Here is a 115,547-nt window from a genome sequence, read left to right as displayed (position 1 = left end):
TTTTATGGAGGTACAAAAAGATGACTGACACGTGCATAGTAAAGATTCATAGGAGGATGTGGGTTTATTCTTTTCAAAAGTTATAAGCTGAATTGCACAAGTCTATTTTATAATATTCAATTAAAAGGTTTTGGAAAAAGCCCTTACATACACAAGTCCATAGAATCTCTCTCATCAAATAAGTGATCAAAAATGGACAGAAGAGATGGATTTATACACAGTGACGTAAAGTAACAAATTACAAATACTCAAATTACTGTAATTGTGTAGTTTTTCTCTGAAATGTACAATTTATTAGTTTTAAATATGTCTTCTCTTACTTTCCCGTGAGTACATTTTTAGTGCTATATCAATACTTTTACTCCACAAATTTCCTTCAACCTGGAGACACTATTTTCTTCTGTCAATGAGGGTTAGAGAAGTCAGTCCTGTGATTCCTGTCCAACTAAGTCCAACTAAAGATTTAGATGCATGTCACTGATGAGAAGATGACAGATGTTTATGATGAGCGAAATGGCCTTGAACACCCAGCAGGCACAAGACGTCGACAAGATGTCAGATTGACATTGTATACTAACGTCATGGGGATGTTGCATTTTGTTTGGAAATTAAAATCGGGTTGACATCAGAATCCAATGTCAGGTCGATGTCAATGTCCAACAGCCAACCTAAAATCAACCAAATATTAACGTCTAATGATGTTCCAGCGTGATGTTGTGTTGTCATTACCACTATGATCCCTATCAGACATTGGATTTTGGTTGCCATACCTGATGAATAAATGTCAGTATTTGACGTCAGTATGACGTTGGTTTAAGATGTTGGCTGCACGTACGATTTTGGTCAAATTCTAACCTAAAATCAACCAATTATCAACCTTATTTGACATTGTTATTGGATATCAAAATAACATTGTCTTTAGACACTGGCTAGACATTGAATTTTGGTCACCCGACAACACAACCTAACTCTAACCCAAACGTCTTATGAGATTGTGTGCCTGCTGGGCAATATCTAAATGCAGTACAAAATGTAACCTTTACACACATCCACAAATGACATGTAAATGCATCAGCATACTCTTAAGTACTTTCGAAAGGTCTTTTTTCTCATACATTGAGTAATATTCACAACAGATACTTTTACTCTACTTGCGTTACATTTTTAGGCAAGTAGTGGTACTTTTACTTTAGTATGATTTTTCAGTACTCTTTCCACCACTGTTTATACACTTAGTGTAAATATAAATATGTGTCCCTCATCTACTTGCGATACAATTAGTCAACAAATATCTTTAAAGCCAGGCTTTGAGAAATGCTGAGAAAATCATATTTAAACTTGAGTTTTGATATATTTACAGTAGGAAATTTACAGAATATTGTTATAAAAACATGCAACTTAATATTTTTATGAGTTTGACATGAAAGACAAAGTGAACATTTTTACCCATAAAATGCATATTTGGCACACAAAAAAATAATAGTTGTACATTTTTGTTTCAGGGTTACATATTGATCATGTTTTAAAAATATATATATACTGTACCGTGTGTGCACGAGTCCAGTGAAATTTGCATTATACACACTGAATATGGGAAAAAGCCTTTAAAGAAACCAACATAAAGATTGAGCATGTCAATGTGTCAGATATCACCAACAGCCAATGAAATCTCTGTTATTGAGACTATATTTGCATATGTGATGCAATTGTACACTGGTATTGATAAACAAACATGAGACAACATGATTTTTGCTGCTTGTTCAAACTACTGATTTATAATAAGCTGAATCAACACAAAACTTGTTTTTTTGGGGACAATTTAATCGTTTTATGTTCAATCCACTTAAATTTGTAAAAACAATTGTGTTGGGACAACATGAAGGAATTGTGTGAAAGTCAGCATTTTTACAGTGTAATTACTCATTAAGAATATTTGTTATTTTGGCATGTGAGTAATCAAAATTTGCATTATGATTAACTTTTTTAATCAATCATGTATTTTAAGACTATTGGCCATACTATTTTACCCTTAAAAGTAAAAATCGAAATATTACAGAAATTATATATTGAGCCTTTACCTGTTTGTTTAGCAAACGCCATTCATCTTATTTCTGAGATAAAGAAAACTGGGTGAGCGTGCGCTGGAACATCCTGTTTACCAAAAGATTTCAGCGACACATGATCACTAATCACAAACTGATGAAGGGTGTGAGTGGTGGAGGAGGAGAGTAAGAATTTATTACAGAAATTGTAAACTGTGTTTGTTAATTAAAAACAAATAGTGTTACAGTGAATATTCTGAGCAGAGAGCTTATCCTTTTGAAAATGAAGCATGCTTTATTTGATCATATCTTATCTATTTCAGGGTATTTGGACAAGAAAACTCACCACATGCATTGCAGCCAGGTTAAGGATGTGGGTGAGGAATGATGCAGTCAGAAAAATAAATAATGTTGATCAAGACTAGAAGCAATAAAGAAGGAATTAGTGAGTAGAAATGAACAATAAATGCACCCAATAAACTGGCATCATAAGATTAGCACAAATCTATAAATCTTTAAAAATTAGTTATCGTTATGCAAGGGTCAGAAATAAAAACAGATCATTAAAAGCATCAAAACTACAGTTTAATTCATTTCCCCCATACATTAGTGTGTCCTGTTTAATTGTATATATAAAATGTAATGAATTAACCTTAGTTTACAAAACAAAAACAAACAAAGGTTTCAGACATGCTTAGATTAATTTGTTTGATGACATAATAAATAATTCAAATTACTTTACTGCAGCCCAAAAATACTAATTAAATCATTTAAAATGTGTATGCTATCCGTCAGTCCACTTAAAGTAGATTTTACTCATTTCTCAGCAAGAAGCTTTATAATAACAGTGACAATTAATAATGTCAATCAAATTTGTCACAAAATAAACCGTTAAAAATAAAAAAAAATGCATTTATATTAAGAATACGCTGAGGATCATGTGACACCTTTTAAATTGCTGCTTTGGTGAATGTCTTGACTTGTGCGCATCGAACTGTCAATGCTAGTTGAGGTGCACGCGCCCCGGTCTCCAGAACGCATGCTCAGATCACCACCGCACGTTCTGGTTCCAGCTGTTGCGCATTCCACAGCACAGCGGAGCCGCCGCTGGCCAAGAGCGACAGCAGTCAGGACAGCGCCTTTAAAGTCACCAAAGAGCCACTGCTGGACTTGTTTAATCACTCTGCGAACTCATTTTTTGGATCATATTGTTTCGCTAGTTTTATTTTTAAAACTTTCGGCGAAGAGGTGGAGTTTATATCTGAGGTATTTTCTCTCAGTGATTTGGAAGCGCAGAGTATATTTGGAGAAGAGCGCAACGCATCTTCAATAAGTGTGTTTGTTTGGAACAGCCATAGGATATGACAGACATCGTTTCAGCAATGGTAAGTTTACTTTTTTCCTTTTATTAGTCATTTGATTAATCTGCAAATATAAACCCCGAAGTAAACATTTAATTAATCAAATTCAGTAACTCAAATTAAGCATGGAGTCCCCGGAAATAAATTTCTTGAAAAATTGGTTGTTATTTTTTAAGTATATATCCTGTATATATGTTACTAACTTTATTGTATATGTGTAATGGTATATTATCACGATAATGATGGTGGTAATGAATTCTTCTGTCTGGTGCGGATCGGTAATGACACCTAAAATAAATAGGCTATATTTCTATAAAGTGAATGTTAAAAAAATAAAAAATAAAAAAGACGTCTTTCTGCTGTCCCAGCTGTGGATTTTTTTTATCTAAGTTTTATTTCCATCACAGCAAATATGAACTCTCATAAAACTTAACCAAGTGCTTGCTGTAATTATACAGCTGTATTGAATTTGAATTGCAGTCAATAACTGTAAATATAAATACTGAATAAATTTAAAATATGATCTTTTTTGAGTGTCCCTCACTGAACAACCACTCAATACCGGTTTCCTTTTATAGTGGGTAAATAAACGGATAAATTGGACTGCTAGTGTTTATTTATTTATTTTGGCTGCAGTCACCTTAACTGACCCAAAATGAAAATTTACTGTTAATTCACTCATTCTCAGGCTATCCTGGATGTAAGAGATCATTTTTCCCCAATAGAACAACATTTAGAAGATTTTTAACAGAAACTGTGGTCTTTGGTGATTCATAAAATGCAAGCCAATGGCTACCAGCAATTTGTGGTGCCAAAAAGACATGACACAGTGGCGCAGTGAGTAGCACTGTCACCTCACAGCAAGAGGGCTGGTTCAAGTCTTGGCTAACCCAGTTGGCATTTCTGTGTGGAGTTTGAACGTACTCCCCGTGCTCACGTGGGTTTCCTCCAGGTGCTCCAGTTTCCCCCACAGTTCAAACTCATTCGCTATAAATTGAATAAACTAAATTGGCCGTTGTGTTATAAGTCTGAATGAGGTTGGGTTGGAGCTGGAAGGTCATCTGCTGTGTAAAACAAATGCTGGATAAGTTGGTGGTTCATTCTGCTGTGGCAAACCCTGATGAATTGCTCTTCAGTGTTTGGACTCTCAGTAATGACTTCAAACCACACTGAACTGAGCTAAACTGAACTGAACTTAAACACTAAAAAACTGAACTACCCTGATCCAGTTACTATGACCATTTATGTGAAGCTGCTTTGACACAATCTACATTGTAAAAGCGCTATACAAATAAAGCTGAATTGAATTGAATTGAATTAATGGACTGAGCTGAAGGAAAATGAATAAACTTTAATAAAAATCACCTGAACACATAATGTAATGATATACTGCATTATTGAATCTGATTTGCAGTCTTACATAAAATAACTAAATATAATATAATAAATATAAATAGCAAAAAATAGAAAATATGATCTTTTTTGAATGTCTCTACAACCCCTCAATACCTGTTTGCTTATATAGCGGATAAATAAACTGATAATTTGGACTGCTATAGTGTTTTTTCATTTACTGACCCGAAATGAAAATTTGCTGTTAATTTACTCATTTTCAGGCCATCCTGGCAGTAGGAGACAGTTTTTCTCCACATCTAGAAGATTTTTAACAGAAACTGTGGTCTTTGGTGATTCATAAAATGCAAGCCCATGGCTACCAGAAATTTGTGGTGCCAAAAAGACGTGTATTGGCAAAACAAAAGTAATACCTATGACTCAATACATTGAGATTTTATGAAGAAAAACTTTTTTTATGTTTGAGCGAACTCTGACTTTAATCTGTGACCGACTTTTGGGTCTGGATGTGTTTTGTCTACTGAATTCATCACTGGCACTGAATCATGACTCGTGACTGAGAGATAGGCATCATACAGTAAACATCCAACATCATAGACAATGAAATAACCCACATTAGAAATAACCTGCAGGTTATGAACTTGTGACATGACTGCAGATTTCATTGTCTCTGAAAAAGACTCATCAATCAAACTGAACAAAAAAAAGATCCATCTACTATGCAAAAACAACATTTTGAACCCTCAAACCAGATGTTATGGTTGTAAAACACCGTCTTTTACGCTCAGTACACAATTGCCATGAGTAACATGCATAAGAGCAGCAATTATTTCATGAGTCAGTGCGAGAGGAAGAAAAGAAATAAACACAGACAGAGAGAGATGCTACAAGTGATCCAGACACTGTAGTTGTGAAAACATTGAACTTTGCACAATTTGGCTCAGGTGTGTTAATCTGCGATCCAGCTGACTCAAAGAGCTTTCTGTGATAAACAGGTGTGAAATCATTGTTGATTACTGTGCAGATGCCACAGAGACAGTAATCACATGTGCTGAGTGATGATTCTTTTAATAAATATACCCCCTGTGGCTCTGGCTAGCTAAAGCCTGGCTGAATTTAACAAACATCTGCCTGAAGTCATACTCTTGGTTTCAACAGAGAGCTTTCAAAGCCACAAAACTTTTAAAGATCATTCCAGTGAACAGCTCTTTTAATGATCATGAACAGCATTTTATTAACATAAAGAACATTTTACCACTTAATTTGCTTTGGAAATTATTTATGGAAGTTAAAGGATCTTCTTAAAACCATTGATGCAAAAGATTACAATTTATGTTCACCCTTTGGTGGTCTTCTCACACTTCTCAAAAAGTGATATTTTAAACGTTTTACTTCATCAAAATTGCACTGCATGAAATGATGTGACTTTTCTGGCAATTGTTAGTTTGCATATGATTTAAAATGACTCATAATCACATAATCTCTAAATAAATAAATAGATAAATAATTATATCTCCAATGCAAATTTATATGCTTATCCTCAATCTGCTTTAACTGCCAATGATCACAAGTGTGATTTCTGAATGATACATAATTATAATTATACACTCGCCGGCCACTTTAATAGGTACACCTCACTGTTGATTACATGGCGCATTATCCTGCTGTAAGTAGCCAACAATACTCAGGTAGGCTGTGGCAATGACCAGATGCTTAATTGGTACTAATGGGCCCAAGTGTGCCAAGAAAATATCTCCCACACCATTACACCACCAGCCTGAACAGTTGATCCAAGGCAGGATGGATCCATGCTTTCATGTTATTGATAACAAATTCTGACCCTACCATCCGAATGTCGCAGCAAAAATCAAGACTCATCAGACCAGGCAACGTTTTTCCAATTTTCTATTGTCCAATTTTGGTGAGCCTGTGCGAATTATAGCTTCAGTTTCCTGTTCTTTGTTGACATGAGTAGCACCCGGAGTGGTCTTCTGCTACTGTAGCCCATCTGCCTCAAAGTTGGACATGTTGTGCGTTCAGAGATGCTCTTCTGTATACCTCGGTTGTAACGAGTGGTTATTTGAGTTACTGTCTGGCCATTCTCCTCTGACCTCTGGCATCAACAAGGCATTTGCGCCCACAGAACTGGATATTTTCTCTTTTTTGGACCATTCTTTGTAAACCCAAGAGATGGTTGTGCGTGAATATCTCAGAAGATCAGCAGTTTCTGAAATACTCAGATCAACCCGTTTGGCACCAACAAACATGTCACGTTCAAAATTACTTAAATCACCTTTCCTCCCCATTCTGATGCTCGGTTTAAACTGCAGGAGATCGTCTTGACCACGTCTGCGTGCACATGTCTAACATTTCTAAATACACTAGGCTGCTGCCATGTGATTGGCTGATTAGAAATTTGCATTATCGAGCAGTTAGACAGGTGTACAACTCTGCAGCCGGTGAGTGTATATACTGTTATTTTAATTATCAATCAAGAAAAATATTTTAATAAATGAATAAAAATATTAATAAATAGCCTAATGAATTATGGTCAGAATGCAGATGAACGTAGCGAGTGTTAAAATAATGTCAACATTTTAGAACATTAACAAAAACCTGACAATCATACAGTGTTGAAAGTCAGAGAACAGCTTCGATTTGTACTTCAGCAGGGTATACTTCATATTTTAAAGTGGCTTGACGTTTAAAAAGACAATCTCAAAAGAAATCTTAGGTTTAGGTGAATACTGTTAAAATAATATTACGTAAGGTTTTGCAGCCTAACGTGGATTTCCTTTCGGTTCTTATTCCTGCAGCTGTAACAACATTCCACTTTTTCATTTGTTCACTTTGGAATTTGGAGCTAATCGTTTGAGCGGTCTTAATATGTTTTTTCAGATCATTTAAAAAAGCATGCATTTTAATGGTGCAGGCAAATTATGTATTCAATCCCTCAAGTCGTTAATTGAAAAAGAAAATAACTGCGAGTCATGTTCGCCATCCTGCCACAAACAGTTCCAAACTGCTATCGTAATTACGGTCTTTATAGCTAACGATTGTTATTTTTAAACATAACGCCACTAACATCCCCCTCCTCATGCAACATAATGATTTTCAATGGCCTCATATAAGTCAAAGACTGGAAGCAGAGGAAACCCAGAACAGAGAGTGGTTTGTCTACCTAAAAGATCTCGCATCATTGAGTGTCCAAGCCTTCGTAAATGAGTTGCATGCCATGAAGGGGATCCCGTATTAAGCTGAGGTCCAGGCACAATGAGATCATTGTCACATGTGACAGACTGGACTAAATAAGCAACGCTGCTTCGCCACCTTTGAGAGATCTGATGAGCTTTCTATGCTGACATTGTTTACGAGGCAAGTGTGCGGCCTTTAATAAAACGATGCTGAACCCTAATAAAGCGTAAGCTTGACATGACATCTGTTTAATATATGAAACTATATATTCAGAGGAGAAACAAAGCCTGCATTCATGTCATTTCATGGATATAAGACTTTGTTCAAAATGCACCAAAAAATCTCTTAATTTATTCCCTCTGTAAATTTGGATACTCATTACGGCAAATAATCATATTTGGCAGTTCAGTGAGTCAGATGTTGATCCAGCCAATGCTCTAATCACTTCAGTTCAGTGAAGGATCATCAGGAGGAATCTAAAAATGCTTTTTGAACTGTTCATTAAGAGAACCGGCTCATAAGTCTTGTTTTTCAAGAATGACTACACTGAATATATGACTGTTATGAATTATTTTTTCAGGTGGAACAAATAATTTTTTGATTTACTAAAAATAACAGGATCTCAAGAGTGATGCATTCAGGAATTCGACTACACGTTTAAATTGGTTGCACCTGAAATAATTTATAACAGTCATATATTCACAAATTAGACTGAATGATTCACTCTGGCTCCGGTTTCCCCCACAGTCCAAACACATGCGCTATAGGTGAATTGGGTAACCAAAATTGCCCGTAATATGCGAGTGTGTATGTGTGAATGTGAGAGTATATGTTTCCCAGTAATGAGTTGCAACTAGAAGGACATCCGCTGGGTAAAGCATATGCAGGAATAGCACCCACTTTGAATGTTATCAGTCGACTCAATGAGTGTTATCAGCTGATAGATATGGATCAGTATGGGCCTTTCAGTAGGCTCAGAAGGCTGTTATCATCCATCTACATGGTTAACCAGCTATACTAATAGAGAAGACTCCAGATCTGTTTTAACATTACTGTGACAGTTGGGTTTAGGTTTGGGGTAGGTGTTAATAAAATATAATTAATGGAAAATTTAATAAATAATATAAATAATTCTTGTTAACTTCCAGCCACAGCCGTATGTGATCTATAGCTGATGAACCATGAGGGTGGATGACAACAGCCTTCTGAGTAATGTAATATAATGTGTGTATTTATATAGCACATTTATTGTGTATGGCCATACACCCAAAGCGCTTCACAATCATGAGGAGGGGGGGGGGTCTCTCCACACCACAATCAGTGTGCAGCATCCACTTGGATGATGCGATGGCAGCCACAAGACAACGGCACCAGTGCGCTCACCACACACCAGCTATAAGTGGAGTGAAGAAACGGTGATACAGCTAATTTAGTGGATGAGGATGATTGGGAGGCTATGATGGTTAAGGGCTAAGAGGGAATTTGGCCAGGACACCAGGGTTACACCCCTACTCTTTAAAAGAAGTGCCATGGGATTTTTAATGACCACAGAGAGTCAGCACCTCGGTTTATCGCCTTATCCGAAAGACAGTGCCCAATGACAGTATAGTGTCCCCTTCATTAGGACTCACCCAGACTACAGGTTGAGCACCTCCTGCTGGCCTCACTAAGACCACTTCCAACAGGAACCTAGTTTTCCCATGTGGTCTCCCATCCAGGTACTGACCAGGCTCAGCCCTCCTTAGCTTCAGTGAGTAACCGGTCTTGGGCTGGTAGGCACTAGTAGGCACAGAATGCCCCTACTGGCCCATATCTATCCACTGATAACCACTGATACCGCCCATTCAATCGAGTGATAACATTCAAAATGGCTGGGAATAATTGGTGGTTCATTGCACTGTGGCGACCCCTGATAAATAAAGTACTAAGCCGAAGGAAAATGAATGATTCACTCTAAAAGACCTACATCAGACTACACTGGTCACACTATCCATTTTTAACTGCCATTGATGCTTTCATGAAGAGCCTTCAACACCTGTAGAAACTTCTACTCCAGTAAATGAACGGGAAATGTCCTTTTAGATAATTCAAAAGTTTTTCACACTAGGAAAGAAATTTAAAAGAGAAAATATATGTCTTAAATGGCATAACTGTGAATTTATATTAAAGGAACAGATGTTAACAATAAATATTAGGTTTTAATACTTGTATAGCGGATAACAATAAATAGTAAGCTAGAATGCCATTCTGGTCACAGCTCGTATATGGAAGGCAGAAAGATTAACCCAGCCATCACAACCAAGATCAGCCCACGCCAAACGCATTTGGAAATGACCTGGAAAGCGAGCGCGTTTCTGCCAGTGATCTGGTTATATCTGATGGAGGAAAGGAATGAAAACAGGGAAAGGCTGACAGACCGTTTCCCTTTTTAAATCTCCCACCCGTCTGCCGAAACGCTAACCTTGTATGTGGCCGTCACCACCCGTCCTGCAGCTCTGGGTGAGACTTTGAAATGTGCAATGCCTCTTTGATCGTCCCATGTGTGCTACAGCTGAGTTTTCAGGAATGTCCTCCCACATCGTGTCTTGCGCAAAAGCACAAAGTCTCAAAAAGCGTTTTGTGTCAAATTCTGGCCTTGCTCACTCCATCATTGATCTGATGTCTCATTATTCTTCTGTGTGTGTGTCTTATCTCTCATCCTGTCTCGGTGGCTCATAAAATTAATGTTGTTTTCAAATTAACACTCACCCCCCTCTTCCTTCCCCTGTTTGATTTCTTTCCTGTGTGTAAAAAACCCACAGTCTTTATGAACAATCTGGCTTGTTTGTTAGCTGTCTAAACATGCCTGAACATTACCTGGATCAAGAGGTCTTGATGATTAAAGCCATAGTCAGGGTCAGCGAACAAAGATCATCCAGCGTGTAAATAGCAAACCTGCCCTTATCGCCCCACAGTCGCCCACATCTGTAATCCTACGAGCTGATTGGACGGAGAGGTGCTAGAGAGGAATGTAGCTGGTATTTTGATCCTGGGGTGACATACCTAAGCCATTCTCCAAAGCAAAATACTGGGACATTCCTGCAGGAACACGCCTGTCTACCTGTCAGGAAAAGAGGGCAAAGAGAGTTGAGGAGGGGGTTTATAGTTCATGTGCAGTTGTTGTTGAACTATAAAGTAGGTCATGTAATAGTCAAGTGCCCTCTTGGGAACGTCAAGGGTGTTAAAAGTCTCACAGAACTTCAATTTGACCATGCAGTTAAAAAAAAGAGAGGAAATTAACCTCAGTGAATAGAGATTATTTCATGTTTACTTTAAATCAGGTGAGTTTATGGTATAAATAAGCTTATCTAAGCGTATCTACTTATATAACATGTAATATAACAGAATGTAATATAACAACAGCAGCTCATTACTAGTTTTTTTTTTTTTGTACCAGTAATTGATATGAAAAACCAAGAAAATATATTGTTTCAAACTATTAAAATGTCAATAAAAGTCAATCACTCTGTTAGACTATAGTTAATTTTTCAGAGGAGACATCAAGATCAATATAATTCATATCAAAAAGGTATAAATTTCTGAAAATACCTATAAATGAAGAGCTATGGACAAGTTCTGCACCGTAAAACCCAATAAGTTACTCAAACCATTTGAGGAAACCAATTGCAACAAACCATTTAGGTTCAAATCTAATCCTAATAAGTACTGTGAACTTAATCCATTTGAGTACATGAAGCTATTTGAGCACAGAAAAACCCAATAAAAGAAGAGAACTCAAACCAACTGAGTACTGTAAAACCTTATTAGTTAAGGCAACTCAAACTGTTTGGGGAAACTGATTGCTACAAACCATTTGAGTTATAAAACTAATCTATAGAAGTACTGTGAACTTACTTCATTTAAGTTAGTTAGTTAGTTAGTTAGTTGCATGTGTACATTATTAATGTTTAATCAACACTTAATCACTTTATTTACTCATTAACTTCAACAAAGGGTTCAAAACTCTTTTTAAATTAGTAGAATTAGCTTACAGTAAATTTTGTGTAAACTACACTCATTTCATTTGATACATTTGACTGTTGGGTTTTACAGCGTGTTAAAAATTCACAGTTATACAAAAGTTAATGAACGTATTTTTTACAGAGTATGCTGCCGTTCAAAGGTTTGGGGTCAAACACATAATTGCGTAAAATGTTACAAATTAGTCTCAAAAGTGACTAAGATTGCTATTTTAAATAAATGCTGTTGATTTGAAGTTTTAACTGGCAGTATATGTACAATATAAAATGACTGCATGTTTGTTGAAAAAAGGAGCCTTTCAAAAATATTTGTAAATCTTACAGACTCTTTCAACAGTAGTGCACTTAAGCCTGCCTAAAAAATGTTTGACATTTTTCCCATTCCTTCAGTGTTTGGTTATTCGATATTTGCTTTTATTTTATTATTGCAAAAGTAAATGTTTGTTTTACCACATGCCTTTATTAGGCAATGCTAAATGTGGAATAAAAAAACATTTTTGTTACACTTTATTTTATAGCTGCCTTTTAAACATTTTGTTAACTAAAGTATGCAAACTATCAACTAACTCTCATTGCAGTATTAGTAGATAGTTAAGGGTTGGGAATAAGCTTAATGGAATAAGCTAACAAGCAAAAATCATTATAGTCACTATAATGTCTCTTGTGAGACCATCAATAAAATAACTCCAAGTTGGAATGTAGGATGTAGTATTGTCGCCGATCCCAGTTGTAAGAGCAACAAATAATAACTTGGCTGCTAGTTGATCATTAGAAAAAGTGGAAGAAGGTAGATTTTTCCAATGAATCATCTGTTGAACTGCATCTGCAATATTTGTGATGATTGGGAAGACCTATTGGAACCCGCATGGGCACAAGATTCTCACAGAAATCAGTCAAGGAAAAATCATGGTTTGGGGTTACATTCAGTATGAGGGTGTGCAAGAGATCTGCAGAGAGGATGTCAACATTGACAGCCTGAGATCTTTCATATAAGCCACTTCTGATACCGAATGATCAACTAGAAGTCAAGTTATTATTTGTTGTTCCTAAAATTTTGAAAGGCAACAATACTTTTGTCAAGTAGTGTATGAAGTCAACATGATGTCTAAAGGGGGCCATCAAAATAACTTATACTTGCATTTTTAGTCTTTTTTTTTTTAAGTATCTGTGGTCAAACTTACAAACAGAACGTTAATGTAAACATGTTACCAGTATGGCGAACAGTAGTATAGAAGTGTGGCTGTGGGTGCTCTTATTGGACCCTGACGTGTGGATTGGAAATGAGGGTGTTTAAACAGCAGTGACCTCATTCAGGAAATCAGTTTTGTATCTGAGGAAACGGGAACAGCGTGAGGCAGTAATGGTTAGAAGTTCCTCTTAGGCATATCAGGAATGACACACAGAGAATGGCGAGAATAAGTTAAAAACTGTTAAATGTATAATTGCCATTGCAAAATATAAAAATATATATTTTTTTATCATTTTAAAGATAGCGGAAATTGACTCACATTGTGACTTCATATAGTAACTTGCAACAGAAATGGTTCAGAAAAGTACTGTGTATTAATGTGTAAAAACTATACTATAACTTAAACTACCCCTGAAACTAACCTTGACCTTAACTCCCTATATATGTACATTATATACTTTTTAAAATAAGTACGCATGTGCTGTACTATAAAATGTGATCGAAAACCCTTCGTTTTAATCTCAGGGTTTCTGCAAGTCTCACAGAGTTAAATTTAAGACTTTTTTAGACCATTTTAAGACCATTATGAATAAAATTTTAGACTCATTATGCGCTTAAGGCAAAATAACTTTTCAAATGACCCAGATGAAAAAGATTTTTACTTGACCTATCAAAACAAATTATTATAATTTAATACTCATAATACATTAATAATAAACAATTACAATATTTTAGATTTTATTTCTAAGCTAAATATTTTAAATATTGTGTAAAAACAAGCAAGCTCTACTTGTATACATACACTTTTTCCCAACATAAACTTCTTAAAAATAATAATAAAACATGAACAAAAGTTTTAAAAGGTTTAAAAACTACAATAAACTAAATCTATGGACAACAATCTGTCCAGGTCAGTGTCGTCAGCAGTAAATATATGGAGAACTAGTATTTACTGTATAAAATTTACATTGTATAAATATAATTTACATTGTATTAACAAATGTTATTGTAAAGAAGATAATTCAACCATTATGATAAATAAAGTTTAAAATTACCTTTTTAAATAAAATTGTTAAAGTTTTATTAAGATGTTTTGTTGATGATTGTATGGGTTTTGGACAGATTGGGCAGGAATACATGAACACAGGAAAAATAAGACCTGTTTTTTTTTTTTTTTTTTTTAAATAAGACCTAAAACACAGTATTGCAGTAAATGAAGACTTTTTAAGGCCTAAAATTTGGATTTTGAGTTTTAAGAAATTTTAAAACTTTTTAAGACCCTGCAGAAACCCTGTAAGCTGGCATTCATCCATTTAGTTTGATGTTTAGCCTAACTGGTTGAAATGAATACATTAATTGTGTCTAAATGTATTAAGTTATTTGTTGAAGGGGGTGGGGGGGGGCAGGACATGCAATGGGAAAATAACTAAAATTACACATTGTTTTGATGCCTAAAACCCTCTTTTGGTGTTCGGAGTCTGCATGTGCATGTGTTTGTGGGTAAGTGAGGTTAGCTTAAACGTCTGGGCCTCTTTGTATGCTAACTCTAGGGTGGCAAGAGCCATTTCTCACTACATCTCCACTGGCATGGTATGCCAAACACTCCCAATGACTCGTGGGAAATAGTAGGCATGGAACATTCCTGCCTTTTCCTCCCACTCTCTGTTGTTTTTTTGTCCCCCGTGGACTGGTTTTCACACACATTGTGACCTGTGTAACATGTAAAGCTGGATTAGAGACTGCAAGTGTGTTCACTCTGATGTTTATGGCCCTCAGGGGCTGTTTGTGAGGGTCTCTGAACTACTATCTTGTTACTGGTGTGCCATTAAACATAATAGCTTTTGCCTTATCTGGATTCAGTCAGTGGTGTTCAAACTAGAACTGACAGATAGCTAGCAAGTGTTTGCTGATGTGGGCTGAAGTGTGTTTTTGTAAACATCATACTGGAGAGGACAATGCAGATGATTAGGGACATTTTAAGGGGTTAGTCAATTACTTACTTACCTTTATACCTCTCCAACTCATATTCTATGGGGGAAAATGAATAGTGAAGAATGTTCATGCTGCTTTTCTCCATGAAACAGAAGTCTAAGGCTGCCAAGCATTGCTGCAATGGTTGCTACATGAAATTCAGAAAACATTTGGCATTAGTTAATAGAAAAATATGCAGTCAAAAATGAAAGCAAGATATGCCTTACTTTCTTTCCTTCTTTCTTTCTTCCTTTCTTTCTTTCTTTCTTTCTTTCTTTCTTTCTTTCTTTCTTTCTTTCTTTCTCTTTCTTTCTTTCCCCTTTCTCTTTCTTTCTTTCTTTCTTTCTTTTTCCCTTTCTCTTTCTTTCTTTCTTTCTTTCTCTTTCTTTCTTTCTCTTTCTTTCTTTTTCCTTTCCACCATGCCAATTTATGCAAATATTTGAGGTGCAAATCAGATTTAGCTACTCCAAAAGTAAAATTAGATGTTTAATCCTTCTCTGAAAGCTTCAGAACAAAATTTGCATAGAATACTTTTATTTTAAATTGTATTATGATCAAATAAATGCCCCCATGATAAGCATATAAATAAAAATTAATTGTCTCCCTTTTTTGGATGGTATACTTATTACAGTTTTTCTTGATTAAAAAAAAAAAACTACTAAAACAACTAATTAACTAAAACACATTTTCTGAACCCTTGCTCCATTTTCTTATACCATTAAAGACCAAACCTTATCTTCAAACAAGCACGATTACAGTTTTTTTCAGTTGTTTACACACAATTACTTGTACTTCAGACACAATGACTACAACATGTAACTGATGCAACCCTCTGAACCAATTCCTGCTTTACACTCAAATTGCAGGTTTAAAACAGTTTTTTAAAAACACTACACACAATTCTCAGCATTTGGCACACTTTTCATGCAGAAAATCTCTTGTTTTTACAGGGAACACAATGTCATTCAAAATTGTAAAGTCAGTTGCCCTCTGAATGAATCACATGGGTAAACACCTGTCACACATAAGTGCGATTTAGAAATCAGAGCTCATCTGATTCATAACTTGTTCACGTCTTTTAGTTGTTTATCTCCTCCATATTCTCCATTCCTCAAACCTATTAAGAATTTTTTTTTCTGCCTGGGGATGGAAAGTGTATAACCAGAATCCACCCCTTCTCAAGCTATTGAAGATGCATAAAGGAGATATAGCAGTTGATGCTTTTCATGGCTGGATTCGTCACACCATTGGTTGGGATGAACACCTTAACAAACAGTCAAAACACCCTAGCAACCATTCATAACACCCTAGCAACCCATTAGCAACTACTCAGAACCCTCTATTAACAGCCTTGCAAAAAACATGCCAATCCATGCTAGAAACATGCTAACATATATGTATTTTTTTAACTATGCTTGTTTCAAATTTCTTAAAACTTTAAGACAAAGCCACCATATATATATATATATATATATATATATATATATATATATATATATATATATATATATATATATATATATATATATATATATATATATATATATATATAGATAGATAGTAGTTTGACAATGTCTGCACTCACTTTTTTGTATGACAAAAGAGAATCATGAACATATTGCTACTCCACCTAAAACAAAAACAATTTTAAGTGAGGAAAAAGTCTGTAAATCTCTTGACAATTATATTCAAAGTTATACAACAAGCATGTGTACATTTAAACATATCAGCCCTTTGTTCTCCTTGTGTGGTACAGGACACAGAGGCAAACTGTCCTGCAAGTATCCTCGAACCCGAGTCAGACCAGAGCTTCAATTCTCCTAAAGTAAGCAGACCATATTTAAGCACTTTATTTTGACTCGGGAACTTTTAATGAACTTGAATACTTTTTTTCAGAGTCCACCGTTGGATTTGATTGATACAGGAAAAGGACTGAAGGTACAAACTGCAACCCCTCATCTGGTCAGTCTGGGCAGTGGAAGACTCAGTGTGGCCATTACTCTTCTACCGCTGAAAGAGGGTATGAGCTTTTGTCTCTCTGTTTGACTTGTCTTATCACATGATCATCCCTCCTTCACACAAACCCAAATATCCATGAACAATAGCCTGCAAAGAATAGATGTGACCCTCCATCTATGTGTGCCTTCATAAAATAGTGGATCCATGTGGCTTTTTTTTGTTGCTGGCGAGCTTAGGTTATCGTAAAAGGAAGGAGGAGGAAGGATGGGGTTTTTCTAATGTAATATTCCCCATGCCGGAAGCAGGTGTGTTTTATTTAGTCTTTGCCCTAAAGAGGGTCCACCTGTCTCTGATTACACTAGAGATGTAATGGGGTGAAAAGTACATATCAGTTATCAGTATTAGCTCTGTTATATTAAAATGAGATGAAAATATTTATTCAGAACTGATACACAAACAAAGCATTTCTGTATTATATCTGAAAATTAATAATCAACATATAATATTTGTAGCTCTGTGCTGTTTTATGATCATAAAGAACATTAATGTGTATTTCTGTGAGTTAAATTTTTCTGAATGTAGGTTTTAATTAACAGTAGAGGGCTCGCAAAATTGCTAGCCTGATGTTCCAGGGCTGTTATGCTTTCCAGCCATGCTATCAAATGTTGATTCACACTGCACTTATCATTTATTTACCATCTTAATGAGAAATAAAACAGCCTATTTCAGTGGTTTTGCATTCTCTCAAATATTGAGTATTTATATTATCTGTAATTTTGATGCATCAAGGAACCACTTGGGTCATTCAATAGGTATTTGAATTTACACATTAGCATAAGAACCAGTACTTTGGTAGCAATTAGATATAAAAATAAAAAAAATAAAAGGTAAGCCTACCAGGTTTTCACATGACTTTTACCATAACATTAAATAAAATGTGTTAATTTTCAAAAAATATATACAGTATAAAGCCAATAATGAACCTAATGATATATTTTCAACTATATTATATATTATCAATTATATATTTGCTTCAACAGCAATGATTTAGAAAACTTTACAGCACTCTTGCATCACCATGAACACTGTGCTCTTGCTTTATTTAAATGCAACTTTGTGATGCGTCTCTTGTATTGAATGCATTTGAAATGGAATTGGAGGAAATTAGTATCAAGATAATTGACATGAGATTTTAAAACAGAAATACATGCTTTATGTCCATCTAATTGTTTACAGTTTAATTGTGAAATTCTGCATGTGATAAAGGTACAATAAATGTAGATTTTCTTTTTATGGGGAAGATTCACATTAGTTACAAGTGGTATATATAAATATATCCACCCATATAGACGGCATGCTGCATCTGCAATAAAAAACTGATTCTGGCTGTGCAGGATTTTCCAAAACGTGGTTTTAAAAGGATATTTCTACCGAAAATGAAAATGTACTTACAATTTACTCACACTGAAGTGGTAGGTCTTTCTTCTGTTGAACACAACAAAACATTATGAAGAATGTTGGAAAAGCAGCCATTAACATCCATAGAAATTAAAAAATAAAATAAAATTTCCCCAACATTCTTTGACATATCTTCTATATATATCAATATATCTACAATCTTGAGCAAGTAGTGGATGAGTAAATGATGACAATTTTCATTTTTAAGTGAACTTTATTCCTTTAATGATAATTAAAATTTGGAACAGTATCACTATTAATGGTTTTACACCAAAAAACCTTCAGAAATTTTGACTAAGGTTAATTGTGAAACCTGTAATTGTTCCATCCCTGGCTTCCATGCGATCAAGATTGTTCACTTCTGCACACATAAAGCTCATACTTCGCTCATCTTATCACGGTCACTATAGTAAACAGGGGAATGCAATCTGAGAATGGCGCAGGAAATGAAGTATGCAACCTATCAGAATAGAGACAGGACAAGAAGTCAAGCTGACTTCCTCCCAGCGGGAATGAGCAATAAAGTCACAGTTATTATTACAGAACCAAACACACACAAAGACAGGTTTAGACCTGCTATTTCAAGAGAGGTTAATTATGTTTTGATATAAAAAGAGCAAATATTTGACCATTTCCGCTAGCCATAGACTGTGAGGTGTTGAAGTCAATCTGTAACTGGGCGACTTGCGTCACTGGTTGAGTGTGTGTGCCAGCAGAGGTCAGAGGAGAGTGGAGATTTAGAACACACACACACACCTCATTCTTTACAGCAGTGTGTCTCCATGCCAGAAACATTTATCTAGACTGTGAATAAAATTGACACAAATGCGAAAAAAAAAAGTGCTATGAATATTTTTATCTAGCATTGGTGATGGCGTAGAATTATGTGAAACAGCTAAATATTGGCAATTGTATACTAAAGCATTGAAAAATTCAGATTTCAAACCCATTTAAAAAAATGTATCACTTTAATTTTATGTAATTTAGATCTTCAACCTATTTACTGACAGATGACATTCATTCATTTATTTTACTTCGGTTTAGTTCTTTTATTCATCAGGGGTCGCCACAGGGGAATGAACCGCCAACTTATCCAGCATAAGTTTTAATAATAATAATAATTCCTTACATATATAGCGCTTTTCTAAACACTCAAAGCACTTTACACATTAGGGGGAATCTCCTCAACGACCACCATTGTGTAGTATCCACCTGGATGTTGAGACGACAGACATATTGCGCCAGACTGAATGGTGGAGAGAAGAGAGAGTGATGAAGCCAATTATGATATGGGGATGATTAGGAGGCTATGATAGACAGAGGCCAGTGGGCAAATTTGGCCAGGATACCGAGGTTAAACTCTACTCGTTTTCGAAGGACATCCTGGGATTTTCCCCGACCCCAGATAGTCGGTACCTCAGTTTAACACCTATAACGCCTGTCTTTGGACTGTGGGAGAAACCAGAGCACCCAGAAAAAAGCCACACCAACACGGAGAGAACATGCAAACTCCACACAGAAATGCCAACTGATCCAGCTGGGACTCGAACTAGCGACCTTCTTGCTGTGAGGCGACAGAGCTAGCTACTAAGCCACCGTGCCGCCTGAGAGATGACAAAATGTGAATAAAACAAAGAGGGCTCTCATTAAAAACAATTAGAATGGATGATTTCTGATGGAAATTTTAGGTGATGATAGTAAATGTATAGTAAATGGCAAAAAAAACTCCTTTTCCTAAAATCCTTCATAAATTGTAATCTGCATGCATCTGAAGTAGACCAATGGACATTAACAATACATGACGTGTCACAGATAATTATATACATACAGTTGAAGTGAAAATTATTAGCCCTCCTGAATTATTAGCCCCCTGTATATTTTGTTTCCCACAATTTCTGTTTCAAAAGTTCACACTTAGCTGATGATTTACAATAAGCTTGTTTGGCATGCTGTCCCGGGAGAGAGCTCTAAGCTCAAGGGATCCTCGAACCCAGGACGTTTGCACAGCGAGAGGTGAGATTGAGCTCAGGGATCTCGAAAACTCCCCTGCTGAAGTGGCTGAGGTGAACTACTTTGAGAAAGAAAAAAATACTGATGCTGGGAGCTAGAGTATGGTGCCCATTTGGCTTAGTCCGTTTATATATGACGCATATCTTTGGACGATGGAAAGAAACTGGGGAACCCGGGGGAAACCCATATGGACACAGGGAGAACTCTGTAGCGAAGGTTTTTTCTCCTCCCTTTTACCTACTGTATCTGATTTCCTCTTTCTAAAGCTACCTCTTGTCTGACCTGTCTTCCCCCTGAAATGTGGGATGTTTGTGTATGGTCAGAGGGGTCCAATTTCGCTACATGTAAAAGTGCATGTGACAAATAAAGGCTTTGTTCATCATCATCATCATCATCATCATTATACTAGAATTCAGCTTAAAGTGACATTTAAAGGCTTAATTAGGTTAACATGTTAGGGTGATTAGGCAAATCATTGTATAACAGTGGTTTGTTCTGTAGACAAAAAAATATATCTATTACTTTAGGTGGCTAATAATTTTGACCTTAAAATGTTTTTTTTATTTAAATTGCTTTTATTCTAATCAAAATAAAACAAATAAAAATTTCTCCAAAAATAACAAATATTATTGAAAATACTGTGAAAAAAATATATATTTTAAATATTTATAGAAATTGGGAAATACTTGAAAAAGAAACAATTAACAGGACGGCTAATCATTTTGTCTTCAAATACACAGTATTTGACTACTTAGAACATACAGTATAATGTGTCATACCCCTTAGTACAAGCACACATTTTCTTCATTGTGAATACACACACACACATATAACTATACTTGTACTAATTTTAATCTAGATCCTTGATCAGGATTTAACTTAACCTGAAAATCCCCCAGTACTCTAAAATGAGCATTTTCATCAAAATTCAATTTCAAAAGTCCCCAGGAGGTAAAGACGTAAAAGCCTCACAGTTGGTGAGATTTATTTCAGCACTCAATAAAGCTGTCGGCTGAACGAACACCAGAACAACATGCAAGATTTACAGATGAACTAATCAAACGCAGACTCGTGTAGCCTTGCATTTTTTACCACCAATATTAATACAAATTAAACTCACAAATCTCATACTTACAAAACGAGTGTCTTTATTTTCTAGGAGTGACACGCATAGGTCGCGATGACGCCCCTGTACCTCAGGACATCACTATTGAGGGTCCGGGCATTGAAGCGGAACATTGCAGGATTGAAAACAGCGGAGGGGTCGTCACCCTTGACCCCTGCGGACACCTGTGTTCACTCGATGGAGTCCCTGTAAGCAGACCAACACAACTCACACAAGGTAACCAGGAACTTCAAATGCATTTGAGTTGTTGATGTGTAATTGCATTTTTATTGTCACACATGACTAAAATAATTGTAAATACTGTCATCATTTAAAATGCTTTAAATAGTTTTCTTTTTTCAAACATTTATTTTTCTTCCATGGATCTCTTTTTATTAAAAAAAACACTTTAAAAAAACACTCAAAGTTTTTCACATTTTAAAAAACATTCCCCTAACCTATCCCATCCCAGAAAATCATAATAACAGTAAAAAAATATTTAAAAATAAATAAACAAGTAAATAATAATAACATTGTTTTTTTTACATTTTTGAGTAAAATCTTAAAAATGTCCAATGGTGTGACTCTCAAACATAGTTTGAAAAGAAAATCATTAAACCATTATGGTTATAAAGTGGCTATTTAAGTAATTTTTTATCTATACATTAAAAAAAAAACATAGGAACTTACATTTACATTTGTCACTGAAACCATGTCCTCTGGTGTGACACTATAATAACTGTTAAATTTGGAAATTTTACGTAAAACTTCAACTTTAAGATCATGTGACTGAAGCCCCCTTGTGAAGTTCATCATGTGCCCCTGTTAAGTTTTTGTCTCAGAATTTATCACATATTTAACTTTTTTAACCAGTGCCACTATAAAATTGTTACGTTTTGTTGTACTTTGGTGTGACACCCCTGTTTATTGAAAATGTGCAAAAAGTCCAACATGTCATGGAGAAAAAAATGTATTTATTATTCATAATTTCATATAAAATAAATAGCACTATATGAAGATGAGTGTCCAACAGTGAAGATAAATCACTCTCACCCTATTGTAAAATATTAAGTGTTGTTTCCTTCAACTTTGCTATGTCATACCATAGAATATTTTATGGTACTTTTCAGTAAAAAAAAATAAAAGTAAAACTTTTAAACAAAAAAATCTGTGAAAGAATTGATAAAGTAAATAATTTCAGTGCCACTGGTGCTGCGACATGGACGTAAGCATGAAGGGGTACATCAAAGGTATACAAAGGTACCCGTTGGGTCACACTATCTCTAAACAATTCATTCTAAACAACTTTGAGGGTTACGGACACGGTTGTCAATGTTATGCGTTTGTTCTTGTTGCTTAGATATAGTAGGCAAAGCGCACAGTAATAATCACATCCAACAAACAAAGGATCAAAAGAAATAAAGTAATGTAATTCAATATATAAAATAGGAATTGATGTATACTTTAAACATTAATTATAATGTTCAATTTAAATTATATATATATAAATATATATATATATATATATATATATATATATATATATATATATATATATATATATATATATATATATATATATATATTTATTTATTTATTTTATTTTTATTTTTTTATTATAATTTTTTGGCTCAAAAGTTTTGGAACCGGAAACATTTTTAAAGTATTGAATTAGCACCAGTGTCGAAATAACCCAATATTGTTTTGTTTTTTTTCCATTATTGTTTTGACCTGTATTATTTGGTTACTGAGCAGCAATAAATAACTTTTTAAAGTATAAAGAGTTTTCATGTGATTTTCTAAACTAGTAGTGTTCTGAAATTAACAAATTAATTCTTTTTCCATATCCAATAAATGTACAACCAAAACCTATAATCGTTGCATCGCTGGTTAGCGACCCCTTATATTATACTCAAACATCAAACTACATAAATATAGCAGTTTTATTTCCCTAAAATAGTGTTTTACAACAAAAGCATTTTTACTGCCTATTTGTCAGTACTACCCATTTTTCACACACTATTACACATGCATGTTTGTGTTTGTTTACTTTGGAAAACACAGAGTGAATCTGAGTAAATGAAAAAGGGAAGAGGTTTATGACCTGGGAATGAAGTGTGTTATGTATTGGAAAGACATAATGTGTGTTTCCAGCAGGGTTTCTGGGTTTTGGACGTGACGCAAAGTTTAATTGGTGTGGCTTGGGATCTTGTATTAATGCAGTGCTGTGACTCAGAGCTTCCAGAAGCGTTAGAGCTACCAAGCTCAGATTTTTTTCTTCCCCAAGGTTGTATTTTCTCTGCAATTCCTGCATTCTTCAGCCTCTCCAAGCTCCTCAACAAATGATCCATCATTCTCTATGCGTATTTTCTTTCACATCTCAGTGAGAGCGAGTCAGATAAACATTTACCAGACTTATTCTCACACTTTACAGTGGTGGAGTGCAAGTATTGACGGGATTGTGAAATGTGTCTTTGTTTCTGTGGGAGGAATTGTCAATAGACACGACTGTGATGCAAATTAAGACAAATTTATTTTTGTTTTATGTAAAACTGCAGTTGTAAGGAAACTCATACATCTGTATCACAACAAGGACCTGCATGCGAGTTATTTGACCTGGCTTAACTCTCAACACTTTAAAGCACAAGAGCTGCAGAGCGTGAAATAATAAATCAGTGGAGCTCACATGAAGACGGTTCAAACTCCAGCAGTCACTGTGATGAAAGAAGTGACGTCACCTTCCCCCGGGCAATTGCAAAACTTCATTTGATTGGCAAATTCTATGTTCAGAGTCAGACTTAACCTATTATTAGGCTGTTTCAGACTAGATGTGTCTGTTGGGTAGTTATCTAATTCTGACTAATGTGTCTGGTATGTAAGAATCAGAAAACCCCTTTTATCAAAAACACCACTCATATACTATATATATATATATATATATATATATATATATATATATATATATATATATATATATATATATATATATATATCCCTAACATTTAACCGTAATAATATTTTACTGGCATTTTAAAGGCTTAACTAGGTTAACTAGGCAGTTTAGGGTAATTAGGCAAGTTATTGTATAACGATGGTTTGTTCTGTAGACTATCCAAAAAAATTAAGCTTAAAGGGGCTTATAATTTTGACCCTAAAATGGTTTTAAATTTTTTTAAACTGCTTTAATTCTAGCCAAAATAAAACAAATAAGACTTTCTTCAGAAGAAAAAAAAATAACATTATCAGACATACCTTAAAAATTCATGGGTTTTAATAAAGAAAATTTGTTGTATCTTTTTGCAATAAAAAAATGTTGAATAAATACACCAAATAGGCCTGTATTTATAAAGTATATTGAACTATAAAAATGCTGTTTGGAACAAGGACCTGCAAAATATGAGGGACCAGCCTTCAGCAATATATACATATATTTTTTTATTTTTTTTTTATTTCAAAGCTTCAACAATATGAAAGCACTCAAATGTAAAAATTATTTCATATTGGTTAAGGCTGGTCATTTCACATTTTTCAGGTCCTTACTAAAAAGTTTGCAATCCCCTAAAGTTACTTGATTTTATACAAACATCTATTTATACCATTGACTTTTGAGCCTGCCTGAAATCAGATTTCTTGTCGTCTGCATCATGATTGGTGAAGGTTGGTGGTAGAGCTGTGCTGGCATTCACATGATGATGCAGAAAGGTCAAAAACTTGAACAAGATGATATGCTTAGTCTTGTGCAAGTGGAACAATTGATTTCAGTTACAGAGTTGCACAAAATATCACTCATCAGGCACATCATTCAGAGTTCAGCACTATATCTTGAAAGCAGTGTCTGACCTCAACTTATTTCATTAATGTTTCTCTCAGGTAACTTTATCTCTGAGTAGGCAGACAAAGAAAGTAGAGGGGGAGGGGTTAAATCACCTTTCACTCACGAGTTTGCTTCACCAAGCAGTGTACGTATCAAGATTGTGTTCACAGTTGAATGCATCACTGAGGCAGATAATTAAAAGTCTTGACTTACGTTTAAAAGCGTCAACAGCTTCAGTGAATTAGCAAGACTTCCCTCCCAAGTTGTACTTGAGTGTGTACAGAGCACCACCCCTTTAGGACGGGTTTTCAGCGTTTGTGCTGTTCTCACTGACCTCAGGACAGTAGTGGAGGAAAGAGAAGCGGTCGCGTGAGACGCACGAGCGGACGGAGAAACGCACGCGAGTTTACATGATGCCTTTGCTTTTCGGCGTGAAACACTAATTGGCTACAGACCTCCGCTAATGTTTTGAGGTACTCGCTTAATGGGACTTCCTGAAAGGTTTGTTTTGCTTTCTTTTATCATTCATCATTTTCTTTCCAGATAATTGTGTGGATTAGACTATAACACACGCTGCAAGAACTGTGAAGTAAAGTTACATCTGTTACGATAAACGACGTGCTCGTTCACATTGGTGTGTCACGTCATTTGTGTCAATTGATAATTAATTCGTGAAACTGTGTTTTTGTGATTGTATGTTAAAAACTTTACATTTATTTATTACATTTTTACATTTACAATGTATTAAATATTACAATATTTTACTGGCGTACGTGACGTATATTTGACAACTGAGAAATATTGTTTTTTTCCGGATCTTTAGTAATAATCCCACATTTTCACGTTACGAGTTCAAGTTCAAACATCTGGATCTTACTGTAAATAATTAAGTACTGCCTGTTTGATGGACGTAATATTCATAAATGGTAGTAGTACTGGTAGGTGATGATATACTATTCAAAAGAATGTTATTGGAATTATTTCATTAATGTGGTAAACATTTAGGAGGCATAATTATTGTACATTAAGTCTGTTATGATGCTAGTCAGCTTTATTTAATGGATGCAGGCAGACAAAATATGCTGGGTTAATTATTGCAAATTAAGTCTTGAGGTTATGATGCCAGTCAGCTTTATTTAATATTTGCAGGCAAACAAAATATGTTGGGTTGTTTCAATCCAAGCAGGGGTAAAATCCAGACATTAGACAAACAGCACCACTGGGTTAAAATTTTACATTACATTTTTATCCTAAGAGTTGGGATTGTCCATATTTTACCCATATTTAGGCTTAAATTTCTTATTGTTTTTAGAGTGTAGTAAACTATTAATGAGAGACTGGCCATTCGAATCATAAGATTCTATTTTATAACATGTAATAATAATATGTCTGTTATAAAGACCATTTTAATGCAGGGATGTCATTGGCCCATAAACATTTCCTGCTTGTTATCAAACTATTTCATAGCTATAACAAGAGGCAATTTAATCATACCTTCACAATAAAACAGCTATCATAGCATTATTTATCAATTTGTGGACGGTTTTGTATTCTTGGAAGCTATATGGAAATAAAAAATGTAAAACAGAAAATACGTAAGGACCATTGTTATTGTTTATATCCATCAAAATGGTCTATAGGGTAGTTACACTTAAACTTTGACAGTAAGCAAAATGGCAAAACTTTATTTTTTTCTTTATTAATAAGCAGTTACTGCTAATATCCTTGCTACGACTGTAACTTTTTCTCCCTTCTAATTTAAACGTATCATAAATGTTTCATTGTACCCAAAGATTGTTTCCTTGTGGTGCCGATTTAATCCAATAATTTGAGCAAGGAGCTGTTCATAAAGTAACATGCACATTTGATTATGTGATCAAAGGGTTCTTATTTTGAATTCAAGACTGACTTTAGAAGAGAGAGTTTATAAGATGAAGCAGCTGTGTTTGTGGATTCATTTGTGGGACAGAAGGGCAGGAAAAGACTTGCAATAAACTACAACTGTAAACTCCTTTTATGAAAGTCTTGGAAACGCTTTTATGAACCTACACAAATGTATTCTGCATGGATGTAGATGAAACAGAATTGTAAGTCAGTCACCTTGGGTGCCAAGCTTAGATGCGTACATCTTTATTCTTTTGAAAGTGTATTTATTTAGCCCTAGGAGAACAGCTGTGTAGACTAAACACTTACGAGTGTGTGTGCGCACACACACGTGTGTCTGTTTATATTTCTGTTTCATGACTGCTGAGTGTTTCTCTGGACGTGTTATGCCTATGGAAGAGTGTTGACTGACTCAAGGTTTTATTTTCCTGCACATTGTGTCCATCTGTTGTTATGAAATCAGTGCATCCCGCTGCTCAAGCTGTATTTGTCCATTTTGTGACACATTAAAGGGAAGTCCAGAGAAGACAATTTCTGTCAGTGCACCAAACCCTGTAATGTGTGGGACAGATTTAGGAGACTAAATGTCAAAGGTTTGGCATGTTAATAACAGAAGACGTTCAGAGAACTCTTCACCTTTGCAGCTTGGGGTTTCATCTGTGAGAAAATTCCAGGGCAAACAAACAAAATGTAACCTACTACTGAACCATTGCAGGGTTCAATGGAACATCACCGTTAGTCAAGGCTGTGGATTAAAGGCAATAATGTTGTAAATAATGTTCAGATTCTTGCCCAGACTGATTGTTTTGCTTCCTAAGACCTTTATTTATCCCTAGGAGTCAAGGATATTAATATTATTGCATATATATGCATGGGTTTGTTTTTAACGCTCAAAGTTAGTCAGTGGTAGTAGACATTGACTTGCATTTTATGGATCACAAAGGACCACAGTTTCTGCTAAAAATCTTTAAGTAAAAATCTTAAAATGTAGTTGGATGAACTGTTTTGATAAGTAAAAGTATTGGAAAAACATGTAGGTTTCTGCTTTGAAATCTGAAGTAAATGTATTTATTTATTTAGTTCACACATTCATTCATTTATTCATTTTCTTTTCGGCTTATTCCTTTTATTAATCTGGGGTCGCCACAACGGAATGAACCGCCAACATATCCAGCATATGTTTTACGCAGCAGATGCCCTTCCAGCTGCAACTCATCTCTGGGAAACATCCATACACACTCATACACGGACAATTTAGCCTACCCAGTTCACCTGAACTGCATGTCTTTGGACTGTGGTGGACCCCGGAGCACCCAGAGGAAACCAGCGCGAACGCGGGGAGAAAAGCAACCTTCTTGCTGTAAGGCGACAGCACTACCTACTGCGCCACTGCGTTGCTTTTATTTATTTATTTATTTATTTCTCATTCAAAATGTTTTGATGAAACTGTTTTCTCTTAAGCTCTCACACAAGTTTCGTCTCCATCTATATCCTTGCTTCCAGCAAACAGAGCATTGAAGCAAATATTTTGGGGTTTCAGTGTGGAGGAAAAAGGTCCTACATATTTTCCATGAGCTGTTATTCCGCTTTCTATGACTTTTTTCCGGGCTTGCATCCATCTGCCGTTCTGTGGTCTCTGATTTCAGATTAGTGGAGAGAGCAGACCCAGACCCTCTGGACATAGTAATCTACGTAGAAACAATAAGAGAATGATGTCTAAGACAGTTTTTTATAGCGAAACATGCCTTTCTTATCCTGTTGCTGAGTGACAATTAGCATAATTGAATTGTATGACTGAAAGATTCATTAAAGGGTATAATGTTTTGAAGATTTCACATTTTAGCTTCATCTCTGTCTTCTAGCTTTCCCTCAAAATGTTATTTATACCACATTGCCATGATGGAATCACACAGTTGCTGCAGATTTGTTGGCTCCACATCCTTTCCTCCACATCCCAAAGATGCTCTTTTGCATTGAGATCTGGTGACCGTGGAGGTCATTTGAGTTTAGTGAATGCACTGTAATGTTGAAGAAACCATTTTGAGATTATTTGAGCTTTGTGTCATGGTGCATCATAGTGTATGAACTTATCTTCTGTTATCTTCTTGTTTTTTGGGTTTCAATGGACTGTGGACTTGAGTGACATGAATACTAATCTAACCTTTCTTCAATTGATTTGTGTGTTTATTTCTCTTTCTATCTCTCTTCAGGTTACACACTCTGTCTAGGTAAATCTTATATCTTTCGCTTTAACCATCCCGAGGAAGCCAACCGTATGAAAAGCATGCTGCCTCAGAAGAGTCCTGTCTCTCCGCTGGTGTACAGCACAGGTAAACTCTCTCTCCCCCTTTCTCTTTCTACTGACATATTGTTCTATCATTAGTAACCTCTCTATATTTTGCACCCAAACTTCACCAGGAACTGAAACTAACCACTGATTAATATTAATAGTTTATGAGCACTGCATAGGAATAATAATTTTATACACTAAAAAAACGCCTATTATATGGCACTAACCCACCCCATCACTAAACCCAACCCTCACAGCAAAGCTGTGGCAAATTTCGAATGTCAAAAGGACTTAAGTATGTTTTAAAGCATTTTAAATTATGAGGACACAAGACATGTCCTCATAAACCACCTTCGATGTTGTAAAACTTATGTCATACCTATGTCATCATAAAATTTCTGTTTTTGTAAACCACCAAAACCAGTACAAACACACACACACAGCGCCAGATCCCATATCACAACATACCAGAACATCATTTAAGGGGAATCTTTTCTCTCTCCTTCTGTCTTTGCCTCTCTCTCTGTATGTGTGTGTGATACAAGGTTTCAGTTACCTCTTCTTTAACTGTGTGCAATTTGATCTAAACCTCTGATGTAGCAAAATTCGTTAACACTTTAAAATAATGGTTCATCAGTTAATGTATTTACTTACATGAACAAAGAATGAGTAATACATTTACTATGGAATGTTTTAATCTCTTTTACAATAGTTAACATTAAGTTAAATAACATTGATTAATTGTTTGTTTATATTAACACACAGTGGATAAACTAATGTTAACAAGCACCAGATTGGATTGGAACTATGATTAATAAATGCTACACAAGATTATTCATAATTAGTAAATGTTAGTAAATACATTAACTAATGCACCATTATTCTAAAATGTTTCCCAGAATTATTTTAAGAGTGCTAAACATTTATTTTACAGACAATGCAATCTAACACAGCTGAATTAATACTCTGAGCAATCTCTGCTTCATTTTCTGTACATGAAGATGCAGATAAATTACCTCAAGCCTCAAGATAAGTTACAGCCTTATTCCAAAATGAATTAAATTAATTTATTTCCTCAAAATTCTACACACAATACCCCATAATGACAATGAACTTTTTTAATTTTTGCAAATTTATTAATAAAAAAAACAGAAAAATCACATGTACAGTAGTATTCACAGCCTTTGCAGTAAAGCTCTAAATTGAGCTCAGGTACACTCTGTTTCCACTGAACATTCTTGAGATGTTTCAGAAGCATAATTCAGCTGTGGTAAATTCAGTTGATTGGACATGATTTGAAAAGGCATACACCTGTCTATATAAGGTCCCAGGGTTGACAGTGCATTTCAAAGCACAAACCAAGCATGAAGACAAAGGGATTGTCTGTACACATCCAAGACAGGATTGCCTCACGGTTTGGGAAGGTTAAAGAAAAATTTCTGCTCCTCTTATAGTTCCAGTGAGCAACAGTGGCCTCCATCATCCTTAAGTGGAAGATGGTTGGAACCACAAGGACTCTTCCTTGAGCTGGCCGGCCATCTAAGCTGAGTGATCGGGGGAGAAGGGCCTTAGTCAGGGATTTGTTTAATCTTTGAAACTCTGAACTTCAGAGTTCTTCTGTGGAGAGAGGAGAATCTTACAGAAGGACAACCATCTGTACAGCAATCAACCAATCAGACCTTTATGCTAGAGTGGCCAGACAGCCACTCCTCGCCTGGAATTTGCCAAAAGGCATTTGAAGGACTCTCAGACCATAAGAAACAAAATTCTCTGGTCTGATGAGACTAAAAATGAACTCTATGGAGTGAATGCCAGGCGTTATGTTTGGAGAAAACCAGGCCCCACTCATCACCAGGCTAATACCTTCCCTACATTGAAGGATGGTGGTAGCAGCATCATGCTGTGGGGATGTTTTCAGCAGCAGGAACTGGAAAACTAGTCAGGATAGAGGGAAAGATGAATGCAGCAATGTACAGAGACATTCTGAATGAAAACCTGCTTCAGAGTGCTCTTGAACTCAGACTGGGGCGACGGTTCATCCTCTAGCAGGACAATGACCCAAAGCACACTGCCAAAATAGCTATGGAGTGGCTTCACAACAACTCTGTAAATGTCCTTAAATGGCCCAGCCAGAGCCCAGACCTAAATCCTATTGAACATCACTGGAGAGATCTAAAAATGGCTGTACAGAGCTTGAGTGGTACTGCAAAGAGGAATGGGCAAAATTCCCAAAGACAGGTGTGCCAGGCTGTAAATACTTATGTGATTTTTCAGGTTTTTTATTTTTAATAAATTTGCAAAAATTAAATAAAATAAAAACTTTTTTTACATTGTCATTATGGGGTATTGTGTGTAGAATTAAGGAAATAAATTAATTTAATCCATTTTGGAAAAAGGCTGTAACATAGAAAATGTGGAAAAATACTTTCCGGATGCACTGTAGTTAAAATTGTATTTTTATCCTTTTTTTATTTTAATAAATGAAAAAGAGAAATATAAAAAGTTCTAACATAAATTTTATAATGAATGAAGTTTGGTATTTAAACACTTTTTAATTATTATTTATTTATTTATTTACCATAAAAATGATTTCTGATTATATATATACATACATTCACACACGCACACACACACACACACACACACACACACACACACACACACACACACACACACACACTTTTTTTTAGTTCTCTATAGTAGCCCTGACCCTAGCATATCTAAGCAAACCTACACAGAGACACAGGGAGCCAGTCTGTCTGGTGGAATGTGTAATCTGTACACAGATGTGGTTTGGATTCTCCCTGTTGATTCTGTTGATTGATTGAACATTTTGAGGTGTAGAAAGTGACATGAATTATTACCCTTTCCTCTCAGTCATTCTTTCACTCTCACACTGTTGCTAGACAGCAGGAATGAATCTGCACATAAACAAACATGCACCCACTCACTCAAAGTGCATCAACCTGGGAAAAGCACACACTATGGACTTCACTATAGGTACACTTTAACCCCTGTGTTGCTGTCTGTTTGGTTTATGGGGTGATGGCCTCATCAGGGTGGTATAAACACCATGCATCAGTTTCTACCTGTTTCCATAAAAAGTGAAGCTTGCTGCTAAATGATTTGCCAGAACCTCTCCATGTATGGTAAAAGTTTGTGTGATCTTGCATGCCTTTCCTCCAACTGTGTCATTGTTATGATATATCTTTTATTTTTTCTGCTCTATTTCCTTCGTTAACTTCACATGAGAGATTCCTCCATGATTTAAGTTCAATCTAATGTACGCACACATGCACCTTAAAGAGATAAAGGGATTTTTCTTGGCATCTGCAGGTTTGTGTGTTTTATGAGCATTCATGTCAGTCATCTGAAGGGGGATTTCTTTGATCTTTACTGTCTTGGCACGTGGCGGAGTAAAGCTCACCTCTCGTCCAGAAAGCAGATGAGAAAAGTGTGTCTGTGAAGGAGGGAGACAGAATTAGGAAACTTATAGGCCAACATTGTCATTTTTTGTTCAAACCTTTCCTAACCTGTGCTGGATCATCTATAGTTATTTTAAAAGTACAATATTTAACAATTGAAGTGTTTTTTTGTGTGTGTGAGTTTTGCATTTCTGGCTCATCTCATTTATGTTGAGTAGACTTTGGATAATTTCAGTTTCTGTTAACAGAAAACTTTGGACTTTGTTCAGACGCTGTTTTTATAAAATGTCTTAACTGTCTAACTTTAGGTTAGTTTAAACTGTGGAGCAACGTGGAATAGGACTGCAGTACAGACCAGCTTAATTTATTGATCCCTGAGGAAAAACCAAAGATCTTTTTGTTCCAGGTGGTTGCAGGCCAAATAAGCCTCAGGTACAGCAGCTCCTCGTACTCCTGCAAACAATTAAAGCAATTCCAGGAGTTAACGAGGGCCAAGCAGACAGTTATATAACTTCTCGTAACCACTTTCTCATGCTAGCAATAGTATGACCTTTTGAAAATCAAAGCTGGTGGTAATAATCTCCTCTAAAGACCCTTTCTTGTTTTTATTTTTAGATTACCTGAAGTTCAGCAGCGACTTCAGCCACTGCCTGGGTGGCTCTGGATCCAGAGGGATGCGCTCGGTCTCTGAGCTGCGGGATTTGATGGACACTTTACAAAAAAAGAAGCAGGCTTTGGAAAACAGTTTGCGAGCCAATGGAGACTCAAGCCCCTCCTACTTCAGTATGACACAGTCTCCGCCTACCACGCCCAATTTGCTGTCACCCATGACATCTTCTTCCCCAAACTCCTATCAGGAACAAGCTCGCCGACTGTACAGTTCAGAACGTCCACCGTTTTCCACTAAAGTGCTGCCTTCAACCACCAGCATGCCTTCATCTCCACGCCGTTCTGACCCTCGAGAGCGGGACACATCACTTCCTTATTCTCGACCCATGACCCGGAATCAATCTCAGGATAGTCTGCTCCTCAATTCGTCAGATAGTCGACGTACTGCTACTTCAGGCTCAGCACTCTCAATGTGGAATGGCTCGTCCACCGGTGCGACTGATCCCCTTCCTCCAGCACCAGGGGGTGGCAGTGGAGCAGCCAGCATGCCTTCCAGTCCCCGTCTGGCCCGTCGATTCCACACTCCAGAGTCTGGGCGTAACGGAGGACTCGAGCCGGTTCCACGTCAGCGAAAGTACTCCGCTGGGTCACTAACAGGCATGAGCTCACATAGTCGCTCCCTTCCACGTCTCTATCGACCTGCAGACTCCCAACTCACCCTCCTGCCAATCTATCGCTCTCCCGATGGACATATATCTCACATAAGTGGTATTTCTGATCCCAACCACCAGAATGGTCATTCTGAAGTCATCTCCATCTCGCTGTCCAATACACCTGGTACCAAACAACCCGTAGCCCCACCGGATGTCACCATGACCTCTGGAGAAGCCACCAGCCCCCGCCAGGCCAAGAAGGTGAGCTTGACATCCACCAGTTCTTACTCAGAAGTGGACAGACAAGCTATGTGTGGTCCCTCGCCAGCTCTAGAGATTGGTCTCGGGGAGAGGAGACAGTCATTTGGAAAGGCTGGACTTGGTCCGCCAACTGGATTCAGGGAGCGAAAAGGCAGCATCAGCTCTCTCAGTGGAAAAGAAGAGCTTCAGGACTACCATCAGAGACAAAGGGATGAAAGACTGAGAGAACAAGAGGTGGAGAGACTGGTAAGAGGCTTTTCTTTGTATGTACGGTATTACTTTAAAGACTCAAAGTCTGAAATGGTCATTCTCAAAATGCATGCCGTTCTTACTGTTACCAATTCATCCATGCATTTGCTTCATTTTTAAACTTCTTTTTGGTGTCGTATGCAGTGCAGTCAATTTATTATAAGATGGTCAATAGTTTTTGTTTCTATAACTATTAATTCAGCTTTCCCCCCTTTTGTGTCTGTGTACTATAGGGAAAGAGAACAATTTTAGGCCCCGTTTACACTAATATGTTTTAGCTATGGTTACGCGTTCGTCCACACTACCCGCTGGAGTTTTCCAGCCCTGAAACTTTTTGAAAGTTTTTTTTTCTTCACATTTTTTTGAAAATGCTGAAAAGGCCGTTTTGGATTTAAAATACTTCTGCTCCATGTTAGTGTGGATGGCTTAAAAACAAAGACGTCTGAAAACAGAGACATGGCTGCAGACCACCGGTGATCTGCTGGGGCTTTTCCTCAATATTAAGTGCACAAAGTTCAGCCTTACACCCTTTCCTTGTAAGTTCAGACTTCCCAAGTTTGATATGGAAAAAAAACTACCGTGAACATGTCAGGTTAAAACAGTGTAATTTATAACATCATTCGCATCATACATTGTTCCACTATCTTAACAATAAAATGAAAACATGATATAAGGAACTGCATATTTTCATTCTGATATTAACTTAAAAGACAATAAAAATGTTGAGGCGTTGTGTAGCTACATATTTAAATGACCGTCATCTTCACTGTTTGCATATTTAAAACAAAACAACCTATAAAATAACTGCCTCCTTTAATTTTCGTAAGGAGCATACCTTCTCTTTTGCTGAATATTAGTTTTAATAATCAATAATGGCCATTATAAAAGTATAACGTACAATAGTTTTATACAATATAAGAAATAAAGGCAAGCAAATTAGTATAATGAGCAGAATCTGTGTACGTAGTTACATAAATGAATATATTAACTTATCTTTGTGCTTAGCCAAAACACGTTACCTGAGAACAAGTAATAGTAATTAGAGTAATTAGATAGAAACTAGATGAATTAAATATTACTGTAATAAAGTTCACGGCTCTTTGGCCGCCGGGAAGAAGGAGGCGGAGAACCGACGCAGTTTTTAAATAATTTATTAATAACAGTGAAGGCAGCTCCTCACGGAGGCTGCCGTCTAAACCAAAACAAACGGACGGCAGCTCCTCACGGAGACTGCCGTCAAACTGAAAGCAAAAGTAAAATGCCCAGGCCCGGTCCTCCCTCGGCTTCCTCTGCCATCGTTCCTCCCTTTATAGTCCAGAGCTCCTTCCGTGGGATTCGAGGCAGGTGCGCACCGCAGGTGTATCCACTTACGCGGCGGCCTCACTCCGTTCCCACGGCTCTCAGCCACGCCCCCTCGCCACAATTACGTTTAACAACTATAGTGTGATGAAATCCAGCGGAAGATCCTTGAACTGTCCGATCTGTGCTGCTCTTACAGTATCTGAGGAGGTACTCGCAGAGCACCCGCTGACTGCCTAGATCTCAGACATGCGGATACTCTGTAGCGCATGCCAGAGTGTGTGTGTGGTCACGTGATGTGCGTTTTCAGCAGTATAGTGTGGACGGAGAGCTGTTCAGAAAAGCTAGGTGAAACACCAGTTGGCTAAGAATACCTTTTTTAGGTGGTATTAATCCCCATTTCAAAGAAGGGTCTAACCCAGCACAGAAGGAAGTACTAGTGACTATATGAAACTACTGACTATATGAAACACCACCACAGTGATTTAAACATCTGTGATATGTAACATTGAAAGTTGTCTTCAAACGATTAATCTCTTGTGATTCCATAACATTTCATCTCTGTTATCGTGAATCTCAGGAACAAATACATAGCTTCAGTTATTATGTCCTCATTCATTCATTTTCTTGTCGGCTTAGTCCCTTTATTAATCCGGGTTCGCCACGGCAGAATGAACCGCCAACCTATCCAGCAAGTTTTTATGCAGAGGATGCCCTTCCAACCGCAACCCATCTCTGGGAAACATCCACACACACTCATTCACAGACACACACTCATACACTACAGACAATTTAGCCTACCCAATTCACCTGTACCGCATGTCTTTGGACTGTGGGGAAACTGGGGCACCCGGAGGAAACCCCAAGCGAATGCAGGGAGAACATGCAAACTCCACACAGAAACGCCAACTGAGCCAAGGCTCGAACCAGTGACCTTCTTGCTGTGAGGTGAACTTGCTACCCACTGCACCACTGCGTCGGGACGTTATTATGTCTTTCATCATCTAATTGTTAATGAATACATGCACTCAAATGATGTTGCTGTCAGTCAGATTAAGTCACTTTAGAGTTCATACTCTATTACCGCTGTGATTGCAATCAGGAAAAGGGCCAAGAGGAAAATTTTATGTTCTAGAATCTTTCCTAGTGGCTAGGTCCTACAACATGTGTACAACTTTAAAGCCTTTTTTTTTTGCCTCCAAAAGTCTTCTTTTTTTGAAAATGTCACCAAGGCATATTTCATAAACATTAACAAGTAGCCAAAAACACAGTGGAATGAACCACCAACTTATCCAGCATATGTTTTACACAGTGGATGCTCTTCCAGCTGCTACCAACCACTGGGAAACATCCATACATACGCATTCACACACATACACAACGGACAATTTAGCTTACCCAATTCACTTAAACCACATGTTTTTGGACTTGTGGACTTGCGCAAACACTGGGAGAACATTCAAACTTCACAAGAAATGCCAACTGACCCAACCGAGGCTCGACCAGCGACCTTCTTGCTGAGAAGCGATTGTGCTATGGTAGCTAACTATCAGTTTGCAGTAGGTATAATCAATTGTCATTTTGCACTATAAGTTCTGTCCCCATTGTTATAAAACAACCATCTTTCAAAATCGAATCAATTCCTGATGACCCAAATACCATTTTTAAAATCACAAATGTTAACATAAAATATGTATGTCATTTATAAAACAATTCAAACATCTACCGGCACAGTCATCTGCTTCCTTTTTATTTATATTCTTTATAACCATATCGTTCTGATTAGACCCAAAATATAGAACCAATGACTTTGATGATTGATCTCATCTAGAATATTTAACATTCCTCCTCCATGGCCATGTTTTCTTTTCTCATTGTGAAGGGGTATCGAGCTTAAAGCTGCTGATATTTCATCTCTTCTTGCAATATGTGGGAGCTCAGATATGAGGAAACCCCACCTGCAGCCTAATTAATCTTGCCGCCAAACTTGCACTCTCACATTCCACTTGGCTATAACAAACAGACCACGTGCATGAAGGCCCCTATGGTGCTCTGTAGTGGATGCGGTGGAAGTCCCAAGCAGAGGTGTGGCTGCATAAACCTCCTATTAATAGACAGCTCGACAGCCCAGAACCACATCCACTTTCACTGAACCCGGCCTCCCGAACACTCTCTCTGGGAGGCCGCCCACAGCTGCAGATGATCCTGGCAAATTGCCCACACTAGCATGCTCCGCTCTTGCTTCTCAGCTGCTCTCAGTGGGGTTCAAATGAAAGGCAACAGAGTATTTGTATGCTGTGGTTAAGGGAGGCCACCTGTGGCGCCGCCCTGCTGGGCAGAGGCCAAACCATCAGCCTAGGCCGCCCACTCATTAGCTATCACCACAACTACAGGCTGGTGATCTTTACAAGGCCAGCGTTGAGTGAAAACAAGGCCTCTGCAGGTGGAGATGTATATCCACACATGGGTTTCTTCGAAAAACAAACTCTCTCATAGGAATGTCATATTATAGACTTCATCTCTGGTCATATGTCTAAAAACACACACTCATTCATGATGGCATGCACTTGCATAGCATGTGCTGTTGTGTTTTTTTATTTTTTTGAAAGACCACACATTTTATTCATGATACCCAATGCTTTCACCCTTGAATGTGAAAGTTCTGGCTTAACATGGCCAGATTTGGACATTATGGCCTAACTTTTCAACCGTGATACAAAGTGGAGATGTGTTGCTCATATTTCTTACAGTCCATGGGTCTTATACACCTGGGTCAATAAGTCAATAAGGTGTTTGGTGCAAATTTCAGACCAGCACAACCCTAATTTTCACGTTTTCTGCCACGTTGTTTTAATAGCAATTCTATTTGCACTGCTTTGTGGACTCATGTGAATTCCGCTCTATTGACCTTATTCTAAAATGCGGAAGTGCGCCTGTTTTCGCGATTGTCTTAGAACTTCTGATTCAGTCGCCAATGGGAGAAATTACTAGGAATAATAAACGGCAGAAAACGGTCAAACTACTTGCTCTACAAACAAATGTTTGCATGACTATACAGACCACGTTGAATAATATAATAAGAAAATATCAAATTGCAACATCAAGCAGCGTAATGAGCAGTTTTTAACGTCAAAAAATGAATGGAAGTGAATGAGACCGGAAATCTCAAGCCAAAAAGATTCAAATGGCAGCGCCCGCTCGTCGGTGGAGAATAAGGTGAATAAAGGAGGTGTGTTAAGGCGCATTGTTGCCACGTTGCTATTTTAAGGAACTAAAATAAACTGCGCCACTGACCACCTGAAAGCTGGTCTAAAGTCTAGAGCAGAGCGTGTTATTTATGCACCTATGCAGGTCCAAAATGCTTACACATTGCTTAATAAACACAGGATGTATAGCAATACACAAATATCTTTAAAAAAAGTTAAAATGTTACAAAATTATTATTTTCTACATGAATATAAAAACAACTACCTCCATGCTTGAGACTTTTTCAGTTTATTCATGACAGTTTGCATTTGTATAATGTTATTACTATTAGCAGTATTTTTTATTATAATCATATTTATATTTTATTTAATAAAACAAGTTTAGATTTGGCCATCTGTTGGGTTTTGGAGATGTATGCATCACCATATGGGGCATGAGAATAGGACGTGTGTTTGACCACACTTTGTTATTTTTGTTCATTTATTTGTTTGCTGAAAATTAGAACTGAATTTAGAAATAGTTTGGAAAAAATCTTTGAGCTTAACAAACAAAATTAAATATGTAGGCTAATGATTGTCTAAAGTGTAGAGTGCATACAACACCGTTTCCTTATCCACTGAAGTAAAGGAGTAAAGCAAAGAGTAAACGTAAAGAGAAAGTAAAGAGGCCGAATGGAGGAGGCTCATTCTTTATCCTCACATCGTAGATGGTTTGTTTAACTGTTTTCTCGCGGACTCTGGGACTCTGATTGGTTTAATGCACGTTATGCTGATAACACACCCATAACTCTATAAGAAAATAAGCACAACCCTATTAGACTACGAGCTGGGGCGCAAAGCGTATTTTTCCAATCTTAAAATAGCAAAAGTGAATTCAGACACACCATTAATGATTTTGCGCCATTCGCTTTAGACTTTGTGCCTAGATTGTTTAAGTAGAGCCCAATGATCGAACTGAAAAAAAAAGTTGTTTGAACCCAGCATGACAACAGCAAGGCAGGGCCTAAAACTGGATCAGTCCACATTCTGGATACGTTTGCTCTATGCTTGAATTAAAATCCATTTTAGGTCCAAGCTTTTTAAAGCATGCCAACAGACCTTGAATTGATACAGTGTTTATGTAAATTGTTTAGGGTTATTAGCATTGCCCTTTATATCCATGGGGGATTCATTAAGGTTTCACCCTGCACTCATGCACATGGACTGATAGCGTGTCATTAATATAAGCGAAAGGATTGAATCACGCTTCTCCTATTTGCATATCCTTTCCCGTCCAGTGCCAGCAGTGTTTTGATTGGGTCCGGTTTACTCTCTCCAAAGCTCTTTCTCTCTCTCTCTCTTTCCCATTCGCTCTCCCATCCTACCGACTCATCAGAGGGTTTGTGTTTCTAACACCAGCTTGGAGTGGAGCAGAAGTTGTTGAGCTCATGTCTCTTATAATTTGTACTTGTGGAATGTAACTGAACTTGGCATCTTTTTAATGAGGGCATGAACTCCTCTTCTGAGGTGGAGGTCACTATGTGCCCTCTGACCCCTGACATGGTGAGTAGGGCTCTTTGATTGGGAGAGCCATGCAAATGTGTTTCATTTTACAAGGAAATATCTTCTATATGGATTTATTGGCTGTTAATATGCCTGTGATGCAGGTTGGGTTGTTGATTCATGGCTATGTGAATCTGTGAGATCATTTTTCTTGGCTCTGGAAATGGGTGGCTTTGCATATCAGTCGATTAAATACAGGTTGGGTTTTTTTTCAAGCCAAGTGCACTCCTTCATGAACCACGGTTGTTTTTGGATGTATATGCTTGGTCGTATCCATCTGGTCTCTCTCTGATCGCAGTTTGTGGCTGTAAAAATAGCTTTTTCAGATGTTTGAAATTTGGATTTTCCTGAATATATTGCAGTAATATTCTTCTATATGCTGCCCATGGGCTATTAGTATGAACTGTTTGTTATTGAGACAAAATCTCATGCAGACATGTTCAGAACTGCTGAAGGTAAATGTGTCTGCATCTCGAAGGTGAGAAATGTTTCCAAATGCATCATCCCCTCCAGTTGCATGTTTTAATGTAGAGTTTATCCATATGCATTTTATCAAACTGTTTATTTCTCTTCATGTGATCCAAAGGAACGTCAGCGTTTGGAGACTATCCTGAATCTGTGTTCCGGTTTGGGACGTGCAGAGCAGGACAATACTGGTTTGGCCGTCGCAGACTTGCAGAAAATTAACAAGGAGCTGGAGAAATTGCAGGTGTCAGATGATGACTCCACATTCTCAGACTCTGCTAGTCTCTCTGCCAGCATTTCTGCCGAAAATGACTATGGGATTAAATTCCGGGAGCCCCAGGCCAGAGAGGAGAGACAGGTACGACAGCGCAAGAACAGTGGACACAGGGACGCCAGGTCGGAGACAACAGCAGTCCGTGGATCTGCTCCCACCCCTTCTCCTCGGCTGACACGGATAAACAAGGTAATTGGTAAAGTCTTAAACCTATCAAGCTTCTTTTAAAAACACATGAATGAGAGGAATGGACTATACACATTTACTGAAAACTACATATGGCTCACAGTCATTGTGTTTGCATCAAAGCATTTAAACAGCAGAAATAAAAATTATATTCTTTTTAAATGATTTATTTAATAATAAGATTAAAGAAGTACATTGCATTAGTGCATTAAAGTAAAAACTGCTGCTGTTTTTTATTAAAACCACATTTTCTGTATTTGGAATTTGTATACACTACCTGACAAAAGACTTGCTGTGGATCCCAGTTGTAAGAGCAACAACTAATAACAAGACTTCTAGTTGATCATTTGGAAAAGTGGCAGAAGGTGGATTTTTACAATGAATCATCTGTTGAACTGCATCTCAATCATCACAAATATAGCAGAAGACCTAATGGAATCTGCATGGACCCAAGATTCTCAGAGAAATCAGTCAAGTTTGGTGAAGGAAAAATCATTATTTAGGGTTACATTCAGTATGGGGGCATGTGAAAGATCTGCAGAGTGGATGGCAACATCAACACCCTGAGGTATCAAGACATTTGTGCTGCCCATTTATTACAAACCACAGGAGAGGGCAAATTCTTCAGCAGGATAGAGCTCCTACTTCAACCTCCACATCAAAGTTCCCGAAAGCAACGAAGGGCAATGTGCTCCGAAATTGGCCAGCCCAGTCACCAAATATGAACATTTTTGAGCATGACTGGGGTAAGATGAAGGAGAAGGCATTGAAGATGAATCCAAAGAATCTTAATAAATCTTAAAGAGTCTTGCAAGAACACTTTCTTTGCCATTCCAGATGACTTTATTAGTAAGTTATTTGAGTCATTGCAGAGATGTATGGATGCAGTCCTCCAAGCTCATGGGAGTCATATACAATATTCATTCTTTTTCCACTGCACCATGACTTTATATTATACCGTACATTATTTCTGTTAGGTGACAAGACAATTTGTCCAAGCAAAATCAGACCTTATCGTCCTAATTAAATAATTAAAAATTAAGCATGATCATGTTTTATTTTGATCAAATAAGCGTAATCTAGAGGCCTTTGCCTTTCATTTAAGCCACCTATGATACCAAATGATCAATTAGAAGTCATGTTATTATTTGTGGTTCCTAAAACTGGGATAGGTGACAAGAATTTGTCAGGTAGTGTATTTGTGACCCTGAACCATGTTGTATTAGTATATTTGTGGAAATTTGAAAGTTATTATTACACAAAATTATTCTTTTATGCCAAAAATCACTAGGATATTAACTAAAGACCATGTTCCACAATGATGTTTTCTACCAAAAACTCCTGCCAAAAATATATTAAAATGTAATTATTGATCAGTAATATGCATTGCTAAGAACTTAATTTGGACAACTATAAATAAGATTTTCTCAGTATGTTGATTTTTTGCATATACTGTGCCAAAAATATTATCCTATCCTTACAAATCATGCATCAGTGGAAAGCTTATTTATTCTTTCGCGCTCATTCATTCATTTTTGTTTAGGCTTAGTCCATTTATTAATCAGGGGTCGCAACATCGGAATGAACCGCCAACTTATCCAGAACGTTTTTACGCAGCAGATGCCCTTCCAGCCGCAACCCATCACTGGGAAACATCCATTCACATTAATTCACACACATACACTACGGAAAATTTAGCCTACCCAATTCACCTGTACCACATATCTTTGGACTTGTGGGGGAAACCGGAGCACCCGGAGGAAACCCACACGAACGCGGGGAGAACATGCAAACTCCACAACAGAAAAGCTAACTGACCCAGCTGAGGCTTGAACCAACAACCTTCTTGCTGTGAGGTGACAGCACTACCTACTGCGCCACCGTGTCGCCTTATTTAGCATTTATACTTTCTAAAAATTACCCTTTATGACTGGTTTTGTGATTTATATTTCATTTAATTTTATTATTTTATATTATATTAGCATCATATTAGATGTCTGCACTGATATAATCTGAGAGGGCCTGAAGTCACATGTTTACTAGATTTGACCTTCAGCTTTACTTTCCACTACAGCTTCATGCATGAACTCCTTTCGTCATGCAGCTTGTGTGTGTTTTAATCTGGTTAAGTAATTGAATCGTTTGTAAAGCCAGGTCGTTTCCTTGCTGCTAATTCCTGTGACCTTTCAGAGACGTTATAAGAGTTTCCCACCCTTCCCTGGCATTCGCACAACCTTGCACGCTCTTTAATCCACAAAGGAATGTGCCGGTGTCTTTCCTCAAACTCCTAATCTAATTACTGTTTTATGCAGGAGTTGCAGTCATGTGCAGGTTCTGTTTTATATCCATCTACTGATACATGCTGTATAACACACTATGGCTTTGAAAACCAAATGTGTATATGAACCCACACAGAAACAGCTGAAGGAGTTCAGAGATGTGCCATCCATAGTATAAACTGTGATGAGCTGATATAAACATCACTGTCCAAATATAGCAAGGTCATGAGCATTGTGTTTGTTTGATTTTTACCCCACACAATGAAGGACTCTATTTAGCCGTATATATGCACATTAAAACCTGTCAATTTTAAGCTTTTTTTTTTGGCTCACTTTTGCAGTTTGTGTCTATATATTTCGATTACAATAGATATTTTTATACAAGGCTGCTTTCTCAATAGTTTTTTTTCTTTTGCACTGAGCTATAAACCTCCACCATAACAGTACAAGTATTTGGGTACTGTTTTAGATAATAAATTGTCCTTTTCTGTTAAATAATAAAATTATGTGTAAGAAGGGGCTGCAAAAATTGTACTGCTTACAGAAATAAGATCATTAAATATAGATAAATCACTCATGTGCATGTTTTACAGTTCATACATTCACTCACTGTTACAAGGTTCATACACATTTTTACTACTAAAGTTCAATGACTTTTCCTGGACTTTCAAGTAAATTTTCATGACCTTATGTTTCATGTAATGTCTATGTATACATGTTAAATAATAAGAAAAATAATGCATGTTCGAAATTATTACAGCATATCATAAAATATGCAACATTTAGTTTAAATGAATCTTTATATCTATGTAAATTTTATTTAGATAATGCTAATAACACAACACTAATAACGTAAGAGGATGCGTTTGACCATGGAAAAAAAGAAGTAAAGACAACTAACTTATAACTATAATAAGGTTAAATTTTTATATATTTTATAAATATAAATATTTTATTATTATATTTTAATCATACTAATTTCCATGACTTTTCCAAAACTTTTGGGGTTGAAAATTTCCATGACTTTTCCAGGTTTTTCATGACCGTATGAACCCTGCTGTTATCTTTTCCTTGCTTTGTTGGTTTAATTGTTTAAGTGTGGAAAATAAGAGTTATTTGGAGACATTTGACTATGGCTCAGGTGTACCATAGACAAGTTTTGAGTAAAGCTCAGAGTATTTTGTCAGATGATTCTCATCCCACAAGTTTTTTCTTCTCCCTTTTGGTATTCGATACTGAACTTCTATTAGTAAAGCAAATCTGTTCAAACATTCCTTTGTCCCCACAGCTGTAAAGTTTTGAAATTTAGGGTAGATTTTTATTGTAAAATGTGTTTTTGTGTATTATGTGTGGCATGCTTATTCTGCAACCAAATTGCCTTTGGGAAATGAATAAAGACTGACTGACCGACCGACTGACTGACTGACTGACTGACTGACTGACTGACTGACTGACTGACTGATTGACTGACTGACTGACTTCGGCAGCACTTGCATTCATATTTATATTCTGAAGGTTTTGCAAAAGGATTTGTCCGTGTGTAATTTGCCTGAATATACTAATTTACAATTATTTATTTAGCAGTTGCCTTTTATCAAAAGTAGCTTACGAATGTGGGTAATAGAAGCAAGTGAAATCAGCAGAGGAGCATTTGATAAATGATTTTATATTTCTAAAAATTTAGTTTTTTATTATTTATTGATTAAGCGATTCCCTTTGTGAAAACTTTTTATATTATAAATGTATGCAAATTAGCACATATTTCATTACTTAATGCCTTATTTGTATAGTTAAAAATACTTGTAAGTACTGTATGATGATTAATAATTTGTTTTTTTAATGTAATAATAAGCAAAAATAGGCAGATTGCCTTACATGGATATTGAAATCTTATATAAATAATTGGTATAGGAAATCAAGAATGCATCTCCACCCCACTATCCCTCGAGGTTTCCATTGTAGCCATTGATGGTAGCTGGCGTTCATTGAAAATTCAGTGAAAGCTGTTTGTCAGAACTCCAGATCAGTGCAGCTGCCAGAAGGGGGCAGGTCTATGCTATACATGGCTTGCATCAAAGGGCTTTACACTTGGTGCATTGACATCTAGCCCAGAATGCAGTTCTAAATGCAGCTTTAGAGGTCAAATTTTTAACCAGGACTGATAATAAGTTAAGTTTGGAAGGTTAAACTTTCACAAATATCAAGTGGAACTGTATTCAGGCCTGAATGAAGAAGAAATGCATAGAATAACCGTAACTACCTTTTAAAAAACAGCATCCAAACAAAAGTGTTGTGACTACTTTGAAATAGTCTAGTGATTTTTTTTCTTCATGCAAAACAAAGGTTTGTGTATCAGTTAGCCACACAACTGATTAAATTAGTTTTATTTACATACATGCTAATTTAATTATTATTATAAGCATGTATTTATATAGATTTTATTTTCTTCATATTTTTTATTTGGTCATTTTTGTACTCTGACTTAAATTTGAATAATTATTTATTAAGTTTTCATACAAGGTTTACATTTTATTTCAGCTTTATTGTGGTCACTGAAGCATATTCTAATATATATAGTATTATTCTTTCTTTTTGGTTTAAAAATTACACCACCATTTGGGATTGAGCATAGTACTGCAGTGCTGAGCATAGCTGCATATTTGCTTACATTATCATGTGTTCAACAGACGACCGAAGATGACACGCAGCTAAAGAACGACGTGAGACGTATAGAAGAGGAGAGGATCCAGGTCCTCAACAATATGGAAGAACTGGAGCTGAAGATCAAAGACCTGGACAACCAGATGGAGGAGTCCATCAGAGAGGTATACAGTAGAACAGTAGTGGGAGTAAAACAAAAAGAGTGTCTTTGTGGAGGAGTTGAGCATGTGCTAAAGTAATCAGGAGTCCTGATGAGGACCACAGTTAGACAAGGAAAACTGACCTGCCAAGACTTAATCCGTTTTACTTCAAGCCCCACTTTCTGTTTTTCCCTTTTAAATGACATGCCTCATTCCTCATTAGATTTCAGTATTTGCTCCTCCATCTATTTCTCCTCCATTGTAATTCACTTTCCAATTGTTCTTTTCTTTCCATCATGTTGTGGTGATGTTTGAACGCACGCTAGAATCAGTGTTTAAAGAAATAGTAAACTGTTTGAGTTGGTACTGAATTAGTGAACTATGACTATTAATAAAACAAAAAGTTCCATATAGTATGGGAATATGGGTAGTGTGAAAGTGGTCATACAGTGACCCCCTTTGAATTATCTTTCTTTTTTAAATATTTCACAAATGATGTTTTACAGAGCAAAGAAATTTTCACAGTATGTCTGATAATATTTTTGCTCTTGGAAAAAGTCTTATTTGTTTTATTTTGGCTAGAATAAAATCCGCTTTTTATTTTTATAAAAACTATTTTAAGATCAATATTATTAGCCCCTTTAAGCTATATGGTTTTTTGATAGTCTACAGAACAAACCATTGTTATATAATAACTTGCCTAATTACCCAAACCTGCCTAGTTAACCTATTTAACCTAGTTAAACCTTTAAATGTTGTAAAGAAGTATCTTGATAAATATCTAGTCAAATATTATTTACTGTCATCATGGCAAAGATAATATAAATCAGTGATTAGAAATTAATTATTGAAACTATTATGATGATAAATGTGTTGAAAAAAAATCTTCACTCTGTTTAACACAAATTGTCAAAAAAATAAACATGGGGGCTAATAATTCTGACTTCAACTGTATGTGTGATATGCGGTTACTGTCATGCAAGTTGCACTGCTTTTACTGGCACTTACCAGTCCTCGCATATGGCCTCAAAATATAACAGTCTGTCTATAAAATGTGTGATACAGAATCTTAATGAAGTAGTCAGTCTTTCTGAAACTTTTCATGTATTTATTTAAATACTAAATATTCACACATGCTGCTGTTTTGATTCCTGTTTTTTAACCATATTATCAGGAAGTATGCAGCAAATGTACTCTTGTATTCTTGTAAGTTAGCGGTGCAGAATTGTAGAATTTATTATTATAAATGAAAGTCATATGTAAGCCAAGACTGCAAAAGATCTGATAAAGTATCTTTAGGAAAGAAAGTCATCAAAGAACGTGTATTTGGTGACCTCTTTTGGCAAACAGGCCCTAAATTAATTAGTTTAATAATTAAAAGCTTAAGTTCTGTACAAAAAATTGAATGGTGTCTTGAGACTCCCGCACTTCTTTTTTATAGTTTTTCCTGCTTACAGTAGGCTTGTCACAATAAACAGTATTTTAATGCGCAATACATGGACATGTAGAGTCAAGTCATCTTTATATCTATAGCACTTATAGACAATGTGAAGTACCAAAGCACTGAAGAGCAAACAACTGGCTTGCTTAGTTGAGGTCGGTGGAGTTGCTCTTCAGAGGTAACAATGGCAAGGAACCATAACTCCACATGGAAATCAAAACTTCACATGGCCTTAATAATGTTTGGTGTTGCAATATATATATCACACATCTTGTTTATATGTCAGCAAAATATTAGCTGGTTGCATCGCCTCTGTCACCGCATCTAATCTCTATTGCAGGTGTCAGCAAGATCTGGTTTAGCTGCAGTCCACTTCCATAAAATCGCAAATAATGTTAATGCCATTTCCTTTTTTATGATATTACAGGACAGAAAAAGATTGTGTCCCTTGAAAGTGTTTGTGCCTATAATGTCATTATTATTCTGCTGTCATAATTATATATATATATAGTATAGAGCAGGGATGGGCAAACTTGATCCTCAAGGACCGGTGTCCCTGCAGAGTTCTGTTCCAACACTAGTCAAACACACCTGAACAAGCTAATCAATGTCTTCAAGATCACTAGAATCTATAAGCAGGAGTGTTTGATTAGAGTAGGAGCTAAACTGTGCAGGACACCGGCCCTCCAGGACCGAGTTTGCCCACCCCTGGTATAGCGTGTCAGAAAATGGTCAAAAAATGATCTCGCTATATCTCTGACAATATAATGCATGACTAAAATTATTTATTGTTGCAGGAATATTCTAGCTTTCAATCTGTTTTTGAATATAACACAAAGTCCTGAACGTGTTCTTTGCAGTTAGAAATAGTTAAGATGACCCAAAGCTCAAGTGAAAGCTATAGCTAAAGTGGGCCTCAAAGTAGAAACTCCCGTCTCTTGATTAATGATTCGCAGGTAAGTTAGTCTTTAGCCAGTAGTTCCTGCGAGGTCAGTTGTTCCATTACTAGAACATTCAACAAACCCGCACTGTCAGTGATGAGTTCAAGTTTTATAAGGTTGAGATTTTATGGGCTCAGAATGTGGGCCTCCTTTTTATATGTGTGAAATGAGGCTCCATCTTGGTGGTCCAGAATGTAGTGGTATTACATCACTGTTTGCTGTGAAATCATTGACGTTGTTGCAGCATTAAAAATCAGTGACTTCAATGACTGATTTTTTTAAGGATAATTGATGTTTTTTATATGTTTGAAATGTTTGAAATGTTGAAATGTTTGAAATGTTGAAATGTTTGAAATGTTGAAATGTTTGAAATGTTTGAAATGTTAAAATTAAATATATATTTGTGTGTGTTTAGTTGGAAGTGGAGCGGGCTCTGCTGGAAGGCGAGCAGGATTCGGAGATGGCTCAGCTGCAGCAGGAAAAAGACACTCTGGAGCAGCTTAAAGAAAAGATGGCCGAAATCGAAAACAAAGCACAGACAGACAAATCTCAGGTATGTAGCCATGTATTTTCAGGGTTAGTTAGCAGTTATCTAAATGAAGCAATGCTACACTGTAAAAATATATGTGATATGATGAAAGATGATAAGTTAATCAAGTGTCAACTATGTTATGCAAAGCTTAACTTAATATGTTTAGTCAGTTTGATTGATATAAGTTGAGAGGACTTGAAATGTTAATTTAATTCAACTGAAAAAATAAAGCTGCAAGAATATCCTGAACTCAAATGCACTCTGCTAAACATTTGGTGGTGATTAGGTACATTAGGTAGATTATTCAAACAAATAAATCGCTTTGTTGGTTTGTGGTCTGTAAGATTTATTTTGAAAGGTATTAATAATTTATTCAGAAAGGATGCTTTCAATTGATTGAAGTCAACGCAAGGATGGTTGCAAAACATTCATTACTCCAAATGAATGCTTTAAGCAAACTTTCTGTTCATCAATAAATGTGTCCGCAGAAATGTTAGTCATTTAATAATGTTTTAATATTTAGAAATGGTTCCTGAGCACCAGATCACCATATTCAAATTTGTTTCAGAAGGGTCATTCATTCATTTTCTTTTCGGCTTAATCCCTTAACCAATCCGGGGTCACCACAGCGGAATGAACCTTCAACTCATCCAGCACGTTTTGGTTTTTTTTATGCAGCGGATGCCCTTCAGCTGCAACCCATCACTAGGAAACATCCATTCACACTCATTCACACACATACACTATGGACAATTTAGCTTACATGCAAACTCCACACAGAAATGCCAACTGAGCCAGCCGAGGCTCGAACCAGCGACATTCTTGCTTGGAGGTGACAGCACATCTACTGCGCCACCTCGTCGCCCTCTGAAGGGTCATGTGACAGTAATATTGCTGAAATGTCACCTTTTAATCACAGGAAAAAATATCATTTTAAAATAATAACGCGGAAAACAGTTATTTTACATTTTAATAATATTTTATCATTTTTACATCAAAGAAGTGCAACATTAATGTGCATAAGAAAATTTTAATATCTTGCTGATCCCAGACTTTTAAAAATGTGTGTACATTAGCAAATTAAATCTACAATTTATAGGAACAAGTCTCTGATTCTATTGGAGCCTTTGCAAAGCGTTTTGCAGTCATTATTGACTCTATTATAGACTTAACATGTTTTAATGTGCATCCGGAAAATATTTGTATCGCTTTACTTTTTCGACATTTTATATATATATATATATATATATATATATATATAGTTGAAGTCAGAATTATTAGCCCCCCTGAATTATTAGTTTATTTTTTTCCTCAATTTCTGTTTAATGGAGAAAAGATTTATTTAACAGGTTTATAATCATAATAGTTTTAATAACTCATTTCTAATAACTGATTTATTTTATCTTTGCCATGATGACAATAAATATTATTTTACTAGATATTTTTCAAGACACTTCTTTACAGCTTAAAGTCACATTTAAAGACTTAACTAGGTTAATTAGGTGAACTAGGCAGGTTAGGGTAATTAGGCAAGTTATTGTATAATAAAGGTTTGTTCTGTGGACTATCAAAAAAAAATTGGCTTAAAGGGGCTAATAATTTTGTTCTCAAAATGGTGTTTAAACATTTTTCAACTGCTTTAATTCTAGCCAAATAAAACAAATAAGAATTTCTCCAGAAGGAAAAATAATCAGACATACTGTGAAAATTTCCTTGCTCTATTAAACATCATTTGGGAAATATTTAAAAAAGAAAAAAAAATCAAAGGGGGGCTAATAATTCTCACTTCAACTGTGTGTGTGTATATATATATATATATATATATATATATATATATATATATATATATATATATATATATATATATATATATATATATATATATGTATATGTATATGTTTGTGAATGCTAGTTTAAGTTTTTTTTTTTTTTGGAGCTATGGTTTAAAAGTACCACTGTTTACAAATTTTGACATAATATTTCCTTAATTTCACCACACACACACCAACATTTGTACTTTCTGGCAGCCTCTCAATCTGTGTCATGGCTGGTAATCCTGGTCCTGCTCTAAATACACCTCTGCTAAAGCGAGTGACACCACACACTGTGTTGATGCAAGGCATTTGTAAGCTACAGTAGGAGGTGGTGGAAACCCTGGCACCTGCATATCAAGTTTAGACTAATTTCCGGATCATTCCATTTAGCCTGGCAGCTGTAGAGACACTGGAGATAGCAAGCTTCTAGCAGAGAGTCCAACAGTTGTGGTCCTTGTGGAGGATGCATTTGTTCACTTATGAAGTATTTAGATAATGAAACAATGCAAAAGTCAGATTGTGGAAGTTAAAACCCCATTCATAAGAAACTAGATTTCTAAGACAAGATGTACTGTGAACTACAAAATTGCTGATCCTCTGATTATGATACACAGCAGCATCATGGGTAATGTAGTTTTGCACCATGAATGCTGCTGTATATCATTATGAGAAAGTCAAAGAACATCATTTATTTAGTCTCGCTGGGTTTTTTTGATTCTTTGATATTGTATATAGATGCATGTCATGATTAACTTGTTAGTATAGACAAGATTAAGAGTTTTGAAAGAGCAGTTTTGCATGTCTCCTTCTATTTCATATGCCATCTTAATGGGATCGTAATTGTTTTCCTTATGGTTAAATACACAATTCATGACGTTATTAAATACCTTTTTTTTATTGATATGGGAAAAATTTATGGAAATATTACCACTGAAATAACACCACTGAAAAAGTGTGTGTGCATTAATAAATTTTACACTTATACCATAACCTTACCATGAACCATCTACAGTTGGACAATATTACTTGATGCAATTACTAGTACTTGTAATAATTTAATAATTGAACAATGATGTCCGATAACAGATTTAATGCATTTTTAAATGCAAGTTTTGGGCTATTTTCATAGATGTGTTAAGTTCACTTTGAATTGATTACTAAGGTATTTTCTGCTCGTCTGTATATTAAAGTCTGCATCAACCGGAAGCTGCAACCATTTTTTTTTTCTTATTGTGATGCATTCCCTAGAGAAATGGAATATTAAATAAGAAAATATTTTCTACTGCAAGCTTATTGGATGTAGTAAAGGGTTTCAGGAAAGTTATTACAACCTAACAGACACCTTCTCCTCACCGGGCGAGGAGGGTAAATCTTGGATCTTATTCTTGAAACAAAAACTGAACAATAAAAAGGTGTGAAGCACCAAAAGTGGCCCATTGGAATTGTTATTATTATTATTATTATTTTGGCCAAATTCTGACGAGGGAAAATTAAATGTGCTGGCCAGTTTGTTATTTGCCTAATAAATGACAATAGGCTACTGTTTTTAATTTAAAACTATTCCTATTCTTTTCTAATGTTATACGATGTCAGAAATGTGTTTTTTTTTAAATAAGTTTTATTTTTCACATTTCTTTATACTAACTCTTTTGGAAATATATTTGCTACATCAAAAAGTGTGGTTATGATGACCACCCGACAAGCTAATTCAGCTAAAAATAGTGCTTAAAATGTCACTAAAATGCAGTATTTAAATCTCATAATTAAATAGAAAATGAGGGGTATAACTGCAAAAAGGTCCACTTTTAAGAATAAAGAATCACCTCTTTTACCAGACCACGGGCCTGGGTTATAATCTGGGAATTTAACTGAAACAACAGAAAGTACATTTTCAGATTTTTAAATTTAAAATACAAGGGCAAACTATTATTTTTCTTAATGATATGCACCGATTGTTCACCACAAAACTAGCAATGTGAGCTAACCAAATGATATGGTTAGTTTCGATTTCATTTGTACTTTAACATCATCAAGTTACCCTAAACAATAATTTTCCTGCATTTTCCATATCCTCCACTTAATTGAGCACCTCCACACATCCATCATTCCCCTGTTGTGTTGTTTCTGACTGTGTGCAGTAACTAATCCACCCCACCCCACCCGCCCTGGCACTAACCCATCTCTCCTCTCCTCTCTCCCTGCATCCACTGCGCGTGCGTGCAGGACAAAGCCAAGCTAGATGCGGAGCGCGTAAAGTTAGAGCGACTGGCCAATTTGCTTGCAGAGCTGAAGACTCAGTTGGACACCTGCCCTGAAGCCTTGAAAGAGCAACTTCAGCTGCAGCTCTGCAGGGTCAGTACTCACCCACAGCCTTCATCCTCCTCTTCCTCATAACCGGCTCCTTCTCCTTTTCATCACTGCTGCTTGCTTGACTTGCAGGACAGACGTTTAGGCTGTTTTTCCCCTTTCGCACATGGCATGTGCTTCCTGTATGTGAAGGAATGCATTGCATGAGATTTTTATGATATTAAAATATTGTTTCTGGCACTAATTGGTAATGAATGGGTCATATTTCACTCCAAAAATCATAAGAGAAAACTGATTATATTTTTAAATCAAATTGAAACGTCTAGTTTAGAATACAGTAACAAACCAAATGTACAATTTATTATACATAAATCACTGATCAAATACTATTATTGATTCTGTCATAGAATCTAGCATTGTATACAGTTTCTATTGTACATTTATATGTTCACGTTTTTGCTCTCACTCTAATTAAAATCCTCAGTTTTTTTTTTTTTTTTTTTTTTTTTGCAAAATAAAAGACAAGTTATAGAGAGGTTTTAAAAAAGACACTTTAAAACAGTGGTGCCCAAACTTTTTCCTTTTTCCAAAAAGCAAACCTGATAAAGGCCTGTGTGCCCTAAATATATAGCAAACCATATATATTAAATTTGTCATGGTAATTTTGCAATTAATTCGGTAATATTTTAAAATATCTGGAAAACGTTGCTTTAAATCAAATTAACTAATGTAGTATCATATTTACCATTTTATGTTAACGTTTTATTACAGTAAAAACATAAACCATTTATAACACAATAGAGTTCAATGCTGAATACACTCTTCCAGCTGCTCCTGCCTTTACCTTAATTTGATCGCAGATGTCTTGTGCATTGTCCTCTTTGTCAAGTGAGAGTATTTCCATTTTAAAGTTTCCATTTTAAAATGGTCTGATTCATTTACAACATTTATTTGGTTCATTTAATTTTAGTTGCCTTATTCGTAGCTCAGCAATGAAACAAAGACAAAACAGGTTGTTAAATTTGGAATGATGATCTTTGTCAAATTCTCTCCAACCACCTCCACATCATTCTCCCTCTCTTTTCAGAAGGGATAACAGGCCAAATCAAAGGTTACCATAGGCCAACTTTGGCCCGCGGACCCTACTTTGGGCATCTCTGCTTTAAAATATCTATTAAGTTTACAGTACAAATAAAATTGACAAAGAAATCCAGTTATAACAATAAAACAAGAAAATAGAAATTTTGCATTCACATTAGTGAATTTAATTATTGTTTTCAACTTAAAGAAACTAAATTATAGTATATACAGTTGAAGTCAGAATTATTAGCCCCCCTGAATTATTAGCCACCCAGTTTATTTTTTAGAGAAGATTTTTTCAACACATTTCTAAATATAATAGTTTTAATAACTCATCTCTAGTAACTGATTTATTTTATCTTTGCCATGATGACAGTAAATAATATTTGACTAGATATTTGTCAAGACACTTCTATACAGCTTAAAGTGACATTTAAAGGCTTAACTAGGTTAATTAGGTTAACTATGCAGGTAAGGGTCATTAGGCAAGTTGTTTTATTTAAAAAATCTCTCCCTTAAACAGAAATTAGGGAAAAAATAAACAGGTGTTCTAATAATTCTATATATTCAAATTATTTTATATTTCAAAATAAAAGTTTTCTGCATTACAATAGTGACAGACTGTGTAAGGTTGAATTCTACAAAAATATAACTAAATAAATAATTATTCACATTTTATTTTTTTGCGATTCACCCTGATAGGCTGGTGAACAATCCCTGGTGGTGGTCACACGAGCTGTAAATTAAGTTTGGGAAGTTATTTAAAGCTGGCAGGCATTGAATGAATGTATGGAGTGTAGTGGCCGTCTCAACAACATGTAATGGCTGCAGAGGTTCTTCATGTAGGTCTAGAAGGTCGTGTTATGCGAGTGTTGACTTGATTGATCTCTAAAGGTCAATGGTGACAGGTGAAAGTTGTGGCATGTGGTGGCTGAAGGCATGTTTATAGCAGTGACTGTGGTTGGCCTGTTTCCGGTGGGGTGAAACTTTAACCCTGGTGTCTCCATCCCTCGGGAGGCCAGTGGAACAGGGGGGATTTGTTTTGAGCTCTTGCTGGTTTTTTTTTGAAGCTGCTTGAACTGTAGGAGTATGACGACTTAATTTCCTCTCCACTTTGAAGATACAGATCTTGCACTCATTAAGACCATCATGTTTCTCGTGTATCAGGATGCAGAGACGCTGGAGGTGGAGACCAAGCGTTTTGAAGACCTCGAGTTTCAGCAGTTGGAGCGCGAGAGTCGTCAGGACGAGGAGAAAGAGTCTCAAACTCAACACATTCTTAGGGAGATCGCAGAATACCAGCGCAGCACTGTCACACGCAAGGTGAGTTTCTTCAATGTTTGTTCACGATTCTTTTGGTACGCAAGTCATCCTGGAAAATTTAACTTAGTGATGCACAAAATATCCGAGACTATATCAGTATTATGTTTAACCGGTAAATGTTATTTTTAATGTTAACGGTGTTAACCTTTTAGGAAAATATAGCATTGGCAAATAATTGATGAATTATTTGCACTGGCTGATCAGATTCAGATGCATGCTAACAGCCATAAATGAGATGGACAATTTAAAAGAGTTTATGCTAGACAAAATGTGAGCAATGTGCTTGTGACAATCTGCTTGTTTGTGTTTTATTTTTGCAATCAGGCTGAGAAAGATTTGTATTTATCAGATAATAAATTAGTTATTATCTTCCAAATAAAAGATGTATCAGTACCGAGCAAAATTTCTAGTATTTTTCCATATGTGATCCAGATTTTTTTTTTTCCTGATAGTGTGACTAGCAAAAAAAACACATGGATTTTTTTATCTTATTTTGGGGATTTAGATAAAAAGGTGTAACCTCTTAACTATCACCAAACTTTTAAGTTCAAACAAATATATGATTCTGATATATGGATTTAATATATCGTTGTCTAGATAAGTTCAGGTTTAGAAAAAAAAGGGTCAGACTTTTTGCCTTTTGACACAGGTTAGAAAACTGGTTCACATTTTTTTAAATGTGGCAAATATCAGATTCCAGTGTGATCTGATCATGGTCCTCAACTGATCCATATGTAGGGCTGTGTGATTAATTGAAATTGAATCACAATCGTGATTGAAAACGTTGAAAATAGCTAATCGCAAGAGGCTGCAATATGAAATATAAATGTATTTTTTAATTGGGAGTTGCCCAGAGCAAATGCGTGACTGCTGTCTGTGTGTGATAGTTTTACTAGCCAATTGAGTGAGCACACGTTCGTTCTGCTCAATCAGAAATGCTCAACCAAACTATGCAGAAAGCCCACAATAAAACAAACAAACAGGAAAAACACAGACAAGTGGTCTGCCGCTTCAAAAGCATTAATAGATGAATTCATATCAAAGAAAAACAGCATGTCGGTAATATGGGAATATTTTGGTTTCAAAGGAACAGACAACGAACAAAAACAGGTCATTTGTAAGAATTGTTGCCACAGCATGAGAAAATACAACAACCATTCTTAAAAAAGCACCACCGGTGACTATATGAGGAGCATCTTGCTAAAAACTCAACTGAAAGTATTGCTAGTGACACTCAATCTAGTGGCAAACAACAGCAAAGTACAATTTCAGAGTTGTTTAGCCATGTTAGTTTGCTGAATGTTCTGTATTTTTATATATATGTATATATATATTTTTTTTTATTCAATATTATTTTGGTTTGTATAATAAGCTACACACTCTCCCTAATTGGAGTACAACTTGTTTACAGAAAGTTTACAGAAAGGTAAGGTTTTATTTCTAAATATTTAAAAACAAATTTGAATATATGTTTGAGTAAGTTAATATCTTTTCAGTTCCTTTTTTTAACTAACACTTGCTGCATTTTAGCAGTAATAAGCTACGATACAGATTATTGAGCTAAAGCTAGACTATAAAATCAAATCGCAAATTAAATTGAAATTGCAATATCTGTCAAAAAAATTGCAAATGGAAATTCTCCCCAAATCGCACAGCCCTATACCCACATGCCAAAAAAAAACATTAAAATGTGTTGTAACATTTGTCAACGAGTAAAATTGTCACATTGTCATACTAAAGTAAATTCAGAGGCCACTGATGTCAGTGTTTATACTTGTATGTATTTAAGGTAATGATGTGCCACAGAAGCCAGCTAATTTTTGAGCAGGCAGTAAGGTGGACAACGATGCAACATTTTCAAATATTTCGAGTACAACTCCTTAAGTGTAGTTTAGAAAAAGCCATAATACTTATACCACCTCCCTTTCCCTCAACTGACTTCACACAGTATGCAACATGTCATATTCACTAAGTATTAAAAATCTGTAGATACGCAGGACATTATGGTACGAATTGTGTAAAAACAATCAAAATATATACTGAATTTAATCCCTATTGTTCTGCAGTCTGCAAGCAGCCTCAGACACCATTAGTTCTTTGGTCATTAAAGAAGACCTGTTATGCCCCTTTTTACAAAATGTAAAATAAGTCTCTGATGTCCTTAGAGTGTGTGTGTGTGTGTGTGTGTGTGTGTGTGTGTGTGTGTGTGTGTGTGTGTGTGTGTGTGTGTGTGTGTGTGTGTGTGTGTGTGTGTGTTCAGCTCAAAATACCACACAAATAACGATTAATAACTCTGCTTGAATGCAAATTGTGCTGTTTTGGTGACTGTCGCTTTAAAATGAAATGAGATTGTGCAGAGCTACAAATGCCTATGTGTCAGCATAGTGGCAGATTCAGAAACAAGACTAACATCCTATGCAAATGAGGGAAAGTTCGTCAATAATGCACAGAAATTTTACTCTGTGATGACATGTATAAAGGGAGAATGCCCATCAAAGTGATTCTGCAGACTGAAAAATGAGAAGGAAGATGAATTCAAAAGAAAATGAATAAATATTCACCATTAGGAGCTGTGTATATTCATACTCTGTTGCCCCACAAATGTGTTAAACCACTTATAAAATATATTTTTGCATAATAGATCCCCTTTAAGTGAATGACAATATCACTCTCTTTCTGCCTGTCCTCATCCTCTTTAATGCCAGAACACAAATCATCTTTAAATAAATGTACAAGTGCACTCCACTTCAGCAGCCTTCCTGTTTACTTCTGTTCGACAGTGTGCTGTGTGCAGTTTAGGATTAAAAGAAGTTCAATCTAGAATCAATTGAATGCATACTTTCTGAATAAAGTCAGTTTCAAGCTTTTTAAGTGTCTTTTATCATTCTAGTGAATGATGGTGAAGTTGTTTATTGCACTAAAAAGTAGCAAATGAGCAATATTTTCTGTCAAAAAATTAGTTTTAACATTCACAATATAAATTAAGCAAACTATATAAGCTTCTGTCATGAGTCTTTATATGACCCTTCTCAAAATTTATATTGTAAACACAATCATTCAAACACATCCATATGTTTGTCACCCTTAGGAGAAGCTCCTGGCTCTGAAGAAACAGTGCACCCAGATTTCCCAGCAAGCTCAGAGAGACAAGGACAGCTTTGTGAAGGAAAAGAACAATCTTCAGATGATGCTACAGCGAGTGAGTTCATACTAGTGGGCTTTTTTTTTGCAAACTTCATTGATGAAAGTATGTTCGGTGCTTCTGAACCATGACATTCCTTGTTTTCTTCCAGGAAAAGGAGAATCTTGTCAGTTTGGAGAAGAAATACTCCGAGCTCACTGGGTCATTGGGTTTCCCTGTCAATCCTATCAGTATGAAGGAGGTAAGCCTTAAAGGATTGGGTTTTCTCATTTTATTTAAAGCAAATCTGTCCTCTCTTGGACTACACATGCATTTTTGAGCACTTCAGTCATGTGTGGCAGCCCCAGAAGGTTACTGTAACACCACAAAGGGAACTACAGTAAATAAGGAAGTCTTCACTTTGATTGCTTTTTCCCCCCGTGTCCTCATCACGACCCTTGCAACCTGCTTGCAGAGGGTTGTTTGTATTTTCTCACTGTGGAAACGGGGTCTTTTCCCCTGTATTCCAGGACTGCTTCCAGTTGGCTGACGTGTGTCCACCTCATAGTGAATTTAGCCATGCCCACAAAACCCTTTCTCCACTTCCTGCTGATCTCCTGATGTTTTCTTCTCTTCTTTCCTCTCTGACTACCAAAAACGCTGAGGTAATGCATTAGTTGTGTGCATCCGGAATGCTGATTGTTGCTTTTTGCCTGCTTTTCAAGAACAACTACTAACATGTTGCTTCTCTCCGGGATTTTGAAAATAACATCCTAATTATTGCTCTTTCACTGCACCATTAATGCTTTACATTTCTTGAGAGTTTTTTTTATTTCCTTAAACATTAACTGTCATGAATTAATTAATTAATAATAATTAATAAATTATTTATTTATTTTATAAATTCATTTTATTTTAATAATTAGTTAAATCAAAAAGTTGATTGAATAAACCTGATTTGTCAAACATGACAAATAAAAACAATTATTATTTTGACCAATTTTGATTTTCTGAAAGAAAATAAAATCTATAAATATGAATATTTTTATTAAGAATTTGGAGGAAACAGTTGTATTAAAAATAACATCCAAATTAATCGTTTTTTTGTCAATGCTTTAAATTTCCTTTAGCATTAACTGTAATTAATCTATTAATCAATTACATGTGTTTATTTATTTTAATTTGTAATATTTAATTTAATTTCTTTATTTTTTTCATGTTATTTTTATTTTATTTGATCTTTTTGCATATCATTAATCATTTTAACCTACTTGAATATATGTCTTTTCCCTTTCCCCCTTACCTCTCCCCCTCTTTTCTGAATGGTTTGTTCCACAGGGCTATGTTACAGTCACTGAGCTCAATGAACTGTACTCTCAGCTGGGGGTTGATTCTTCCCCAAACCCTCTCCCTACCCAAGCCCAGTCCTCCCCTGACACCCCTGCCATGGGGACTGAGCCCAGTCCTGACCCCAGTCCTGCCGAGAGCACTGCCCCACCGGGAGAGGCTGAGGTGTGTGTGGTTTATGTGTGTTAGGAATTAAGCGTGTCCAGAATTTAGCTTATACATGGAAAGTACTGGAAATACTGGGTGTGAGGTCATGTTACATTGCTACTGTGGGATTTGTATTTTGTGATTTATTTGCATTATTTGCTTCCCTTTCTCTTTTTATTTCTTTAAAAAAGAGCTCATATCATTTTATTATACAATAATAATTATAATTTACTAGGCATACAGTCGGTATGTGTTTGATTAATAAAGATTTCCCCAAAATGTTTTATTTTGTCAATTTTCAAAAATTTTATATGGTAGAAAATGACACCTAAAAACAAAAAAGCAAATCTGCTGTTTTCAGAATTTATGTATATTTTTAAATCATTTTTCTCTTTCTCTAAAGACTAACATATAATATTTAATTACAATTAGATAAACACTCTACTAATTGAAATATTGAATATCTACTTGAAAATAATAACTGATAATTTAATCAGTTTAATAATATTTCAGTTTTCTAATATTATTAATAATATACTTATTTTAAAAAGTATTTAATTACTATAATAATTTATTAATTACAAAAAATGTAATTTTACTATATATTTTATTTGAAGACATGAAATTTTACTACTTAATCATAACTGTCACAATCACCAGCGATCTAACCCTCATAGATCGCTGGAGAACTTTCACTTTCACTTGGACTACAATTCTGCCACCGTATGAACTACAACTCTCTTCAGGCACCACATGCACACACCTGTCTCGGTACTCCATTAATTACACACTCACACAGCTAAGAGCTACCCAAAACTGATTACATGGACTATGTAAACAGCACACACACTCACAGACATTGCAGAGTCTTGTTGGCACATACCCTGTAACACTACTAAGCGTGTTTCTGTGTTTAATCTCTCTGTGTTTTGACCCTCGCCCACAGTGAAGGGGAAGCCCACAGAGATAAGGGCAAAGTCCATAACTTGAATTAGCGTGCCTCAAGAACCAACATGGAAAAGTATGTTTTTAAGTGGTTCATTTAGTAAATAAATAAAAAGGGTAATTATTACACAGCCTGGAAAATTGGTGATGTTAGCAATGTTCAAAAAATCTTGATGGATTCTTGACATTCCTTTTTGAGGGACTGATTACCTTGACGCTGAAGGACCAATAAAACTGCTGGATCCATTTTGTGGCTGAGTCTTATGTAACTATAGGATGCTGACAACTGAGGCGAGGATCCACGTGCTGTTAAATTAGGAAGTAGGTAGTATGCCAGGCAATGGTCAGGCACAGGAGCAAATGGGTACATACAAGACAATCCAGAATCAGGTCGAATGGCAGGCAGCAGACAACGCAAACAAAAGTACAAGGGAAGGGTCAAACACGGAGACAAAACAAGAGAAAACGCTTTGTGATGTTACAGGGTGAAAACCAACAAGACTCCGCTATGTATGTGAGTGTGTATGCTGTTTATATGGTCTATGTAATTAATCTTGAGTAGCTCAGATCTGTGTTTGTGTGTATTCAATGAAGAACCGAGGCAGGTGTGTGCGTGTTTTGCCTGAAGGTAGTTGTTGTTCATATGGTGGCAGAGTCCAATTGAAAGTGAATGTTCTCCAGCGATATATGAGGGTTAGAACGCTGGTGATTGTGACAATATTTATTGTACAAAATCAAGGCAAAATCAGTTTTTCATGATATGACTCTTTTTAAACTACCTAGTCTTATCAGCTCACCTTCTTCTGGCATTATTTTCAGATTTTCTCTTTTCCTCTCTTTGCCAAAGCTCTCTCCCTCTTCCAGTCCACTGTCCTCCTCCATCCTTTCCTCTTCCTCTTTCACTGCATGCTCTCATCCAAACCCTAAACCTCCCTCCGTGCACTGGCCAGAAGACATGGTCACCTTCCTCAATCCTTCTCCTCCTCCTCCTCCTTTGCCTGCAAAAAAAATGCGCCGCCACAGGCAGGTAATCCTTCTGAGTGTGTCTGTACATATGAATGTAATTATCACTGAAATGACTTATCTTTAACCTTCTGTTCCTCAGCATTTTCGCAGTCTAGAGGAAAGAAAACGGTACGGTAAAGAAGGCGGAGCTCATTTGAGTGACACTCTTCCACGCAAGAAAACCCAGCCCACTATTACCCCACAATTCACCTGTGCCACCCTGGGTCGCAACATATCCCCTAAAGTAAGAACACACTATTCATTCATTCATCTTCTTTTCGGCTTAGTCCCTTTATTAATCTGGGGTCGCCGCAGCAGAATGAACCGCCAAGAATAAACAAAAGCGGATGCCCTTCCAGCTGCAACCCATCACTGGGAAACAACTATACACTCTTATTCACACATACACTATGTACAATTTAGTTTACCCAATTCACCTATAGCGCATGTATTTGGACTTTTGGGGGAAACCGGAGCACCCGGAGAACACCCACGCCAACACGGGGAGAACATGCAAACTCCAAACAGAGCTGCCAATTGACCCAGCCAGGACTCGAACCAGTGACCTTCTTGCTGTGAGGCAACAGCCCTAAACACTGAGCCCCCATGCCACCCATACATAATACACTAATGATGATAATTTTGAACTGAATGGTTAAAAAAAATAATAGAAAAATTTAAAAGACAACATTTGAAAAAAAAAACATGAAAATTTTTTTACCGACCTCAAATTTTGAATGTTTGTGTACATATGTAGTAAAAACTCACTCTAACATTAGTCTCTCGTGTACAGTCTCATCCACCTTTAGCTCAAAGCTCCAGCTGTGGGAGTGTGTTAAACCGAGCCCTAGCCATTTCCCCTAAAGAGACACACATGGATACACACCGCCTGCACAAGGGTAAGGCTCTTCACCTCAAACACACAAACCATCTAAAAAAACACACTGTGTTATTATATAGCATTGCATCATGCACATCAAAAGTGGTGCTTTGTACATCAACGTCACCTAATCTTGGATCACTTTCTCTATCCTGCAGGCAAGTCTAAGAAAGGTACAGTAGTCTAGATGTGCCTGTTACATAATTTTCATTCAAATAATATCAGTCTTGGTTTGGTGAAGAATGTCTTCCTTTAGGGAACATTTATTGCCTTATTCATTGTCTGATGTCATCTCCTGTCTTGTCAGATCTCACTGAAATGGAGAAACCTCCAGCGTTTACTCCCTTTTATTCCCTATTTCTCTCTCTCTCTCATGCCTTTTATGGGTCTTAAATAACAAAGCTGATTCTTAAATGAAATAATCAGCTATTTTATACATATTACAGAGGAATGAAATCATTAATTTCATTCAATGATGTGGTGTTATTTTAGTAATTCTGCATGATGAGGTGTGCCTGCAGTCATTTGTTTTCATTTTCATTCTATTCCTAGACTCTAATTGTTATGTCACCCTGCTGTTTATGGTCTGTAGTGGGTGTTTATGGGTATTTTGACAGAAATGAGGCATGGCACCAATAAAATTCCTCACGGTTCTTCTGTGGAATTCACAAAGTTTATGTGCGGTCACATGAATGAATTTAGCAGGCACAAAAAGGTACAAAGACAATTGTCAACAGTTTAACAATATAAAACACAGGAGACATGTAAGTTTTTTTAAACCAAGCCTTTTTTGTTATAGTAATTTGGTAAAATATTCTCTTAATGCATAGATGTTTTTAATTAAAATTAATTTCACCTAAGAAAATTCACTGAAAAAGTATTAATTTAAATATGATTGTATAATGAAGGCCATCTAGTAAAAGCTGTGTGTGTAAACCTCACACCCCAAGCCTCAAAAGGTGCATTAGGGACTATTATTAGTGATTATTGAAGTGCTTCTGATCCTTTCAGAAATAAACAAACGTGAGAGTGAAACGCAAAAAAACAAAAACAAAGGAGAAGCCCGAAAAAAACATGATTTCACTGTATTCACTGGGAAATAGATAAAATAAATTCTTACACCAACCTAAAACACGAACAAACTGCCATGTTTAACTATTATATTATCATCACGCCCACCAAAAGGGTCCCCTTGGTACCCTTTAGGCAGTGGGAACGCCTAATAAAGGTGACCCGTACTAACCTGTATCCATACTGTACCAGTCAGTGGAAACGGGCCATTAGTGCACCTACCTCGCAAGACAGAAATGCTATGTTTATTCCTGAGTGTGGAAAGTATAACCACAAGGATCACGTTGGTGCCGTGACTCGGGTGGGAGTGAGGTTTAAGGAGGGTAATGCTCACCCCAAAATCAGTGTCAGATTTAGGCATGGGCAATATGAGTGATCTGCATTTTGCTAGGGGTGGCAACCCCTCCCTCCCGACCCCACAGGTTCCTCTTTTATCCATGACACCAACCCCCCCTTTGCTTTCGTCCGCAATACCACTAAACCCCCCCCCCTTCTCTCTTTTCTGCTCTTCGCTTCTGTCCTCAAAAGGATGGCATGAACACCGTGAGGGCGGCGCGACCGTCGTTTGCCTAGAGCACCACATTTAGGCTTGAGACGGTACTGCCCCAATATTTTCTCAATCCCAGTCCATCAAGCTCATATTTGATCACTTCAAACTGAAATCATGGGGGCATATCCTGTGAAGTCCACTTTTGGGGGGAGTGTATGGTCAAATTAGAACGAATGTTGAAAGAGGAACAGAAAATGTGCAGAGTGGTGGGGAATAAGGCTTGGGATTGAGAAACACATGTGTAACCTCAAGGCACACCGGAGACTTAGACAACAGGCTTCAGTCTTTTGCCTTGTTGCAAGGGCGTTTTTGGCAACAGCAGTTAAAATCCAGCTTTAGCTTCATCAAATACCCAGCATGCAACAACACCACTCATGATCACTCATGGTCTCATCAGTTGTTTGTGTAGTAACTCTTAGTAATTGTGAAATTATGGCTCTCTGAACCCTAAGAACAAGCAAATCAAGATCCATTGAAGTAAGTTTGCCCAACAAAGCCTTGATGTCCTCCAGTGGGAGGTGTTTATTGGAACTGGGTGGAAATGTTTAGAACTTATTTACTTGTTTTGTGGAGATAGTGAAAGAATGTTGGAAAGATAAAAGACAGGAAATTATTCCACTCTGTTTCTGTATCTTCGCAACTTTCAACTTCATGAGTTTTCATATTTTTTACTTGTTTCTCCTTTGAATAAGTTACTAAATAAATACATTAAAACTTTTTAAATATTTTTGAGTGTTATGACTTGGTTATTACATGAAAAACTAAACTGTTGTTAGGGTTTTGGACGGTGTATCTGAAGATCCCTTGGGTAGGATCATCAGAAAGGCGGGTCTCTGCTATTTCTTGAAGTCGTTGATGTTATCAAAGTTGTAGTGGATTCAAGTCTCATAGCCACTGAGCTAATTCTAGCCGTACTAGATGTTCTAGCTTCAAGTTAGGCTCTGAATCTCCAGAAGAAAGGATAGATCTACAACACAAATATATCTCTTCAGTGTGGACTTACAGCTCAAGAGGGAACTTGGGATACAATGTGTGAATTGGAGTAAGGATTTGTCTCAAATACACTACAATTCAAACGTTTGGGTTCAGTAAGATTAGGAGATAGATAACTTTTGATAACTATTTAAATACCTTCACTGTCACTTTTAATCAATTTAATACATCCTTGGTGACAAAATGTATTGAATTATAAAACAAATAAGAGAAAAGAAATCTAAACCCAAACATTTGAACAGTAGTGTATACCGTTGGGATATTATTGCACAGTGGCAGGTCTTAGCGAGCACAGTAAAGGGCCCCAGGGTGCCCTAGGCATTGACCGTCCAGAGGACATTGAGCTGTGTTGCAGAAATGGAGAATCGGCTCCTGGTATTGATGCTTCGCTCACAGGTAAAGCTGAGTTGGCATTGAAATCAGGAGAGAGAACTGATGTTAATGTTCTAATGTTATATAAATGTTTAGTATTGCTACATTTTTGTTTTTATTCAATGTTTGGTATGTTTTTTCAGGCCGCAGTCAGCAGCATGTCGGCGATGAACACCGAACTAGGTTGAGTGATCTTAGTGGCCGTGCATCCTCACAAACCAACGTTTATCTGGACTCAATTGGTTACCAGGACAATGGTCGTGCCTTTGATACACTGAGTGTGGATAGCTCAGACAGCATGGACACCAGCATCTCTGCATGCTCACCCGACAACATCTCCAGGTGAGTGGTTTCTGCCACCGATTATATCTTGGTATATTTAAGGGATAAAGATAAACCTTTTGGTGGTATCTGGGTAGGACATGTGCAATATTTATAATCTACAACTATTGCAATTGCTCTTTTAATGAAGTGTAATATAAAAATATAAGAGAATATTCATGTTCATAAATAACAATAGAAGTCTAGGGTTGATCCCACTTAGATTAGAGTGTACTGTGTGTTTCCAGACCTACAGACGGATCATATAAACTCGTGACACATACCATGTCTATGTAATGAAAAACATCCCCACAGAGCTTATTGTAGTTCAAGCCAAAAGTTCTGTCTGGGGAATAAAAATGAAATATGGAGAACAAAGGCAATGAGGAAAGAATAAAAAGATGGAGAAATCTAGGAACCATGTTTGAGCGCACTTGGCTTCTAGTCTCAAGTAGGTTACCATAAACCTCATGTCTGTTTGAGAACGATTACTCGAAGACCTTAGTGAAGAGACTTTGACAGATGAGACCACGTGAGGTCATTTCTCGAACGGTGTGTGTTTATGTTGTATGCAAATGCGTGTGTGTGTGCTGGAGGCAGTGGATTGGTGCTTGTGTAATTTGAGTGGTTTGCTTGAATAATGTGAGTTGTGAGGGGCCCAAGAAGGACCGTTGGTACCCCCTCCTCTCCTCCGGGGATGGATCCACTCAGGTTACAGCAGGAACAGTTAGAGGAAACAGATTTAGGGTTTTTTCCCCCTCAGTTTGAATGTAATCAGCCACAGAGCGCGGGTTTGGACTGTTCTTGGAACTTTGTGTGGTATGTTCTGCTTCTCTCTGCTGGCTCTTTGGGTTCTAAAGCAGGAATGACCTCTGTTGATCTTCGGCATCACTGGTAAGATATGATAAAGATGAAAGAACTGATTGATAGACATGTGAGGCATACATGTGTGCAAGAGAATGGAAACAAGGTGGCCAGATGTTACCGTTTGGCGATTAGATGGAACGACAAAGAAGAAAACTGGAAAAATGATTGATATTTGAATAGAGCTGGCTTGTAATGTAGTTTCGATGTTTTGTTTTTGTTTGTCTTCATTATAATTAATACTAATATTTAAATTTGTCTCTTTAAATGTGAAATTACTAGAAAAGATATCTAACAAAAGTCTCTGCAAGCCAAAATGTCTTATTTTGATACTGGAAGAATCGGAAAGCTTTCTCTGTCATGCATGTTAATGATTGACAGCTGTCCGTCATCTGATTCCAAAGCTAAAGGCTGCTTTGCACTCGAAGCAAACTTTTTTTTACATTTATCATGCACACCACACTACACAATCATTGAAATATTTACAATAATCTAAACCCCTGCACATGCAAAACCTGCTCTGTAATTGCTATTTAACTGACAGCTACAATGTCACAGTATGCACTTAGCGGAATTCTGATCGGTCTTCTGTGTATTATTTTACATATTGATTTGTGCCCACACAATATATAGTTTCAGCATCGATCGATATTGCAATAGTCACATCGCAGGATATGCAATGTTGAGCTGGGATTATAGTTGATTACAATCAGTGCAGAGTTTAATTATAATGGAGTAAACCTTTATCATCTGCATGCATTTTTTTAAGATAGTTGACTCAAAAATTTAACTTGACTCATTATTTTCTTTTTACCCTTCACTTGTTTCAAATGTTTATGAAATTCTTTTTTAATGTGGAACACAAAAATAAGATGTTTTTTATTATGAACGATTGAAACAAGTGAAGGTGGAGTAAATAATGGGTTAAATTTCATTTTAGGGTAAACTACCTCTTTAAGGCCTGTGATCGTGTGAAAATTTCAACATTTCTGAGATTAAAACATCCACCACCAATTATAATGCTTGTAATTTTAATAATGATTACATTATACAGTGCTCAGCATAAATGAGTACACCCCATTTTGAAAATGAATATTTTTATCCATTTCTCAGTGAATATAGGTCATATATTTTAGTGCATTTGAGCAAAACAGATTTATTAAACATAAACAGATATACATTATTTCTTAAAACAATATTTTAGTCGCCAAACATCCTTAGAAATAAAAGATTATACATTTAAATTCATGAGATAAATTCAATTCAATAAATTACAAACCAAAAAATGTCAACAAAATTTTATACATTTATTGTTTTTCTTGAATCTTGCTCTTTTAAAAATTTATTCATATTTTTTCCTAACATATCAATTTGGGTGTACTAATTTTAGACTGTTATCATGAGTTATTTTGTTAGATAAGCTCAAGATTTGACATCGGTACTAACTAATCTAATGTATATGCTTAAATTGTAAAGCTTCCTATAAAAATATTCATTTAAATGAGAGATTTGTGAGGGGTGTACTCGTATATGCTAAGCACTGTATACAATAAAGACTATGCAGTGTTGATTATTCAATACTGTTAGACTCTCCAGAAAACTATATTTCACGTTTATTTTTTCTATATTGTATTAATTTATGCTTATGAGGTATTTGTTTTATATTATTCCAGATTCACTCCCCTACAAAATCACCTTAATCCATCTAAAATGGAGAGTTCTTTCCAAATAAAGCTATATTTACATCACAATGTATACAGTATCACAGAAATAAAAATATCTCAATGTCAAATTTTTCCAATATCGTGCAGCCCTAATTGCTCTTTATTCTCAACATCTGAGTGAAGTGAGTATTGTCAAGCATGGTTTAACCCATAGTCGAAATTGGTCTTCTGCTTTTGACACATCCAATGCACATGCATAATATGAGTGAGGAGAATGGATTAACCTGCCTTACCATCTATAGAACTCCTAAACAAAATTAAGTGTTGATTCTCATATACAGCGAACAGAAAAATAATGTATCTTGATACCTATATCAACAGCACTTTTATGCAGTAATCTTAAATGTTGCCTTGGTAATTTGCGATTTTGCAAGCACTACCATTGTCTTCATGCAAATCTGTAGAAGAGCACATTTCTGGAGGGTATGTTTTGTTTTATGAAAGTTATTATTTTTGGAGTGTCCATAAATAAACATTGGAATGGCATATGGTTTGACCTGGATAGTGTTTCTCATATATTCTGAACAGGTGAAAGATTTAAGGACCATATTGAATGGCCAAGCAGAGAGGTGAAGGTTTTAGAGGGCAGTTTTACAGAGAGGAGTGGCTGGTCAGATCTTTTCCACGTGTTTATTTTGAAGTATGGAAAGCATCAGACGTCAAGACTGTGGCCCGCACTCCCTGGATTGCTAATGTGTTCCAGTGCTGACCAGCTTTATTGGTTCCTTCTGTGTTCTCGAGCATATTTACAGTACATAGAAGCCTGTGCTTATACGACATGCTTATATTTGCATGTATTTGCATTCTTCTTGGCGTAGGTCAAATATATAATGTCTTAGTGTCCACTTTTTGTAGCATTGCCGTAAGTAGTAAAATGTAATGCCTCATTTCTTATTTTTCGGCAGTGCCAGCACCTCCAACGTTTTGAAGATTGAGGAGATGGAGCGCCTCCTCCGGGAGGCTCAGGCTGAAAAGCATCGGCTCTTGGAGTACAGGGTAATGAAACGGCCACACAAACCTGCCACTTCCTGCTAACAGTTTTACAGTCCAGTTTTTCAGCACACCATAAAGCCAAATGAGCTCCATTTGGCCGCATTGATCTTTAACCGTGAGCTTGTTGGCCCTGTTTGAAGTTTCTCGGTCAGCCATGAACAACAAATTCAGCTTGAAATGCAGTAACGCTGTGGGAAATGAGCTGCTCTTCCTGTATCTGATGTTGTTCATGGGAGTTTGTGCTGGAACAGACAGTACTGTGCAGCTTTAGAAAGGAACTTGTTTCGGTACTAAACAGTCTCTTTTGTTTGTGTTTCAGGAGAGAGAGATGGAGAGTAAAAGCAGGGCCCTGGAAGAGGAAAGGAGGAGGAGAGAAGATCTGGAGAAACGATTGCAGGAAGAAACCACCAGGAGGCAGAAGCTGATTGAGAGAGAAGTGAAACTGCGTGAAAAACAGCGAGCACAGGTCCGTGCTGTGCAAAGTCATTGCTATTAGTGCTCATAGCCTAACTCCAAGCATTGAGTTGATCTTTATATTGCACACATGAGTGCTACCAAAAACCACAACCACGTATGAATATACTTGCAACTCCTAGCAAAGGACTAAAATACAAAGAATGCAATAACAGCCCGACAGATCACTATAGCATCTGCATGATAAAAAGCATTAACAAAAAACATTAGCAACCACATTAGTACACTCTATCAACTGCACAAAACACTAGCTGCGACCCAAATCGCGTACTTATGCACTATTCTACGCCATTTTGTAGTATAAATAGTGTAAGTAGTGTATTCAAACTGAAAACTCTAAAAATAATAAAGTGCACTTTAATTACCCGGATGATGCACTCATTCAGCCGGTAAAATGAAGAGTGGAATGATGGACACTTCACACACTTAACGACTGCACGTTTGCTCACGTAGCTGAAAGGGCGGAGCTATCGGGCGCACATGTTGGATAACTATTTATTTTGGATGGTGAAAGCAAAATTCTCCTATGAGAGTGATTATAGCAGCTCCCGATGGTGAATGCGGTTCTACCATTTATGGGTTCTACTCATGGCAAGTATTATTTGATTGTTTGGTCATTTATTTCACTGATTTGGCAACCGTCAAACATCATCTGGGAAACAGTTTGAATTTACGCTAAGTAAAAAAACATTAGTGTTTCATTTGTGACAACACCACATACATATACTATGCTGATGAGTGTGTAAGTGCATAAGTACATAGTGCGTGAGTGCATAGTGTATAGTGTGGCATTAGAGACGCAGCTACTGACAATGTTTACATGGAAATAAGTAATAAAATTATTTCCCTTAATCTGAATATGGGAATAATATGATTAGGGTGTTGACATGAGATGCTTTTTGAATGTTCCTTTCATGACGCTGTTTTACATGTTAGAGCACATAATTCGATTAAAGTCAATGCGTCACCACCTATCCACATTTCCTCCCATGTCATTTCGGGTGTTTCATTTTTTTGTCGACTTCACTTTCATTCAGGAACATTTCAGGTGTCTGTGGTCCTTAACTGACTCGATAGGTGCAGAGAATAGTGTCAAACAGCCAGGTGTAACAAAACATGGCGAAAAGTCCTACACAACGGTAATAGTTTAAGTGTTCATAAATTAATAAATAATAAGTGTTAATAAATTGAGTGTTATAATGCGACTAAAATCGGCATACACTCTTGACTTTATCTGATTTCTGTTTAGTTTGATTATGACCTTAATCAGATTAATCAAAAATCGCTGTTTACATGGTTGACTCTTAATCCGAGTAATGTCCTAATCGCATTAAAATCGAAATATTTGTGTTCATGTAAACATACTCATTGACACATTCACACAAAAATGTTGAACAGATTAAATAAGCAACTAGCAAAAAAACATACAACTGAACTTTATTAGTCCTTAGTAGGCCCACAAAGAATCTGCTCGCACAGAAATACGCAGATTTATAGCCCATCGTTCAGTCTATTTACTTACTTGTTTAAATGTGTACATTTATTTTTATTCAGTTTTTAAATTAATTAAAATTTTATTATTATGAAAGTGTTTATTTGATTTATTTACAATAGTTTGTAAAGTAGTATTTTCTTTCTTTTAGTTCATATTTTATAGGAGAGACTTGCTTTGTTTACCAAATAAGTGGATCTAGATGGATTTGCATTGTAAACATTAAATAAAAGTTAAAAAGCTATTATGTTTTATTTCATATAATAAGTTTTTAGATATGATACTTCCAAAATAATTCCACATAATTCCCCAATTTTACCAAATTCTCAGCAGAAATAGAAAAAATGTCAGCAGATTCTGTCTGGCCCTAGGTATTAGCTCCATTGAATATAACAGTTCGTCTTTTGATTTTATCGAGTTGTTAAACATTAACTAAGAAAGTAATGACACCAAAGATTGATAAATGCTTTGCAAGTAGTTTTCATTGTTCATTTAGTTTAACTTATGCTATCAAATGGAGCCTTATCAAAAAGTGTTAACCAACAATAGGCCTATAAAGAATAACAGTTCAATTGTGGCCTTTGCACAATGAAATGCGAAATTATCGTATGCGCTTTAAGTGTTTATATGTGAAAAATTCATCATGTAAACAAACCTTGCACACTGAGCCGATGCGTGTTAATTATCCATTGCTAAAAAACACGAAATATTTCGGAATCAGTTCAAGATGCTTTGTTCTTTTCTTTTCTACAAAGTAGAAAAAGAAAGAATAGGCTGCATATTGTGTTCATTACATAGAGAGAAAGGCGAGTTCAGCTTATTATCAAAGAACTTCGCTGGATTATCCCCAAATGCAAAGTTTCTTTTAGTAAATCAGTGGAATTTTGATACATTGCTCGTGATACTTCACACTTTCATGTACGTAAACAAATCCTGAACAGAGACTGGCCGTATCAGACATTATAATAGATGGCAGCCGTGTTGACGTGTCAAAGCAACAAACCCAAATCAATTTTTAATTCAGATTAATGAGAAAATGTTTGTTTTATAGCCTATTATGTCTTCAAGCACTTGGTGCTGTGATAAATATCTGAATATTCTTAAAAGACATTTTAAAAGAATAAATAATGAAGAATTATTCACTGTATTTTTAAGCACCCATCATAACAATTGATAATTTTGAGAGATGTAAACAAAAACAATGGTCCTAATGTATTTCCTGTTTAACTTTTTTAATTCCCGTAGCTTTCAAGAATCCAAAAAGGTCCAGATATTGATAAATAATGTTATGACAGCTGTTTTAACGTGAAGACATGGTTAAATTACCTCTTGTTACATTTATGAAATATTATGATAACAAGTAGGAAATGTTCAAGGGCCAGTGACATCACCACATTGAAATGGTCTATATCACGCATGTTCATTGTCACGATATATTGTACTGCTGAATATCATATCGTCTATTCAGAAACTTCAGGAACCACTCAGAACACCCTAGAAATGTACATCCCATTTTGAAAATGAATATTTGTATCCATTTCTCAGTGAATATATGTAATATATTTTGGTACATTTAAGCAAAACTGATTTATTAAACAGGTATATTTATTAAAATAATATTTTAGTCACCGAACATGTTTAGAAATAGAAGAAAATACATTTAATTTATTGTGAATTATTGGGAAAAAATATAACAAACTACAACCTTTGACAAAAGTGTACACATTTTTGTTTCTTTTGGATTTTGCTCTTTTTAAAATTTTTTATTTAATATTTTTCTCCAACATATAAATTTGTAAGTACTCATTTTGGACCGTTATCATGAGTTATTTTGTTAGATAAGCTCCTACTTTGGCTTTAGATCTGACTAATCTAATATATACACTACAGTATGCACGAATATAATATTGTAAAGCTTCCTTTAGAAAATACTAATTTAAGTGCGAGACTTGGGTGCGCTCATACATGTTAAGCACTGTAAATAGTTATACAAACTACAAAATTACAAATGGTAAAATGTTTTATTCACTGTCGCTTACAGTCTCGTCCCCTGACACGCTACCTGCCCGTAAGAAAGGACGACTTTGACCTTCGTGCCCACATCGACTCTGCCGGCCACAACACAGAGACCTGTTACCATATCTCCATCACAGAGAAAACCTGCAGGGGCTTCCTCATTAAGATGGGCGGCAAAATCAAAACCTGGAAGAAGCGCTGGTTTGTCTTCGATCGGAACCGCAGGACCCTGAGCTACTATGCAGGTCAGAAGATTATTCATATATGAAGTCGGTTGAAATTGGTTACATCCTGTCAGTATTGACTTTTGTACTTTTGTTTTGTATGTGCGTGCGTGCGTGCGTGCGTGCGTGCGTGTGTGTGTAAATGTGTTTGTGTGGTTTCAGATAAACATGAAGCCAAACTGAAAGGAGTGATTTATTTTCAGGCCATAGAGGAAGTGTATTATGATCACTTAAAGAGCGCACACAAGGTAATTTTTCATCTGCAGCTATTAATTATTAATGTAATAAGCTTTATATTTATGCAACTATTTAGATTTGATTGTAGATTTATTTAATATATTAAATCTTTATTATTCTTTATTTTAATATGTAATCCTAATCATTTTAATTAAACAAAGCTTTAGATTTTTGATATTTATTTACACTTTTATACATATAATTATTAAGATTTACCAAATTAAGCATTTAAAATGATTAATAACCATGAACACAGTCTGTTATTTTATTTTAATCTATAATAAGGTGAATATGCAGTCATGCTTTCTGGCTTTTAAAATAAAACGTAGCAATTTTTATTTATTAATGATCCATTTTCTATGTTCATGTACTGCCATCTTGAGGCCAAAACCTAATCTTCCATCCCTCTTTTTTTTTTCTTTTTTCTTTTTTCTTTTATTCAAAAAAGAAGAAATGTACAATATAAATCAGGAAGTAATCTGTAGTAGACTGGAATACAAGAATATACTATTACAAAGTGATAAGAACAATAAGTAAAAATAAAAATTAATAGAAAGAAAAAAAGAAAACAAAATAAAGAAAGGGGAAGTACAAAATTAAATTAAATTAATAATATAGAAAGCATTTATTACTAACATAATGGAAGCATGATATTTTCTTAAGTTTCTATTAACTTGCAGACTTTTTTGTTGTTAGATAGACATATAGCTTTAAGCAAAGAATCAATTTCAATAAAAAAAAAATGGGCAAACGAGGGAGAGAATTTATGAAATTTTTGTTTGTGAATAAAGAATTTTGCATATAATAAAAAAAGTTATATAAATATTCTTCATAATCTTCCATCCCTCTTTCAGAGTCCAAACCCTTCTCTGACATTCAGTGTGAAGACTCACGATCGTGTTTACTACATGGTGGCTCCTTCTCCAGAAGCTATGAGAATATGGATGGACGTTATCGTAACAGGAGCCGAGGGATACACTCAGTTCATGATTTAGACATTATCTAATGGAGGAATAATAAGTGTGGTGTGTGAGTTTAAACACCGGACTTGATCTGCACTTTTCATTATTGATTTCCCTGAACGCTGAACTGATTGTGTTCATTTTCCCCCCTGAGTATCTAGATTCACAGTATTGAAGCTTTTCTCTTCGCTGCCTTCGTATTTTTTAATTATTTTTATGCAACTTTTTAGCGGCCCACATGACTGAACTATAATATTTGTGTGTATGTCTTGGTATTTTGTCTGTGTTTGTGTGAAGAGGTGTTAAATGATTTTTAGTGCCAATGTGCCACGTTGTGTGTGGTCTGTTTGTTACCTTGTGTACAGGGCCTCAGGGACACACACACATTATGATATAAACAGCTGTCAGCTGTTCAGCCAAAGACGAAACACTCAGACACACACTGACGACTACACGCTGTAGAGTTGATGTATAGATACATGTTTTGTGTTTGTAACATTGCCTTTGGTTTTGTATTATGTTGATATGCCTGTATACCCGACATTCATATTAATCAAAGGTGCTAACAGACCCAGATTACCAGTTTAAAGCTATTACAGCACTACAGTTATTCGATATGAAACTCTCAAACTTTCCAAAACACTTAATGCTGCTTGGCATTCAGGTATTATGCAGATTTTTAAGGATAAAATGTCTTGTTTTCGAATAATGCACACATAGAAACTAGGTTTTTAAGTATGTTTCATGGTATTTTATTATTTTATCATAATGCATATGTAACATTTGCATTTTTATAGACTTTATTCGTTGCTTCTGGGCAATTTTTAGGGTATTGATGTATTTTTTTTAAAGAAACAGCAATGCCACACGCAAGATATCAGAAATTATTATACATAGAAACTAGATTTATAACACTAACTGTATTTTTATGGACAGTATTTAATGCTTTCAACCCATCTTCAGTTGGTTTGGAGAGACAGCAGTGCCACAAATGTAGAAACTAGGTTTTTAGTGTGTTTTATAACACCTCTGATCATTTAATCAGTGCTTATGTAACATTTACATTTTTATGGATTTTCTATAATAATCCACAAACAAGACGTCACCGGAAAACCAAAAAAAAGTGTTTTTTTTTCTGATCTCTAGAATTAAGCATAAAGTTAAGCCGGTGCTTACATCACATTAATTCAGTAAAGTCGGAGTTGTTTTATTAGTAAGATTTCAATCAGGCAGTATTGAAAAGATTTCACTGCCAACAGCAGGGGGCGACAGCCATCCAACACATTCACACGTGCTCAACATGTTAGCCATTAAAGCTCGCGTCTGTGAATTAGCCAGTTGTGTTTTGAATATTGTTAATATTCCTTTGAGATTCATATTTATACTTTTGTTTACTGTGCATGCACCTTTTTTTGCATACTGCAAAATAAAGCAGATGTATAATGTTTCTAGTCTCTGTACTTGACATCCCAGCTAAACCTTTATGTCCTAAATATGTGGTCATCTATCTAGATGTCTAACCTCGCTCCCGCAGGCAAACAAGACTTGCTGGACAGAAATCAAATTAGGGATTTGAGCAATAACAGCTTAGTCTTGAGGTCTGATTACTCACTCTGAAAGACGACAGATAAACAGACATTCTGTAATTTGAATATTTACATGTGCATTATCATTTAAACATCCTCCAAGCAGGCTTGTGCGTGAGTGTTGAGCCCTGCAGGCCTGCTCTAATTTTTTCATGTTTTGCCTTGTGAGGATGTCTGACATCATCCGTGCCGTGATTAATGCCCTATATTTGGTTTTCTTTTGTGGGAATACCGTCCTTCACTTGTCCTTCTTTTTCAGAGAATACTGTGTGTGCTGGATTCTCCCACGAGGAGTTGCAATCTCGAGCCAAGCAATCATTTGTCAGTTTCCTCTAAGTGCTTTTCTATAAAGGTGTTTGGGCCACAGCGTTCCCTATAAAACATCCTGTTTCCATCCAAGTCCTTTGTGTAACCATCATCTCGCTCTTTCATTTCCCCCTGATTTCTCCCTCCTGCAGTTTTGTCAGTTTCTTTATAGTGCTTCCTGCATTGAGATGCATATGCACCTCATGGCATGATAACATTAAAGGGATATAGTTCATCTACAAAAAGACAATTTACCATTAATTTACTCGCCCTCAGGGCAGCAGAAATGTGAGTGAAACTTTAAACTTCTGTAGAACATTACAGAACATTAGAACATTTGTTGTTGCTGAAACTGTGGTAAAAGTCAGTGGCTGCTGGCACTTCGAGAGTGAAAGTAACATGTACAGGTAAAACAAAAACCAAACAATCAGTCCCCCGTTTCACGAAATTAGGAATATGTACAACATTTGACCTCGAACAGTGCAGAGACATCACAGTATGAACTTCGAGTTTCCTAATACATAAAAATTGTAACAATATTTTGACTCAAAGTTCTGGTATCCGTTTACTTGCATATTCTGAATCACCAAAACCACAATTTCAGCATGATGTGCTTAGAAATGTGTATTTTTATTTGACGTATAACTAGGCTTGTCACAATAATCAATATATCAACTTAACGTGCAATACTTGGAGATGACCTCAATATTTTTTCAGGTTGCACTATATATTTACAAATTCACCAGTAACTCTGTGAATTGCCATTTTACTGTGACTTTTACAATCTACCTCACCGGTGTCAAAAGTTTCAAATTGGATATTTGCCTAATAGGGCATTTAGTAATATACATAATAGGACATTTACCTTATTAACGTCAAATTATAGAATATAAAAAACCTTAAGAATGTTAAGTATTTTAAAGTATTCATGGCTATTTGCATTATTATATTATAATGAAATAAAGATTAATTGATTTCATGCTGTTATACACATAAGCATTAAATAATCCGTGGCTTAAAATGATCTCAAAATGTCAATATGTTGCTTATTGCAACAATTTTCGTTTCAATTCAATTCAATTCAGCTTTATTTGTATAGCGCTTTTGCAATGTAGATTGTGTCAAAGCAACTTCACATAAATGATCATAGTAACTGGAACAGTGTGGTTCAGGTTTTAGTGTTTAAGTTCAGTTCAGTTCAGTTTAGCTCAGTTCAGTGTGATTTAATCATTACTGAGAGTTCAAACACTGAAGAGCCAATTCATCGATGCGTAGCTCTACCAATCCTGAACCATGCGAGGCAGTGGCGACAGCGGAGAGGGAAAAAAAACTTCACCTGATGGGAGTGAAGAAAAAAAACCTTGAGGGAACCAGACTCAGTTGGGCACGAGCATTTTATTATATCACGACCATTTTCAATATATCGCACAACAAAAATTCCATATCATGACTAAGTCTACGTGTGATGTAATTTCGACTAAAAGATGTGGACGAAGGGGTGGGGGGGGGGGGGGGGTAGAGTAGCTCCTCCCCTTTTAAAAAAAAGCACAGATACTAGAGCATTTGATTGGTCAGAAGAATTGAGTAGTTACATTTTGTGAAACATGCCTGTCAGCATCGGCGTCATCCGAAGGCTGCGCCGGACCAGAAGAATATAAACAAAGACTACAGAAAACACAAGACATGTCACTTGTCTTGTATCTTTTTAAATAGGAAAAAATGTAACGACCCAATGGGGAATAAGATTCTGCCTAATAGTACAGGAGCCAATCATCCATCGATATATGGTGAATAAAGCCCGCCTTCTAGTACAGAAGTCAATCATCGATCGATGTAGACTGACGATACGGCGGGGGGGAAGGGGGGAGGACCAGATGTTTGTTTCTGCAGATTTTGTAGAACGATTTCGCAGATGATTCCTAATATGAAATTTAAGCTTGGCAAGCAATTTTGGAGATTTTGATGTTTCCCCATTCAAACAGAATGGGTTGTTGTTAGATCGGATATGGTTGTGGCTGGAAGTTAACGAGAATTATTTATAGTATTTATTAAATTTCCCATTTATTGTATTTTATTAACGTCTACCCCCACCCCAAACATCACCAGTTATGTAAAAACAGTGGTTGTACCGAGTATTTTTTATGCTATCTATTAAATTACGAAATAAATTTTATTTTTTTACAGCCTACCCTCACCGCAACCCTAAACCCAACCGTCACAGTATTGTAAAAATATTGTTATACAGTGTCATTAAAAAAATGCTGCTATATTAATGTGCATATCGCACTTAAAGCCGGTCGCGTATCCAATCTAGACTTTACCAACAGAATGCCCAACATACTGCCAGAGAGGTGTTTCAAATATGGCCGCAGAGTGTAATGACTTGCCTTAAAAGACTTTGTTTTAAATCAGCCAAGTGTGTTGGAGCAGGGTTGAAATCAAACTGTGCAGGGATGCAGCCCTCATGGAACTGACTGTGATACCCCTGATTTAGGTGGAAGTGCCAAACTGCAAAGTTTGGATGTTTATATCTTCTAAACGTGAATTTTGGAGCACACTAGTTTATAGATATATTGTTAAAACATTTGAACAACAGTGTATCGGTCATGTGTGGAATCACCTTTAAAATAGTTTTCATGGTTTAAACTTCTTTCAGCTGGAAACAAAAAAAAAACTTTCAAGAGTAATCAAGCAGGCATCTAACATTACTGGATACCCACAGACTCAACTTGTAGATTTATACAATTCTACTGTAAAGAGCAAAGTAGTTTCTATTGTTTCTGATCCTTCTCATCCATTAAGTTGTTTTTTCTGGGTTCTTCCATCAGACTGTCGTTTTAGAACAGCACTGGCAAGAAAAATAACATATAGTAACTTTTTCGCTCCTACTGCGATTAATATTTTAAACAAGGACAAACAGGAATTTGTGTTTTAAGTCTGATATTTATTATTAAGTGCTATAGTGTCAACATAGGCTCATTCTGAAAACAGTGCTCTATATACGTTTTTGGAGATGCCGAATTATGTAGCCAGAACTATGTATGTCTGCATTTCATTTTTAAAATGAATGCTACGGGGTGGTATGATGCTGTTCCCTTTCGCACTTACCAGCTGATCGTCTACTTCCGTATGGATGGCTTTCCCACTGTTACCAGTTTGTCCAGTTATCTCGGCATGTACATCGATGGACTTGAGATGCAGAGAGCAGTTGACCAGGACAACGAGGTTTGAGTCTGGTGAAGAATGGTACCAGAAATCAGGGAAGAAGCCAAAAAATAAAATAAACAAGTAAATAACAGTGAGAATGTGGGAAAATATGAAAATGTGGTAAAAATCAGGCTTTTCTTTTTCTGGACTGCTTTAGAAAATTATTGGTTGGGTTTAGGGAATTCAGTGGGTGGGTCAATCAATACAATTGGTTGGGTTTAAGGAAGGAGGAGGGTAAGTCAGTCGATTGGTCAGTCAGTCATTCAATCAATCAGTCAGTCGACAGCGGCCTATAGTGGATATTCACAGGCGCGAATGGCACTCACAAGAAAAATTTAAGATCACAGCGGCCTCTAGTCGATTCGTAAAAACAAAAACTGCAAAAAAAGGTAGCTCCTGGAACGTATTTTCAGTCTCTAGAAATGTATATAGAGGTACATTTTCAGAATGACCCTGGGTTGTATATTGTGGTCCTGGTGTTTTGTGCATTTCTTGTATTGTTTATATATGATAATATGGATAATAAAGTTATTGGAATTGGAAGTCTAACATACTGATCTAAAAAACTTTGCAGGGACTTTAACTAAAATCTTTTTAAAATGTTCCACTGAAGAACTATCTTGGAATTTAAATTACCAGGAAATTTTCAATTTGGGTGAATGATTAATTTGATATATTGAATGTATCCTCATATTAGTTGGGAGAAGGAGGAACTGGACCTCATCTTGTCAAGTACTGTCCCATCTATTAAAAGGATAATTGATGCTGGAGAGATTCTGACTCAAAAGCACTTATGCAGTGACACTCGTCCTTAGGGAATACACATAATAACAAGTCATTTTCTTTAGGGCTTGATCCAGAGGGAGTTCGCTTTCCACATGAATTTAGACCCCAATCTGCATAGCATTAGGCCCAAAGTAAAGCTCTCCATAGACATAAAAATGATGTAATTAAATGTTAAAATAGGACTGCTCTTCAAACCATTTTAAGTTTAAGTTAGCAGCTAGTTAGCTGAATCATAAAAGGTGAATAGCACACAATAAAAGGTTCTTAAATCACCACTAAGAATAAGAAGCTGTAGATTACAGGTACTAATAATGTTTTAAATAATGATCACTTTCTTAGCCGAACGATCCCAATATATCATTAGGAGCTACTGGTATTACTTTTGTTTCACCTGTATATGTGTTTTTTTTTAAATACTAGTAGCCACTGACTTGTATTACATGATTCACCAAGAGCCCCAGTTTCAGCTAAAATCTGCTCTAATATTGTATGGAAGCAGAAAGAAAAAAATCAACAGCATCTTTTATGGTCTGAGCGGGATTTCAGACACAGCTAGGAACATACACTAAGGGGCATTTACATGACGTTGTTTGTAAAACTGCAGTGCAGTTTTTAAATACATTTTTTAAATAAATTTTTTTAAATACTTTTTAAATACATTTTGGTCATAAATATACAAGAAAATGGCATTTTAGTGCTATAAAATCCATTTTAAAACCTGTTTCAGGGTGCAGGTTTCTGTTTTTAGTATATCTGTGTCATGTGGATATACTCTAAGTGAGCAAAGAATACTCATTTGCATGCTTATTTGAATATGTTTTAGCCTTAGGATGTATACAGACAAGATCATGAGCTCTGAGTAACATCAGTGCTGAGCTTCTGACTTTCACGTAGATCATAAATATTTAATCTGGCTTTTTTTAGGTAATGAACCTTTTACAGTCCATGGTAATGACAGAAGGCAAATTACGCTTTAGCTGGTGAAAGTACAGGTTAGAGACTTGCGCTTGGTAATCACTTAATGTCAGAGGCTTCACAGCTGCTCTTTTGTGCTCTTTGCTCCAAACAAATCATGTAGACTAACTTCAGGGAGTTTATCTGTAAGTGAACTTGACCTCAAGCTTTTGTGCGCGAGGCAGACGTTTTTGGGGGGAGGGTCTACAATTAGTGTGTAGAAAGAGTGCAATTTAGCCCCACCTTCATTTTTTTTTGTGTATTCATGGTGGTCCACATACATTGCGGGGGGCCCAGCTGGTATCCAGCTGCAGTGTCAGATAAGCGCTTCCCTGTCCTGTCCTGTCCGGGACCATGATTGTGTTTGATTGCTGTCTGCTGAGTGGCTTTTTTCTGTAGAGATAGTGATTAAGCACAAATGACAACAGTATGTCTGTTTAGACATATGCATGCATAAATTACTTTCCAACAAACACACAACGTTGTCTCAACGTAGCGACCTTCCTACAACGCTGTACCAACCTTGTAAAAAGATTAAGGATCTACTTTGTTGCTGAAGGTTGTCACAATAATGTCATAATGTTGCCATTTAAATGGGCATTGCTTTAGGTTGTGCTTAGGCTGCATGGACGAGCACTGTACAACATTTACTCGTCAGTAAATCAGTTTAAATTTCACATTTTGGCATCTCATTCAACGATAGGAGACGCAAGTATTGCTTTATTTCTTTTTGCTAAATGAGATATCAGTGGTCATTTGTGTGGTCCTGTTGTGTTAAGCTCTGATCTTTTTTGACGTGTGGCTGCTGTGGATCCATATCTGAATTGGATTCTCTGTTGGATTTCTTTCTTTCTTTGACTGCATTCTCCATACCAACAACTACACCTGGTCTTCGGCTGCGCTACCCGATTTGTTATTCTTCAGAGCTTTGATGCCAAGTGTCTGCGTTTTAATTTGCTTTCTTGTTTACTTTTCTTGTTAGTTTACTTTACATTCTTAACTGACTTTTTAATTTAACCTACGCTTTAAGTTTAATTATTTAATTATTAATATAATCTAAACATTATTTTATACTGTTTGCTTATAATTAGATGTGTACTGCATGTATTTAATGTTGTGAAATATATAATAAAAAAGATTGATTATATACATTTGTGGGGCATTTTTACACTTCAAAGTTTGCACATGAAGTTGTTGTATTAAAAGAAAAAATGAATGAATTTAATATTAAGCAGTACTGGAAAGGTATTACTGCTTATCCTGTATTCAGGCAGTATTGTTAAACTGCCAGGAAACAAACATTAATACATGTAGTAAGAACGTCGTCTCACAGTTGCTGATTGTTACGACAACGTTGCTACAGCCTTCTCACATCTTTCATTTCTACGTTGTAACAATAGCGGCGATGTTGCCTTTAAAAAATGCAAGGTTGCACAGGCATTGCTACAACATCTAAGTATAAAATTTAGTATAAAAAAGGTATAAAATTTAGATTTTGTTTTTATGATATGATTTTTATTTGGCGACTGTTCACATGATTTTTAAATATCCATTACACACTGCTGCTAAACTAAACAGGCATTTATACTGTTGTCCTTTCATTTCATAATACATTTGGTTTGTTTGTCATCAAACGCTCATGTGTCTAAACGTCTAGCATTACATCCTAAACCGTCGTTTCTACATCTAAAACGTCTAGGCCTTTATCAACAAAGTTAATACATTGAGATAAATAACGTGCGTGAATTACCTGGCTTTGCTGTGTTCGACTCTGTTCCGCGGCATAACGTTTTTAAGTTACACAAGTTTTGTTAAAGCTTTCCAAATTTCACATACCTTAAGTAAACTTTTCATATATGAACCATTTACTCAGCACGTTTTGAGCGGAGATTGGATTTGGACTTTTTCTGAACAGCTCTGATTGGCTATTGCGTTCAAGAAATCAACAAAAAGACTATGATTGGGTATATTGCTCCAGTCACAAAAACGCTGTAATTAGCATAAGTTAGCATTTTCCTAACACTATTTTTTTTTCTTTTTGTTTTCTCTGGGGATTTTTTTTAACTAAACTTTATTTTGTTTTTAGCAAACAGGGTTAATAACAATGATAATAACAGAATTCCTCAACTTGGTTCAATTTATATAGCATGGTTAAGAACAATATAAAACAAAACAAAAAAGCACAAATTATATAGGTGAAGTCAGAATTATTAGCCCCCCCTTATATATTTCTCAAATGATGTTTAACAGAGCAAGGGAATTTTCACTGTATGTCTGATAATATTTTTTCTTCTGGAGAAAGTCTTATTTGTTTTATTTCGGCTAGAATAAAAGCAGTTATTAATCTTTTAAACACCATTTTAAGGTCAAAATTATGAGCCCCTATAAGCTTTCTTTTCAACAGTCTACAGAACAAACCATTTTATACAATAACTTGCCTATACACTATCCTGCCTGGTTAATTAACCTGGTTAAGCCTTTAAATGTCACTTTAAGCTGTATAGAAGTGTCTTGAAAAATATCTAGTCAAATATTATTTACTGTCACTATGGCAAAGATAAAATAAATAAGTTATTAGAAATGAATTATTAAAACTATTATGTGTTGAAAAAATATTCTCTTCGTTACACAGAAAGTGGGGAAAACATACAAGCATATAAATATATGATTATATATGTATACTGAAACCTGTAAGTATAAGTATAAAAGAGAAAAACTATTTACATAATGTCAGAGAAGTACTGAAAAATCTAATAAAAATCTATTCTAATAAAAATTATTGTAGAACAGATTAAATACAAAACAAAAAAGGTTTGTTGTTACCTGTAACAAAAGAAATCTTAATTGTTTCTTCTACATCATTATATTAAAAAACTTAGGTTTTAATAATATAGATCAAGTGATCATGTATATTTTTCCAATAAAAATGATTGAAATTCTGTCAAGACAGTGGATTGCTGTAGTTAAACAATGTCTGTAAAATAGGTATATTAAAACAAAACTGTAAGTCATGGAATATTCTTAGTACTTTCTCATTATAAATATTCTTTAAGGTATTAATGCCTGTATCTGACCAGTGACCAGAGAGAATAAGTGAATACTCATAGCAGGTAATAATTATTCTATATTGGAGACTGCATACAGAACTTGAATGGCTGATAAATTGTACCACCAAGCCTCATGTAGATATTGCATACGCTATTTTCTCTGGGTTTGAAATAACTAAAATTATGTCTCTGTGTCTCAAAGGGTTCGTTATATGCAGGTAACTAGGCAAACTTGGTATTCAACATACAAACACATTTGTATCATTCATTCATTCATTTTCTTTTCGGCTTAGTCCATCTATAAATCCCAGGTTGCTACTTATCCAGCACATTTTTACGCAGCGGATGCCCTTCCAGCTGCAACCCATCTGTGGGAAACATCCACACACACTCATTCACACACACACACACGCATACACTACAGACAATTTAGCCTACCCAATTCACCTGATCCGAATGTCTTTGGACTGTGGGGGAAACCGAAGCACCCATAGGAAATCCACACGAATGCAGGGAGAACATGCAAACTCAACAAAGAAACACCAACTGACCCAGAACCTGTGACCCAGCGACCTTCTTGCTGTGAGGCGACAGCACTACATACTGCGCGGCTACGCCACTGTGTCGCCACACTTGTATCATGAAAATGCAAATATTGTAATGTGTTTATACTCACGATGCGTTAAAACAAATCTGATTTATTTCCTCATATGAAAGTGTCCCTGATGACAATTAAAAACATCAGGCACATAGTGATTTTTTCCTGCCTGCAGAAAATGAAAAACAATTGTTACAAATGCAGGAAAAGTAATGTTTTGTCCACAGCTGTAAGTACATTAGATTTATGTATGCCATACAACTTTTGTTTCTCGAGCTCATGTGACCTTGAGACTCCACGTCAGTGTCAGTGAAAGGAAATACATTGCTAACCAATTGTGAGTGAATTACTGTGCCACGGTTCATTTATATTCATTGAACCGTGACAGGGATCCTTCAGCGACACCACCGAGGGTTCTTTTGTCAAAGGACCATCACATTAATGCCCGCGATGGTGCCTGTAAAGTGACGGTTCAGCACAATCAGGTTAGAGATGAATCGTTTGCCCTTTCATTATTTCCATGGCCTTTCACTCTCTTTGTCCAGAATGAGGGATGTAACAACATTAAGTTGACAAAACAGATGAGGCTAATTGATAGCATATTGATCAGATGGATATTTGTTTTTGCATTTACCCACCTCAGGAGGCTTTTCTCCTCAACTTCAAGCTTGCAGCTATTGCTTTTGAAGCAAGGTGGTAAACCGGTAACGTAATGACACACATTTTGCCTAGTTGGTGCATTAAAAGTAAATTTGCTTTTAACTGAAACCCAGGCTCATTTCGAAAATCATACCTTCATATACATTTCTGGAGAGCGACATATACGTACCAGGAGCTACTTTTTTTCAGTTTTTGTTTTCGCAAATCCACTAGACACCACTGTGTACTCTTTTTGAGATCTCAAATTTCTCTCGTGAGTGCCATTCGCAGATGCTGTTCTTCAGTAAACCAACCAGAGGTCGCTGTTGACTGAATGACTGACCAACCAACCCTCCTTCCCTAACCCAACCACTAGTGTTTTCATAAGCACCAATTGACCCACTCACCTCCTTCCATAAACCCAACTGGTTTTAAAAAGCCATCAAGAAAAAGAAAACCCCTCGCCTCATTTTTACCATGTGTTTCAGATTTTACCACATTTTCACCCTTATTTACTGGTTTATTTTATTTTTTGGTTTTAGTCTTACCCGCTTTCTAAGAACCGTTCCTTACCATACCCGAACACTGTCATTGTGGTTAACTCCTTTCTGCGTCTCAAGTCTGCTGAAGTACACCTGGACAAACTGGTAACAGCGGGAAGGCAGTCAGCCGGTTAAGCACAAAAAGGAACGGCATACCGTCCCTAAACGACATTTTGTTTATTACAACATTTCAAGATACCCCACAATTGCTTATCATCATTTGCTTTAATACAGCAGTACACCAAAAAGTACATTTGTGTCATTTTAGCTGATGTCCCACTTTTGCTGACTCGCACCACCACAGACAAGCTATTATTCACAACACTTTTCACTTGCAAACTCTCTGAAAAATGTCACTTTGCTCCTCTTGTTTCAGAGATGGAAGCCCTTGTTTCTGTGCCTCAGAAAGAATTAATTATAGATGGAAAGTTTGTGGTGTGGATCTATTATTGATGCTGATGGAACCTTGGGAAGAAGCAACGGCTGTAAGTAAGGAAATGACATCATCTGTTGAGTTGCGAATGTCAGTGTTGCAGAGCAGCCAAAATTACATGTAAGCTATAAATGTAGGTATTATATTTGCATTTTATCCTACTTCATGACCATGCTATATGTATGTTTTATAATGGAAATACAGCATACAAAATCTGTGATATCATTATCAAATGACCTACCTGCATCATTTCCCATGGCCTCTTGCATGGTGGCCGAAAGAGCTAAAACACATTGCAAATTAAGAAAATGCTTGCATATAGAAAAACAAATTGAAAAACATCATCAATTTGACAAAACAAATTTTGTATGCACAGACCCCAATAAAAATGTGTAGGTGACCCCAAAAAGTGACTAACCAGGCTGCTTCCTGTTTAGAGTCAGCAGTGTTCTTGTAGATTTGAGAAGTGTTTTGTTTACTTCAAGATCCTGGTCGTACAGTTCTTTATTGTGTGTATGTGTGTGTGTGTGTGTGTGTGTGTGTGTATGTATATATACACACACAGTTAAAGTCAGAATTCTTAGCCCTTTTTTCTTTTTTAAATATTTCCCAAATTATGTTTAACAGAGCAAGGAAATGTTCGCAGTATGTTTAATAATATTTTTTCTTCTTTAGAAAGTCTTATTTGTTTTATTTTGACTTGAATAAAAGCAGTTTTTCATTTTTTAAACACCATTTTATAGGCAAAATTTTTTATTATCGCCCTTTAGGCTAATTTTAAGCCTTTAAATTTTACTTAAAGCTGTACAGAAGTGTCTTGAAAAATATCTAGTAAAATATTATTTACTGTCATCATGGAAAAGATAATATAAATCAGTTATTAGAAATGAGTTATTAAAACTGTTATGTTTAGAAATGTGTTGAAAAAATCTGCTGAAAAAATATAACGCCCTAATAATCTGATGAATTGCAAAATGAATGTTAAATGAACAACTGAAAAAATACAGCTGGGTTCATCACTTTTTTGGTGTCCTCCAACACACTTCCTTTGAGGTCTGAACTGTTTCTGTATTTGCAAGTGCACAGACACAAAGTTTATAACGAGAACATTTTAATTTCATGGTGCGTTTGAGCTCTCTCAGCCATCATACTCATGGGATAGTAAAGTGTCCACTCAATGTGCACATCAATATCTCAGCGAAAGTAGTAGGCCATCCAGGTAATACTCGCCTACAGTTTTTTGAAACCTGACTTTAAATTTAGACTTTTTTCACATATGAAATATGTGGAAAGTATGCTATTTTGGTAGCATCAATGATATAAAAAAAAAAATAAAGAAGACTATAAGAAAACAGGTCTGTTCCCATTTGACAGTTAGTAGAATTTAAAGTGGACTTCACATGGTATTCCACAATCTTAACTGAGATTCCATTCTAAAGCAAGAAACATGTTCAGTTGCATATTGTTATGACACACTTCATATAACCACATGATACGGTTTATTGTGTATATACAGAATATATTAAATAGTATGGCATATGTTTATCTCTCATTTTGGCGCAGTGGATAGCACGATTGCCTTCCAGCAAGAATTTTCAAGCACCAGCCCCTCACTGGTTCGAGCCTCGGCTAGGTCAGTTGGCATTTCTGTGTGGAGCTTACATGTTCTCCCTGTGTTGGCATTATTAAAGAGTGGTGAATTAAAAAGTGTATGGGTGTTTCCCAGTGTTGGGTTGTAGTTGGAAGGGTATCTGCTGCGCGAAACGTATGCTGGATAAGTTAACGGTTCATTCCGCTGTGGCACCCCTGATTAATAAAGGGACTAAGCCGAAAAGAAAATGAATGAAATTGTATAAATGATATAAATAAATATAATATTTGAAATCTAAGATATTTTAAATATTTGTATATTTTTAAATATATGATTTTATAAGCATTTAAACATTACATTATTATGCATTTGCAGAATATCGTGTTGTCAAACCTCAAACTGCTTTCATATGTATGACTGGAGTCTGGATGTCGCATGCAGTGCTCCAAATGTCAAGTGAAGTGTCAAGTTCTGTGCTCAGGGAATAGGGAGCATTAGGGACCCTGTCAATCACAACACAGCTCCAGTCAAACAAAAAGTATTGTTTTCAAAGCATCAAACCAAAGGGTGCTATTCTGAGTGCGAGGATGAGAAATGAGATTTGATTCTCCCAAGCGAGTGTGAATTTGCAGAAACTCACACTGCACCATTCACACTCCAATCAGTGTCCTGAAAGTCTCAGAGAGGCGCATGTTCCCCCTCCACCCGCCGGCTCCACCTCCACCTCTTATTGGATGACCTACTGAGGTTGCCATGGAGATCGGTGTAGTAGGGCAAGCGTGTAAAATGAGGGGTGCAGATTTTGAATGGCCAAACCCCCTGTGATATAATTTGATATGCACACAAACTGTGATTTTTGATCACGCAATCCTTGTGTGTACAGTGATGCAGCCACTTTTTTGGTTTGTTTTTTCGGGTGGCCCGGGGTGTCATCTGACCTTTTTTGAGAGGGTGGTCTTGGCTGAATTATTTGGTGCTAAGGGACCAATAATTTTTTGTTTTTAGGTTTTAATTTAGGTGTTATAGTTATCTATTAAATTAGTTTCAGCTTATATAGTGCACATCATAAATGAGTACACCCCCTTTTTAAAAAAAAAAAAAACTATTTTTATTTCTCAGTAAATACAGCACATTTTGTTGCATTTAAACAAAACAGTTTTATTAAACTAAGACTGTGGACACCTAACATCTTTAGGAATAGAAGAGTATTTTATTTGAAATGAGATGTTGCAAATAAAAAACACAAATTACAAAATTGTAATTAAATTTGTACATTTTTTATGATTCTCTTGATTTTTATTGACATAGTTATTCACCAATTTTTGCACCATGATCTTTAGTTGTTTTTGTTACATTAGTTCCTGTTCTGGATTTGGGACTGGCTAATGTAATCTACAGTATATACATAAATGTCATGTTATACCCCATCCTATAGAGAGTATTAATTTAAAAGAAATTTGTAAGAAGTGTAGTTATTTATGCTGGGCAGTGTACACTATATACACACACACACACAATTCATTTTTTGAGGAACTCAGACTTGTATTAAAATGACAGTAAACAGGCTGCGAATTGTACATGGACAGTCGGGGGGGTCATGATTTTCAATTATATTTGATAATATGCTTCAGTGAACCAAATTTACGTATTTAATTCAATTATATCTAAATTATTAAGTTAACTTGTTATTGTTTTCAGTGTTTTAAGGCATATTGAGTGGTTCTCAATGACATTTGTGATATTAAATAAACCGATTAAGAGATGATCATGAAAGACTGCACATATTTTTATTATACTGTTTACCTTCCATGTGCAAGTGTGTAATTAAATACAAACTATGCATCTAGTTTTACGAAGACCTACAGCACAAATGCCTATTTTTCAAGAAACATGTTTTGTGAACACTTTTGTGAACAGGGGTGGTCAAATGTATGTTTAAGTTATCTATTATTTTAATCATTAATATTAGTTAAGATGGCGATGCAGTGGCGCAGTAGGTAGTGTTGTTGCCTTACATTAAAAAGGTCGCTGGTTCGAGCTTTGGCTGGGTCAGTTGGCATTTCTGTGTGGAGTTTGTATGTTCTCCCTGCATTTGTGTGGGTTTCCTCCGGGTGCTCTGGTTTCCCTTACAGTCCAAAGACATGCGTATACAGGTGAATTGGGTAAGCTAAAATTGTCCATAGTGTATGAATGTGAATGAGTGTGTGTGGATGTTTCTCAGAGATGGGTTTCAGCCGGAAGGGCATCCGCTGCGTAAAAACGTGCTGGATGAGTTGGCGGTTCATTCCGCTGTGGCGACCCCGGATTAATAAAGGGACTAAGCCGAAAAGAAAATCAATGAATATGTGAATGAATATTGTTGAGAATATTATTGAGAGATACAGATCAGAGTAAACTATTTCTTACCCCCATCAGACATCCTTCAGGGGGATCAAGCGTTAATTAGGGGCATCTGACCCCTTCCAAACCCCCATGTAATTCGACCCTGACAGTAAACCCAAAAATGAAAACTGTCTTCATTTACTCACTTGTTCCAAGCTTTTTTCCCCTACGTTATGCACAAAAGAAAAATGTTTTGAAAATGCTGAAACCGGTAGCCATTAACTTCCATAGTATTTGTTTTGTTATATTACAGTGCTCAGCATATATAATACATGCCTCACAAATGCATTTTTTAAATTCATGTTTTAATAGGAAGCTATACAATATTACATTTGTGCATATACATTAGATAAATAAATCTGTTTTGTTCAAATGCACCAAAACACTTTGCCTATATTCACTGAGAAAATGATACAAAGATTCATTTTCAAAATGAGGTGTACTCATTTATGCTGAGCACTGCAAACTAAACAGTGTACATGTGTTTGTTGCCTCATTACAAACATCTGCAACAAATTTCACAATATACACATTAAACTAACAAAAGTATGTGTAATACAAGCTTAGATAAACTTAAAAAAAGGGGGGGGGGGGTATTGTTGTAATCACATTAGAAATGTTGTGGCCAATCAAAAGCTGATCGAGGTGGATATGAATGGTCCCATGGGGAACATCAGAGTTTTGATCCATTCAATTATCCCTTTTTAATTGGATTTTTAGCACTCATGAGACTTACATGAGAACAACAAACAATGATGTTTGAGGCTCACAGTATGTCATTTACATGTACTAAACTCTTATTATTCAGCTATGCCTATAGGTGTATCCAGATTTCCATTCTATGGCACATTTAAGACATAATAATTTTTTTACAAACACTACATACAAAGACTTTTACACCTACGTTATTTGTTTAACTTAAATGAATATATAATTATCTAAGGAAGTTGCATTCAGACTACGCTTGACTCAAAAATCAGGAATCAAAAATCCACTCAACACAATTGGAAATTTCCTCTAAGACAGACTTTTAGCTAGGAAACCGAACGGAAAAGGGGAGAAAGAAAGGAAGCAGGGAAAGTGAAAGATATTAGAGGTCTACGTTTGCTCCGTATCAAGTTATCCGTCAACCAAAAGCTGTCGAACAGGAAAAACAGGGAGCTTTTCTATCACAGCACTTCAACTACAAAACAAAAGTTCAGTCTTGGACAGCAGGCAAATCCCTTGAGAAGTTTTAAGCAATCGCTCGCAGTTTCCCCTGGAGATGAAGGAAAGAGTGTTTCTGAGAAAAGTGGGGCGTTAGTGAGACCATCTGTAGACTTTTAACTCAACGAATGCTGTATAACATTGTGTATTTCTGAATTATTTAGCTTTAAGGATCATGGCAGCCCACTAATGTACAAGTATGATGGCTTTTTTCACCTCTTAGAGCCATCTGACATTTGGGGTTTACTTCAGACAATCCTCCACTCTGTCTTGAAATACAGCAGTCTTTCTCTCCCTCTCCTTCGCTTGTTTGTACAAATGCACTCTTATGTGTCTTCTCTCTGTTCACTGTAATCAAATTCAATACGATTCCACCCAAGCAAAGCCTCTTGTAAATAGACCCCTTGCTTACATCGACTCTATAAGAGACTTTTTTGTCTCTGCTTCCTCTCTCTCTTTTCTGTCTCTCTTTCATACTAGCACATGCTAAACAAAAGCTACAGGATACAGGATACAAGCACAGAGAACAAGGAGACACCTAGCTATATTATTATGTAGGCTAAAACGGTGTATAGTAGCTTATAAAGATTGTACAATGATATATTTTTGAAGAGTTTGTACGGCCAGTAAAATCATTAGGTAATTAAATATATAACAACCTCCTCATTTTTTTTAAAAAAAAGGTTCCAATAAAAAAAAAAAACGCACAGTAACCGTTCAAAAATCTATAAATTGTATTGTTTCCACAAAAATAGTAAGCCACATAACTGTTTACAACATTGACATTAACAATAATGGTAACCATTGATGGCAGTGGAAACAAATGCCACCACAAAGTTATAATTGCAAATGAGAAATGAGGAAGTTCCTGTATTGGGAAAAAAAACAAAAACAAATGCTGTTAATCTACTCAGCCTCAGGCCATGTATGTGACTTATTTTAGAAAAAGGTCATGTTTTACATTTTAGAACAACATTTTCATGGGTCAAGAAGCTTAAGAGTAATAATATTTGTAAATAATCTGTTTCAAATGTTTTTTTTAGCTCTAAAAGTTGATGAAGTCTTAAAAAATGAGAGACACAATAAATTGTCTGTATGGTGGGGATTGTTTTATGATGTAAGCAGTTAAGTTGCATGAACAAAATCCAACATAGGCTCATTCTGAAAACATAGCCCTAAATACATTTCTGGAGATTGCGAATTATGTATCCAGAAGTACGTATGGCTGCATTTCGTCTTTAAAACGAATGTTATGAGGCCGTATGACAATGTTCCTTTTTGCGCTTATACCAACAGACCGATTTACTTAATACTGTTACCATTTTGTCCAGTTAGCTTGAGACACAAAGAGGAGTTGACCACGACAACAAGATTTGAGTCCAGAAAGCAGATAAAACAAAAAACAAGCCAAAAAATACAATAAACAAGTAAATAACAAGGTGATAATGTGTTAAAAAAATATGGTAAAAATCAGATTAGGCTTTTCTTTTTCTGGATTGCTTTTTAAAACTCTCGGTTGGGTTTAGGGAAGGCAGTGGGTGGGTCAGTCTGTGTTTTTGAAAACACTATTGGTTGGGTTTAGGGAAGGAAGAGGGTGAGTCAGTCGATTGGTCAGTCAGTCATTCAGTCAGGCTGACAGCAGTCTCTGGTGGATTTATGTGAGAACAGCAGGTGCGAATGGCATCAGCGAGAGAAATTTGAGATCTGAAAAAGCGTACACAGCGGCCTCTGGTGGATTCGCGAAAAGAAAAACTGCAAAAAAGTTGTAGCTCCTGGAACGTATTTCGTGTTCTCCAAAAATGTATATAGGGGTACATTTTCAGAACTAGCCTGAGTTGACAAAATCTAATAACTTTATTGTGGAATATCGTGGCCATACAGAAAAACAACATGAGCTATACAATCTTGTGAAAATCACATTCCTCAAATTTTTATGTTTTTAACATCTGATTGCACATGTGAAGCTCATGGGGTTTTTGTTGCTGTTTTGTAATGGTAAAAAAAAAACATTTAGTAGAATTATAGTTATAAAATTTAGCTGGATTGTTTGTAGACAACATACCGTACATCATTTTACTCCTACCAATTTAATTTAAACACACATAAATTCTATAACTACCAACGTGTGAGCTTACCAGAAAGATTCACCTATTTTCTCATGACCAAATCCTCATTTTATATTGTTTTTTTTAAATGAACGTGTGACCTTGTATAACAAAACATTGCATAATCGAATAAATAAAAATACAAAAATTATTTTAAACTGCAGCCTCTTTAGGACTCCTGATCACCCAGGGTCTACAATTAGCATGGTTACCGAACTGTAACCATAATCATTCTGCTTCTAGTCCTGGTTTTGGAACAGATTCTGAGCTTATTAAACAGGCCCTCTAAGCTCCTGCGGGAGTCAGGCCGAGGATAGAGCGATGGGGTATCCCGTCCGGCTCCCAGGTGCGATGAGAGCTAATGAGAATATGAGCTCAGGGATCATCAGGTTAAGCCACCCCCTTCCGTCAGCCACATGCTAACTGTCTTACTGCGAGTTGATACGTCAACAAATAACATATCAACTGCCAGTATTACGCTTATTATTAGACCTGCTGTGCAATTTGAGTGTGTACAATGTTTACAATGCACTGCATTTGCAATGTAAACACTGTCTACTTAGCATTAGCATGTTTTTTTTTAACATGGATAAATAACAAAAAATGGTGGCTTATGAATATAAAATATTATATTTTACCAAAATTTTACCATCACAGTAGTAGTAACACCAGTGTTTATGTTTCTCTGCCTTTGACCCTGTCCCCACTCTCTCTCTCATTCACTGAATCAGGTCTTTAAAAAAACTAGGCCATCCAACCATTAGTCACACATACACACTCCCCGTCAGCTCTGCTTATGCATACAGCTAATGTCTAATTTTATGCCACCAAACAAATAAAACACATTAAAAAGGTAAAGCGCTGACACAATTACAGTGCAGTCATGACTGTCGCAAACTAATTTTTAAGACCACAGCTTCATGCACATAAACATCCACACGTTCCAGCAGTTTTCTCATGTGTAGGGATGATATCACAGGGTTATGGCGTTACATAAGGTTTTACATAAGAAGCCACACTGCAACGGGAGAGCTGTTCAGGAGTGAATGTTTTTTCGCTGCACCATTACTGTTGGGACTGCACCAAATCCCCCCTTCACGCACACATATCTCCATCTACTTGGCCTTAATGAACAAGCACTAAATCGAGCACAGCTCTTTCTTATCTGTATTCACTCCACACGCACTTCCTTCTTTCACCTCACTCTCCCGAACCACATCAATAACAGATCCATGACAATGGAAGCCCATAATTCTCCCCCATGACCCACAGTAAACACCTCCCATTGTCAACCGGATTCACGCCGACAGCTGAACCCAGACCAGCTTTCTTCTTCCTTCCTCATGGGTGGGATTTAAATCCCAGCAGACTGCAAAAAAGACAACCGTGATGCTCTTTACGTCTCTGCGATTAAACAGCTCAAATCTAAGCTGCCTGCCCGCATGGCCCTGTTATGAATTTGTGCAAAATGATGCAAGACTTGAATAGATGGCCACTTTCTGGATGTACACAGAATTGTTTTATTTATTAAATAAAGAAAGAGAGCATTTCACAAAAGAAAGAAGGCATGACAATGCCTTCTGAAGAGAAAATGTTTTACAGCTTACAAATAAAATATCCCAGTGGCGAAGAGATTAAAAAAAAACAGTAAAAAATGTATTTTTGACTGGTGGTTCAAGTCAAATAATGCAAAAAATAATAGTTTTCTTAATCATGAGCAGAATGTAAGAATATTTGATACTGGAAAACCAGACAAAAAATACTGATTAAGAAAGATATTTCTTCTGCGGTGGTTGCTCACATGAATCTGAGAGCCAAATAGAAATTACATCTCCAGGAGAATGGCCGCATGATGGAAGACAGCTAACTTATGATACATATGGGCTACTCCATAACTCGCTCTCTCTCTCTCTCTCTTATGCAGTGAGCAGGCAAAAAAAAACAGACCTGTGTGTAGTGATGTCATGCTACATTCAAAAATATCCAGCTGTGTCCAGGTCAGCCGGAATAGTACAAATCACTGTGAAAAAAGGAGGATACTTATGATCCAGAGATTTATTTCTGCAAGTTGTGTTTTCCAGAAGACAAAAACAAGAAGTGTACAAAGTTCCACAGTGAGGTCCTTTCAATATAAAAGAGTAAGAAATGTGAAGTTTCTGTAAAAAGAATTATTTTCTTTCAATTGTCAATAGGAAGTCGTGTTGTTTTATACGAAAAAGCGTCTCAAACAAAAGGCTGTGTTCCCTGATCCAGTTTGAGTGTATAAGTCCCCATGCAGCTTTATTTAGGAGCGTCAGAAGTGCTTGGTCATATCTCACACAGATTGCAGAATTCATTTTATGTGAAGAGATAAAAATCGCAGCTGCGTTTTACACAGTGCTGTTGGGATGACAGAGCAAGAAATTAGCACAGTTTCACTGATTCCGGTAAAAAGGAATGAGAAGTTTTTGATATTAAACATTCTTCTTAGAATCAGTATTACTGTATTATTCCTCTTTCAAAGGCTGGTAAGTATTGTAAAAAAAAAAAAATCAAGCTTACATTATTACAAATGTCCTGTATTACATATTGCAGTGCATTCTACAAAATTTTTATTTATATTATTATGGCGTAATATGCAAAACATCACCCCCCACCAAAAACTAAATCATTTCAAAGATGTAAAAACACAGTAAAGATATAGTTCTCAGCAGATGAGTAAAATCAAAAAAAGTGTAAGTTGATTGCTTCATATAAAAGGACATTGTGTTTTGGCCTAAAGCTCTTATGATAGATTTGTATTGTCAGAAATATCTGATGGGGCTCTGAGCTCTCTACTTCCTGCTTTGTGATGTGGAGGTGCTCTTGCCGCCAGAACGACGGACTGGAACTTTTGAGACAGGTATTTTAGTACGTGGTGGGGCATCCGTCTTTTTAGGAGGGGTGGTTGAAGTAGGGCTAAGATTGGAAGACAGCGCTCCTTGACTGGAAGAATGGGATGGTGGTGTTTGCCTCACGCTAATGGGTATCTTGGAATCTCGAGGTAGGCTGGTGCTGCCTTTCATAGAACGGAATGAAGAAGTGGCGGAAGACGAGCATTTTGGGGAAGGCAAGTTCATTTTTAGATCACCTGCAGATTTTGTTGGTGAACTTGCATCATCGTCTGAGCCCGCAGCACTAGGACTGTCAGGATCATAGAGGTCATAGAGTGCATCCCCCGAGCAACTGTCCCTCAGCAGGCCATCCCGACGAAGAAAAGTGCTGTCCTCATCCTCTGGGCCAGGTGTGGGGGAGTCCCAGTAGCCTTCATCACTTGGTGGAGCATCCTGAAGCTCTTTATCGACAGGAGGAGGTGAGGGGCGTGAGGGCTGCTGCTTTCCCGTCTTGCTACTTCCACTCACAGGGATCTTACTGAGGCCGAGCGCCTTCACTTGAGGTGGCCTTTTCTCAAGTCGGGCCGGAGCATGATGCAAAACGGGCTCTGCCCGACGTGGAGCAGGGGAGTCTTCATCCTTTTGTGGCAACATATGCCAAAGACCCTGCATATCAGCATCATCAACACCCTCAGGACTAGCCATTTCTTCCCCTCCACCCATGTAAGCAACAACTCCACTACCCTGTGGCTTTTTCAGAGCCGCACGTGGTCTTTGGTGGGCTGGCATGTAGCACGAAGCATGTATAGATGCAAGACTACTGACCTGAGGAGGAAGTGGGGGCTTGGCAGGAGAGCATCTCTCCGAGTTTGTCCCAGCTCCACTTAATCTACGACCCATGCAGCCCCCACTACTGCTACCGGTTCCACTGCTTGTGGCACTTCCCCCATTCCCAGAATCCTCTTCTGGGTCAGCGATGATGTCACCACAGCCTGTTAAAGAATCAAAGCTTTTTAGTGAAGTAACATCAGTGAACATGGAGCATAGACGATCCACAGACTGCTCAGATTGTGGGTCGGCTGTACTGTGCTCCATTGGAGGCGTTAAAGCACAGGTTGGAATGGAGGACAGGTGTGTCGAACTGCTATGTTTATGATTTTGGAGCCCTCCTGTCTGGACTCGTAGTGGAGAAGGAGCTGGAGACTCTTCGGTGACTGTATGTTGTTGAGAAACAGAAGGGCCGCAGTTCCCACACTCCACTTCATTAGTACCCTGTATTTCCTGCATAGATGCTACCTTCCATTTGTCAGAATCCCCTGGGAGAGGAGACTCTTCAAACACTTGCGGCAGGGGCTCAAGAGTCAATGTCATGTCTTTCTCTGTTTTCACACTGCCAGAGCTAGAGGAAAGAATTAAGTCTCCCTCTTTTACCTCCTTAGCCACCTCCAAGGTGTCCTCTTGAATCTGGGGCTTCCGCCGCCAACGCATGCTGCTGAAAAGCCCCTTAAGTCCTCGTCCTCTCCGTCCCACTGTAGTAGTTCCATCCCCTGCACGGCTGCTGCTCCGGCGCAGTAAAGAGAAGAAGCTGAAAGACTTGGTGATGGAGCTGCGGAGGGGGGCGGTGGACACACCATCTGGTGTGCCGGCGTGGAGCTGGTCACTACTGGCAGATTCCTCTTTCCGGTGGCTGTCAAGCTCCGAAGGAGTGTCCGTTATTAAGCCATCGTGGGTTTTGCTCCTAACAAGCTCCTGTGTCTTGCCAGCAGCTTTACCGGTGGACTCCCCTTTGTTTCTGACAGAGAAGATGCTCGGCATGCTGCTGCCGGACTTACGCTTGCCAAACAGCTTGAAGGCGGCTTTGTTGAGCTTTCCTGGTGGTTGAGGGTCACATGGAGGTGGTTCACTGCATTCCGTTTGAACCTCCATCTCAGCCTCTGTCCTCTGCACCCTGTTTTCTTTCTTCTTCCCTTTAATTTACCCTGTCTCTAACTGCTCCTTTCCTTTTCTTCTCCCTCTCCACTTCTATCCGCTGCCTTTGCTTGTTGGTGTTCTCCGTCTCGCTCTCTTTCTCTCTCACTGGTAGCTGCGCCTGACAGTCTCTATGGTAACTGGGAGGGTTAAGCAGCTTTCGTCAGCGCTGGAGGCGAGCCAGCACTTTATTCTCCGCCCCCACAGCTCGCCCCCTCCATGCACACAAACACACCCTCATCCCCCACACTACAAACATCACATATCCTTCTCCTCTTTCTTGCCTCAATTATTCTCTTTATCTCACTGAGGAGGCTTGATATGCATCTATGTGCGGGTTGTTAAGAATGTGTGTATTGCTTTGTAACATTGCAATTGTCGTCATGTGCATGTGAGTGCATTGTGTACAAATATGGGTGTGTGTGTGTGTGTGTGCATAATAGACTAAAAGTTTTGCATTGTTTACTCGTGTTTTTATGGGGGTCATAATGCTATTAGCGTTGCATTGTGGATTTGTTGTGAAATATACTCACATGTGGAACCTTTCCAGAAATGCTATAATGATCAGGAGTATTACGGGAAATAAATGGAATGAGTACAAACCTCTCAGTGTAAATGAAAATAAGCCACTGAAAATCCCCCTCAGATGAAAAGGCTCAGGAAAACATTCAAGCTGTGTGGCTGCTCTAGGGTCTGTACTTAGGATTAAAGCAAAAGCTGCTGATTGGAGAAATTACAAGTATGAAGACATGAGGCAGATTTAGATAAACATTTCACTCACTTATAATGAATGCACGCACAACACACTTGAAATGGTTTAGAGAAACGGCTGATGAAATTTAAATGAGATTAGATCAGCTCACGCTGGTGGTCCTCACCTGTTCCAGGCAGTCTGGAGGGGTTGATCATATTCAACGTCTCCTTCAATAACCCGCAGTCCATCTGCCCCCAGCATATGGGCCCAGGGGGACTCCTGTTACCACACTCTTCCACTGTTACACAACAGCAATTAGTTAGTCCAATTGTGTGCAACAGTAGTTAACAACTGAAAGCTTTTGGGTTTTCTTATTTTAGTGGTTGACATATACACAACAGCATGGACGACATTTGGTGGGAAACATTATACTTTATAAATGTTGTGCAGGCTAAGGTTCCCACACTTTTTGACCCATGATTTCAATTACTTGTCTGGTCATTCATATATACAGGATTGGCATGGAGAAACTGGAGCAACAGGTCTCCCCAACATTTTGTAAGGTAATCATTATTTTTCGATGGTTTCAATCACCACGCAAATAAAAACCACAAGCCACATAAAATCACACCTTTAAAGTTTGAAATCAAAATGTACTATGTTTACTGCCAGCTAGATCTCTGCAACTCTCACATGGTCGCCCACTGAAGTTAAGCAGGGTTGCACCTGGTCAGTTGCTGCCGGAAGTGGTGTTAATTAGGCCAGCAGGAGGCGCTCAACCTGCGGTTTATGTGAGTCCTAATGCCCCAATATATTGATGGGGACTCTATACTACTCAGTGAGCACCGTCTTTCGGATGAGACGTTAAACAGAGGGCCCATCTCTCTGTTGTCGTTAAAAATCCCATTTGTGGTTTAACCTCAGCATCCTGGCCAAATTTGCCTAATGGCCTCTGTCCATCTTGGCCTCCTAATCATCCCCATATCATAATTGGCTTCATGACTCCTCCTCCACCAATCAGCTGGTACGTGGTGTATGTCTGGCGCAATATGGCTGCCATCGTGTAATCCAGGTGGATGAGGAGATTCCCCTCAAAAATGTGTAAAGCGCTTTGACTGTCCAGAAAAGCGCAATGTAAATGTGAAGAATTATTATTATTGTATATTTTCCTCGCACACATAGTTTTTCTTTAGGTAAGCAGTAAAATAAATGCAAGTAAATCAACTGAAAAAAAAAATGTGGTAATCATCAATCAAAGTCTAAACATTTGCTTCCGTATTTGAAGTAACAGTCCTTCTCTGTTGACGTCAGTTTGACGGCTTCAGCTGCAATGTTCTTAACTAAATTTAGGTGTAACGCATTCCACAGTAACGCGTTACTGTATTCTAATTTCATTTTTGGGAAATGCAGTAATGTAATGAATTACATTTAAAATTTTTACATTTGAGTAATTTGATCACATTTGCGTTAATTATGTTACAAATATAGATTTTAGCAGAAAAAAGCTTCTTTTAAATCACGTTTTCCGATGCAATGTCAGTTAATAAGCATGCGCTTTTGAATAGCTGAAGAACGTGCTGCTGCTGAGTGTTTGCTTCTTCAAGTGGAAATACAGACAATACTTTGATTTCATTGAGCGTAAAATCAAAAATATTGCTGTGAAATGCAGTCTATGTTTAGTCTCTAAAAAACTTTTGACTGCTTTTAACTTGATCAGTAACTTGTTCAAGCACTACAGACAGCATTTTACGACAATACTCACTACGGATGACACTGGCACCCGCTAAATTGGATTTTTGTGCAATATAGGGAGTAAGGGTGTCTTCTGAATGTCAAGAAAAGCGTAGCTGCTTGTGGGGCCATTCACATAATGCATCTTTTGAGTGCATGTTCGTTATTTCCAATGGAGGCATGTGGCTTGCGCACACATATTGGGAGCGCGTATTGCACGAGCACAAATTATTCAGGCACACCCAGTTGAAAACCACAAGTCAAGTGACAAGAACTGACCGATCCGCCTCATGCATTGTATGGAATATACACATTTCGGTAGCCTAACTACCTCAAACGATGTTATGTACATGTATACATGTATGTTTGTCAAGGGTTACAGGTATGCAGTTTTCTACTAAATGTCTTCCTTGGTGTTAAAAAAAAAAGACAAACAGGTTAGGAACAAGTGAGACAAATTCAACAAATGAGAGAAATGTAAGTTTTGGATGAACTCTTTAAGTCTTTTGAACATATCAAACTGCTTTCATCAACCCATTGTAATGCTTTTCAGTGAATATTTATTCACTGAAAGAGCTGCAGTTTGTTTTGTATAGCTATAGTTTTTGTTTCAAAAGTAACTTCAAAGTAAAGTAATTAGTAATTTGATTACTTTTTACATGTAGTAATTAGTAATGTAATCAATCACTTTTCCAGTAGTAGTCAGTAATTTGTAATTATTACTTTTTTAAAGTAACTTACCTAACACTATTCTTAACCACGCCCATTTTACCATTACTTTGCTACAAGGGAATTGTGTAAAAAAGAAAGCCCCACCCCCTAATCAATATTCCATTTCATTTGAAAGTACAGCAGCATACTAAAAAAAGTCTCAGCAACTTCTAGTTCACACAGACTTTAAGACCAAGCAAAACTCTACCAGTCTGCAGGAACGTACAGTAAATCAGTGGTAATGTACTATGGTCAGTCCTCAATTTTCCATTTAATTTAGAACTGCTCTTTACCTTTACATTACAAAATTTACATGATGACCCCTTAAATCACCTAATTATACTAATATCATCATGTGCCAGGCTATTAAAAGTAAAAAAGCCATTGCAGAGAAATTTTCCTCATGCAAATAAAATGCCCGTCCATGATTTTTCCATTATTATGGGGAGCAGAATATAAGCAACACTTTTAGTCCCTCAAGAGATTTTGAATAAATCCACACGAAACTGATGTAGCCACCCATCCACCCCTATCTGTAAACAAGCCTCCTCTTCCACTTCACTGGCATGAGACAATGTCTACATTCACAATGTACAGGGGGGGCCGGGGCTTCCACTGTGTGTATGTGTGAAGGTAAGCTACCATGTAGCCGTTACAGTGAGGTCAACTCCTCCTGGCCTCTGATTCAGCTTTGGTTCCAGGTCTGCTGTGTTGGACCAAAACTCCCCACCTGTGTTTGCCATTTCTGTCAGCAGCCCCTGAGGCATGGAGGGTGGAATTTGCCATCACACCCGTTGTTTCTTCGGGTCAGTTTGGGTTTGTATACTCGTCATGCACTCTCTAATCCACGGGAGGCCTGTCTGCTTGAGGGTACAGGGAGAAAAATTAACCAGAAGCACATGAGTAAAGTTACGAGACCAACAGGATGAAACTGGAAGAGACTTGAACAATTTAAGTTCGAAGTCCAATTTTTAGAATCCACCTCAGTGGATGAACAATCTCTGACATGATCCCTGTCACTGCCAAGGACAAAATTCTCCTGAGAAACAAACTAGGACATTTGGAAGAGCATAGAGGTGGGCTGTTTGCTAATACGGGTGTGTTGGCCAGATCTTACAATGCTGCTTTTACTCTATTATCTTCCATTGAAAAGGACAAAGGTGCGGGCAGATTCTTCAAAGCACAATGTAGCTCTTATAGTGGAGATTGTCAAGCCCTGATTGGATCAGGATATCCAGAATAGCAGTTTTTTTAAGGCAAAGCCAAATCTTCTCATGAGCTGAGGCATAAAGCAGTTATAGAGGACAAAGAGGGCTTTAAATCAATTTGACCACAAGCTGTTTAACCTTCCCACAGGTTTACCATATGCAATTACAGATTGTTCAAACATTGATGTCATATCACACACATCATCATCATCATCATCATCATATGAAAGCACATCTGTTCGGTATGTTAAAAGGTTCTGTGAATGAGGAAGTGTTTTATGTGATTTAATTAGCTTCATATGAGGAGGGATACACTCAGCGTACAATGGTACAAATTGTTTTAGCCGAAATACCAGTTATAGCTAGTTTTTGGAATTCAGAACCGGTCATTGATCAAAAAAAGTTCATTTAAAACCAAATGATGTTCAGTGATGTTCATTAACTGTTTTCAAAAAGAAACTTAAAATGAATTAAGACCTTCTTTGTTATGTGTACACTGTAAAAAATTTGACCTTAAATTCACAGTAAATTACTGGCTAATAATTGCATTACTTTCACAGTAAATTACTGTATGTAAATTCACAGTAAATTATTGTGAGGTAGTTCACAGTAATTTACTGTGGTTTTGTCACATTAAATTATTGTGAAATTACAACCATATATTGTAACTTTACAGTAGACAATAAAGTCCATTACTGTGATTTCACAGTATTATCTTGTAGAATTAACTATATTTTACTGTGAATTTGCAATATGATTACTGTGATTTAGCAGTAGGTTGCAGTTTAAATACCTGATTTAACTGTAAAGTTACAGTTATATCACGGACTAGTGTAATTTAACAGTGTGGTGCTGTAAAATTTTAAAGCAAATTTAGGTCACACAAAAATGAAAATTCTGTCTTAATTTACTCACCCTCAGGTTGTTCCAGCTCTGTTAAAAAATGATTTTTTTTTGTTAAACACAGGAATAAAAATATACAATACTCCCCTTTGTGTCCAAACAACCTGAGAATGCATAAATGACGACAGCATCTTCATTTTTGAGTGATCTGAGAAAAAGATCTCTAAACTCTAAAATCAAAATAAAAACAAACACACAAACATTTTACAGATTCATTTAACAGTTTAATGACATCTGTGTAAACATTTCAGAAAACTTTCAAAAGGTGAAACCTCAACTGAAAAATACTATAAGAACATATTAATAAAAAAATCTGACATCATATGAAGCATACATATAAAAACATAAAAAAGCAGTGCTTCAGAGTGCGCTCTCTCTCTCGTATATATTATATATATATATATATATATATATATATATATATATATATATATATAATATATATATATATATATATATATATATATATATATATATATATATATATATATATATAGAGAGAGAGAGAGAGAGAGAGAGAGAGAGAGAGCGAAAACTGCTTGCAAAAATAGGCAGCTGTCTATTTAAGGTCAATCATTTTCCTGATAATTGTACACACTTGCTGGTTGATGTGTCTTCTCTGCTTCTTTGACTTCGTCTGTCTTCCGTCTCCAAACTGGTGCCCAAAAAGCACCTATAAGCAAAAGGGCAGACAAACAGTTAGCTTCATACAACACTACAGCGCAAAATTACTGTTAGCTCAGTTTGAACATGCTGACAATACTGTAGCTCAGTCAAACTGCAATCACTTAAACAAAAACATCTGAAAAACATTTCCATCACAAACACACAATCAAGAACAGTCTAATGCTGGGTTCACACTTATTGCAAAGTGAACATGTGCATCACAGCACTTGCTCTTGAATACTATAGCAGGATGTTTCTTGCATCAAGCAAAAAAAAGAAATTTTTCATGATTTGAATATTTGGGAAAAAATTTGCAAAACAAATTGATTCAAGTGATACAGCACTTGTGTTGTATTCACTTCAATTAAGTTTTTTTTTTTTGCAAATATTCTTCCACATGTTTTGAGTTTCACTTAATTTGTGCTGCCCAGTAAAAATTCCCCACTATTTATGCATTTGCAATGACTTGTATGTAATCCACTCACCTGAATAGGTAACTTCACATATGGTATAAGAGCCCCATCCTTTTAAAGACAGCTTCCTCTGTGGTCTCCAGCACAGACACACAAATTGAGTCTGCAACACACCCCTTTATTACAAGGGAAGAAGGGGAGTCATGACTTGTGCTCCTATACATTCCTTGTTTAACCCCCCAAAACCCCCTTCAGGTACAATATTAAATGTAGACATTACCTTAAATTCCAGAGTGCAAAAGGCAACTTCAGCATACTTCAGTTTCAGACCAGATCCAAAGTCAATTGTGAAATCCAGGTGAGGTCCCATGACCACTTTGACCCTCCAATGAATAAGACTAAAAGGGGGGGGAGACTAAATTAGAGGTGTTTGTGAATAATATTTTTTTTTGTACAAATAAAATTGACATTCCATGCACCACTTAATGAAAACCAAGCAAACAAACACACATGCCTAGTAAAATTGCTAATAAAAACAAAGACTATAGTTTAAAAAATTCTTTGTCTAATATTTACTACTACTGGGGGTACTGGTGAAACTTCTGGAAGAACAAAAAGAGTGTGTACATGAAACTGCTCACAACAAATCTGTGAACAACTTGACATTTAAAAATCTAATCAAAATAAGGAAGGCATCAACATTACCTTGAATAATCAAGCGAGGTGTGCTTGGTAGCATCAGTGGCTGCAAAAAATAATAATTTATAAATATATAATGTTTAGATTGTGGTACTGACTTTAGGTTATATTTACTCAGTATGTACACTCACCTCACACTTCAGCTATACAGTAACACTCAGGACTCTCAGGTACACCTGAACACCAAAAAATTAAATGTACAGTTAACGTTAGTGACAATATACAATAAGTTTCCATTAGTAAATGTTAGCAAAGCATTAATATTGCGAGAAATAGACAGTTAATATGTACTTTGTTAGTGTTAGTTTAAAAAATATAAGTGAATTGTATTATAAGTTCCATTTATTAAAACGGTTAAGACTTCTTTCATAATGAATTTAGTTTATTTAACTAACTTACAGTGAACAAAACTAACGTTAACGTTAGCCATAATGATGGTCATAACGAGTAACGTTAACATACCAGAGCTTACCTTAACTTTATAGTCACTTCACCTTTACTTCAGTCTTGTACTGAAGTAGAGAATGCAGTTAACGCGAAGTTAATTAAAGAATATTACCTTTCTTTTTTCAGGAACTAGCGTCATGCTATTTAATACCTCAGAAAACAATCACCGTCTGGCGTCGGTTAATTTCTTGTTTAAAAATTGGCGCGCTCAGACCCTTTGTTAACTAACGCTAACGTTACTAACGTAGGACCTACAATTAAAGTAAATGACATGTACTCTACAGAAATATATATACAACAATCATTTAACGGACAAAAGTCACATTTTAACACTTACCGCAGATGAATCCGTTGAATGAAGAGACGACAGTTCAAACGCAGATGATGCCTGTGGTGGTGACGGTGCTTGTTTGCAGTCGAGTCAGCTCGGTGAATCGGCTCCTTTAAACGAACAGTAAAGAGTCGAACTCGCCTGAAACCGATTCCTTTTTGTACATTAGTGTAGGACGCAAACATATAATTCATTAATATTCCGTCATACTGCTCGGTTACACGCAATTTTTACACTAGTTGTAGACGAATTGCATGTTGATGAGTATCAGCTTATGAACACGTCTGAAAAAAAAATGAATATGATTCAATGTCACGCGAGTCCTGAACCGAAGCAGTGCAAAGGTAATATAATGATTACAATAAAGTACGTTTTTTTTTGTCATTCAAAATATTACAAATATCTGACTTTAACAATAAGAATAAAGTTCGTTTGGAGTGTTTTGAGAATTATTATTTTTTTCTCCCAGCATTCATTTCGCACCAAGCTGCAGCAAGCTGTAATGGTGGATGAGAAGGCACATACTATTATAAATGTTGCTTTTAATAGGTCATGAAACGAAGTTTTAACAGTTTTTCATGCGAGAATATAGTTCTTTAAAACTCAAATCTGTGGTTTGTTTGTAAAGATTGTGTGTATTTTAAGTGTGTTTTGCCGATAGCGGAGATCTATGACCTCCAGGCTGTTACGGCGCTAATTACTCATATATCCGGCGAGAGGCGCCTGTCTTCAGGCTAGACATTGTGCCATTTGCCCCGGCTTCGATGGATCTATATGCGTCAGGAAATTAAGATTTAACCGTTTTTCATGCGAGAATGTAGTTGTTTAAAATCTAATCTGTGGTTTATTTATACAGATAGTACATATTTTAAAATGTTTTTTCTTTTTAAATTCTAAGATTAGTGACCTTCAGGCAATGACAGGTGCCCAAAATGAATCGTCTAAAGCAGACATTTACCCTGACATTGAAATAATTTTGTCTGTTTATCAGTCTTTGGTTTCATTAATTAATTACTTTTTATTCCAGTTTATTATGTTTTAGCTAAGCACAAATTTATGTTCAATAAATATTATAATAACATATTTTATATTTTCATGTTAACCTTATGAAATAAATAAAGGTGCAGTAGCTACAACTAAAAAGATCTTAGTAACCAAATTATTTTTGGGGCTGCAATAACATGCTGTTATTTCTAAATATCCAAAAAGTACCAATACTAGCATAAAAGTCAATTTGTATTAATTTACATGTTGAATTAAAAACCAAGTTTGAATTTCTATAACTAACATGCAAAACATATGGCCTTTTTACAGTAATTTGCTGTAATCATGCTACCTGCCTTAATTTCACAATAAAATTATGAATACAACATATTACTGTGATTTTTACAATTAAATACTGTGAAGTGATAGTAATGTAATTTACTGTGAAAAATTACAGTAATTTGTTGTGAAAATCTGGAAATTTTTTACAGTGTAGTGTAAGGTTTTTAGATGCCGTGCATGTCTCTAGTTCAGTGATGCCCAAACTAGGGGGGCACATGGGCTAGAGTTGGCCCTTTGTATCCTTTGATTTGACCCAGCAGAGGGAAAATGATTGGGAAGGGTTGGGGAATGCTTTTAGCAGAGATTCTCATTTCTATTTTAATGTTACCTTTTGTTTGTTTGTTTTATTGTTGAACAACAAGAAAAGCAAACTGAAATGAAATGTTTTAATTAACTGTTGTAAATTAACTGCAAATCAAGGCAAAGGCTGGTTCAGCATCACTAGTGTATTCTGCATTGAACTCCATTGTTTTATAAGTGGAATATTTTGTATGGTTTTATTGTAATAGGTTCGTCAAAATAATATACATTTTTGAAAAATTGGGATGCATTAGTAAATACGGCTGAAGTAATCATTTCTATTTATTTTTAAGTTTTATGAGATAAATTAGGAAATTAAGCTTGGATTTTGGGCCTTCATAAGAAAAAGTTTGTGCTCTAGTAACTGACTAATTTAGAAATTATCTAGTTTTTTTTTTTTCTTTTACTATGAAAATCTATGGCGACGGGGTGGTGTCATGCATATTATGGGGGGGGGGGGGTGTTCAACATACTTCAAAACATCTTTTTTTTTGTTTCTGTACAAACATTCATTGCTCAAATGTGAAGATGCGTGTGTTCTTCTGAATTTATTTATTTTTTTACAAAAGATAGTCTTCCCATTACCTTCCACAACAAAAATAAATACTAGCCTACGAAAGTTAATGGTTGCAGTCAACATTGTTCAATACTTGTTCGTTGTTCATTGCTCGGAAAAATCACAAAAAATAGTAACGGTAGGCTACTTTTTCCTGAATCTCCGCTCACTCACCAGAATTCCCTCATTCCTGTAATTAGCGCTGAGCGGCTTTGCGTCTTATTAATACAGTCTGACTCGCGGATGTATTTCACCCGCGTCCCGTCCGTCACTGCGGCTCAGATTTACAAAACAAACCCGGATTACGGCGTCACCTTTACACAAGTCTACCCCACTGTGACCTCAGAGTGATGTGCGTTCACTAATTGGCCTAATGTGAAGAAAATGTAGGCTAAGTGATATAGCAATTTTTATGCTTCCGATAAACCACTCATAACCAACATGACATCTAGATTGAGCGGGAAAACAGCACCTCAGACACTTCAGTTAGCCTATTTCATAATCCATCAAATACAGCTCTACTGTAGTCTGTTAACTTACTATAAACAGTTTAGTTTTGTATTGAAGCTATTGGTTAAGTTGTCGACATTAAGCTTAATTAAAGACAAAGTACTTGAGTGTACACACATTTCACACACTTACTGGCTTCATTGTGTGTATATCTTTACAGCGGTACAGCTATCGTCTGGGGCCACATTTGCAGGGATTAGTGCTAATTCCCATTTCGCCTAGTGATCCTCTTGCAGTCAGTAATACACGTCCCGAGGGTTTGGGCCCAATAATCACTTACAGGACGTGCTTACAAACGCAATGGATGACGGTCGGACAGGTAGGCTACTTATGTCTGCCTGCCACACACAGAGGCTCTTTGAGCGCCATTATGAGATGATCAGAGACTTGTTTTGGCCCTCATTGGACTACATAAGACACTTTTGTAATCACGTAATTTGAGTTATTATATGTTTAAATTTATTTAATGAGGTCTCTATATGGAATGATATTAGAATTAGCAAATATTTTAATACGCTTGCGTTAGCATTAATAAATATTATTTATAAGTCTAACACAATAAATATTATTTAATAAATTTTATTTAATATTATTTAATAACCTAACACTAAGTAACAATGAATAGTGGTAGTTTTATTATTGTTATATTAGACTAATAACCACTGTAGCAAATATTTTTGTCAAACGTTTATATATATATATATATATATATATATATATATATATATATATATATATATATATATATATGTATATATATATAAATATATATATATATATATATGTTTTTGAGTCTTCTGCTCATGAGTGGCATTTTTGTGATCCAAAAATAATGTGTAAAAAAAAAAAAATATATATATATATATATATATATATATATATATATATATATATATATATATATATATATATATATATGAAACATGAAACATGAAACAGGAACGTTTTTTCATCATTGATAATAAAATAAAGTTTCTAGAGCATAAAACAAAAACGTATGAATATTTCTAAACTCTGCTTAGTTTTTATGAGAATTAATTATATTAGTAAAAATAGTAGCTTTTTATTGTAATAATGTTTACAGCATTTTGAATTGATCAAATAAATTCAACCTTGGTGAACTTTTTTAAATAAATAAATAATATTTTTTTAACCTGCAATTGCTTTGTTTGTGACAATGACAAATCACTGTAGATCCTTCATCTGAACCTCACCTTCAGATTAGCAGCTGTAATGATTTATTGTTAGCTCATATAACCACCTATGAGTAAATACGACCTCTGACCTATTCTGTGACATCACATTAACCTTTCGGGTCCCTAACTAACCCCTCTAATCACCCAGACTGCACACGGGCCCCTAGTGCACAGGTCATCTGTGCAGCCATCCTTCATTCTGGACATCATCCATCTTGCCATCGTTCAAGAAAACAAGAAATGACAAGTTACCAATGAAGTCTGAACAAGTGATGTCACCATACTACAATTTCTAATGTTAATAAAAATACTAATACACAATACCATTTACGGTACCATGGTAAAATATTGTCTTAAAAATTATAATCTTTTAATTGTCATTAAGATTATAATATATACACATGGCTTAATATCTCCATTTGCTCAAGCATGCATGGCTCAATGTTAAAGTCTGCATGAAATCTAAATTTGTCAGTGTATATTTTGCTAGCGCACATTGATGGAACAATAAATCTGTGCAAGTTAATCCACTGAAAATAAACCGTTTGATTTGGTAATCTATAATCAAAAACCAAACACTCTCAGATGACCTCAGTTTAACAGATTGGGTGAAATATGCGTAGCCACGCCACTCATGAAAGATGAGAGGAGGAGCACCAAAAATATTATGTTTCAGTTCACTAAATTTTCAGTTTAGTGACAGTCATTATGCTGAAATATACACTCACTGGCCACTTTATTAGGTACACCTGTCCAACTGCTCGTTAACGCAGATTTCTAATCAGCCAATCACATGGCAGCAACTCAATGCATTTAGGGATATAGACATGGTCAAGAAGATCTGCTGCAGTTCAAACAGAGCATCAGAATGGGGAAAAAAGGAGGATTTAAGTGACTTTGAACTAGGCATGGTTGTTGGTGCCAGACGGGTATTTTAGAAACTGCTGATCTACTGGGATTTTCACACACAACCATCTCTAGGGTTTACAGAGAATGGTCAGAAAAAGAGGAAATATCTAGTGAGCGGCAGTTCTGTGTGGTCAGAGAAGAATGGCCAGACTGGTTGGACCAAAGGCAACAGTAACTCAAATAACCACTTGTTACAACTGAGGTATGCAGAAGAGCATCTCTGAACACACAACTGTGTCGAACCTTGAAGCGGATGGGCTACAGCAGCAGAAGACCACACCGGGTGCCACTCCTGTCAGCTAAGAACAGGAAACAGGCTACAATTCGCACAGGCTCACCAAAATTGGACGAAAGAAGATTGGAAAAATGTTGCCTGCTCTGATGAGTCTCAATTTCTGCTGCGACATTCGCATGGTAGAGTCAGAATTTGGCATCAACAATATGAAAGCATGGATCCATCCTGCTTTGTATCAATGGTTCAGGCTGCTGGTGGTGATGTAATGGTGTGGGGATATTTTCTTGGCACACTTTGGCCCCATTAGTACCAATTGAGCAGTGTCAACGCGGCAACGCCACAGCCTACCTGAGTATTGTTGACCATGTCCATCCCTTTATGACCACAGTGTACGCATCTTCAGATGGCTATTTCCAGCAGGATAATGTGCCATGTCATACAGCGTGAATCATCTCAGACTGGTCTCTTGAACATGACAATGAGTTCACTGTACTCAAATGGCCAACACAGATACCAGCTCTCAATCCAATAGAGCACCATTGGGATGTGGTGGAAAAGGAGATTCACATCATGGATGTGCAGTCCACTAATGTGCAGCAACTGCACGATGCTATCATGTCATTATGGACCAAAATCTCTTAGGAATATATTTCCAGTACCTTGCTGAATCTATACCACGAAGGATTAAGGCAGTTCTGAAGGCAAAAGCAGGTCCAACCCAATTAGGTGTATCTAATAAAGTGGCCAGCGAGTGTATATCATTTTTCACTGGCCCAGCTGAAAAATAATAAATAAATAAGCAAAATATGTAACATTCTAATAAATCATTTGCTATATAGCATTCTTACAAAATTTCACAAATCTTAATTCCAATTTTAGTATTACAGAAGAAACTGTTAGCTTAACTGGTAACACTTTACAATAAGAGTGCATTAGTTATTGTTAATGTATTTCTAACCTGAACAAACACCACATTTATTACAGTATTTATTCATCTTTGTTAATATTAGTTAATAAAAATAACCTCACGCGCACCTCAAAGCATGAATTTGGATTTTAATAATGCATTAGTAAATGTTGAACTATGATTAGTTAGTGCTGTACTACTATTGTTCATTCTTAGTTCATAATATTAAATACATCAAGTAACATTAACTAATGGAACCTTATATTGTAAAGTGTGACCTCTTAAAGAAATTTTAAACTATTAATAAACAACTAAGCAAATTACTACCAAAAACACTAATAAATACAGCAGAACAAATGTACAGATGAAAACAGCGCTTACCATTCTTCAGGTAGATTTAACAGTATTTTTGTCTTCTGGTATTGATTAATCAATGTTATCATTTTCAGAGATTTCTCCCTCAATCGTTCACGTTAGTCTGTGAAAAGCGATATTGCATTGTTTCAAATACTGCAGTAATGATTATAAATGCAAAAACGACAACAGTGCGAACTCGTGAAAAAAAGATCTGAGTCACAAATCCATCAGCTCTTCATTTAATCTTTTTTTTTAGTGCTATAGACATCCTTTAAAAAAATCGGGCGAACGAAACAAAAAACAAGCTGTAGATGATGACCAAAATGGCATTTGAATCGACAGATATAACAATGAATTTACATTAAAGGATCCACCTCTGAATTGATCTCTTCATCTATTGTACATGAGAGCAATGCAATCACGTAAACAGCTCACATAAAAACATACATACACACACACCTTGGTTATGGTGGTTTATGAGGACTCTCCACAGGCGTTGTATATCCTATACTGTCAAAAAAGCTTATCATATGGCCTTACCCTACCTCTAAACCCAACCCTCATTTTTTATGTAAATAAATTCTATTAGGTATAATTTTTTTACACAATTTTGAATTATGAGGACAGAATGTGCATCCTCGTAAACCATATAAACATTATAATACCTACAGTATTCATTAAACAAATTTTATGTCCTCAAAAACCACAAAAACCAGCACACATACGCACGCAAACAAACATCCTCTCTCTCACTACAGAGTTTACAAATCTTGATCATCTCCAGTCCACCTGCAATCCTTGAATCTGAAAAAATGAGCTTGTGTGTCGTGTCTTTAGCAGGTCATTCTGGCAACCCCGAACTCCAGCGTGACCATGGCTGGTTCGTTCCTGGAGCCGAATGATCCAGGCAGCTCTGTATAAGCGTTCTCTGTGGCACTGCTGCCCTCTACAGTCCGTTCTCCTCCAGTGAGAGCTGGTGGATCCTCTCGGGCCTCCTCTGCAAACATCTCCTCATCCTCGTCCTGCTGCACGTCCTTTCGGCCTAGAAGAGGAGCGCCCAGAATGAGAGAGCGAGGTCGGGGAGGGAGGCTGCGCTCTCTCGGGGGCGTCTGGGGCTTCAGTGGAGACGTGCTCACACCTAAATTCTGCAGCTTCTGTGGAAACAGAAAAG

At 36.5% G+C, this 115,547-nt stretch overlaps 3 protein-coding genes and 2 long non-coding RNA genes across 35 annotated transcripts in view; 1 reads left to right on the top strand and 4 right to left on the bottom strand.

The window, feature by feature from the left end:
- The first annotated feature begins 3,134 nt into the window (after window positions 1–3,134).
- phldb2b (pleckstrin homology-like domain, family B, member 2b) lies at window positions 3,135–77,522 on the top strand. 25 transcript variants are annotated; one of them, XM_087309602.1, is made up of 24 exons: window positions 3,135–3,427; window positions 16,887–16,955; window positions 17,027–17,150; window positions 21,717–21,899; window positions 29,571–29,690; window positions 33,691–34,844; window positions 41,481–41,822; window positions 46,786–46,923; window positions 49,697–49,834; window positions 53,851–53,979; window positions 56,182–56,337; window positions 59,426–59,536; window positions 59,631–59,720; window positions 59,989–60,123; window positions 60,797–60,970; window positions 63,003–63,146; window positions 63,696–63,801; window positions 63,941–63,955; window positions 66,912–67,110; window positions 70,583–70,673; window positions 70,990–71,136; window positions 74,678–74,897; window positions 75,039–75,124; window positions 75,968–77,522. In XM_087309602.1, the coding sequence occupies exons 1-24, from the start codon at window positions 3,404–3,406 to the stop codon at window positions 76,106–76,108; spliced, it is 4,236 nt and encodes a 1,411-aa protein (XP_087165728.1). In that variant the 5' UTR covers window positions 3,135–3,403; the 3' UTR covers window positions 76,109–77,522. The 25 variants fall into 25 exon arrangements, 24 of the variants coding, with proteins under 24 accessions (XP_087165728.1, XP_087165730.1, XP_087165731.1 ...); XM_087309604.1 differs by lacking the exon at window positions 53,851–53,979; XM_087309605.1 differs by lacking the exon at window positions 59,989–60,123.
- LOC147831065 (uncharacterized) lies at window positions 32,409–84,902 on the bottom strand. Of its 5 annotated transcripts, XR_015525067.1 has the most exons (7): window positions 84,665–84,850; window positions 83,158–83,307; window positions 81,076–81,200; window positions 62,695–62,895; window positions 53,992–54,114; window positions 33,431–33,528; window positions 32,409–33,110 (listed from the first exon to the last, which is right to left on the bottom strand). It is a non-coding gene; the product is annotated as an uncharacterized LOC147831065 (long non-coding RNA). The 5 variants fall into 5 exon arrangements; XR_015525070.1 differs by lacking the exons at window positions 32,409–33,110; window positions 33,431–33,528; window positions 53,992–54,114 and adding an exon at window positions 59,016–60,171; XR_015525069.1 differs by lacking the exons at window positions 32,409–33,110; window positions 33,431–33,528; window positions 53,992–54,114; window positions 62,695–62,895 and adding an exon at window positions 79,050–80,815.
- Window positions 84,903–96,953: 12,051 nt separating this feature from the next.
- On the bottom strand, window positions 96,954–100,377 carry amer2 (APC membrane recruitment protein 2). Its single transcript, NM_001100152.1, is given in 1 exon segment — window positions 96,954–100,377. A coding segment is annotated over 1 exon segment (1,965 nt). The 5' UTR covers window positions 100,236–100,377; the 3' UTR covers window positions 96,954–98,270.
- Window positions 100,378–105,965: 5,588 nt separating this feature from the next.
- Window positions 105,966–108,163, bottom strand: LOC110438648 (uncharacterized). 2 transcript variants are annotated; one of them, XR_015525084.1, is made up of 6 exons: window positions 108,087–108,163; window positions 107,434–107,478; window positions 107,309–107,348; window positions 106,884–107,001; window positions 106,676–106,779; window positions 105,966–106,197 (listed from the first exon to the last, which is right to left on the bottom strand). It is a non-coding gene; the product is annotated as an uncharacterized LOC110438648 (long non-coding RNA). The 2 variants fall into 2 exon arrangements; XR_015525085.1 differs by lacking the exon at window positions 108,087–108,163 and adding an exon at window positions 107,775–107,908.
- A 6,436-nt stretch (window positions 108,164–114,599) lies between these two features.
- mtmr6 (myotubularin related protein 6) overlaps window positions 114,600–115,547 on the bottom strand; it is a 26,776-nt gene continuing 25,828 nt past the window's right edge. For both annotated transcript variants that reach the window (XR_015524309.1, NM_199791.1), the window contains 1 exon segment: window positions 114,600–115,530. Coding sequence is in view for 1 of the 2 variants with exons in the window: in NM_199791.1 (NP_956085.1) it covers window positions 115,210–115,530 (321 nt within the window). In the remaining variant the exon portion in view is untranslated.

Source organism: Danio rerio, chromosome 24, assembly GCF_052040795.2.
Source record: "Danio rerio strain M-AB ecotype USA chromosome 24, GRCz13ab, whole genome shotgun sequence".
Lineage (NCBI taxonomy): Eukaryota > Metazoa > Chordata > Actinopteri > Cypriniformes > Danionidae > Danio > Danio rerio.
Note: the sequence above shows the minus strand (reverse complement) of the source record. Positions and strands in the feature narration are given on the sequence as shown.

What these genes read in the sequence shown, in the direction of transcription:
- phldb2b (XM_087309602.1), top strand. Translation starts at nt 3,404, where the DNA reads ATGACAGACATCGTTTCAGCAATG. An exon ending in TCCGCTGGTGTACAGCACAG is followed by an intron (nt 29,691 to 33,690) that starts GTAAACTCTCTC and finishes TTTTATTTTTAG; the next exon opens with ATTACCTGAAGTTCAGCAGC. An exon ending in GACCCTGAGCTACTATGCAG is followed by an intron (nt 74,898 to 75,038) that starts GTCAGAAGATTA and finishes GTGTGGTTTCAG; the next exon opens with ATAAACATGAAGCCAAACTG.